The 122,933-nt window shown below is 34.6% G+C and overlaps 7 protein-coding genes across 9 annotated transcripts in view; 3 read left to right on the plus strand and 4 right to left on the minus strand.

Moving 5' to 3' along the window:
- LOC120355459 (ESF1 homolog) overlaps positions 1-4,121 on the minus strand; it is a 6,707-nt gene extending 2,586 nt beyond the window's left edge. The window contains 4 exon segments of the mRNA XM_039443846.1: positions 1,078-1,277; positions 1,841-1,908; positions 1,910-2,604; positions 4,102-4,121. Of these exon segments, the coding sequence (XP_039299780.1) occupies positions 1,078-1,277; positions 1,841-1,908; positions 1,910-2,604; positions 4,102-4,104 (966 nt within the window). The 5' untranslated portion in view covers positions 4,105-4,121.
- A 12,382-nt stretch (positions 4,122-16,503) lies between these two features.
- On the minus strand, positions 16,504-24,505 carry LOC111055292 (N-alpha-acetyltransferase 30A). The gene is given in 5 exon segments (XM_039443844.1): positions 16,504-16,636; positions 16,638-16,654; positions 18,137-18,192; positions 19,386-19,515; positions 23,679-24,505. Coding segments are annotated over 5 exon segments (984 nt in total). The 5' UTR covers positions 24,342-24,505; the 3' UTR covers positions 16,504-16,518.
- Positions 24,506-24,744: 239 nt separating this feature from the next.
- Positions 24,745-62,947, plus strand: LOC111058145 (DNA-directed RNA polymerase III subunit RPC2). The gene is made up of 21 exons (XM_039443843.1): positions 24,745-25,033; positions 26,801-26,955; positions 30,240-30,540; positions 32,523-32,690; positions 33,152-33,309; positions 35,262-35,370; positions 36,579-36,764; positions 39,524-39,637; positions 41,345-41,545; positions 47,211-47,373; positions 48,274-48,427; positions 49,186-49,286; positions 49,761-49,961; positions 50,616-50,825; positions 51,667-51,848; positions 53,477-53,714; positions 54,691-54,855; positions 55,501-55,631; positions 57,385-57,548; positions 58,951-59,040; positions 62,735-62,947. Exons 1-21 carry the CDS (start codon positions 24,944-24,946, stop codon positions 62,862-62,864), a joined length of 3,411 nt encoding a protein of 1,136 aa, XP_039299777.1. The 5' UTR covers positions 24,745-24,943; the 3' UTR covers positions 62,865-62,947.
- A 351-nt stretch (positions 62,948-63,298) lies between these two features.
- LOC111048531 (oocyte zinc finger protein XlCOF7.1) lies at positions 63,299-72,706 on the plus strand. Of its 3 annotated transcripts, none has more exons than XM_022334435.2 (4): positions 63,299-63,321; positions 67,841-67,906; positions 70,370-70,466; positions 71,514-72,706. In XM_022334435.2, the coding sequence occupies exons 2-4, from the start codon at positions 67,877-67,879 to the stop codon at positions 72,623-72,625; spliced, it is 1,239 nt and encodes a 412-aa protein (XP_022190127.1). In that variant the 5' UTR covers positions 63,299-63,321; positions 67,841-67,876; the 3' UTR covers positions 72,626-72,706. The 3 variants fall into 3 exon arrangements, with proteins under 3 accessions (XP_022190127.1, XP_022190126.1, XP_022190128.1); XM_022334434.2 differs by lacking the exon at positions 63,299-63,321 and adding an exon at positions 66,093-66,369; XM_022334436.2 differs by lacking the exon at positions 63,299-63,321 and adding an exon at positions 66,387-66,593.
- On the minus strand, positions 63,417-67,525 carry LOC111048530 (heat shock protein 68). Its single transcript, XM_022334433.2, has 2 exons — positions 67,367-67,525; positions 63,417-65,886 (listed from the first exon to the last, which is right to left on the minus strand). Exon 2 carries the CDS (start codon positions 65,849-65,851, stop codon positions 63,968-63,970), a length of 1,884 nt encoding a protein of 627 aa, XP_022190125.2. The 5' UTR covers positions 65,852-65,886; positions 67,367-67,525; the 3' UTR covers positions 63,417-63,967.
- A 6,509-nt stretch (positions 72,707-79,215) lies between the features above and the next one.
- LOC111048532 (protein FAM98B) lies at positions 79,216-100,465 on the plus strand. The gene is made up of 10 exons (XM_039443845.1): positions 79,216-79,434; positions 81,496-81,551; positions 85,845-85,931; positions 86,639-86,760; positions 87,079-87,306; positions 88,467-88,559; positions 90,698-90,792; positions 91,437-91,493; positions 97,632-98,170; positions 99,231-100,465. Exons 1-9 carry the CDS (start codon positions 79,336-79,338, stop codon positions 98,166-98,168), a joined length of 1,374 nt encoding a protein of 457 aa, XP_039299779.1. The 5' UTR covers positions 79,216-79,335; the 3' UTR covers positions 98,169-98,170; positions 99,231-100,465.
- An 8,502-nt stretch (positions 100,466-108,967) lies between these two features.
- On the minus strand, positions 108,968-121,467 carry LOC111048533 (proteasome subunit beta type-5). Its single transcript, XM_022334441.2, has 5 exons — positions 121,225-121,467; positions 116,711-116,861; positions 114,714-114,955; positions 111,910-112,114; positions 108,968-109,144 (listed from the first exon to the last, which is right to left on the minus strand). Exons 1-5 carry the CDS (start codon positions 121,360-121,362, stop codon positions 109,053-109,055), a joined length of 828 nt encoding a protein of 275 aa, XP_022190133.1. The 5' UTR covers positions 121,363-121,467; the 3' UTR covers positions 108,968-109,052.
- Between the last annotated feature and the right edge of the window lie 1,466 nt (positions 121,468-122,933).

The raw sequence follows: 122,933 nt of genomic DNA on the forward strand, positions 1-122,933 counted from the left end.
ATATTTCCACTCTCACACATAATTCTTTCTCTCTGCATACAGACGAACATCAACCCAATGGGCAATGGAACTGCTCTCAAACAGTATATAGTACAGTTATGCTGTAAAACAACTACCGAGTTCCTTACTCCCACCACAAAAATACTAGAGGTTGGTCTCATGTAGTGGGAGGCCAGGGGTCACAGCTAAATCCTAGAACTAGACTTTTATAAATGTTATTCTCATCCATAATCTATAATATTATAAAGAAAAGAATTGGCTTATACATGTACGGGATAGGAAAGACACTAATGACGCATCAGCACGTCTAAACTACTGAACTGATTAACTTGAAATTTTGAATTTATAGATTCTTAATTTACCGAGGATGGTTATAGACATATTTTTATTTTTATTAATGAATTAATTTTAACTGCAACATATATTTTTGATACAAAGTTTACGTGAGATAAAAGCCCAAACGAATACATTTTCTATTGTAAATTTATCATCACAGATTTAATATCAGCATAGAACTATAAAACTAAATTCAATCTACTAGAGCTTTTGACAAACCCTTGCGGAGCACTGGTAACACCTGCTCGTTATCAAATAAAAACAAAATATGTTGTCTATTCTACACTACTGAGATGGATTATCGATACAAGACCTAGGTATATCCTTGTTTAGGATACAAGACCATAGAACCATTTCAGAGGAATAGACAACATGTTGTATTTCTATTTCATTATGGAACAATATTCTACAATATCGCTGTTCGCTATTCTCAAGGTTTAAAACGATAGAACTCAAATGAATAGAACCATTGGAAAATCGATGTTAGGTTCTGGTAGAAGACGCGTGACTGTTTAAATCAAGTGGTGCTTTGCGCTGCATAGAGTTAATTTCTTATTTGTTTTTAAGCTTCCTACAGACTCTGTAGTAATAATAATGATTAATTCTAATATCCAATGAGACTCTATAATGAATATTGAATATCTTATTGAATACACTCAATGAATATAGAAAGCTACTTGAAACTTTCAACAGAGTATAGGAATTGTCAAAATCTAGTGATATAAGCATTTGATGACTCACGGAGACTGACTCGATGACTCCACCGGAAGGCAAGAACGAAGAGCACAACACCATGAGGTCGACAGCTCGAATTCTGTCCCAGTCCATGTTGCAAATAGCCAGTCTCTTGGTGGCCGAATCCGTTCTATCGGCATCTTTGTCTAGCTCGCCCCAATCGTGTTCTAAATCGTCTTCTTCCTCTGCAGAAAGTTCTGAAACATCGTGTCAAAGTATGGATAGTAAGTACAGTTCTCATATACAAATAACATCACATCAAAACACTGAATAGGGGTTCAAAATATGTAGGCACTAGAATGTTTCGTGTAAGATCGTATACTGAGATTTTCTGTTTTGAGAAAATCATAAACAATATCAATTTCATTTTCTAAAAATTGTGATCATTTTTTAAAATTATAAATGAAAATTAACTAATTCCTTGTTCAAGTTGAATCCCTTGTTTGATTAGATTCTTTGTCAAAGTAAAATCTTCTCTTGGTTTTGTCTTTTTCAATAATTTATCATTTTATTCTTTTAATATTCATTTCCCGTTATTTATAAAATCAAGAACATCACATTACATCTGGGCTGTTTTAATCTAAATTAGTGATTAATACTTTTTTGAGCACATGCTTTCTCATTCCTCCCGAGATATTCTCATTAAAAAAAATCAATCTATCTTTGTTTCTATTAATATATTTTGTAACAGAGGTGGAAACCTTTCAGGGCGAGTATTGTTTTAAACATAAAGTAAATTAGAAATGGAACATAAAGATAAATAGCTCACCTTCACTGGAATCATCCGAAGAACTGCTATCTGATAAGACACCCATTCCTCTCGCATAATCAACTGATATTAATTTCTTGAGGGAGTTTTCTCTTTTGACTAACTTTTTTCAATGCTTCCTCTTTCATTTCTTGTGGGATATCATCTTCGCTTTCATCAGTTTCTTCGTCACTTTCGTCATCCTCTTTTTCCCCCGTATCGTCCTCTTCTTCATCATCATCATCATCATCATCATCATCATCATCATCATCATCATCATCATCATCATTGGTCTCCTCTTGGATTTCATTTCTAACTTTAGAACTCTTCTTTGTTTTCAATTTATTCTTTTGGTGTTTCACATTATCCACCTCAAAACCCTTAACTTTTTCCAAATTCTTTTTACTTTTCACCAAAACTGTCCTATTCTTTCCCAAATCAGACTTCGCTTTTGACGTTTTCTTTGCATCCACTTTACCTTTCCTCCGCTCTCCCAATGAGCTATCAGATGCAAAATCTCTGTCTTCATTTTCACTTTCGTCATCACTGTCACTATCTTCCTCATCAGAGAGCGCATAAAATTTGCCATAATTCTCAACGGAAGACTGATTGACAGGCTTCCCCCTCTTGTCAACAGTGTACTTGACTTGGAAGTTTTTATCGTTGAACATATGCTGAAATCTATTGTCGATCTTCACCTTTCTCTGGAAAGCGGGTTGTTTCTTGAATTTCGGATCGGACATGATATGCCCAAACCTTGGGTCGTTGAATGCTTCATCCATTGTCTGAAAGAAATTTGAAATAGGTTATTGTAGAATCATCCAAGAATTTTAGATCCAAAAACCAGAGTGAAATCAAGATAACTACAATAAAACCTCAACTTCAGCGTAAATTTTGAGGCAAGAGCAAAAAATTCAGATTGTGCAAGGTGAAATGGCATTCAATTATTTATTACGCCTATCCTTATCAGACCAGCGAGCAGTTCCAACAGGAAAATCTATGACAAAATAAAACACATTAACTTTTGTTTAATAATTGATTCATTTGCTTCATTTGTTTCCTACTTAAGGCTGGCTTCACCAACTAACAGCTATGAGCTTCAAAATCACTCCCCATTGGTGCAGAATCACATAAAACCGTAGTTTTTCTATAGGCTAATCATATATTTTTTGATACTAAATTAATTACCATGTGGTTCAAACATCTCTTGGAAGTGGAAGTATTTTTCCATTAAATCAGCATTCTTCTCATTACAACTCATGTATCAGTCCAAAGCTGAACTCATAGTGGAGAACGGATGCGTTCACGTACGATACTCTGTTGCTTGTCATTTTAGTAATCAAAATAGCAATTATTCAAAACTACAAATCGTATCGTACTCACCCATTAAATATAACGCAACTCTTTAAATAATAATAATACGTGTTTTACGTAGCCCCATTTAATTTTATCTTCATATTTATATTAAATGTTTTTTTTGTACATTATTTTTCCAATTTGGAATGGTTTCTATTTTGACTGCTAAAGTGACGTACGGTACACGTCAACGTATCCACTGTGAGAACGGCTCAAGGCTTACATGGTTATAAACCTCAGCAAAAATAAAATAATTTCATTTACGTCTTCTAGAAGCTTGCTGCTGTTGTCAGGCTCTTCTGATTCCACTTCTGCCTCATATAATCTGGATCATAGAGAAATCATCATTGTCGTCCAATTAATCACTATTATTGTCCTGAAGTAATAGAACAGTTTATCTGGTTTTCAATAGACAAAAAAAAATAACATAGTGTTAAAATAAACGTTTATATTCTTATTTACAACTGAATCAGGACGTTTAGTAGCCAGTGAAGCCCAACCGTCGCAACAAAGAAAAATAGAATTATTGCTCTGTTTTCAGACATCAAATGCAAGAAAAGGTTTACAATAATGATAGCTACATTCACACTGGCAAGAAAATACCTTGTAACCGGCTTCAGAATAGATATCACGTAAAATAATTTAGCTAAGGTTTATTTGAGTTAAATACATAAAAAAAACTGAGGCAAGTTGTAGACTTAAGGTAAATAATGAAATCTTCAACTAGGTACCCCATATCATGCTGGCTAACCCTTAGTGATAATACTCAGGTATTATAACAAGAATCTTAAGTAAATTTAAAATTCAAATCAAAACTAACAAATAATAAGGATGATGATATGCTAGCAAAACGCACGTTGACTATGAGGTTAAAAAACGTTTTAACTTTATGTTACTAAATCTTAATCTTAAAAAAATATATATACCATTAACACAATTATGATGATACAATATTATGCTATACTTACATTGGAAATTTGTCAAAAAAGAATTAAAGAATTAATATTTATTGTTACAAGAAATAACAAGAATGAGAAAAAAGAAAATCACACAGTATTTGAGCAGGTTTGAGACTTGAGTTTGAGGTTATGTTTATTAAATCAAGGACAGAAGGCACGAAGTCTATAGAGAGGTAACAACTGGATTTCTGATATTGATATACTAACGCTACCTACAATAATGTTCATAACCAAGCGGAAGAAATTGGAACTACAGAAGGGAAAATAATTTGAAATTTAACCTCATTCAGTGAATTCAGTCATAATTTTTTATAAATAGGAATAAAATGAATAAATAGTATTAACAATTTTGAAAAAATATTGGGGAAGGAGCAGCAGGTACAGGTAAAAATTGTTGCTTCTCCAAACGTTTATGGACAGGTCCAAGACGTGAGTTAGATTTTGAATTAAAATTTATTCAACTTAAGTTTAATAATTTTCAATTAGTCTGTAATATTTGGCTTAATATACTTGAATATATTACATTCCCTGTTCAATTTTCTTTTAAGGCTACTGATTATTAAATACAATAAAATTAACTATCAAGTTACTTTATACTTGAATTCTTCGTCTTTGACCGGGAGAACCGGATAGACTGTGTCAGGGAGTTCAGGGGGTCAGCCCTCAAAAGTACCCTTTATTTTATTGCAACAGAACTTTAAAAAAAAGTTTCAACTCTTCAAGAGACATTTTGTGATTTCTTTTACATTTATTATTTTTTTATTTAATAATTTTCATTGTGTTTTAATAATATTATTATCTATAATTGAATTATAGAATGGGTGAAAGTACAACCAAATAATAACCGACTATACAAGTTAATATTGAAATTTTGTTAATAATTAATATTATTAATGTGTGATGAAGATTAATTTTCTTCTACTGGTTTTTGTAATGTAGGTGAAGTGTGTTTTAGGAAACTGTAAAAAAATCACTACAGATTAACTTCACTTGCGTAGCAAAGGGGGGTTTTCAGTTTATAACCGCTTTCCAAGATCCTAAAAAAGCAGCCCAAAAATTCATGATCCAAGATGCACTATGTAAAATGACCTAAGAAATATTTGTTATCAACAATATTGTTGCATGCTGAAGGTAGAATACTTCAAACTCACGTAAAAACAGTCACAATAAAAAAAAAAATGCATGGTTGCCTGTAAAGTCGGTATACGGGCAAAAGTTTTACGTGACAACGACTTTGAGTGGTAAAATAATTTTAATGTGAATATTCATTCGTATAGTAGGAAGAAGGATGAAATAATAACTCACAATGAGAGTGAGTGAGAGGCACGCATCCCTTCCACTCGGGCATGGTTAGCCCGCGCCCACCTAAGAGCGAGAGAGACAACCATTGACTTGACATTTTGAATTAGTGGCGCAGTCGCAGGAGATTGCTTGCGGCGCCTGCGCAGGTTGACTGCTCAGTTTCACTCTCTCTCCAGGTGAATGCCTTCGGCTGCTGCGGCGCGTTGCTCGCCACTGCTCCTATTCGTGCTCTTTCCAGACGACCGTGAACCGAAACGAACGCTCTCACTCGCTCTCATTGTGAGCGCATAACGTGGGAACGTAACGCAGTTTCTTGAAGTGTCTCCCGGCAAACCAATTTATTAGACGTTGTCACGTCAAAAAACAAGCAAAACAATTGCCTACATGATAGGGCATGCTACAGAGAAGAGACAAGATATATGCCTCAATAGGTACTTATTATAGCTGTCACTATAAAATATGAAGGGCGAAAACAGTTTGGTGTGAAAGAGTGGAAAACTGAGAGAGATGAGAGAGAAAAAAATGGTAAGGAGTCCATTCATAACTTAATACTCATAGGTACCGTATTGAAAGTAGACTAATGTAATGAAAAATAAAATATACAATGACAACAGGGAGTATTGGGCTAAATGAATGTTCAGTGACTGGACTTCCAAAATACAACTTCAGTACACTACACCCCCCCTCCACAAACAATGGTTATGCATGATCAAGTGTTTAGGTAAGAAAAAAATCTGGAAAGAGCAATAGGAACACTCAACACTGAACGCTTGCACTTGATGATTGGTCACAACGCGTTTCAATGGCATTTTTCAAATTTGTTTTTCGGCTCATGCATTATCTTACGTGCACTTGCACATACGCATTCAGTGTGAATGTGATAACACCCTTAATAGGCGAACGCACACAGCAATAGACAGACGAAGAAAGATTCAATAACGTGAGCAGACAAACGGAAGTCTGTGAGCTTTGGAGCCTTCGAGCACCTGGGAAGGGATTTCTTCTCTGAGCATTTGCCTTTACACTGATAATTTGAAACAATTTTTATCAAACTGATGGTGATGGAGGTCTAGCAAGTGCGAGCATCCATCTAAATGAAGGTTAACCAACAATCATCATTATTACACAATAATTATTTGAAGAAATTCTGAAACGCTATGGCACATTATTCTTTTACAATAACGCAGGCACTATATATAATGTTCTTTCAAAATTTGATCGATCACCTATGTATGTAATAACCTAGTTACAATATTTATTACAAATTTAATTAAATTTGAATTAAAATTTTCATCTGTGGCTTCAAACTTACCATGTCTGCTTTTTGACCAGATACAGTTTTTTGCCCTATTCCAATATTTGTAATCCTGAATAGGACCACAAACAGTTTACATAATACTGATTGGAAATAAAATGAATCGGAAAATGAATCTCTCATTCGAGAGAATGAGATAGACGGAATGGATTGACATGAATGAATGCAAATTGCAAAGTTACATCTAAATTCTTTATTCAAAGAAACTATTTCAACAGACAAATAATACACTCTTACCATTATTCAATTTTGGAATTGTTCAACTTGCTATATTATTTCAATAATTCACACTATTATAAAAATCACAGTACTCTTCATGTTCTTGTAAATAATGGTAAAAGCTTTACCATTGTAAATAATGGTCAACATTATCTGAATTCAACAGTCGTGAAAAACTACTATACATGTAATTGAAAAAGACCTTCAAACCCCAGTTTTAATCAATAAAACGTCAGGGTAAAAATCGTAAACTAAAAAATTATGCTATGATAACTACTAACTTAGATAATATATTTAGAATTACTTTTTAAAAATCTATATAAATCAAAACAACAATCAATAAATTAATAACGGTTACGTTTTACAAAGTAAACTCAAAAAGCAATAATAATTATAGTTTTTAATAATTTCAATGTTAACCTGCCACAAATAATGTGACAATTTAACGAAAGAATTGAACTTTAAAATCTCTCAGTTTACATTATTGAATCAGAGCATACTCATAAATTATTGTTATGATAGGGGTTCTCAAACTGACAAATTAAGTCTAGAGCATCCTTACAATACACCAGTATTCCTTCATTCATTTATTTATTCTTCAAAAAACAAATTTACAGTATAGAATACAACACTTTCACAAAACTTGTCTAACCTAATCCTTATATGACAATTTACAAGACACATTGAGAAGAGAAAATCCCTGCAAAGGTTTAACCTGAGCGCAGGAATGAGTCGCTATAAATAACATAATAACAATATCGAGGGAAACAGGATGTTGAAAAACTACTCTATGAAATGAAAGAAATTAATATTAAATATACAGACAGTTAAAGTTAATTGCAATAATTCGTGAAAATAGAAATGTACAAAATATAAATTACAAATATTGAACAGCAGCACAACTCATGATTATAAAATGATGATAATCATAGCATATCATTGAAAATAAGAGGGAAAGGTATTCACTACAAAAGAATACATTATTCAATAGTTACAAAAAAGTTTGATATTTGTTATTTCTAAAGGTTATTATAACTTTGGAAGGAGAAAATCTTTGATCAATACAGAAAGTATAGGATCTATAGTAAATGAATTTTACTTGTATCAAAATAGTTTTTCATTGAGCTTGAATGCTACAATACATTTATCCAATTCATGCCTAGTTGTACTGTTTAATCTGAAATTGACAAAATCAAAAGGTATATGATTCAGTAGTCTTTTAGCTACAAAGACAAACTGCCTACAGCACACGTCCAACACTGTACGATCATTCTGAAAAGTAATGCTAGATGGTCTCAAATCATACATAGTCTCTCGAAGTCTGAAGTTATTTTTGTTTTTTATTATATATAAGAGAAGACTCTTTGTATATAATTGTCTGACAGTTAATACTTCGAACTCATTGAAAAGATCACTGCTGGGGTAACGTCTTGGTTTGGAAGTAATTGATTTGATTAAAAATTTTTGTATGGTGAATAATTTATTGAGATGGATGTTTCTGGCTCCTCCCCAGGCTATTATACCATATTGCAGTACTGATTGGGCATAAGCAAAATAAACTAGACGAGAAATATCTTTATTCTTTAGCATACCAATATTGTGAAATTTAAAAATTAGATACCTCAATCTTGGTTACGTCCAAATACCTCTCTTGGTTATGTCGAGTGAGTAAACGTGTGTCAGTTCTGCTCCGTCTTCTAACAGATATTTCGTAGGGTTATACAGTTCAATTCACTCCAAATTATACATCTAGTTATTCAGTTTCTCGAGCTAAATTCAATAGTGAAATTATAATTTTGATTAACTCACACTGTTTTTATTTATCTTGAAGAAACATTCCTAATTCTTCAGTTCACCTTCTCGCCTAGCCTATAAAAGTGTAAATCCACCTAACGGTACACGATGGTTCGACCGAACAGAGGCACTCCGAGGAATGAGGTCAATGCTCCGAATTATTCGACAGCAAATCGAAGAGTCTGTCCACAGTGCTGTATCAATGGCTGTGAAATCTATTTTCGAGGAACTTCAGGCATTGAAGGAGGAGAACAAACAGCTGCACGATAGAATTCGTGAGCTGGAGGTGTCTTGTCACCTGAAGGTCGACGACCTCGAGCAATATGGGCGCCGACATTCTATACGTATTTTTGGGATCCCGGAGAGCGACAAAGAAGACACGGACCTGCTGGCGCTCGATGTCTTTAACAAGAAGCTGAACGTGCCCGTGACTCTGGCGGATGTCAACCGCTCGCATCGCGTTGGAAGGCGTCAACCACCTCAACAAGGGCAAGCGAAACCTAAGGACCGACCCATCATAGTTCGACTCTGCAGCTACCGGACCAGGAAGATGATCTTCGACGCTAAGAAGAAGCTGAAGGGTTCCGGCGTCACCATTCGCGAGGATCTGACTGCGGAGCGTCTCAAGATCCTCAACGCTGCGGCCGACCGTCATGGGCATAGGAATGTCTGGTCATCGGACGGGAGGATCAAGATCTCTATCGGCGAGGGAGGATCCAAGAGGGTCCACACAGTCGAGAGGATGACCGACCTTCAAAAAATAAAGGTAAATTAAATCATTTCAGGATTCGATTACTAAGGTGCCCTTCACTACAATAATAGGAAATTCGTATTAAAACATTTCACATTAGATATACCTTGGCATTTTTCATGAGCTGGCTTTCTGTTCTATAAATGAATCTTTCCACTGCTATTTATGATTATGTATGAGGCAATTATTTCAAACTAAGGAGATCCACATTTGTTAATACTGATTAATAATTTATCTTGATATTAATTCCCAAAACTACGTTCAATGCATCAACTACTATACTCCAGAGGGTACTTAGAGAATCATTATCTCTATTCTTACTAATAATTATTACATCTCTTACCAAAATTATTTCCATAATTAATAATTTTCGAAATGCTGAAATTGGATGATTAACATACGTTATAGATATGGATGTAATCTATAGGTAAAGATAGTAATCTCTTCTATATAAGGTGTACATAATGATATCTCCTACTGTTGCCACAGCTCGAGCAATAGAAGCAAATGTGTGAAGAATTATTGATAGAACGGAGGGGTGGGTAGTCTGTTCATATGCTTATATAGGGGCTGTGTTTCATTTAACGTTATCTTAGACATTCATCACTAAAATATTACAGTTCTCAATTTACTACTTTTATTGTTATTGCAACTCCCAATAGTTAATTATACTTCTATTAGAAGTATAGTAAAATACTATATAATATTTTTCACACTTCACCGTTCAATCCTATTTAAAACTCATCTAAAATAATCTAGCACTTTCTCCATCGTCTCCTCTACTTCTTATTTTTCTTTCTAATTTCTCTTCTTGATCTTATATTTATAATGATTACTTGAATATTGTTGTTTGCGATGATGATTATTATGCTCTTCTATTCTTCTTCTTCTTCTTCTTCTTCTTCTTCTTCTTCTTCTTCTTCTTCTTCTTCTTCTTCTTCTTCTTCTTCTTCTTCTTCTTCTTCCCTTTCTTTTTCTTTTCTTCTTCTTTTCTTCTTCTTCTTCTCTCCTTGATTAATTCAAGATCACAATACGATGTTCTATTTCTTATTCTATAGTTCAGTTTCATAAGTTCTTCTCAATTTGTGCACATTCCTTCTTTCTCCTCTTTTCTTCCCTATTATTATCATTATTTTCCCTGTGATTTTTTTCACTAGCTATCCAGCATGTTCAAATGTTTATTTCTCTTTCTATATCTATTTATCTTTCTACCTTTTCTCTTTCTATCTGATTACCTTCTACTAGTATCCATATATTATATTATAATATCCATATATTTATCCATATAATATTCGATTCTTTCCCACATTAAATCATACTATTCCTCTTCAATTTTATGCAAATATTATTCATTATCAATTGTATTATGTATTTTTTCTCAATTGATAACTTTCTTCAAAGATTTTTCGTTTTTCTGCTGGCTTTTTCTTCTCTTTTTCAGTTTTTACTGGATCCCATTTCGCTCTATCTCCACCATGAACACGATCTTCCACTACTGGATTCCATCTCTCTCTATCTCCACTTGGACTCGATTTTCCACCACTGGATTCCATCTCTCTCTGTCTCCACTTGGACTCGATCTTCCACTACTGGATTCCTTCTCGCTTACCTCCACTTGGACCCGATTCTTCCACTACTGGATACCTACTCGCTCTATCTCCACTTGGACCAGATCTCCCACTACCAGTTCTTCCTCAATCTTCATCTTATTCACCATTAGGATTATTCATCACCGGAACTCCACACATCTACATCTTATTGTGTTTAGTGAATTTTTTTGAACTAGTGCTTTAAATAGTGAAGGGAGCCGAACTGTCAAGGCATGCTGAATGCACTCGAATCAAGAGACTTTTTCATTTAGGTTAAGTTTTATCAGTTTCATCCCCATTTTCCCCGTCATGTGTCGTTCTGAGGTCGGTTCACGATTGGTCTGCTGCTTCCATGATGCCTCTCACTGACACGTCAGCTCGCTCGCCCTCAAGTAGGTATGATTATTTCAATAATAGTAATAATGACGCAGGTATGTTTCTAGCAAATAAGCTCCACTCTTTCAAAAAACTTTTCAAGGCTGCTCACCTTAACGTACAATCACTCAGTTGCCACATTGATGAACTCAGAGCAATCTTCCGTTTTCAGGACTTCAATATAATCGGAATTTCCGAATCATTTTTGAAGCCTAGTATTTCATCAAATTTTGTTGCATTGCCTGGATATAATCTTTTCCGGAATGATAGATTAAATAAAGCCTGTGGGGGTGTAGCAATTTATGTGAAAGATGGTATCAAAACAAAAGTTTTAATCACATCTAAACAAGAGTATTGTTCCAGACCAGAGTTCATGCTACTTGAATTATTCTTATCTAGTACTGATAAATTACTCGTTGGTATCTGTTATCGCCCACCAAAAATAGGTCATTTCACAGATTTCGAAAGTGCCTTGCTTTCTCTTATGCCTTGTTATAACCGTATACTAGTTATGGGGGATATGAACACCGACTTGAACATGACAAATCGTAACTTTGACTACTTTCAACTGACTACAATTTTCCAATGCCTAAACATGACTATTTTACCTCTCGATTCAACTCATCATACTAATGAATCAGACACACTCATTGACCTTCTCATTGTTAGTGATCCCAATGAGGTTGTTCAAGCAGGCCAAATCTCAGTCCCAGCTATTTCTAGACATGATTTGATCTACTGTGTACTTTCCCATAAGATACCCAAGCCAGAACAGAAAATTATCACTTATAGAGACTTCAAAAACTTTGATGAAGCCGCCTTCCTGACTGATGTGGCTCAGACTCCATGGCATCAAATTGAAGCATTACCCTCAGTTGATGACATGGTCAAGACTTTCGAGAATTGGACTTTGACTTTGTATGACAAACATGCACCTTATGTGACAAGGAGGATTAATAGAAAACGACGAGTACCGTGGATGACTGAAGACATACTTAAGATGATGGGACGTAGAGACAAAGCACATAGAAAATTAAAAAGACATTTGACTTGGACAGTTTGATAGAGTATAGGAGCCTTAGAAATAGGGTTAAACAGGAATTACGGAACTCAAAGATTAGGTACTTGAATTCGTTTATGACAAACAATAGACAAGACTCTAAATCACTTTGGCAGGGAATAAAAGAATTCGGGCTTGGCAAACAGAAATCGAATCCACAAATTGACTTACCATTGAATAATATAAATGACCATTTCGTTTCACACTCTAACCAACGCGACGAAGTTGTCATTGCTAATCACATCGATGATCTTGAAGAGCAGGTTACAAACTTAGATTTACCAATCACTGATCAATTTCATTTCCATCCAATCTCAGAAGAAGACACTTTCAGAGCAATTCAACGTATTCATAGTAATGCTACGGGTGTAGACAAAATTCCTATTAAATTTATCAAGAAGATGTTATTTGCTGTTTTACCAACCATTACATACATTTTCAACAAGTCACTTGAAGAAGGCATTTTCCCTGAAAACTGGAAGTTTGCTCTGGTTCGCCCTCTAAATAAAGTTCCATCACCCAATAAAGTTGAGGATTTTAGACCAATCAGTATTTTACCTGCATTGTCCAAAGTGCTAGAAAGACTCATTCATGCTCAAGTTGTAAAATTTCTAGACAACAATAGTAAGCTTCATAACTTTCAATCAGGCTTTAGAAAATTCCATTCAACTGAGACAGCTCTGCTTCGTGTCACTGATGATATAAGGTTAGCTATGGACCAAAGAAAATGCACCATCCTCACCCTATTTGATTTTTCTAAAGCATTCGATACTGTTGATCATACAGTCCTTCTGAATAAGTTGGCTATTCTTGGTTTCAGTCACAACTCGTTAGTTTGGTTTAAATCCTATCTATTAGGTAGGAAACAATGTGTATCTGTCGGTGACAAAAAGTCAACTTGGAAAAACGTTATGCATGGAGTACCACAAGGTTCAATTTTAGGCCTCTCCTCTTCACTTTGTATGCTAATGACCTTTCTTCCATTATCAAATTCTCCAGTTTCCATACTTATGCAGACGACCTTCAAATCTATTTAAGCTGTCCCATAACAAAAATTAATGAAACAGTTGAAATAATGAATCAGGATATCAATTCGATAGTGGAATGGACAAAGAAAAATGGCCTTAAGCTTAATCCCATCAAAACACAACCCATTATAATTGGATATTCTCGTCTTATAAACAATATTGACCTTGAATCGATTCACAAAATTAGTGTAGACGGTAATGACATTCCTTACTATAGCTCAGTTAAGAATTTAGGCATTATTATGAATAATACTCTTGACTGGTCAGAACAAGTGAACAAAACTTGTAAAAAGGTATTCTCAGCCATGCATGCATTGAAGAAAATGCACGATATCCTCCCTAGAAACATTAAATTATTATTGGTTCAATCTCTCATCTTCCCACATTTAATGTATTGTAATTCTGTTCTTAACGATATGCAAGTCACTCTGAATGATAAACTACAGCGTTGCCAAAATTATTGTCTACGTTTCGTCTACTCTCTCCAACGCCATGATCATATCACCCCAGCCCACATTGCTAGTTCAACATTAAAGCTTCCCGAACAGAGGCTTTTTCGAATAGTCAAGCTTGTTAGAGATATCTTGATATACGGTAATCCGAACTATTTTAAAGATGATTTCAAATTTGTCTCTGAAGGTAGGAGGATAGATGCTTCACATACTAGAACCGGAGAAAGTACTTTAAGGATACCCAATCATCGAACTACTATTTTCACAAAATCCTTCTTAGTCAGTGCCTGTCGTGCATGGAATGCACTTCCTGTTTCTATCAGGTCCATCGAGAGCCGAGCGAGTTTCATCCTAACTTTAAAAAAACATATTTTGGAACAAATGACTGAAACTGTCCGGCCCTAGAACGATCACATGACATCCATCCCCCACCCATCCCACAAATACAAACCTTTAAACCATGTTATAGAACGAATTGTATATATATATATATATATTATATAAACTCATGTTATTTCAATTATCCACTGCATAATGCTGTATATTACTGAAAGTTGATAACCCTGATCTACTTTCAGCCTACTTCATTTTTTATTTGATCTTATCTACCTATATAATTATTTTACTCTATCAATTTTCTGTTTTTTTTTCTCTTTAATATTCATATTGATTAAAACTTTTACAATATTTCCATTAATAAATAAATCCTTAGTTTAAATAACGAAATTAACGTTTTGGTAGAGAGTTAGTGGGGAGGATATTTTTAATATTCTTTCCGAAGAATGGACATTGATATGTCCAAAGCTCCGCCAATTTATGTAGATGCATAACAATATGATTATTATCTAGAGTTATTATATTACAAACTGCTTTTTCATATCATATACAGTTCAATAATTATTTTCTTAGTCTATATTATGTAAATTCATCTATAATTTTGCTGTATTGTAAGCTATTGTATATAAGTGTATAAGCCAGTATATATTGTAATCTACATAAATAAAGTACTCAATCAATCAATCAATCAATCAATCAATCAATCTTCGACATAAGCTATTTATCTGTATATCCCATCTAAGATGGCGGTCAAGAATTCCATCTTCATAAAATAACCAAGTCTTGGTAGGATGCTACCCGATCGAAATTCGATTAAATCTAGTATGTAACTCATAATTATCTAATGCTCAAGATCGACTAGTAATACCATTACGGCATACAATATATTGTAAAATTAAAAAGTAAAACTAAAAACGTAGACAATTGAGAAATTTGATCTCAAGCCTGGTATATTAATTCAGCCATATGATCTCTTAAATTATTGGTTCAAGTGAGAAACTTAAAAAAAGTATTCATAATTTGACAAGAGAAAAAAAACATTTTTTCACCTTTTCTGGTTTTTTAAATTAATTTCTGGCTCTCTTTTTATATAACATTGGTTATACATAGTTGAGTTAGGATGCTTTTTAATCAACTGAAGCTTATATTAATGTAGTTAATGATTCATTCATTAATTTTCAAAACTAAAACGCAACTTCTCTTCATCTGGAACTACTAAAAATTGATGAATTATTTTCAATTAATTGATCTATATTTATAATAAATTATTTTATTTTTTGTTGTTTCATTTTTATTCTTGAAATAATTATGACTTTTCTCCACCAGGGGTTCCCTGGTGGAAATTCAATTTCGATCACACATTACCTCATAACACTTTACGGTGCGGACAGACTTGAGCGCCACGAAAACCGGCATTTCACTTTTCATCAGCTGATGCTACGATTATTATATTTGTACCTTACCGTTTCTGTACAAAATACAGATATAATCAGCTGATGAGCGTCTTCGTGGCGCAAAAGTCCGTACGAACTTAACACGCCATTAGCAAATTTAATTAGCAAATTTTTATCAATTTACTCTAGTTCATTTTATGAAAAACTCTCCTCCACCACACGAACCCCGCAGTTTGAGAACCCCTAATTTGAATCATCAATACGTTATCAGTTCGTGTAAATTAAAAATGCGATGTACTAGCTACAAGTCATTCAGTTACAGTACAATATTTATCATACATGTGATTCAATACAAAACTTGTTATTAATAACACTCATTAAAGCATGGGTCTCTAATCAACAATGATAATTTACAGCAGATTGCATTTGCTCTCGCGATCTATGGACGAAAACGTATGACGTAATTTACAATGATCATATATAATCCAGTCATATATTCAATAATTAATTATGTGTTATGGTTATTTTCCTTCAGTAATCCCAATTAATACGCAATAAACGACAAACACACACAGTGTCGGGTGTAGTTATTGTGAATACGAGAGTACTGTCTTTATGAAAGACCGTAGAATAATTGAAGAATTCTGTGAGAAACCGGTGTATTTGAAACAAACACACTGTTCTGGTCAACATAGCAAGGTACAGTATAGACTTCTCATGAATTTTTCTCTAGTTCCAACCTGCAGGAGTTGATTTAGTAGTGATTTTTTCACCTCAACCACAGTTTCAGTCGTAGTGCATCAACCCCATTCAGGTAATACCTGAACAATCGTTTATCTCTTACAAAGCCTAAATTCTCGTACAGACGAAGTGCTGGTTGATTTGTTATCTGTCTCCAACACCACCTGCAATTCAACCAACAAATTACTTCAAAATTCACCATGAGTAATTCGCATTTATGCCGACAAAAGTACATGTGATAAATAGTATATTTAAAAATATATTATTATTATTCATTTTATATAAATGAAATTTGTAGTGATATACGGCAGTGGGATTAGAAGGTTCAATTTGGTAGTAGATGTTCATAATAACTTTACTCAAGTTTATAAACAAAGCATTTTTCAATTGTCAATCATGTAGTGGTGGTCCAGTCAATAAATACATGAGAAGGGGGTGTGATTGCAATTTATATTTTAGTTCTTATTTAAATGAAGGATGAATTTTCCATTTTTTGACCGAATTCGACTTATGATTTTGAACCGCCTTGACAAGCCGAGAAGAATGAGCTGGAGTACGATGATATCAAATCAGTGTGTCAGGGATGAGTGTTTGAAACTTTGATCCTTGAGGTGTCCTTAAGCGAGCCTCTCCACTGAAATAATTGCATCTAACAGGTGATTCTCATAGAACATGATCTCATGAACTTATATCATTGTGCGAAATCTCAATGTGATGACAATTAAATTGATGATGATAGTTAATTGAAGCTAAATCTTGGGTGTTTTTTCAAAATACAAGGAGCATTGTTGTCAGGTGTACCTGGAAATCTATATGAAATAGAGCGCTCTACCTGGTCTCAGATTGTAGAGCACAAAATTACTCCCAGAGGAATTTTAAATTATACATCTAAATGGTAACAATCGGAAGATATTGTTAATCAAAACTAAAATTCATCAAAATAGATTTTTTCATAAAATTTTACTATTTTTGAAAAATTATAACTCAGTACTCATTGAAGACAGAGAGTTCCGAATGAATGAAAACGAATGGGACAGGTAAATTTTCGATCATCATGAATAGACGAGTAAGAAGAAAAACCGAAGTGAATAAAACTCCAACTCGCAAGTGCTTGGCAGTCGAGGAACCGTAAAAAGCTGCCTGAATCGGTATAGTAGCGATGTAGTATCGGTGTAAAAGCGATAGTAAATACTTAGATGGCAAGAAGTTACACGTAAATTTTCAAGGTAGCCTGACCCCAGACTTCTTGTCGTACTTGTTAAGTACATTAAACGGAATACGATTCACATTTGTTCAATAGATTTCTATTCAAATTTTTAGAAACGACAGCCCAAAAAACTGAGCAGCCAGACTGCCGAACATTTACATCCATTTTTTATTAGTTTGATACTAGCAAAGTAAACCGTTAATCTTGCAAGGAAACAGTTTTGAGTTGACTCGTAACTTTACATCTATTTACTCGTAGTTTTAATACTTGTTTGAGCTGCCTTGCAAGTCAAACACTCGTTTTTATTCACCCGGCCTATTGTGTCTCTAGACAGCCGATAGACCGTGTCTCTAGACCGTCTAAAAAGCCGTGCGATTTGGTCAACTAGTGAGTACTTAGCATAATTAGCATAATAGATGTTCAAGTTTTGATTAGTTACCTCGTCAGCATTATCTGCTACCATTGCACGAATCGCTTTAAGCACCAAATTTGACCCTGAAAAACAAATTAATTATCCATCATAGAATTGAACAAAGATTAGTTTTATACTAATTAATATAACTATTAATTACTATTGCGATATTATTATTATTTCATTGTTTTTGTAGGATTATAATCTGGAGCAAAAAGGGTTATGTTGCAATCTACATTGAAATAATAATTTCATGCTTTTATAGATATTTCACATCATGAGTTGAATACAATTAAGTTTATGCTAATGTAATCAGGTTAATCTAGTTATAACAATGAGCATATTGTTCTCTGACCTTTCGTTTTCAATACAAAACTATAATATTCAACTAGAATAATGTAGCCTACTCTGCAAAGCCCGTAATATAAAAATTCAATGGTCTTCTAGATGAGTAGGCAATTCACTTATTTATCTCTGTACAGAATTTAAAATCTAATTTCAAAATTATCCTATTCGATCAAATTGAAAACAAAGTAGATTCATCCCCAAATATGCGTAGCCTATTCCTATGAGAAACCAAGCATATGTATTTGTCTCCCGCATGGACAATTAATTTGATTTACATAAAACTAGTTATTAAAAATGCCATGTTATTATTTTGAGAGATGCCGGGAAGAGGATAGGCTACTACCACTACTATCGATTAGTACTTATTTAGGTCAGTTGAAAGCATGCCAATTCAATTCAAGTTTCAAGCCTACTTCATCGAGATACAAAACATATTTTCTAGTGTCCAGGGATAATTGGGTGCAATATTGTAGTTTTTTAATCTATATGAATTCAAAATTCCTGGTTTGAATATTTTCGGATTAGAAATTGAATATATTTATTGATTAAACATGACCTACCTTTTATTGAATTGAACCATTGATTTGAAAATTTGTGAAAGGGATGGATTTGTTCTGAACCTATTGACTCTTCTCCAGCAATATGAATTGTTGAGTGGTGGTTCAAGGCTGAGTGGTAGAGAGGACTAAAAAGTCCCTAACTCCAAATATAGACTGTATAAATAAGGAATGTTTTCATTTCATTTGTCTATCATTCAGTGCATAAAAATAAGTTAATAAATGTACATTACTATGATTTTACTTGATACATGCTAAACATGGGTAGTCTCGGCTTAACTGGATTTCCATAACACTCAACAGTGTAAAATTGTAGGTATTTTCATAACACTCATACGATTACAATTTTTTTTAATGTAACAAGCTCTCACCTATTTTCCGTTTTCTGTAGTTCTCGTCGACAGCGAGCATAGCGATGTATCCTCTTTTAACGACTTTTCTGTGTATATCAAGTTTGCATACAATGGCACCGGCACTAACGCACGTATTGCCATCCATGGCCTGTAATCAGAAATATTCGAATGCATGTATTGAAAAATCAAATTTAGAAACTTACAATAATAACTAAATTGAAAATAATGAAGAATTTTTCATTAATTTTTCGTAGTTTTGTTGTTGCGTGTATATAAAAAAAAACAACTTGGGTAGATTCAGTGTGAATAGTGATTTTGAGAAATTTATCCCACAAGAGGCAGGCTGAATTCGAGAATTGACTACAACAAGCAAACAGGCTACACAAGTTCATAGAAAAATTGGTGACACATTTTCCAGAAATGGTTCAATGAACTCGATATAGACGATAGAGAAATGCACATAACACGTTTCAAGTCACACATGAAAGACGCACTTCTGGAAATGTGCGAGTATTCTGTAAAAATTTTCTAAATGAGCAGTTTCTTGGTGGTTCTTTTGAAAAAGGCCTCACAACAGGAGGCAGCTTGTTGAAGAATTCCATGACAGAAATCCTGTACCTGGCCTGTGATCGATGAAGGCGTCTCCTGAGGACATCCAACAGCTCACGGTGCATGCTGTTGTGGTAGTGGATGTCACTACGGGCAGCCAGAGTATGCTGTATCCTCTGGACATACAGCAAGCACAGGATGACGGCTGGAGACCGTCAGCACACCAAGGCGAGCAAAGATGGGCTTGCAGTGGGCAAGATAGTCGCTGCCTGTTATGATTCAAACAATCCTCTTTTGCAGCCTCATATACATCAGCAGCCCTGCCAAGTGACCCCACAGGAGCAATCCATAGGTAATAAGGCAATGGAAGAGAGCGTGATACATCATCACAAGATACTTCTTAGTCACCAGGCCCCTCATTTTGAGCAGCAGGAAGCAAATGCGGAAAAGTCGGCAGTAGCTTCACTGGATTCTGAAGATAACGCAGTTCTAGTGACAAGCTGCAGATGATCATTTTGGTATTGTCCTCATTCGGCTGAAATCGATTGGACAGGAACCACAAAGTGGTTCGAAGTTGCTCCGCAGATGACTTTAAACCCCGGTCAAGCTCAGCACCCGACGACAGTGGAGATGTATCATCTAAAAATATCAGAAAGGAGCCGTGGTCGTCGAGGTCATTTATCATCACTAGAAACAGTGTAGGCAGGCCCAGCACCAATCCCTGAGGAGAACCACTGGAAGAGCCTGGGAGTTTACACCACCGAGGGAGACAAGCTGTGCCCTTCCATAAAGGTACGAGCCCCAGATGGAAAGGGCCGAGTCCCTTAGAACATAGAAACTCAGCTTTTCAAGTCGAATGCCATGGTCCACACAGTCAAAGGCTCGGCTCAGGTCACACAGAGCAAGAGACTCGCCATCCTCGAAGGCAGCATTAATCTGCTGAGCTATATGGTCCACTGCACTCACTGTCGATCTCCCAACTCAGAAGTCAAACTGCATGTTAGAGAGCAGGCCATTCTCTTCAAAGAAAGACTCCAGTTGAGGCTTGATCACTGCCTCGATCACCTTGTCAAAGACAGGAGCTATGGAGATTGACCTGAAGCTACGAAGGCTCTAAGGTTCGTCCTCCTTGAAGACAGGGACAGTTCTTGGAAGTCTTCAAAAAATCGGGAAAATTTCCAGACCTCAAGAACTTGTTCACAGATCCACAGAGAGGAAATTCAATGGCATCCACTACCTCTCGGAGCAAGTTCACAGACATGCCAAACAAATTTGACTTTTAGAGGGCTTGAAGGAGCAGATCATTTTCATCAAGGCAACTGGTGTGGTGATGCTCCTGTCCCGGCTGGGTTCTTTCTTTCAACAAAACTATTGGATCAACGGTAGCATCTGGCAGGGCACCCACTATGTCCTGAACTAAACTCACAAAGAAGCCATTGAAGTCAATCCTTTTGCCTTGCATTGATTAGGTGCATTGCATCCTCAATCGTCACTTGGTTTCCAACCCCTTGTTCGACATTTCTATACCTAGCAGAGCTGTCGGCTTCACCATCCTCTCATCTGTTCTTGAGGGTGAGCATGATTCCCTTTGTCAGATTATCAGTGTACCACTCCTTGTGGCCATCCAGATGTCAAGGTCTCCTCCTCATTGCCTGGGGGCGGTGTGGCTTGACACTTTCAGGAAAGGAAAAAATAGAATTTGTCTCGGAAAAGCTTATGTAATCTATACGATATGCAACATTGCACACTGCATTCACTGCCTATCACATGATGTTTGAGTAGCACCATTGCTACGGAGTTGCAGCCTGGGGCTTAGCATTCCTTACAAGCAGACAAAATTAGAGTTCCAGAAGAGTGGACAAGATAGATCATTGAAGAGGACTGTTTCAGAGAAGTAAGATCCTTACAGTTGTATCGCTCTGCATATTAGAAGCTATAACTTGATTGAGAGAAACAATTCCAATTCGAGACGCATACTAAGGGATCATTTTATCCTGTTGCCTGAGAGATTGAATTTAATTGAAAACAGGAATCATCCTCGAAGTATCACTGAGGGAAAAACTGCATTTATGGCTTACCACTCATTATTTGCTTCTCACCTGAAGTACGGCATAGTGGCATGGGAATATGCAGCTTAGACAAGTATGGACAGAGTTCTGCGAATACAGAAAAAGGCTCTGAGAACAATTCTAAGAAGGGATATGATGGATCACTGCAGGCCGCTCTTCATCCAGCATAAAGTACTCACAGTTGTCTCACTCTACATACATGAAGTAACAACCCTTGCTGTGAGGAGTAGACCATAATTGAGGGGAGATAGACATGCCCACAAAACCTGAAATAGAACCGACATTGATCTCCAGCAGCACCGGCTCACAAAATTCAGCAGGTCGCCGGCCTATTCTGGGACCCGACTCTTCAACTTTCTGCCCAAAAAAACTTAAGACAGTACAGGACTACGGTGTCTTTGCTAGAAGACTGAAAAAGTACCTAGCCGTGAGGCCCTACTGGCAGAGTACATAGATGACCACACATACCAGCATCATAGACCGTGAATCCCCATTGATTGGGAAGAAATTTGACAATTCCCAGGTCAACGACCATGGAGAAGACTACAACACGTAACAAGTAAGTGAGGTAGGAAAAGTTTTTTCAAACAGATTAAAAAATTACCTATCAGACATGTCATACAAACTTACAAGCTAATACCCCACTCTATCGTGGGATCGACATATTGGCATGCTGTGCAATCGACTGGCCAGGGTGACGTTTCTGATGCGGAAGCTGAAGCAACATGTGCCTGCCAACTACTTAATTACAGCCTATCATGGGCTGTTCCAATCCATAGTCATATAAGCTTCGGAATAGTACTATGGGGCCATGCGGGTAGCTGTGAAAGGATTCTTTTTCTACAGAAGAAAGTTTTTCGTGTCATCACGTCATCGCATTACCTGGAGCACTGCCGGCCAATTTTCAAACGTCTGAAAATATTGACAGTGTACTTTCAGAACATCTACAGCTTCCTACGGCTCCTAAGGAGTGAGGTCCATGCCTACCAGGAGAGGGGCCAGCTGCACCACTACAATACCAGGAGACGGGGCAACATTGACCAGCCCTACTCCAGACTATCGAAAGTACATGAATGCTACCCCTTACGGACGCTAAAATTTTAGACCAAGACCATGCACAAGACCAGTGGACTTGTAGACCAGTTTGAGATTGTTTCATGATTGCATGTATTGCAGTCCATCTACAGAGCCACATGAAACGACCTATCTGCACCCATCTCTAGTTATTTGTGTATTAATTGTTTTATATTTTGACGAAGTCTGTCTGGCGACTGCCGGTCATGGACTGTATATACTGAATTACCATTATATAGGCCTAATACAAATATTTGGATAATTTTTTCAAACGGTAGGCCTCTTTTTCAAAACCAAACCACCAAACTTACGGAAAACATGTTTAATGCCAATAAGAAGTTGTTTTATATTAATCATAGACTTTTAATCTTAGTACCGGAATTATAGATAGGTCACAGGATGTTTGTTTCGTATACCGTATATTTTTCTGAGAAATTCAACGCAAAGGATAACTAAGCTACTTTTATTATAATGAACAATACTGCCAATAAAAAAAGGAATAAGTTAATTGTCAGTAGCCTACTGATTATATTAGGCTACGAGCTTGATTAAAAGTAATGTTATTTATAGTTAAGCTATCACTCTATGTTGCATGAATTTGATAAAACATTTCACTCACCAGAAAACAAAGTTTTGGCCAATTGTGGATGAAATATCTATACGTGTATATCGAATATGGTTCTGAAAGGTCTTTTTGTATCAGCCTCATAATATCAGGCATTTGAAGTTCAGACTCATAAGAAACATATTCTAGTTTTGATACACTTGCATCTGAATCTTCAACTTCCCTCAAATTATTTACAGGGGGTTCAATTGATTTGGTTCCGTCACTAGAAGGCCCACTGTTTTCAACATTGTTATGGTTACAATGTTTGTCATTCACTTCAACAGAATGTTCCGAACTTAACTCACTAGATACTTTTGAAATTTGACTAGAGCTATCTGGGTTACAAGCGTTATCATGTCCACCAGAATTAAGTAAATGGTTGAGTAAGTGTGATAATTTTTCGGCTGAATTTATTTCTAACCCACATCCGTTTGGTCCCGCATGTGCACTTGTCGAGTTTCTTGCTTTAGAACATGAAGAGCTGGCTTGGACATCTTTGAAGGCTGAGTTTTTCCCACCTTTGACTACTTCTATATTATAATTTGAGTCTCCCACTAATTTTTCAGGCCGCTTGGAGTTTTCCGAAAGGCAACTACTATGATCCAAGTTATCTTTGAGGTCAAAGGTAGGCTTCAGAGAACACTCATTTTCCACTAATTCGTTGCACTTCTCCATTGGAACCCTGTAGACAATTATAAAAATTGAGATCGTCCTCGAATTAAAAATACATCTAAATAACACATTGAATTTTTAATTGATAACTAACTACGTATGTAATGGTAGCAAATAAAGAACAATTCACACATTTTTTGATCGAAACCATATTGGATTTTGCAAAATGAATATATATTCAGTGCCATTATGATATCAATTCAACAGCTGACTTTGATATGACTTTTTATAATTTAAAAAGAAATTGAAGAATTATGCAAAAGTATATTCATCATAAAATGATATTTTTCACATAGAAAACTAGACTTTTTTGTTATTTGGTCATAATGGATGATTTGAAAAAAAAACAATCTTCAGTGCTTTCTAGATTCTTCCGGTATCGCCGTTGTCTGATCATGCTTTTTGTATTCAATTTAGGTTATGTTTGACTCTCGCATTGTCGCATTGCAATCGCAGCACGCAATCCGACGCAATGTCGCGTTTCATTCTTTAAACTTTTAAACTTATTTTATCTACTGCCTAGGCTAAATACAATAATATTTAGGAATGATAAATTTATAGAAAGTTTGCATGATCAATCACTTATCAGATAGTCTCCACCAAAAATGGGTGAGACTCTAAAAGGTCGAAAGTTTAAAGTGAATGTAAATCCAACCACTGGAAAGAGGGATAGGCACCCAATTAAAGAAATTCAGGTAAGTATTGGTAGTCATTATATTTTTAACCTGCATCTTGCATACTTGAATTAGAATTGCAATTGAAGATGTCGTATTACATTAAAAGCGAATAGTTTATTGACGAATAAAGCATGGTTTTTGTGTTTCTTGGGAGAATTCAGGGAAGAATAAAGACCGCTATGCGGCATTTTCTATAAATAGGTTCATTATTCGATTTACTGATTCTTTGCCTAGTTTAGTGATCCAGATGTACCTTTCAACAATGGGAAAACATATGTTTTGAAATGCTCAATCCACACTTTTACAAAGATGCTGGCCTTGCTGGTGGTTTTGCAATTTGACCATTTGTGGATGCTTGGCTAGCCACTCGCCTTCGCTGGTCTGGCATTTGCTTGACAAAAATCGCAGCGATGGCCAACAAAGGCTTATATGCCGAATCTACATATTAGACCCATCTTATGCCTACGCTAATGTATGGATGGGTTGTTTGCTAATGCTGGCTACCGCTGGCCTTTATTAAGCACAGGTTAAATTGTAGGCTGGACCAGGCTACGCCAAATCACAATCGAGACATTTTGAGCAGGAAGCATAAAATTTTTCACATGCTAGAAACTTTTTTGTTTCAAAAGATAAGTGGTTGCTTAACACAAGCAGCTGATTGCCTTCAGAAAGGCTGCAATGCAACACTGCTTGAATTATTAGAGGCGAAATTGTCATTTTCACTATTTATAATCATGTGGCTTGCAGTTGCTAAATTATTCAAGCGTGCTGTATTTTCTTTGTTTTGGTATCAGTTATTGATAGCATATGATGGCACACTATTCAGTTGCTGTTCTTGACTTTAAAACTTCTGATAGGCCAAGTATGATCTTCTAACTACTTTTGACAGTTGAAAAAATAATTTAAATTATTTCTGAGAAACTTTCTTGCTTTTACCACCACCCACTTATCTTTTGAAACAAGAATGTTTCTATCATAACAAAAATTGTATGTTTTCTGCTCGAAATGTTTCGATATTAACGAACATAATCATTACTTTAATTAGAAAACTATAGGTCGGATAAAAATTATTTAAACATCAATTGAAAAGAGACACTCTCTCCGTTATTTTGATGTAAAATTCTTACGCATCACGACGCCCCATGATTCTGAGAGAAGTGATATTCAAAAGAAAAATATGTTTTCGCGATGTTTCCTATTTTATATTGAAAAAAGAATTCCTTTTAATCCTTGTTTAACACTACTGGGATATCGGGAATGATTATTCTACATGAAATTCTGACGTTTAATTAAACATTTTCGAATGTTGCAACTTTACACGATTTGGCAACCCTGTAATTTCAACTTTACACGATTTGGCAACCCTGTAATTTCAACTTTACACGATTTGGCAACCCTGTAATTTCTTCGAATGGTGAGCCAAGTCTCATCTTATTTCACACAGACTATAGGCATATTAAAGGCGAGCGCTGGCAAACCAGCATTCACATTCTGGCGCTCGTCGTCATTTGTACGCATTGGGCGATAGTGTGGATGTGTCATGTGACGAGTAAAATAAACTTTATTTACTCTAATTTCTAAATTTGAGTATTATGAACCAGAAGTATAAAACTTACGAGAGTATTCAAATACGACCGATACTTGATAAATCTACTCTGTAAGTTATAAGAATAACCCTAACCCTACAGTCTGTTTCCGATCTAGGTGGATTCGGGATACAATTTCTATTGATTTTATCAATTTTAAATTAATGTCAGTAATTTTTAATCAAATATATTTTTACAGGATAAATGGAAGCTGGTGCCCGAGTTTTTGAGAACAAAAGGACTTGTAAAACAACACATTGACTCCTTCAATTATTTCATCAATGTTGAAATAAAAAAAATAGTGAAAGCCAATGAAAAGGTCCTCAGTGATGCTGATCCTTTATTTTATGTCAAGTAAGTATTTTGCAGTAATTATAACCGGATTATAGGTGACTATTTTATTCAATACAGTTTTCTAATTTTCAATTAGCCTAACTTTTTCAATATACAAGAGTCATTCAGTAAGTAAGGAGACAAATTACTAATTTTCAAAAACGGCTAAATTGATCCATATGAAACTTTCAGAACATGAAGTAGACAACGTAATTTGTCTCGTTACTTATTGAATGACCCTCGTATTTTTGACAATAAGCATTTTCCATTGTAATCTCAATAATGGTATAGGTAGCTCAACTGCTCTTTATTTTGTAATTAGCTTACTGATTTCTAATTACTTAATTCTGTAATCGCTGATTACATCACAAGCATGATGAACTTGTGTGTGTGTGTGTGTGTGTGTGTGTGTGTGTGTGTGCATGATGATTGAACATACAAATCGCAAATAAAAACTTCAAGGACGACTTTTCAATCCATTATGCTAGAATGAAAACATTTATTTATAATTCTCTCTTCTGAAAAACCATGATGATGAACATACAAAAATGTTTATCATGCATGTCCTACCGTTATTATTGTTGCTAGTTTACCGGCTGTAAACATCAATCATCCTACTCCAAATCTCAGAGCAACCACTACCAGGTATACTGAAATTGTTTAAAACTATTCCAATTTATAAAAATGGGGACACAAATCAACCCTCAAATTTTAAACCAGTGTCAATTCCTCCAACAATGTCAAAGGTCATCGAAACTATCATGAAGCTGCAGCTTGTGGATTACTTCGACACAAATGATCTGTTCTCCAGCTCACAGCATGGCTTCAGTAGCGGCCGATCAACAACTAGTGCACTGATATCAGTGTCAGAAAGAGTTCAAGAAGTCTTTGAATCAGGTGAATGCCTTGCTCTTACTCTATTTGACCTGAGCAAGGCGTTCGACTGTGTCCCACACAAAATTTTAATTGAGAAATTGGAGCACTATGGAATTGGTGGTGCAGTGCTGAGTACCCTCAGTGACTACCTTAAGGATGGAAGGCAAGTAGTCTATAGGAGGAGCAACATCAGAAGTGAAAGCAAACTGTCACGGCGTGCCACAGGGTTCTGTGCTGGGCCCGCTGCTATTTATCATACTCATGAACGACTTTACACCACAAGATGGCTCAGTACTATTTGCAGACGATACTACAATCATGTCCAGAGGTAAAACTATCAATCAGACAATGGATATAAGCAGATCTCGAACATGTGAGGCAAGACAATGGTTCAACAATCACAGGCTGAAATTGAATGAAGACAAAACCCAGGTATTAGTCTGTACAAAGAAAAATGATATTAGACATACAGACAATGCCCTAGTGAAATTACTCGGTTTATGGATTGACAGCAAATTATGTTGGAGTGATCACATAAGTAATGCCTGCATTAAGCTGTCCAGGGTTACTCACTTTTTGCTTAAATTGAGGAACATTGTCTCTGCAAACTACCTGCTTACAGTATATCACGCACTGTTTCATACACATGTCACATATGGCCTCCTAATGTGGGGACACACTCCATATTGCAAGGATTTGCTACTGATTCAAAAAAGAGCTCTGAGAATAATGACGTTCTCCAATTATTTGGAACATTGCAGGCCGCTGTTCAGAAAGCTTCAAATAATGACTGTTTACAGCCAATATATTTTCGTTGCATTGATGCATGTGAGGAAGAATAATGAACAAATGAAAAGGAGAAATGAGGTCCACAACTACAATACACGGTCAGCAGGGAACCTGGAAATTCCACAAACTCGATTGACAAGCAATCAGAAGAGCTTCCAGATAGCGACATTGAAGATCCTCAACAAACTTTCCACCGATGTTCAGGAAATGGAACTTAAGAGATTCGAGAAAGCCCTGAAAACCCAACTTCTTGAGCGGCCCTTGTACTCGCTCAACGAACTGGACGAAGAGACGCTTTTTCCTGCCGGATGACCCGGCTGGGTACACGACTACGACGCGGTCTATCTGGCACCCCCAGTCAACGACCCAGACATCAAGTATCAAGTAAGTAAGTTAGTGGCCAGCCTTACAAAAGGCTGTTCGCCTGTCAGTGAAACATGACGTTAGTGGTTGGCCTTACATTTAAATGATCAACTTCAACAATAATTGTAAGTATTGAATCACAAGAAACCTCACAATTATGTCAAAACTAAAGCAGGCCATTCACTATCCGACAGTTTGTTCCAACTACCTTTGCACTTGACACTGGGGAAACACAAGCACCTACGTTAGCGCATACGCTCTTTATTCTTTATTGAATAGTAGTTCCATCAATAGCCACTTGGTGCAACTGAAAAACTTTTTCGCCAATTTCAAGATATTTTCCAGTTGCTGATTTGAAATTATTTAAGTATGAAATGTTATATTTGATCACTCGTGAATTGCTAAGACAAAACATATTGTAACTTTTACCGAAAGAAGAAATGAAAATCTGAGTACCCTTTTTTAAAATTGTTTATGACATGTTAAAGAGGACTTTATTCATTTACTTGATTATTTACTATATGACATGTGCGGCTATGATGCCATTATCAAGTAAATGAATAAAGTCCTCTTTAACATGTCATAAATAAACAATTTAAAAAAAGGGTATTTGGAGTTTTATTTTTTCTTTCTATTTAAGAGTAGCCCTAACGAAAAAAGGTAATAATGTGTACCATATTTTTGTATATGCGATATAACAATGTCGCGCCAGGCGGCGCGACTATTCATGGAACTACTATTCATTACTGAGTACGTTGTTATGTATTTCCCCAGTGTCAAGTGTCAAAGGAGTTTGAACAAACTGTCAAATTCTGAATGGCCTGCTTAAATTACACACTTGAAACTAACTGCTTATGCCCAGTTTCAGCAAGCTCGGTCAATACATTTGAACACGGTCGAACCGGGTACGATTAAAAGTTCTTACAGAAATGATTGATAGCCATCGATATCGCCATAGAAATCATATGTTCCACTGCACTCGTTGTAAACCGTCCCTGATTTAACCATGCTCAAATGTTTTGATCGAGCTTGGTGAAATCGGGGATTATAATGCTAAATCTGTGCTGAAATAATCTTCAACAGAAAGAGATACTCTTTCCATTCTGTCATTGAGATGTAACGTTAGTGGTTGGCCTCAATGATTGACTGCATGTCTGTGAAACAATGGTATGTGCTGGAAACTGTTTAATTTTTGAAGATACGTGAACATCGAGGTAGGCATGTCTGTGTAACAATTGTAAGTACTTGAACTACAAGAAACCGATTTATTTTTGTAGGTACGTGAACATCGAGGTGGGCGCGCCGGACGTGGAGGAGGGCTTCAACATAGCGCATGCGACGTCGCCGCACGAGTGCCGTCTGCGCGACCTCACCTACTCGGCGCCCATCACAGTCGACATCGAGTACACTCGCGGCAACACACGTGTCGCACGTGGCAACCTGCTCATCGGCCGCATGCCCATCATGCTGCGCAGCTCCAACTGTGTGCTCACCGGCAAGTCGCAGGCAGAGCTCGCCAAGCTCAACGAGTGTCCCTACGATCCCGGCGGCTATTTCGTCGTCAAAGGATGCGAGAAGGTCAGCAATCCTAACTTTACCTAATCAAGGATCTATTCAGTTCGCTGTTACTGTTGAAAAGAGGCCAGCATTCCTTTCAGCAAAGATAAAAATAATATTTATGTAGCTGGCTGGCTCAGGTCTGGTGTCAGAGTTTTCGGGTCGCAACTGATCTCAGGGCATCCGACATGACATAACGACTGCTTTTTATCTCACACAGCCACAACACAAGGAGGAGAATGAAATCGATTTGCCTCATGCCAGACTGACGATCGCATAATAGCTTCCCTGTCCATACTCAGGATTTTCAATACAATGCCGGTGTATTTCCGTGAGCAGAAGGAAAAACTCTTTGAGAGGCTTGTGAATCAGGCACTCTACTCCCTGGATGAAGAGGCAATTCATTATTTTTGAGCTCTATAACTGACCTCCCATCTTGACCTTAGTTGTGTTATCAAGTTTACATTTTGACACAATCTATCCACCAAGTACTGGCCATGGATGGAGACTACTGAATTACTGAATATTTTCATTTCATTTAATCCATCACACATATGAATGAAGGTTTGAATTTAGTTTGGAATTTTTGACGTGAATTCGAGACCAGAACTTGAGTATCAGTTTTTAATAGTTTGTGAAATGCTCTTGTTGTTGAATAGGATTAATAGATGAAAATAATCCCATAGTACCCTTCTTTTGAAAAACTTTATTATATAAAATACAAAAACATCTAGTTTCGGATGTTCAATCGATTTTCATTTTTTTTTTTAATAAAGTATAATTTCCAATGAACAAAATAATCGGATTATTAGAAATGATAGTTTATTTCAAGAAAACATGAAAATGGATTGAACATTTTTGAATCTAGTTGTTTTTGTATTTTATATAAAAAAGTGTACTATGGGATTATTTTTTATTTAACAGATCATTTTATAGATACTGTAGCCTATATGTTCAAGTGTAGAGTTGGCTATTTCTCTTAACATTGTACTAATTTACTCGTAAATATTGATTTGTATTGGAAATTTCAACGTTTTTTAAATTCGTCATCATTATTAATATTAGTACTAGCTTGCCCAGCGAACTTCGTACCGCCAAATAGTTAATGCATCTCATGACAAACTTTAGCTGAATACACACCTGAGGAGGCGCGATGGGACATTTTGCATCCAGGTGCTTCTTGCTTATTGGTTTGAATGGAAGAACTCACACACTCACTGAATCGGACACACTGAATGACGAGAACGGTGTGATAAGGCAATCTCCATAAGATCAACACTTTGTATCACCAAGCCGCGCCTCCTCATGTGTGCTTAGCCTTAACTTAATCTGATGCACTATATTTTTATGAAAATTGTCCAACAATCAGTATTAACATTTATATCTCAATATGGACTTCTTAGGTGCTTAGTTAATTGTTCAGCAGTTTGTATTTTTAGTTAAAGTTGAGTGCAGCTTGCTGTGAATTGAATGGTATATCTCATTCTGCTGATTTTCCCGTGCATATTATAAATTTACAGCATTTCGAGTTCTATGATCCAAGTTTGGACGTCGTTCGTACCGCGGCATTATTAAGAATTAAAATATTGTGAATCAGTAAAAAAATTTGAAAAACTGATCTATCGATGGCTGTTGGATGATGCAAATGATTATTACAGCTGATTTTTATTTCTGTATGTAGCCAGCTCACAAATCTTCTCCCATAAGGATTACATGTAAACTTTAAAGGACCGTAGGAAAGAGTCCTGGAGTTGGATTATAAATTTGTTAGGCCATAAACCTGGTCCTGAACATAACGAACACAACTAAAAAAATCATCAAATTCGGTGCACACATAAAAAAGTTATTGAATGTCAAAATTTGAGGCTCGATTTTTATTTTTATAGATTCATGATATTTTAGGAAAACACAATTGAATGATTGTTATATGTATTTCCACGTTTATTAATAATGAAAATTTATAGCTACATAGTTTTTTATCGAGTGTGCGATTACTTTTGCAGGTGATCCTAATTCAAGAGCAGTTGTCGAAAAATCGAATGCTGATTGAAGACGACAAAAAGGGTCTAATCCAATGTTCAGTGACAAGTAGCACTCATGATAAGAAGTCACGGACAAACATCATCTCGAAGAAAGGACGTTTCTATCTCAAGCACAACACTCTACAAGATGTAAGTACAATATTGATTTGATTTGAATATCGATATCAATCAAGTCGATCTTATCCTACTCATTCGTTTTCTTACATAAACGCATTAAATTATTTTTCAAGTTAGAATCTGTCAAAATTGAGGGCTCAACTTTAATCTAAAATATTTTAATACTTTAATCTAATATTTAATATTGCACAAACCAGCAATCATATGGTCTGCTCTATCAACCATTCAATTTTAAAATTCAAACATTGTGGACCTGCTAAACCCCACTAAAGGGTTTTAACTTGAGTGAAGAAATTGCCGTTTCATGGTTGTGCTTCGTTTGTAAACTCTTCTACGACTATATTTTTAATTTGCAGTATAGTTTGTGTAACAAGTTTGACCAACAATTAGAAACTATTACTCCTTTGAAATTATTCTTGTAATTTTCGGGTTTATCATTCTGTTTGATGAATATGTTGGATTTAAACTTGCAGGACATCCCAATCATGGTTATATTCAAAGCCATGGGTTTGCAATCGGACCAAAGCGTAGTTCAAATGATCGGTTCTGAACCCAACATCCTGGTTCAACTCATTCCGTCTATTGATGAATGCTACACTTGTAATGTGTTCACTCAACTCCAAGCTTTGAGGTGAGTCATTTTCAATCATTTGTTTTGTATTATTGTTGATAATTATTATTCTTCTTTAAATATATGCAATTTTGTAATGATGTAATGTAATAGTATATTTTGTACCTAGGGCTGAAAATGTGCGTTTACCAGCTCGAATTCGGTTTTCGGTTTTCTCGGCCTACGGCCTCGGACTAGAAAAGACTGAGAACCGGTAACACAATTTTACCTGTGGTGCGAACGCTATTTTTTGCTACACCAAAAAATAAAACAATAGTAAATAGATGAATTACGTTCTTAAATTTGTAAAGTAACTCAGCACCAAGGAATTTGTCCAAGTAGTTCCAAAATTATCTACCAGTTTTAGTGATTAACGCAGTACTAAGACTGGAAACAATAATCCTTCTTTGTGAGAGGTTAGAAGTTCTATTATACTCTGAAAATTGAATTTGAATAGTTTATAATATCTTATTTGTATTTCATTCATCCAAATAAATAATAAAATATCTTATTGCAGAATACATTATTCAATTCTAGAAGCATAAACTAATTCCGTTTCATAAACTCCTTGTATAAACATACACATCAAAATCAGCTGACATTCAAGGTTATTTTACCGGCTTAAGCAGGGAACCCACTATGCCTTCACCGTCAGTCGCCGCCTTCACCGTCATTTTTCCAGCTATAACCCACTTGCCCGTCTGGTTAGCTCCGTCAGAAACCGGAGCTAACCAGAAGAAATGCATCAGTTGCGATGGAGAGTTCATCAGACGTGGAGGAATTGCTAGTAATAGCCGCAGCATGTGCTGAAGAAGAAGAGATACAGAAACGGAGGAAGCATAGGTACTGGGTGCACGAAATCTTCAGAAGAAGAAACGAATATGGTGAATTTCATCATTTGTTTGACGACTTGAAAAAAGACGATGCTAAGTTCTTTTTATATTTCCGCATGACTCCAAAGAAGTTCTACGAATTGCTCGAGTTACTGAAATTCCCAATGAAACACAGTAACTTCCGTGAGGTCATTGGTCCTGAGGAGCGGCTGGGCTTGACACCGAAGTAAGTAAATTTATAAATGTCATGTTACTTTTCCCATCATCGTGTGATTTCTCAAACGGCCAAAACTTTGATTTCATAATTTCGCTTACAGAATAATATTTGTAAATAACTTACTTGACATGGTATCAAACTTTTCTGAGATTTCCTGCTTTTTATGCAGGAGATTCTGAGATTTTCCTGCTTTTATCTTTCTTACTGTTGTCGTGATAACTATTATCACTAGTATATTATACAGGAAGGGATACTCCCTAATAGCCTCTATCAACATTTCGTCCGTACTCATCGCTCACAGAACAAAGGCGCACTACAACAAAACAATGGCGATGTGACTTCACTGATAGTTGAATGTCGACTGGAAGAATGATAAAAAACGGACCGGCTATCCGGCAAGAATGCCCCAAACAGCAATGGTGGCCGACGGTGACTGACGGACACGGTCGTGGCCGGTGACGGACGGGTATAGTGGGTTGCCGTTCGTTTAAAACAATGCAAAGCAATGTTGCCGGTACGCAACGGTGACGGTCGGTGCCGGACGGCGCCTGACGGTGACGGCATAGTGGGTTCCCAGCTTTAGGGCCGAAAATGCTACTTTTCCGGCGAGCTCGTCAGAAATGTATCGTTTTCGGCACTCATATTTAGCATGAAAAACAGTTCATTATGTCCGAGTGTGGTGAAAATTATTATCATACACTAGCAATTACCAGAAAACAAGTGATGTTAATAATATTTGTGCCCTCTAATTCATCATCAATAATAATACTCTATTCATTTCACTGCAAAACATCATTGAATTACAAACAAGCCATATTGATAAGTAATTGGTGTATTTGCAATTTATGTATGTATTTCTTGAATGTGTGCCCTGAAAATGCAATACTAAACTTAATGACAGAGCAATTTAATATTTTTTGCAGTTACATTGGTCGAAAAACAAAGCAGAAGCGGTTCTTTTCTGGCAAAGCAAAGCCCCCTGTTGATGAAGCAAGAGATCTACTGGCAACCACTATTCTTGCCCATGTACCGGTATGTACTAACCTTACATTCTTATGTTATGCAATTTTTGTACATTAGTTCTCTACAATTCATTTGATTTATTGCACATTTTCTGTTATCTAATTTGTTTGAGTATTCATAATTTATTCCCAAATTTTTAGTCTTGTATTAGTTTTCGAAAAGTTACTTACTTTAAAATTTTATTCACAATTTCAAACGCTATTTAGCGCTAACTCAACTGCGCTATTCAATTTTATTTTATTGATTTTCTTCAACGATAAGAAAACTTTGTGATATTTCCAATGCAGTCCATTGGCTCACAAATTTATTGCAAAGAATGTAATCTAATGTGGTAATTCATTTTTAATTAGAGATAATAAGATTTGTAGATAATATGTTTGTTTGTCTTCAGCACACCACACCACGTCCATCAACTTGAAAAAAAAACTAATTCTCTAGCATTGAAAATCAAGAATTTAATTATGTTATTAGCTTTGCATACAAAAGCCAATCATTATCCGCAATATAAGTGTATTTTTTAATCAATTTCGTCTCTTGATACAATCCGACCACACAAAAAACGGATTTGTGAACGTTGCCCTTCCATAGTGCAAATTAGAAGTGGAGCAGCCAAGATTAACATCATCATAATAATTGATGATGAAACTGAAATGAAACTTGAAACACAGGTGAATAAAAAATCATGCATCATCAACCAGGACCTCCTATATACTACCGGACCTGAGCCTAGAAAAAAATGGCCGCCGTATGTGGTGGTCTTATAGAAATTCCTACTGAGAAAAAATCACTAATCAGCTGTTAGAGAGCGTCTCAGTTTGTCGAAATTTCAGTTCGTCTAGTTCCCGTTTAAAATATCAATGCCGTCCACCACATACGGCAGCCATTTTTTTGTAGGCGTAGGTCCGGTATGTAGGAAGTCCTGCATAAACGCAAAACAACGGTTCTACCAATATGAACAAAATACACCATATTTTCATTTATTTCATTAGGGCTACTTAAAGAGTTATAGTTATTTCAATAATAGGGCTTATTTCAATAGTTGAAGAATTGCTATAGGAATACAGAAGAAGAGTACTCGCAATTCTATTTCATATACAAGTTTTTCTGTTAATAATTAACTAACCCTTGTAGTTTTTAGCATGTATCTTATGATTATTTTCCTGTTACTTTCCTGACTTCATAGGAAAGAAGTGAACCTATTTCATTTTTATTTGTAGGTAGTGAATTTCAATTTCAAGTTGAAGGCCATCTACACAGCTCTGCTGCTGAGGAAAGTAATCCAAGCCAAGGATGACCCAAAACTGATCGATGATCGCGATTACTATGGAAATAAAAGACTAGAGCTGGCTGGATCTCTTCTCTCACTCATGTTCGAAGACTGCTTCAAGAGATTCAACAGTGAAGTAAGTTAATTATCTTCTTTCTCTGTCCAATATTTTACGTAAAAAGTCACGAAAAAGTGTGGGATGAATGAAATTATTTCCATTAATTATGTTAATGCTCCTTACTGATCAGTTTAAAGAAACTTGCACGATGTTATCATACAAAATTCATTTGTTTATTTCATAGACAATTTTTTCAATTTTCAATTTCAATTCTTTTTATTTGCCATCAATACAATTTACAATAAATTATTCAAGAAATTCATAGAAATAAAAATAAAACATAGCTTACAATCAAAACAAAAATTATAAATTAAATATATTTAAATCAAAATCTATTCATTAAGGCAACAACCCAGCAAGGAAAATCCTGTCCGCTGGGCGTGAGCATCAATTCAATATTATTATATCAAATATTATTTTATTATTATAAATAAAAATAAATATGGCAAAATTTTAGAATCACGTAAGTAAACTAAAAAATAAGGTTGAAAAAAAATGTATATTATAAAATATTATCGAGAGTAAAGAAAAATGTCTCAATTATCCATTTATTTATCTGTGCCCCATGTCTATCCTCAGTTAAAAATTGCATACCATTTGGGATTAAATTAATTAATTTTGTGCTTAAATAATTTAATTGTCGACGTAATATTGTTAGGTTAGTGTGATTTATGTTGAATAAATTATGAAAATTTAACCTGAAATTATATGTGGCTAGATTATTCCTTATTGTAAATTTATCTTTATTTTTTCTTATGTAGTAGAGAATTTTTTTAATATATAGTTGGCGTATGGTCATTACCTTGAATTCATCAAATGTGTCCCTGCTTGGATGAATTCTTGGTCTATTCAGAATAGTCTTTATTATCATTTTTTGAATGACAAAAATCCTATTTATTATGTGATCATAAGTTCCCCCCCATACTCCTAACGCATATTGCAGAATTGACTGAACATATCCATGATAAATTAGTTTTAACTCCTGTATATTTAATAATTTACGGATTTTGTAAAATATATAAGATATAAATTTTAGCCTTTTACAAATGAATTCTATATGCATGTCCCACTTGAGATGACAGTCTACCATAATCCCCAAATATTTGACCACTTTTTCCTGTTTTAGTTTCGGGCAAGCACATTCTCCCCACGTCTCCGATTCACAATTCGTGTGTATTTTAAGTACTATTTCCTCTGGTGGTTGTCCAATCACAGTGGGAGAAAAAGCAACATATTTAGTCTTAGTAGTATTCATACTCAATGTATTCAGATCAAGCCACTTTTTAATATTTGACATAACTTTTTCTGCTTTTAAAGACGTTTGGGTCCATGACTTATCTTTAATTATTAAGGCTGTGTCATCAGCAAAGGAAATTATTCTTGAATCTTCAATTTTTACTTTGAATATATCGTTCATATAGAGTAGGAATAGAATCGGTGATAAGACGGTACCTTGCGGCAATCCGAAATCATTCAGCTCTACAATATCTGATGTATAATGGTCATTCTCAGAAATCAGTTGTGATCGATCATTTAGGTAACTTTTGATTAATTCAAATGAGAGACCTCTAATCCCGTAGCTTTTTAATTTATTGAGTAAGTTATTATGGGGAATAGTATCAAAGGCCTTAGCAAGGTCAATGAATATGGCAAGGCACTTATTTTTATCAGATACTTCATTTGCAAAATTGGCCAGGGCATCCTCAGTATTTTTGTTGCTTTGGAACCCGTATTGATCATTATCAATTATATCATGCTTATCAATAAAATCCATTAGTCTAATCTTTATAGTTTTCTCCATTATTTTAGCCAGGTTGCTAATCAAACTTATGGGTCTATAGTTTTCAGGAAGTTTGCGGTTACCGGATTTAAATAGACAATTCCTATAATTGAGATAAAAACGACAGACATTACCCAACATTATTGGCATGATTACTCTGTTGCATATCCATTCTTTTTCACTATTAAAATTAAACTTAAATTTAAAAAAACACTCATAAAGTGAGAATGCTGACTGTAGTCTGATGATGACCAACAACAGGTCGAAAAAATGTAAGTGCATTTTCACTCCATAAGTGTTTTTAAAATTCAAGTTCAAAATTATTGTAAAAGGAAATCGCTGGCTATACTTATGAGGTTATGAGTATTTATTAGAAGATTGTTTCTCAAATTCCAATAATTTTAGTCCCATATGTTAGAAACATGAACATTTCCAATTCTCTTCAATAACCCAGAAAATGTTTCCATTTTATTTTATTATTTTCATTTCCACTCTTTCAGCACAGCTCCTACGTGTCGGACTTATTGCCTTTTGATTTGCGATTGTATTGATGAATAATACATGAATAAAATTATCTCCTTTTATCAATATTTATTTTCAGTGAAGTCTTTTCCTTCAGACTCGATGACCGATCTGGCTTCATTGATGTGATCAGTGAGTTGAACTAGGAGGGATGGTTGCATATTGCTATGCTGGAAGTGCAAACTTGCCTCTTCGCTCGCTTCGTCCTCTCCTTTCTGGTGTTTCCTTTCCTCGTCTATTTCTTTAGCACATAAAAATCTATGAATTTCATTAAAATCGTAGTTTTCACTGTATGTCTAAGCTAAAAATTTCTCGTCATTTATATAACCCACTTTGTTAAAATCTTATTAGAATTGTGAATAAGCTTAACTACAATAGGCATATTTATGATCCAAGGAAATTTAATGTGAATAGGCAAGAATATCATTATTTAGCCATTTCAAATGTATTTATTAATGCATTTCTTCATTCGCAGTTGAAGATTATTGCTGATAAGAACATCCCGAAGATCAAAGCAGCTCAATTCGACATTGTCAAACATATGCGACAGGATTTGATAACCAACACATTGGTGCATGCCATTTCAACGGTAAGTTGTTTTATCTATACTTCTAGGAGTGAATTAACTTATATAAATAGACGAGATATTAGATATCATTCATCCTCAATTCAATAACCTATATTTATTATATTTAAATTTCACTGCAGAAAACTCTAAAATGTTAAAAATTTTTGCTGCTATTACCGATAACAGTCATTACTGTAATTGATATTGCAACTGATAGTAATGAGCCAATGTAATAATCCTCATGAAAACTTGAAACTTTGCTACGTCACATTCAAAAATATCAATTCATATTGATGTTATTACTGTTATTGATAATTTTAAATGTATAAAACAAGGTGTTCCTTGATGATAAAATAACGCATCAAAATCATGAAATAAGCATACATGAATAAAACGTTTTTTTTTTTTTGAAATGTAAGGCAAACTGTAGAACATGCACGATACACAATGCACATACATTGTTTTGTGGTTAGGTCTTTGTATCCCCGATTTTTTGTTGTTTATTTTATCTTCGCTGCTTTATTTGCAATTGAATTATTTTTGTATCTTTATAATTAGTAATTTTTCAGTGTTATTGGTTGTTCATTTAGTGTTATAAGGCTCTCGCTGATGATAAAACATGCATGTTGAGCATATGTGTTTGCATGTCATGCATGCTCTATCGTTAGTGGCCAGCCTTGAAGAGTGAGGACAGAATTTCAAGGAAATAGCAAAGCTTCCTTTTGGAACTCTGCGAAACTTGATGAACTAGCACTTGAAAATGTATGTGTTTAAACGGCGAGACACTCGCGCCTCATAGCTTCAAGCAACAGAACTATGTGGTCGACTGACTTGACGTAGCAGTAAAAACGGCATACTTTTAAGTCATGAGAAATCTGGGTCGGCACCTGATTAACATTGGTTTGCTTTTCTTGTATGTCATTAGACAAAGCAGATACAGTAGTTCTATCCTTTTCTAGTTCAGCGTCGTTCCCAAATCATTTGTAGACTGTAGAAATATAATGGATACCAAAATATTTAGAATAACATTTTCAATTATGAAAATGTGTTATTAAAACTTTGATTTTTTTTAGAAATTAAATTAAATATCTCTTCTATGACCGCTACAATACATTAAAAAAATCTTGTGGAAAATTATGCTGCTCAATAGATGATCAAATTATTATTTTTGAGCTCTAATTACTCTTTATTTCTTTTTAACGTTTTCTTCCTCTTTTTATTTATATGTTTTATCATTTTTCATACTATACCCCTTCACTAACTTTCCTGAATCCAGCCCAATACAGTTCTCTTTTAATATTTTCAGTTATACTGAATCGTTGTGGATATTTAATAAAGAGCAATATTATTTTTATTTTGTTTTCATTTTTATTGTACTGTTATGCTATCAGATATGTTATTAAGGCTCGTACTGGAATTTGTGAGCCTCTCTATGTTTGTATAGAATAAATAAATAGATAATCGATCATTATCCTCTTCCAATCAGATTATAATACAGTATATTATGATTTGTGACTGTTAGTAAATTAATAAATCACATAATTTATTGTCAAGAATCAATAATATTTACTATTATATCTGATACACCGGGATGACTTGACACCATGATGAGACATGCTATCTACTGTATAATGTGGTAGAAATATAAAACTTGGCAACTTCACTATCATTTTCACTGAATTTGTAATATAAATCATCTCACTATGGAATTTGTTGGTTTATTGGCAGGGCAACTGGACGATCAAGCGGTTCAAGATGGAGCGGCAGGGCGTGACTCAGGTGCTGTCTCGGCTTTCGTACATCTCGGCACTCGGCATGATGACTCGAGTCAACTCCCAGTTCGAGAAGACGCGCAAGGTGTCCGGGCCAAGGTCGCTGCAGCCCTCCCAGTGGGGCATGCTCTGTCCCTCCGACACGCCCGAAGGAGAGGTAATCACATTCAATGCACGCTTGCGCACGCTCTTAGATACAGTAGAACCTCGATAGTGATATTTTCGAGCTCAAAATTTAAGTGATTTTATTCTATATTTGTGAATATTTGAAGTTTGGTTTTTGTTTTAACGGAAGTTTCATTATCAATCTATCTAAATTTGAAATTCTTTGTTTCATTTTGATTCATAGTTTCAGATTGAAGATTTGGTGTTGAAATTGAAGTGAACACAACCTACATAATATTTGGACGATTTGTGACAAAATCAGGAAATTGAAGGAGTTTTGGGCAATAGCCTGTTTTTTCTTTTCCGACTATTGTATTGTTCGCTCTATCTAATAAAATAAATAATAATTCGTAGTTGACGGTACCAAACACTTACTGTGAATTATACAGAGTATGAATAACGCATCAAAATCTTGAAATTTTGCAACGTTTAAGAGTAAAACCAAACATTCACAAACTGATTAACGAATCTTCACGTAATGTATTATTCTTCTAATTATGGAAAAATACCGGTACCACAATACAATTGAATTATACAAATAGAATGTATATTATTTTTTATATATTCATATATGATAATATAATAATCAATGCATAGAAAGTCAGCGTTATAGGCCTATCTGTTCCGTTATAGGCCAAATTGAAGTAGTTCCTACATCATTTTGCAGATAGCGCGCACAACGCCTACACCAAATCTACTACTTTCCCCTTCTCTCTCCATCGTCACGCTAACAATCTCCCACTACCGGCAATAGCACTGACCACCAACCGCCTCTTGCTCCTTCCCTTCTTAGGCTGGCCACTAACGGTAGAACATGCATGTCATTCATGTTTTTATCTTGCAAATACACATGTTCATCATCGAGAGGCTTTTAACATAGAATCAACAACCAATAACAATGTATGACGACTGTTAGTGACACCAGCCTAACTCGAATCGATGACACACATACAATAATAATGAAGCAATTATAGGCTTATTGTAATTTATTGTTCAGCTACCTTTTTGCTTGCATCTCTGATCTCTCCCAACGTCTCTTCTATCAGTGGAAATGGAAATGAAAAATTGAGCACTGCCTGACCTAACCATTAGGGTTCTCCTAATTTTCCATTTCCATTTATTTGTGCTCTGTTAATATGAAAAGTGTAATAGTATATATGATGATAAGTGTAATAGAAGAAATGAAAGATGATGAGAAGCAGTAGATAAGAAGACGAAGAAGAAGAAGAAAAAGTGAATAAGTGAGAAAAAGAAAGACAAGGTGATAAGAAGAAGAAGAAGAAGAAGCACCTCTCTGTAGTACTGGACGTTTACTGTTTGGCCGGGTGGCACAAACTCTTTCTGAACGGCCAGTACTACAGAAAGGTGCTCCGTCGACTAACCACCCGGGTTCATCGGTCATATAGTCGGCCAGTTGGCCCTATAGTCGAGGGTAACTTTGCCAAATCCTCCTTACAGCCCGGATATGGAACCAACGGATTTCTTTTTGTTCCCCAAGATCAAGAGACAACTTAAGGGGACGCGGTTCGGGATTCTGGAAAACGTTCAAAGTGCTACGACGAGGGCTCTTGACAGCATAGAGGTTGCCGACTTCCAGGGAGCGTTCAGGGATTGGAAAATACGGTATCAGCGTGTTATCGACTCCAATGGAGACCACTTTGAAGATTCCTAAAGAAAAATTGTACATATTTTGCCAATGAAAAATTTCCTTAGGTCAGTTCGGTTACTTATTATACAGACCCTGTAGGACGATTTGATGAAGAGGAGAACGATAAAATAAATGTATCAGAATATTTTTATAGGCCAAATGTTAATTAATGATAATCAAATTAGATACAACGATTACTGTATCATTTTTTGATTGGTCGGTAATTCTGAAATAATTCTAAACAAACTAGCATGAGAATAATTTGAAAACCAAGGTCACTTGGGCATTACTAAAATATTCTATCTCTAAAAATCTGTTGAACGTTGCTGAAAATTTGTAGAATTAAGATTGGTAGATTATTTGGTAGTTTTTCAATTATTGTCTCACTTTGAAACTAGTTAACTAGATATGTCCCTGCCAAACGACTGTTACACACATTTGTGAGGGACACAGGAGTATCTTGCTCACTTGCTTATTTTGCGTTTCAAATAATCGAACACATACAACAAAATGTAGTAGAATATTTCAGTTACAGTTATTATACTCACACCTAGAAATACGTCCAAGTAGAAAACAGTGTTATCAATCATGTCATAGTTGTTGTATGTCTTGGTTCGAATTTTCGGATGGAAATAATTGTCTCTGAATTATTTATCAATAGTACGTCCATTAACGCTACCTTCAACTGATTCAATTGATATCACCTTGTATTCAGTGAAATTGCCAGTCGGCAAACAATCACAAGAGTTCACAGAGTTCTCGTAATGAGTCTTCAAGGCAACATCCACCGCACATGAGCTGTTTTTATCCGAGCATAATTATGTATGTTGATTCATTGTACGGCATCTAAAACAAAACACAACCACACTCTTTCAATGCTTTTTTAGTTGATCACTCTATTAAACAATTTTGAAGCGTGTAATATTGAAAGTAGTCCAATGTTGTCTCTGTTGTGTTGTAGCATTGACGAGCAGATGGAACTTTGTACAGCAAATCATTCTCATTCATAGGACATTCTTCTGTCACTTCAGGGTAGATGTTTATGTGGTAAGACTTTCGAGGGTCAACACGATGCCATCTCATCAATGGACTTGGAAGATCCCAAGGATTGTGGATTTTAAACATAGGCGCACAGTGCCTTCCAATATACAAGTGTTTGCAATCGCATTGCCATACACATGTGTGACTCCTGTGGCTTCTGCACCAGATATGAATATGTTTCTGCCAACACATCAATAAAGTTTGGATCCGCTTCATTCACTTTAAACGAAGGAAACCTGTAAAATTGATCAGTGTTCAATTCATAGGCCATCTTGAACCCTTTGGTCTGTTGCTTTTGTAGCTCTGAATCGGTTCGAAAGTAATTTTGCACCGAATTAGATCTATATTTTTGAAGAAGGTATCATGTTGCAATAAATGCAGAGGCCTCTGAAGGTGAACTTTTGAAAACAGAGTGAATAGGAAAATGTTGGGTACACATCGTCTAACTGTGAGATATTAAGGTTCTGTAGGTTTGAATCGGATAAAATATCTCTCTCTTCATTACTAATGTAATTTCGAGTTGAATAGTTCTTAGATTTGAATAGAGAGTAGTACATATTATGAAACGCTTCCCTAGTCATGTTTAAAATATCAGCTATTTTGCACATAAAATCATCAAAATCGCCTTTGTTATTCATTAAAGATTTAGCTCTTTCTTGTGCCATACCTAAAGAGCTACAGAATGTGCCAGCAGGAACTGGCAGAGTAGATATGTGTTGGCCTGTATAAGCCACTTCAATCGTACTTGGATTTTCTTTCCAAAATTAATCTTCATTTCATAAACTACATGTCACGATATTATGAAACTAATTAGAACTATACTCCAGAAATAACGCTCTATCCAGTGTCAGTTAGGATAACCTATGTATTTGACGCCATGCAGTGTTGTATTCTCTAGAAATCCCTTGAAATGAGGGTTGACTCTCCTTTTTCTTCTTCATCGTCTTCGATGTGAAGTGTTAGGAGTAGAAACGTCCATGACTGACTGAGGAATACAACTATATGAATTCTGGAACGTTCTCCTAGAGCACTGACAATCCAATATAATGTTAAATCTTCACACGTCTTCTGACAAATGTATAGAACAAGGTCATTCACGTTGAATGCAGAGTTATTTATTGTACAAATTACTCTACAAAGATACATTATAAACATGCAAATATTCACATGGACTTATTCTAAGGGGAATTGCATGGAAAATAGCAAGTGTCAATTGAGTTTTCGTTATTGGAAATATTCGTTATCAAGTCCAACTGATCAGCTAATCAAGCTGAGTAGTATTCAACTGATAAGCGGTACTTTCACCATCAACTTTTTTTCTTCAAATAGTTCGTTTGAGAGAGCACGTCTAATCAATATTTTAGTTCACTATTATGTTATGTTCCGCTGCTCCATTCGCCTGCGTGCCCACATTAATTTCATTCTTTCTGATCTCTCATTTCTCAGCTGTTGGATGTTGTGGTGTTTACGTCTCCTTCTTTCCTCCTCCTCCTCCTCCTCCTCCTCCTCCTCCTCCCCGAAGATCACACTCTGCACTTTTCGTCTGAAGATTTCTCTATTTTGAATGTTCTCCGTAGTGATACCAGCCTCCTCACAATCCTTCAGCGTCTGCACATCCCATACCGGCCTAATTCTCAGTTTCAATATATTATCAAAAACTTGTTTTAGAAGTCGGTCATCATCCATATAGTGATATATGTCCAAAAAAAGATAGTCTCCTTTTCGTCATTGTGTGGATTATGTTTTCGATTTTCCAATAGATCTCTTTGTTGGTACGAGGTCTGTTGTATTCTACCACGTCTCTCCTATTTTCCTTCCTTAGCACTCCAGTCTATCAATGCCTGCCCACTGTACAATTCGAAGTGTTTCAACTTTAGAGGAATTTTTTATAAGCTCTTGAATCATGAACTAATTGAGTGGGGCAAGACAATGTCAATGTTCTTCGAATGCATGCCACATGAGTAAAAAGTAATTCCTTTTATCAGTTGATGAATAGAATGGGGGAAGAAGAAGAGGTAGGAGTACGAGTAGAGGAAGATTACAAGAAGAGGAGAATAAAAGAAGGAAAAAAAATCCTTTCATCAATTGATAAATAGAATGGGGGAAGAAGAAGGAAGAGAAAGAGTACGAGTAGAAGAAGATGAGTAAGAAGAGGTAGAAGAAGAGGAAGGAGAAAAGAAGAAGAAGAAGATGATATGAGAGAAATTTATGAAATTGTTCGTCTTTTATAAAAAAATAATTACGGTTAGTTAGCGTTCGATACTACTTGCAATAATTGCTTAAGCTTGGATTCCATTTTCAAAGTAAACAGAGCTATGTTTTGTAAGCCTAATGACAATTAAAGACCCACATAAAACCACTACATTTTAGCGACCAGCTGGTGTATCACTTGGGTCGCCGGTCCAGCCATTCCTGGTGTTTCACTGGTATCCCAGTAAGCTTTACACTCGGACACCTCTGTTGTCTTAATTTAATACTGACCTAATGCAGTTGAACGGCTAAACAGATTGAAACTACAATAAAATTATTATAATTATTCTGACTTTACACAAATAAATAATACTTATTTTTTATTAAGAATGTTCAAAATACTTACATCGTCTGAAAAAAACAATTGAATTGCCGTGAAAAATTGGATTCCTTGCTACTAATTGGTTTAATTAAAACAAAGTGAATATTATTTTTTGTGAGTTGTATGTTCATGTATGTGTCAATATTTATTCGGAGATCTTGTCCACATTTTGCGACTTAGAAGCATCTTTTTTATATTATAGACAACGAGTTTTAGGAGTGTTTCGAGTTTATTTATTTATTTCATTTACACATGCACAAAATCAAAACAATGATTGGGAGAGAAACAACAGAATTAATTCAAAACTATTTCTCTCCTAAATTTAGATAGTTATAATCCTGTCTAAATGAGTTGGACAATATCATTACAATCAACTTTCCATTTTGTTCACTGTAGGCTTGTGGATTAGTGAAGAATCTTGCTTTGATGACTCACATTACAACTGAGATGGAAGAAGAACCCATCGCACAAATCGCTCACAACATTGGAGTTGAAGACATTTATCTGTTGCACGGCGAAGAAATTCATGCTCCAGGAGTCTACGTTGTTTGGCTTAATGGTGAGTTAGAACATCAAATTATAAACTTGGAAACAGTTTAATAACTAGGCTATAGAAATAATTTTTAATCAAGACATATGTGGTTAAACGTGAAACTTATTTTATGAATAACAAGAGCTACACTTAGTAATAAAAATAAAATGAAAATAGTATCCTTTTTTAGAAAACACCTTTTACTTATTTAAAAAAAAAACAATACACTTTTTCAATATTAAATTTCAATGGTCTTATAATTTAAAAAGTTGATTGGTTTTTAATGAAGAAGTAGAATGTGTTTATTTAAATTGTACCTACTATTATCATTTTATTTCTATTATAATACTAGATTATATCATAATACTAGAATACTATTATAAAACTTTTTCAGAATTTATGTGAAAATCAAGAATAACCATTACAGTTTTCCGTCATTGAAGGTGGTGGTTATGTAGGCGAAGTGGAACTTCCTAAGGGACTCCCTACAATCCAAGCCATCCGCCAACAACAACAACAACATTAAACTTGTCTTTTTTCTTTAGGGCTACTTTTAATATAAATAAAAATATAAATCTCAATACCCTTTTAAATTAATTTGTCACAACATGTTTCGGACATTAAAGCCATTTTCAAGACTTGAGATTGAACAAGAACTTGTACTGAGATTTATATTTTTATTTGACATTAAACTTATATTGTATTGTTGTTCCTTTTTTCATTTAAAATCTGCCTAACCATTCAGTTGATTGGTCCATTTTGTAGAAAATATCTTGAATATAAAAAAATTGCGATTCTTATAATTAATTCTATTTTTATGTGAACCGATTAGATATTTCTTATACTAACAATGTTTTTGTTTTTTTTATTTGATACTTTTCACAATCTCTCTTTCTGATAGAACATAATTAGGACATAATTTTTCAGGAAACATCCTTGGTATCACCGGGAACTACAAACGACTTGTCAAGATTTTCAGGATGCTTCGACGCTGCGGTAGAATCAACCAGTTTGTTTCAATCTATACACAACACAAGCACAGATGTGTCTATATCAGCTGTGACGGGGGAAGACTGTGCAGGTAATTCGTTTTTCCATCCACTCTCATTGTTATGGAATCATCTGGAGTAACATTATTTTGATCTGATGCCGATCTAAGCACTGTATTGTTCTTACTAGGTATTAGTCTTGTCAGTCAGTCTGTTACCAGATCTCGTTGATAGTACATCGCTTGCATCATGTAATGTTTATAAGTGTGTGAAAATGAATATTTATAAAAACCCGCTTAGTTATCCCAGTTCCTCAACTTGGTACTTTTTACGAAAATATTACTCTCGAATGCAATTTTATTATGCTCTTCAGATTATGAAGAAAGTGGAAAACAGCTTTTTACAGTGTCAAATAATTGAAGTTGAAGGTTTAATACTATTACAGCATTAAATATTATTTGTGAATGATTCTGAAGAAAGTTTCTAGACTAGCACAAAACGATTCTAGAAGCTACTCTTTCATTAAATGATCTATTCATCATGTTTTCATTCCAATTATGCTGTATTTATTTTCTTTTTTCAATATTCATCAGCTTCGTTCAGTTCTTTCTTGGAATTCACTCTATAAATATTTTATTCCTAGTCATCTGAGCCCAAGGCTGGTATTTATTTAATGGGAAGAATGATTCTAGATTAATGACCAGTATTAAATGTATTTCAAATCACTGTAGAGCCCTTTTGAAGCTCACAACTGCCAGTTAGTGAAGCTAGGATCAATCATTTTTTGTAATTTTTTAAATAAGTTAAGATGATTCCCTGATGTTTCTTTTCAATTTTAATTTGTTTCTAGGCCGTATATAATTGTGGAAAAAGGAATTCCTATGGTTACTGGAAGACACATCGAAGAGCTGAAACAAGGGAAAAGAAAGTTCCAGGATTTCTTGAACGATGGTATGTTCATTTTTGTTCGTGCATTAACAGCTGCTTCGTTCTCAATTACTGTGGTTGTATCACCAGACTTGAAACTTGAAATCATAAGTCTAATAATAAAATTGCTCATTACAATGAACAATATCTTGAGGATTGATTCTGTAACCGTGGTTATAATATACAACTTGAAAATATGTTTTTAATAAATTGAGATGATTAAAGTAGTATAAATTGAACGTTCAGTTACACAAATAGTAGAATAAAATCAATTTATTGAAACATTGTATGCTTATTGAAATTTCAAAATTCATATCACTATATTGTTGGAAGAAAATTCCTAAATCATTGTTATATAGATACAAATATATCGCCAGAACTGGTCACTCTATGATAAATACATCTGTTCTATGGGATGGAATTTATTATCAAGCAATATTCATAGCTTGATGATTGCCAACTACTTTTCGAATGTAATAATTGTTGATTTTGTGGCAGGCTTGATCGAATTCCTTGACGTGAATGAAGAGAACGACAGCCACATCGCGTTGGATGAGAATGGAATCGAAGAAAATACAACTCACATGGAGATTGCCAACTTCACACTGCTGGGTGTTTGTGCTGGCCTCATTCCCTATCCCCATCATAATCAGAGTCCCAGGAACACTTATCAATGTGCTATGGGAAAGCAAGCTATGGGTGAGTCAAAATTACATAGAATTGTACACATTTAGAGCTCTCATACACATTTTTCAGCTCTTGAATTTTGAAATTTCCTAGAAAAGTTGCGCAAACAGATTTAAATGCATTATTGTCCAGTTATCTAGAAGTAGTCATTCTAATTATTGTCTTTATGCTGATTATCAATAATGAATTATAAAAGAGCGGAATTATTTGTATTCATCTACAATATTTTTCAGGTCACACTAACAAGTTATTTATTTAAATGTAAAATAAATTGATGAATGTAAATAAATTTGATGTGTAGTTCAAAAATGTGAAAGTGACACACAACCTGTCTTATAATTAGAATTGGAACCGTTTTGGGCTTAAACATGTGGTATTTTATGAAAGTCTGTGATTTAAAATAATAGATAAATAAAATCAATAGTTCATTTTGCATTAGTATATTTCGCACCTAGGGCCAAAAATTTTCCGGCTCGAAATCGGTTTTCAAGTTCGAGGCTGACTAGGAAAGATTGGGAGCCGGAAAAACATTTTTGCTATTTCGATTCTAATTGATAATTTCAAGCCTTTAATTGTGAATGGTATAATGATTTGTGGTATGTTACTCCACCGCATGTACGGATTATCTTCAATTATGAACTATTTTTCGATTATGAATGTTTCCAGGTACGATTGGGTACAATCAGCGAAACCGAATTGACACGCTGATGTACAATCTGGTGTACCCGCAAGCACCAATGGTGAAGACGAAAACCATTGAAATGACTCACTTTGATAAGCTGCCGGCCGGGCAGAATGCCATTGTGGCTGTCATGAGTTATTCTGGATACGACATTGAAGATGCCATCATTCTCAACAAGGCTTCCATCGACAGAGGTCAGATATTAGCAGTCTATGTTATCAAACACAAAGTGAATTTTATTACAGGGAAAAGTATGAAAGTACTACATTAATATCGCTCATGGAATATGTAGCTAATAATATAAACATTATTCAATTAAAGTGTTGAAACAAAAGCAAAACCACTTGTTTCCTATAATTTAGACTGCTTGTCTATCCTGTAACATCGTTGAAACGTTTGTGAGTCTATGATCCCTTTGAAACAGAGATTTTTACAAGGTGAAATTCGCTGGTGTAGTCCTCACTACTGTTCTATGTTCAATCATTAAGCCCCACTTTCTGGTTGACTATATAATTATATTCATTGAGAACAAAAATAGAGCTCTCACATGCTACTTTCTTACAATCGAAAATATATTGTTAATAGTCGATTGAAAAATTATGTGTTGATCTACAATCCTCTAATTAAGCGATCTAATTGAATTAGAATTCAAATTTTTGATCTTCATAGAATATTATTGTATTTGACATTGTTCCTTGAGCAGTGATTTTGAATCTTTTAACGTATTTGTATTGCTGATTTCACCTGATATACACAGATACAGACATTATTCAAATTTTAGAAAAACATTACTGACTGACTGAAACACTTTCAAGTCATGAACAATTGTTTGGTCATAACAATGAGATACTCATTTTCAAAAATATTGTTGGTATTTGAAAATTAAAATGATAGTGTAAACGTCGCAATTGATATCGAGAAATTCACTTTCAAAAACATTGTTGTTATTTAAAAGTGGAATAGTAATGTGAATGTCGCAGTTTGTAATTAATATCAAGACATTCATGCTTTCAAATTGAATTGTTGAATTGACAGGTTACGGTCGCTGCCTTGTGTATCGTAATGCGAAGTGTACCCTGAAACAGTACGCCAACCAAACATTCGATCGAATCATGGGACCAATGGTGGACTCGGAAACAAAACGACCAATTCACAGGCACATGCCACTCGACGCTGACGGCATTGCATCTCCCGGCGAAATGGTCAAGGAAAGACAGGTGATGTTCACAACTTTACTCCTTGATCGCTTTTCTCATGAAGGTAGTTTAGGTGACATAGAAATACTAGATGGTTTCATGTGAGAATTAGAAGTATAAACCTCCTTAGCCATACATTTTATAAATGTAACATTTGAAGAAAGCAATTTGTTACAATTATAACTGAAGAAAACAAATAGATGACTGAGAAAAATTTTACGATAGAGACTTCCTAAAAACGTGTATTAATTACAAAAATGATGTATTTTGCGAAAAAATGAAATGTCTTGGTTCTCGTTCTTAAATAAATGGTTCTAATAAAAAAAATAAAAAATAATAATGGTTTTAATAAATGGTCGTAAGAGAACTCGTTTCAAAACTTTCCAAAACCTTGTATTAAACAAGGTTAATAGATCAATGTTGAGTCTAAATATTTTATTTAGTACATATGTGGTATTATTCAAAGGGAACATGGTAAACGTTTTCACTTGACACAAGAAGAATATGTGTTAGAAATTAATTATATTGATGGTTGAGAGAAAACGTTTTTTGTTAGAGATGAAACTTTCCTTCCCATTTGTAGAAGAAAGTAAACAAAAAGCAGAAGAATATGTGTTAGAAATTAATTATATTGATGGTTGAGAGAAAACGTTTTTTGTTAGAGATGAAACTTTCCTTCCCATTTGTAGAAGAAAGTAAACAAAACGCAGTGGATGAGTCTATTTTTGTGTTGAACATTAGTATCAAATGTCAGTCTAGAAGATAATCTTCATTGTGCCGAAAAGATTACCTTATTTGAGCCAATTCGGTTCCATGATAGAAGTGGCAACATTTAGCCTCTGCTAACGTGCAGCAGAAAGAAGAAAGCAATATGCTTACTCTGTATAATACTTTTAATAGAAAAAACCAAACCAATCTCTAGTGAAATCTATCAAACATAAGTACAATTTGTATTTGTACAAATTACATTCTTCATTATAAAATATTTTCTAAATTTTTGAGCATGAAATTTCAGTTCACCTGGAAGGAAACCCTGTGCGCGCTAATATAGAATATATTGTTTTACAAATACAAAACCATTTATGCCTATCAATCTCTCGGTTTTCTCATTCTTAGTTACCTTTTCATTCATCACTAATCCCTACTATTATGTTATCACTAAATCATCAAACTGTAATTTGCTTCACTGTATACTATCTGACTTTGTTCATAAAGCTGGATCCCCACTTATAAGTGAACTTGTTTGTAACTTTGTACCGTGAAAATGTTATTTCCATTAGTTCCTAATCGATTCATACTCGCTTAGCCATAGAGTTCCTACTCTATTCATACTCGCTTAGCCATAGAGTTCCTACTCTATTCATACTCGCTTAGCCATAGTGTTCCTACTCTATTCATACTCGCTTAGCCAGAGTTCCCACTCTATTCATACTCTCTTAGCCATAGAGTTCCAACTCTATTCATACTCGCTTAGACATAGAGTTCCCACTCTATTCATACTCGCTTAGCCATAGTGTTCCTACTCTATTCATACTCGCTTAGCCATAGAGTTCCTATTGATACTGATATGTGGGAATTCAACTGTACTGTGATGTTGAATGGCAATAGAATTATATTTATTTATTAATTAATCAATGTATGATGGTCAGGTAATGGTGAACAAGTCGATGCCGACAGTGATGACAGGACCGCTGAACCCGCAAGCGGCGCCCGAATACAAGGAGGTGCCGATCACATACAAGGGCGCCGTGCCCAGCTACGTCGAGAAGGTGATGATGTCCTCCAACAACGAAGATGCCTTCCTCATCAAGCTGCTGCTCAGGCAAACTCGGCGGCCCGAAATCGGAGACAAGTTCAGCAGTCGCCATGGACAGAAAGGAGTTACTGGTACGTTCATGATAATGCCTACTTTCCTACGTGACAACACACTCTACCTGCGGTCAGACCGCATGACAACTCCAGTGTGCATGGAGTGTTTGAAAGAAAAAGCCAACAGGCCAACATGGAAACTGAAGCTAGCTCTCTGTCAGATAGAGTATTTTTTTCTATATTATTTTTTTATCAAACAATATAATTCATTGAAGCTACTACTTATTGACGTTCAAGATACTATATAGTTCAATTATTAACATTTTCATTTGGAAAAAATCTTAATTTGAGGCTAGAAAATCAACTTTTACTCTTTTTTATATCGCAATAACTCTTGAACACTAATAATAGTATGCAACTATGAACAAAAATACTATGCAAATATTTAATAGAAACACAATTGAAGGAAATTATATTATTTAGTTCTGGTTACACAAAAGCTGGTTAAATTTTACTCGTAATTAATTTCATGACAACCATTCAGAGAAGACTTATTTTCGAAAAAGCCTTCTCTGATTGGTTCTTCTGAGATTAATCATAATTAAAGTTTAACCTGATTTTTTGCAACCAAGCCTTAGTGTTGAATTGAATCAAATTCATGTCGAAGAATGTCCTGGTAATAGTAATTGATGAGTGAAACCCAACTGGAAGGCTTGTATTTGACCGCCGTATGTGTGCTTTCGAATCTCCATACATTGAAGTAATATTCATATATGTATCTGTACATTTTTGTCAGTTTTTTTAATTCAAAATAATTGCAATACGTTTAATGGACTATAAACGGACATATCTATTATTAAGGTGCAGTTGTGTACATTCAGTCCACTCAAAAGTAATATCAAATCAAGTTTCATTTATGGAAAACTGTATTTTCTTGAATTTATCTCAAAAGTTTTGAATGCATACAGACTATTAACAGATATTGTGTTTCTTCATTTTCAAATTGATGTTTACACTCTATGATGTATTGAAATGATAATTTCTTTCACTTTAGGTTTGATTGTTGATCAAGAGGATTTTCCATTCAATGATCAAGGCGTGTGCCCAGACATGATCATGAACCCTCACGGCTTCCCATCTCGGATGACAGTCGGCAAATTGATTGAACTGATTGCTGGAAAAGCCGGCGTTCTGGAAGGAAAATTTCATTATGGAACAGGTGGGCCTATCTCATACAATCATTAGTATCCATTATCTTCTCTTCTATGTCATTAAACCCTTCAAATTCTTTCTCCTTAATTTGAGTATTCATAATGTCTATTTCTACTACATTAATTGTTTCCTTCAGTGGAAACGCAGGATAGCAAATTTTGTTGAATCTCAATATTTCATCCAATTATAACTTTGAGGTCGAATTTATTTTATCGTTGTTTAGCATTTTTCAATTTAAGCCTCTGCTCTACAATAAATGTATAATTTTATTTGAATCATGTGAAATTATTTGACTCTAGCGAGAAATAGTAATAAAAACTTGTTCGAAATTACAATTAATTCTAACTTGTATTGTCCATTCATGTATTTTAAATAGTAAACATAATAATGGAATACAAAATACAAATAATGCTAAAATTATTCCAGTTTAACATTACCAAAGTCAAATAATAATCAATATATTATTTTTTGAAAATTTTTACTGTCCATTCATGTATTTTAAATTGTAAACATAATAATTGAATGCAAAATACAAATAATAATGTTTTAATTATTTCAGTTTACATTACCAATAATCGATATTATTCTTTTTTGAATCTCTATTTTGTTTCATTCAGTACCTCAAGAGTTTTTATAATTTCTGAATCTTTAGCATTTGGAGGATCGAAAGTGGATGACGTATGTGAAGAGTTGGCTAAGAATGGCTTCCACTACCAAGGCAAAGATATTTTCTACTCGGGTATAACTGGCGAACCTTTACAGGCCTACATCTATTCTGGTCCGGTAAGTAACTACTATTTCACCTTAGTTGTTCCAAGTAATAAAATGTCTTGTATTTTATTAAGTAACAAAGTGCAAGAGATTTCTACTATTGTTTTAAACTAATAGATATTCAAAGGTTTAGTACTCCATGGATATTTTTATATCAGATCTTTATGCCCCAAATAATGCGCTCATCACTGCTTATCCTATGACGGCAAAGATTTCAATCATTAACTAAAAATCATTATTACCAATCATTGAGGCTAGAAAATTCTCCCGCTCACGTCGACAATATGCGATTCGCAGTGACATGACAAGCCTTCATTCGTAATCTATATCTATTAAGTGAGTGGAAGAGAAGCTTTCAATGTCTTGAATTTCCTCAGCACTTTTAATTTGTGCAAATAAAGTGACTCGTCCCATTCATCTTGTTGAATTTCTTACTGTTTTCTATTGGAATATTTGAAAGCAATATGCTTAAAGTTGTCAAATTTGTATTTATAATTGAACGTCAATTTATGGAAGTGACAAACAAAATCCTAATTTGAAACGTGTGTTATTCATAGAAATTCGGGGAAAAATCAGTTTTGGGCTGAGCCCAAGTTCTCTAGCGATCATGCTTTTATTTGTTCATTCACTCATTTGTCAATTCCATTTATCTATTATTTTACAAAGGCGACTTTCTAGAAGTATTTTAAGCCTAGGTGATGATGATGATGGGATGAATGATGACACAATGATGGTATTAACTTATTCGTCTATTCACAGATGAAATTATGCATTTATTTATTCAATTTTTATGAAAATGTGTTGAATAGGAATTTTCATAAATCTTATGACGAAACAATCATATTCATTCATCCTAGTCAATTAAATTATTTATCCAGTTCATATATTATTATACTGTGATTGAAAAAACACAATTTCATTTTTGTCACATCCACATTTATATGATTAGTACACAGGACTGCAGTTTCGTGTTGAAATCAACACTTTTTTGACAGACAGAAAAAAGATATTTATTTCCAAAAAAAATCTATTTACAAATAGTTATTTGTGCAACTAGTGCGCAAAGTGACATGTTACTGCATCGAAAGAAACGTTTACGCACGAGCCGTAGGCGAGGGCGGATTGGGTTTCTTGAGTGCAGCAGAGAAACTTTGCTCACGTATTTCACATTAAATTTTTCCTACAGTTACCATTGAATATGAGAAGTGGTTGATTATGGGTAAAATGATGGCTGAAATCCATCAAATGTTTGTCTGTATAATTTGTTATTAATAACAACTTTAATTTATTTTAAACTTGATAATCCAATTAAAAATTAATAATCGATAATTTATTCTAATTAAAAATTAAATTAATCCAATTCATTTGAAAATTTGAATAATTTTGAGTAAATCTTAATTTCATAATCTTTAAAAACAACCTTTGGTGACAATCATATTAGTAAAGCAATTACATATTGCAATAATTTGATTGACAAAACGAAATTGATATTTTTTATCATTCATTTATTGTCTTTATATTCTTAATTCAATTTCGTACAATGACACTTCAAGGAAAGCACAACAGGCTGCCGTCCAAATCAGGTACCTTCCCAATTTAGATCACAAGTGTCCGAAATGGTTATGATGATGTTATTATGTGATAATTTTATTTCAGGTATGCTATACTATCAGAAACTGAAGCACATGGTACTTTTCCAATTTGTGTCACAAGTGACTGAAATGTACAGTAGGTTATGATGATATTATGTGGTAAATAATTTCAGGTGTACTATCAGAAACTGAAGCACATGGTGCAAGACAAGATGCACGCTCGCTCGAGGGGGCCGCGAGCCGTCCTCACCAGGCAGCCGACCGAGGGAAGGAGTCGCGATGGCGGACTCAGGCTGGGCGAGATGGAGAGAGACTGTCTCATTAGTTACGGTGCCAGGTCAATATCTATTTCAATTGAGCTACTTGGAAGTTTACTCACAATTACTAGTACCCTTTTCCGTTTTCTTTTAGTGTCTAAAAAAATCTTCTATTAACTCTATAAATATGTAATTAATCTATATACTCATTCATATTATGTAGAAGTACATTTTGTTTGATGTGTCAAATTATCTTTGAAATTATTGCAACAGTACAGTACTCACATGTTGTGTTCCAAGATCACATGTGGTGTGATGTGGACGCGTTCCAAGACACCTTAATGCCTTAATACCATATCCATGGCACTCCCAGTTTGATAAATAGCTCTTCTGTTGCCAATATTTGCTGTGGGCAGAAGTCTTCAGGGGATTTGATGGCATATATTTGGAATTTTATTAAATTATAGTGAGGTCCACGTTATAATGGCAGTACAGTATATGATTAACATTAGTGTTGCTATCCTTATCTATCATTCAACAAAGCAGATAGCGCTATCCTTTTAGCTTCGCAACGTTACCAGATCGTTTTCTAACAATTTAGAAATATAATTAATCAACAAAATATTCAATTTATATTAAGAAAATTTATTATTCAATCATTGGAAAAAATTTATTTACGAATAAATTATAATTCATCATTTTAAACAATAACAGTTTATATTTCATCATATCAGTATCAGCTTTATTCTATAGAAAAATGCAGTAATATGGCAGATAATCGGCAACGCTGCTCTCCTACCTTTCTCCACTGCCATTATAACTTTGACCTTACTATAGTTCAATTATAATAAATCAAATTAAATATTGTTGAGTTGAATTTATTCTACGCATTATAATTATTGTTACTTTCCTTACCTATGGTAATAGGGCTTTCTTTCCTTGCCCAAGACAATTCGGCTAAAAACCTAAAATTTAAAATAAGCTCGGAATTCGAGAAAATGTTATTATTCTTTTAAACTGTTGGCAACTGTTGATTCTATTAAATCATTCACTATGAAGAGATAGCAGAACTCGTGTGTCTCCAGCGTTATTGTCCTGTCACCAGCTGGCTCAGATAGTAGACTTGAGATGCGCGTGAACACTAGCGTCAGGTGATAAATTTACATAACGGCAAGGAAAGTTGTGTGAGTGCGCCACACCAGATTTTTCTCTGTGTTGTTGTGGAGGGGATATTGTGGTAAATATCCATATTAAATGATATCGACTTATTGTCAAAACCACTGGTTCATGAAAATAATTTGAGATAGTATTGGTTGTTACACCAATATCAATCTCTAGTTATCTCACTAATAACCAAAACTAGTATCTTATTTTTGTATAAATCAATGTTTTTGGCAATATCAAATCGCTTTTTAGTCAATATTATATATGCATTTCGATTAATTAATTCTAACAATCATTTATGGTTGTTGTTTGTTACAGCATGATGCTGGTTGAAAGACTGATGATATCCAGTGATGCATTTGATGTAGATGTCTGCAACCAGTGTGGCAGGTTGGCTTATTCTGGCTGGTCAGTACAAGCAGAATATATATTTCAATTGAAACTTTAGTGTTTATTGTAAAATTTCTAGTTAATCAGTAGGATTTTATTTTCTCGTTCAAATTCAAATTTACTTATTCTAATTATTTTAATCTCAGAAGTGTTGACAAGTATTAGACTTGATTTAGACAAGTATAACTTATATTTAAGACACACCTTATATTTTAAGGTGTTTAAATGTGTTAATACACAATTTTACTTGTAGATATGGTTACATTCTTAGACCAGTTATAGAATAGACACGCTGGGAAGCCTAGCCTCTGAAGCCAACATCTACTGCCAAATCCACCCATCTTGACGTCACAACCAAGCTAACAACTATGTAAGTTACACACCACAAACACTTACACAACAAACTCAAAAAAGTTTTCTATAATTTCTTTACGATGCGTGACGTCACTGTTGTGCATACTTACAATATTTTCATAGTTCACAAAATATTACAATATAAGACAAATTAATGGAATGGAATATGGATACCTATATTGGATCTGTGGAAATAAAATATTTATTATAATATTACCGAAACTTATATTTTATTACTTGGCAAATAATGATAATGAATCAACCTAAGCACAATATTCCTTGAAACGATCATTTGGCACTAGGCTTAGCCTGCATGAAACATGACCGATGAAAATATAAAAATACTTATGTTTGAAAAGAAATATTTTTATCTGGTGCATGCAGATTCGTACATCCATAAGCACTGCATGAAACTACCATACTTTGAATATTTTTTATTGCTTCAATAAAGAAATATTATCATTTGAAAAAGGCTCTTTTTCTACACAGCGAATACAATACCCGACTTCTTGCCCGAAATTTCTGGTAGCTACACTAGCGCAGTGGCATCATAGCGGACTTCGCTCTTCTTAATCTTATTCTCTATATCAATGGTATGAATATACAATTGGCCGTGTCTATTCTATAACTGGTCTAAGGTTAAATTAGTGTTTCATACGGGGTTTAAACGAACAGCTGTCATTTCACCGTTTAAACCGAGTATCTGCATACGGGCCTCAGAATAGTATTAATAATTAAAGAAAATTTTTCAACTCATTTTTAAAGAAGTTTGTAAGTAATAATATTCAACTGTATTTTAAAAGTTATCTCATGTAAATCATTTTAGTACATTTCTATTTCTCTTTGAATACATGCCAAATGAAAAGTATGCAAATAGAAAGATATTATAATAATGTTATTGTGAATTATGAGACGCTAGTAGCTTACCCGTGCTTCGCAAGGGTTTTTTTTTTTACTGCAAAATGAAAACTCGATGTAATAAAAAATCGAAATTTGAAAATAGGCCTATAACCATCCTCGGTTAATGAAGAGTCTATATGCAAAATTTCAAATTAATCAGTTGAGTATATTTCAGACTTGATGATGCGTCAAACATGATTCCCTATTCCTTACGTGTATAAGCCAGTTCTTTCCTTTATTATAGTATAGAAGACTGAAGAATACATAATACTTGGAAACCTCACAGAATCATATTGATTTTTCCAATACATCAATAAATTTTAGTTCGATTAGGATCCTCCTCAATTTGAATCAGGTAGCCTTTTGTTTTCCCAATTCCAAACAAAATACCTAAAATACTCGTTTCACTGGGAATTCGTGTCTGATAGTACATTATAACTGAAGAATATAAATTATTTCTTATTTTATTGTGATCTATTCATGTTTTTCTTATGAAATTCAATTATAGGCCTACAGCATGAAGACTATGTCCAATTCATTTGTACTGGTGGCAAAATTTTACATTAAAAATAATTATTTCATAAAATCCAAGTTTAATAGTAATGAAAACAAATTCCTTCAAAAAATAATTGATAATAATACGTTTCGAGGGAAAAAATTAAGAACAAAAAAATGGGAAGCCTCGGGGGGATTAGAACCGAGGAACCGTCGCTCCGTAAGCAGGCCTTTTACCGCTGCGCTACATAGACGTAATGGTAATCTTATAACCTGCTCATAAAAAGACACACTTTGGGCTATGAAACTTCATGTAGCCTACGGTAGCATACATGAATTTGAACATTAATTCTGAAAAATCTAGAAGGAATATTGAAATTTGGGCTTCCAGGTGCACGAGATTGATATTTTTAGAATCTATGTTCAAAATTTGGAGATCTAAATCATTCCCGTTTTTCCGGTATGCAATCCACAAGTTGACATGTTTTGATGCGAACAAACGAACAAACACAACCCTACTCTCTCTTATTATATAGATGAGCATAAAATACCAGCTGGTAATTGTTTCCATAAATCTATTATAAACTTTGAATGTTGTTGCAACGGTCAATTTATTTACTTTTGAAGTAGATTAGTTTGTGAATTATAACTCTTAATTTCCATTTGTCAATTCCTTGAATATAATTCAATATTTTCAAATACCATTGATCTTTTTCTAAATCTATTTGGTGAAAGTATAGTTATTAAACGCAAACTACAACATAATCAATTCATTTTGAAAAAAATGTACTATTACATTTAAACAATTTCTAGTTGTTTTAGTAGTTTTATAAATGTTTTAATTTTTCAATAATATTGATTTCAATAGAATTTTTAGATTCTTTATAGTCATCATCATCATTATCGATCTCCGTCTCCAGTTGCCCGGGTGCGGTTTACGATGCCTCGCCATGTCTGTCTGTCCAAGTAGCTCCTCTCCTCCTCCAGTCCAGTCCTCTCTCTTGGATCATACGCCTAACCTGGTCTCGCCATCTTCTTCGTGGTCTTCCTCTAGGTCGTCTTCCCTCCACCTCTCCGTGTAGCCACACCTTCGCCGTTCTAGTATTTTCCATTCTTTCCACATGTTCGTACCACCTCAGCCTTGCATTTGAAATGTGGGTCAATAGGGTCTCCCTCTGCTCCACCTCCTTCCTTATTTCGTCGTTCCTCACTCTAACTCTCCTCGTTTTCTCCACGCTTGTCCGCAAGAACTTCATCTCCCCCGCCTGCAGCCTGCTCTCCTCTCTCCTGTTTGTGGTACAGGCCTCCAAGCTGTAGCTGGCAATCGGCACATAGTAGCTACTGTAAAGAGTTTGTTTGGTCTTGAGTGGTATTTCCTTATTCCACAGAAGTGTCCTTACTTGTTGGTAAAATTGGGCTCCCTTCCGTACTCTGTTTATTACTTCCTTGTCGTTTCTGCCCTCTCTGTCCAACATGCTACCCAGATAGCTAAAATCTTCCACACTCTCAACTCTCTGTCCTTCTAGTGTGATGGTGCATGGGCGGTTGTCTCTACTCACTTTCAGTACCATTGTCTTGCTCTTACTGATTTTCATACCAAACTCTTTGAACTCTTGATACCATAGGTCCAATTGCTGCTGTGCTTCCTGTTCTGTGTTTCCCCATATGACAACATCATCGGCGAATGCATATGCTTGAAACTTTCTCAGTTTTCATTTGATGTTTTTCATTATCTGGTCCATTACAACAATAAAAAGTAGTGGTGACAATGAACTGCCCTGTTGTACGCCGTTGAATGTTTGAAACCATCTTGATGTTCCCTTTCCTATTTGCACACAGCCCTCACACTCCAGGTATAAAGTTCCAACCTTCTCTATAAGGGTGTCTCTCACTCTTCTGTTTTCTAGGCACTCCCATATCTTCTTTCTTCATTCTTTATTGTAATTTTAATTATTTTTTGCAGGTGCCATGGCTGCCAGAGTAGTGCTTCAGTATCAACCATACGGATACCATACGCTTGTAAACTGCTATTTCAAGAGCTGCAGTCTATGAATATCTCGCCACGCTTAACGTTGAAGAACTATTGTGATTAACTACTGTGAAAGGTTACTTGATATCTTGAATCATAGTTTTAGATTAATTGTTGTAATTGCAGAATAAAAATGATTTTTCATTATTGGTTCTTTTTAGTTGCTACATGAAGTCACAATATTTTTATGATTTAGTGCTTTTGTTATTACCTAGAATACTAGATTAATTAAATGAGTGCTCTACATTATTATTGAGTGGTTTTCTCTCTAGTTTAATGCTTTACTGAGACAACTCTACAGTAATAAAATACAATGAAATAGAAATGAAATGATTATTTTTATGATTTTTTTATGGTTGACGCTCACATAAGCTTTTTACTTGGGCCCTTGTGCGTAGGTAATGGGATGAGATGATCAAGTGTATCCATGCTCACGGGCAAGATTCTAACCTACCATCAGGCCGAGCAAAGAAGGTTGCATTTGCAAAGCCCAGACCCCATCATCATTGATTGTAATCAAGGTGATCATAATTTAATTTATTTCGATTACAAAGTAGTAATTGGAAACTGTTGCCCAATACTATTCAAATTTGGCTTAGGTTCAAAAAATGAAAACAAATTATTTTATAACATTTTATTTTATTCAAACAAGATGAATACATTGGTCTTTCATCGTATTTTAATCGAAATCTTATCCTTTTAAAATCTGAGGTAGAGTTTCATAATGCGAAGGCACTTATTTTTCAATACATTACACATTGTAATCAAATTATCAAGAAAGTCTACTAATATAAAAGAAATGCATCACTATAATAAATTGTATATAGAAAAACAGTCTTTTACATTTAATAATCATTTCAAACTACATTCTGGGTTCACATTCAACTACATCTTTGCCCTGTTGTAATAAAACAATATGATGTTTGAAATCAGTCTTACATTCAGGCTTGACAGTTGTACTTTCTCTTAGGACTTTTTTTATACATTTTCATTTATTAATAACGATTCAACAATATTTTAATCAATTGTGTGACAATACTATGCAGCTCCGAGCTTACTTTATATCTAGAAAATTTAAACTGAAGATTAACTAAAGATATATTATGATGTATATAAAACCTTATTTAACTAACTATGAATATAAAAACCAACTAACTTACCTAGAAATTAACATTTCAAGTGATCAATGTTGATGAATTTGCCTTTAGGATCATCCTGATGAATTTTGACCAAAACGACTGCACATTGTATCTGTAGCTCATTGAATTTTAGCTGCAACTCATCTTTCTCAGCTGTGGGGTTGGCCTCAAGCCACTGTAGATACTCATCACAACACTGCAGTGTCTCAATCTTTTCTATCTCTGTTATCTTATTCCCAGCTTCATTGACAGCTTGTTTTGTGCTAAAAATGTAGCTTTCCATCTGATTCATTATGCTCACTCTCTGTCGCAGTTTTTCGTCTTCCTTCTTGAATTGTTCGGCTTCGGCAAGCATTCGATTAATCTGAGCTGGTGACAGACGTCCCTTGTTGTTTTTGATCGTGATATTCTCAGAAAATCCTGTTCCGATATCCTCAGCTTCTACATTCAAAATACCATCCGCATTGATATCAAAAGTAACTTTGATTTGAGGCACTCCTCTGGGTGCTGGGGGGATTCCAATCAGGTCGAACGTTCCTAGAAGATTGTTGTCTTTTGCCAACACTCGTTCACCTTCGTATATTTGAATTTCAACATCAGGCTGATTGTCTTCGTGTGTTGTGAAGATTCGAGATCGTTTACAAGGTATCTGAGTGTTGCGTTCGATGACTGTTGCCATTATATCGACTCCTGTTTCAATTCCCAATGATAATGGAGTCACATCAACTAGAAGTATATCTTTGATGAAAGCTCCATTGTCTCCTGTCAAAATTGCTGCATAGATTGCTGCTCCGTACGCTACTGCTTCATCAGGATTAATAGCCACATTTAAGGGCTTGCCATTGAAGAAGTTCTGCAGTAATGACTGGATCTTGGGAATACGAGTTGACCCACCGACAAGCACAACATCGTGAATCTCCGATTTATCCATCCTGGCACATTCGAGTGCTCTTTCTACTGGTAGCAGTGTTGAAAGAAAAAGATCAGCACACAACTCCTCAAAACGGGTGCGAGATACTCTCGTGAAGAAGTCAATGCCTTCAATCAGTGAATCAATCTCAATACTTGCCTCTGTACTTGACGAAAGAGAGCGTTTCGCTCTTTCAGCTGCAGTTTTCAATCTAGCCATAGCTCGACGATTAGTTCTCAAGTCCATGCCATGCTTCCGCCTGAATTCCTCACATAGATAATCAACAAGTCGGTAATCAAAATCTTCTCCCCCAAGGTACGTGTTACCTGCTGTAGACTGTACTTCAAACACTGAGCATTCATCGATTGTGAGAATAGAGACGTCGAAAGTGCCTCCTCCCAGGTCAAAAATGAGAACGTTACGCTCTCCTTTTACATGTTTATCCAAACCGTAAGCTAGTGCAGCGGCAGTGGGTTCGTTGATAATTCGCAACACATTAAATCCAGCAATAGTTCCTGCATCTTTAGTTGCTTGTCGCTGAGAATCATTAAAATAAGCTGGCACAGTGATGACTGCATTATTCACAGCCGTACCCAAGTTGTTTTCTGCAATCTCTTTCATTTTTGCAAGAATCATGGCACTTATTTCTTCAGGATAGAATCGTTTTTTTGCGCCTTTAAAATCAACTTCAATTATTGGCTTACCACAATCGTTCAATACTCCAAACTGCCAGTGTCTCATTCCCTGTGTGATCTTCGGGTCATCATACCGGCGTCCTATAAGTCGTTTCGCATCGAATACTGTATTCTGTGGATTCCTTGTAACGTAGTTTTTCGCTGCTTCGCCGATAAAACGTGCATGGTCCGTAAAAGCAACATAGCTCGGCGTTGTTTTGTTGCCTTGATCGTTGACCAATATTCGTACTTCTCCCATTAGAAAGGCTCCAGCACAGGAATAAGTTGTTCCCAAATCGATGCCGATTGTTGGTGATCCTCCAGGCATGATTTTATTTGTAATAGTATGGCAATTCCAATTTCCTGTCAACAAAAAACACTTATTCGCAATTCAGAAAAAAACGTGTTCCAGTTGTAAGAACAATTTCCAATTTATTCTTGTATAACAATAAAACTCTTTCGCGTTTAATACACTATTCAATACTGTCCCTGTTTTTCAAAAGATTGCTAATGTGGCGCGTCTATCTTATATACGTTTCCTATTGGTCAAGAATGTTCTGGAATCTTCTGGATACCATATTCAAAGCTCTGATTGGCCGAAGATGAACTAGACGTCGACAGCAACATGTCGAGGAAAGAAATATCGAGGTCGAAACTTTGAGTTTGTTATTGTATTTTTGTAGGCTAGGTTAACCTAAAATCTATGTAAATGCTATGACTGATAGTTTTATTTTGTAATAATTATACTTTCAATCAACATAAAACTTTTAATTACTTTTAAGTTAGTAAATGTCATTGAATATTTTTGAATGAATTTTCAAGAGGAAATCAAAGTTGAATCAAAAGGTAGTGCAATATGATTTATTCCAAATAACCGTACTGATGAGATGCATTTTTAGGTCATTCCATTCATTTGATAACATTGAGGATTACTTATAATAGATAATAATATTTAAGTGACAACTTTTTAAAAATCTTGACATCACCTATTACTTAACTGACCAATAAACAGGGTTTGCCAATATGATTGTATTCTTTATTTTATAATACAAGTCATCGTAATCTGTTCAGTAAGTAGCCCACTATTTAAATTTTGTTAACTCTTAGATTAATTTCAGAATTCTGGTTGCTATTAATTCAATCTTTTAAAAAACCGCAATCTTGTCAGATCTCAGAACAAACAGATTACTTGATTAATCTGGGATTGGGAAGTTGCCAGTTGTATTTATGAAAAATTATGCTAATTTATAATTCACACCTTTCTCTAGAAATGACACATCTTTAAACGAGACTACTGCATTCTGTACAATCTTCCAACTATACCTTTGACAATTGAAAAATATTTTCGATTATTTCTGTAAAACTCTCTTGCTTTTACTAGGTAGGCTACCCAATAATTGTTATCTCTTGAAACAAAAACGTCTCTTGCATGTTGGAAATTTGTTGTTTTTCGTTCAAAATGTATTGACATTGACGATTATAATCATAATTAGAGAATCACTATGAATAGGATAAACATGATTTGGATATCAAAAGTGGTATTCTCCCCGTTATTTTTATATAAAATTCATTTATTTAAAATTAATCGTCAGCCGGATGCAAGCTTATGGTGTTGAAGTTAACTACCTATACAAGCGGAATAAATCCCATAAGAGACCATGCGTTTTCTGAAGACCCAAAATAAATCCAGTTCAAGACGCCCGTATAGTTGGGGTCTAAACAATAACAATGACCTACTTTTCGAAGTTTGTATTTAGGGTTAGCTATAACATTTACAAAAGATTTAAATTTGAAGGGAAAATAATATTTTAGTATAACAGATATGTATTCTAGACAACCTTACCTTATATCATAGAGTAAAGATGCCGTTTAATAGTGTCTGTAGATCATTTGTCTCTGCTTACATTGGATCGATCTTACGTTTTATTCATCTAAGCTTATACACTAACTTAGGAACAAACAACAAAGTACTTAACTGTAACTATTTCTGACTGATATCATCGATATAGATTAGTCATCAGAGAATATTGCTAGTATCTAGTTTTGATATTAAAGTTACGATAAGAATCAAGCTGTGCCTTTTCTTCCAACTTTGTAATAATGATAAGATTATTGCCGTGTTGTGGTACGGTATTGAAAAGAATAAAGATTTATTTAAATTTTCATCCAAGTTAATCTTATTTGATAATATGATAATATCCATATTTTATTTTAGGCTCAAATCCTTTGTACGTGTCTTAATTATTTTTGTTATTCTCATACAATCTATCAATTATTCAAAGTATTGTATACGGTAACTTATTTCATATCTTTACAGCTAACGGGCATTTAAAAGGTTGATGAATCTTCCAACATGGAACAAGAAGTAGTATTCATTAAACTGGTAAGCTCAATCAATACTGTAGGCTAATAATTACTGAATATTATGTAGGCCTAGGCCTATCTATGTTTCATCATTCAATATTTAAAGGGTTCTTGAATTGAATAGATTACTATACTGTAATAAGAGGAGAAAAATATTCATATAGTGAGGTCCACGTTATAATGACAGTGAATAAAGATAGAAGAATAGCGATGCAGATTCTCTGCATTAATTAATTATATTTTTACACTGTCAAAAACACAATTAGCATCGTTGTGGACCTAGAAAAATATAGTACCACCGGCTTTGTCGAATGATAGACAAGGATAGCAATTCCAAAGTTGAACAAATACTGTCAGTATGATGTGGACCTCACTATAGAAGTCGTTCTTCAATAGCTTCATGGCATGATTCTCGTTTGACCATCAATGGGATGATAATAATCTGTATAAGAGCAGATTACCAGAAATAACTTTATTTAGTACGTTCTGTTACATTCAACTTAATTTACTGGAATATATTCATTCATATTATTTATCAATAGAAATTACAATAAATAGGCCTAATTTCAATATAATTGAATGAAATTTCAAATAATAAACAATTTGGAATTTCATTTAATTAATTATCTTAAAATTAGGTCAATCTTGGGTTTTTACCAAAAGAAAGGTCACTCTTGGTTTTTCTTAATTCCACTAGTCAATTTTTCTTATTCTATCAGCATTGATTTGATACAATTTCTCACATTACTTACATTGTCATAACATGAACATAAATAATCTCCATATCCTGAACAAATTATACAACATAACACAATCTCTTGCAAGATACCACCTCTTGACAGCACCGCAATTTAATAAATAAGTTTTTTTTTAATTCTTGAGATTGACTTATTATATGTGTACTATTTTATGTTACTAGTTTCTGTGCTTGTATCAACTATTCATAAGACCCGTGTTTCTGATGGACACGCTAAACTCTTGGTCCCGGTGCCTAAAAAAGGTCGTTATAATCTGTGTAAAATAAGTTGAGACTTGGCCCTCCATCCGAAGAAATTACAGGGTTGCCAAATCGTGTAAAATTGGAACTTTCTCAAATTTCCAATTCAACGTCAGAACTGGATGTAGAATATCATCCCCGATAGTAGTGTTAAAAAAGTGTCAGGGTTGAAGGATTAAAAGGAAATTTAACTTGGAAAACATCGCGAAGATTTATTTTTCTTTTGAATATCACTTCTCTCAGAATCATGGGGCATCGTAACGCGTAATTTTATATCAAATTAACGGGGAGAATGTCTCTTTTCTATTGGTGTCTGGATCATTTTTATCCGACATATAGTTATTATTCAATAATTGATTATTATGTTCGTCGAAGTCGAGACATTTCGAGCAGAAAACATAAAATTTTCGTCATGCTGGAAACTTGTAGTTGATGGAAAGTAGTTGGTGAAAGCGAGATAGTTTCTCATAAATAATTGAAATTATCTTTCCAATTGTCAAACGTACTCGGAAGAACGTATTTTGGCCTCTCAAAAGTTTCAAAGTAAGGATAGCGTCTGAATGGTGTGCCACCATTATGCTATCAACAGCTGGGATCAACAAAAACAAAATACAGAACGATTGAAAAATTCAGCAATATTGCAAACCACATGATTATAAATAGTGAAAATGACAACCTTGCTTAGAATAATACAAGCAGTGTTTCATTATCATTACATCCTTTCTAGAGGCAATTAGCTGCTTGCGTTTTAAATAATTCAGTCAAATATTTTGTAAAATTCCAGCCTTTAGAATACAATTTGGTACACAATGCATACCATGCAGCCGCTCTCCTAACTTTAAAATTCCTTGGAGACCAAAATACGATCTACCGACTACTTTTGACAATTGAAAAAATAATTACAATTATTTCTGAGAAATTTTCGCTTTCACCACACACTTATCTTTCGAAACAAAAAAGTTTCCAGCATGTCGATAATTTCATGTTTTCTGCTCGACATCACGAACATAATCATCAATTATTAAAAATAACTGTTGGTCGGATAAAAATGATCCAGACACCAATAGAAAGAATACATTCTCCCCATTAATTTGATATCAAATTATTATGTACTACGATGCCTCATGATATTCTGAGAGAAGTGATATTCAATAGAAAAAAAAATCTTTACGATGTTTCCAATTTTATCATGAAAGTTACATTTCCTTTTAAACCTTCAACCCTGAAAATTTTTATAGCACTACTAGGATATCGGGGATGATATTCTACATCTAATTCTGACGTTGAATTGGAAATTTGGGAAAGTTGCAATTTTTCACGAATTGGCAACCTTGTAATTTCTTCGGATGGAGGGTCAAGTCTCAACTTATTTAACACAGACTGTAGGTCATGTCAGAGGCCCTGCAATTGATCAGGTGCGACCTGAAAACTCTGACCCCAGCTCTGAGCCTTATTATTATATGATAACTTGTAAAACTTTTGTAGGAACCTGACAATTTTGATGATTTACAAGATAGTGACAATGATAGTGAAACAGACTTGTATCAAGATCCAGATAGTTTGGACATGACAGCAGCTGAGGGTAAGTATCAATATTAATTTATCATCTGTTCTTTGTTCTTCCTCCATTTATGCTGATAGGCCTTGCTGTTGGACTTGATACTATATACGATTCAGTTAAAAATAAAGGAATAAAGTCAATTAAACGAATAAGATTCAACTATTAATCATATTTCATAACGTGGAATGACTTTAGTGATGACAAAGTAATATTTTCAAATTTGATTGAAAATATTATCTTCAATAAAATTATTCATGAAGCTTCAATTCATTTTTATATATAATTATTATGTCAGTAATAACTTGAAAATTGTGAGTATCCTTGTTCCTAAAAACTATTGGTTTGCATAAGTAACATAGCTGAAAAGTATATCTTATATCAAGAATCTTGTTACCTCATTCAGATCAAATCAAATTTTTCTCTTCAAAAAGAAACAGTTCACAAAATAATGTAAATATATAGTGCATAGCACACAAAATAAACAATATAGTAATACAATATTTAACAAACAAAAACTGTTCAGGATGAAATTCTAATGAACTTCAATATAATCGATCAAATCTCAAATTCTAACCTGTAGGTTGATCTGATTTTTTCCCTATTCGTCGATTGAAATCGCTCCTACATGGGTTGAATAATTGTGCATTTGCATAATGACCATCTTTAAACTTTTTCATATGGAATGGAAACCTTCAATGCAGTATATTTTGAAAACTGAAAGTATTGAGCCGGTCTCCCTATACTAATGGTTTAACATTAGTGAACCAGTGGCTGGTTCACTCATCTAACTTATTAGATGAAACATTCAAAAGAGAAAAAAGGTGAGGCACTCTTTTCCAAAAAAAAATTGGTCGATATTGAATTATATGGCGAGGTGGAAATACTCCAATGAATTAGTTTTTATAAATTGAATCCATACGAAAATAGTGATAGACTCATCAAGATTCAGTATCAGCAACTGTCAGTTTATTTAACCATTCATTTATTTATAAAATGTTCATGATTTATGAAAAGGTAATTGAATAATGGTTCAAATGCACAATATTTATTTATAATTTAACATTGCAGAGCCCGTGGACTCATCGTTTTCTCCGTTGAGTGCTGAGGATTTAGTTTCATGTGTTCTAAATGGTGAAATTAGTGACTCCACATGGACAGTGGAAAATTCAAAAAGTAATGAGGAATTAATAAACGAAAACTATGAAACAGTGGATTTGGTCATCAAAACAGAAGTCATCGATAGTGGATTTAATCAAATTGAAACAGAAGAAATTGATGGCTTTGATGTGACTGATGAAGAGAAGATCGTTAATGAAATAGTTGATGGGAGGAAAATGTGTACACTTTGTAATAAATCGTTTGCGACCAAGTTTTACAAACGTCACATGCGTGCTCATAAGCGGAAAAAGTTATTGACGTGTAGTGTATGTAATAATTATAGTAGTTTGAGTAGTGTCGAAATGGACGTGCATATGCGAAAACACTATGGGCCTGCTTTTCGCTGCAGTGAATGTGAGTACATATGTGACGAATCTTTCAAACTCAAACGGCATATGGTGATTCACACAAAGGAGGCTCCATTCAAGTGTTCTCAGTGTGAGTATTCTTGTTTTCAAAGTAATAAACTCCAATCCCACATGTTGGTTCATAGTGATGAGGGAGTATTCAAGTGTACATTTTGTAGCTTTAGTACTGTTGATCATGCTAGTTTTCAACGTCATACGAAAACGCACTCTCATGAGAAAAAGTTTTGTTGCACTGAATGTGAATACATTTGCTTTAGAAACTCGAAACTAAAGCAGCACATGTTAACTCATACTGGTGAAAAACCTTTTAAATGTTCTGAATGTGGTCATGGTGCCACTCAATTGGTTCATCTTAAGCGACACATGTTGACACATAGCGAGAGAAAAAATTATCAGTGTACACTCTGCGATTATAGTACGTTCGATTTTCAACAATTCAAAGGTCATAACACGAAAACGCACCAGATAGGAGCGTTGCATCAATGTACAGTGTGCGATTTCAGCAGTGCGCAGCTGTACAAACTGAAAAGGCATATGTTTATACATACGGGCGAAAAGCCTTACACATGTGAACTGTGTCCTTACAGCTCTTCACAGAAGGCGCATATTAAGCGTCATATCATGTTAAAACATTCTGATGAACGAAAACCTTGAGCTAATTTTTTTAACTTTCACAAATAGAGAGCTATTTTAATTGTTAATCAAATAAAAAGATTTTATGAGTGTTGAAATTAAGCTTTGGGCTAATGTAACTTAATCCTCCACCTAATACATTGTTAAGGTAGTGTCGGATCAGATCAGTATTAATATTACTAAGTATTAAATTTTACTTATAAATTCTAATAATATTAAAGTAAATCTATAAATATAATAGTATTTAATTAGGGCTACTTGATCTGTTAGTTGAAAAATAATTCCATAGTACCTTTAAAAAACAGTTTTTCTACATAACAAACAATAACAACTAGTTTGACTTTGAAATGGATTAAACATTCATAAACTAGTTGTTATTGTATTTTATATATTAACTTTTCTTTAAAGGGTACTATGGAATAATTATTTTTTTACTTATAAATTTTTAAATTTTAATTCTACTTATACTGTAAAGATAGACAAGTATGGCAACACCAATGTTAATCAAATACTGCTATTATAAGGTGGACCTGACTATAAGTAGGACATGAAGTTTGGCTGGGTATGTATTAAATTTTACTTAGAATGTTATTATTCAAATAAGTGTGGAATGAAATTATTGTAGGCCGTCTAATAGGCTAATACATATTATAAACGAGCAGGTGTAACCCGCGCCCCGCAAGGGTCTGTGAGAAACACAAAATAGATTGAATTAGAATTCTATAGCTCCATGGTGAAAATTAAAAGCATCATCCTATCAAATGTACAATAGAAAATTTAAAATTATACACAAGCAGAATAATAATTTATTATTTTGTCAAAATTACATGAATAATCTTCATTGAAGTTGAAAAAAATGGTTTCTGAGCGGCTTGGAATCGGAGGGGGACCTTCGCATCCAGAACCGAGCACGTCAGCACGTGTCGTCTCGGACACGCGGCTCCACTCGATGTCATCTTTACCTAACTTTGTATCACTAATTGAATAATTATTTTTATTATTTATATTAGAATTAATTGTTCAATAAAAATGATGTTATCCATCCTCAGGAAATTAAGTTCAGAAGTGAACTTAATTAGTTCAGAAGTGATAATGCGTCAAACAGCTATTTCCTATCCGGTCTATGTGTTTTTCAAAGTTAGATTTTTATATAGTGTAGGAGAATTATTTGCTAGAGAACTATATTATATAAGAAGTTTTTTATTTTTATGAAACTAGTAAAATAAAGATTTTTATTTTTATTGAACTAATCAGTATTAATTGTTGAATTTTGTTGATTAGCTCAATCCTGATAGAATTGAATGCCATTTGAAACATCTTATTTCATATAGATACATATTAGATGAATGTATCTCTTTTCTGTACAGGGCTACTTGTAATATAAATATAAAGAAAATAAAAATCTCAGTACCCTTTTTTTTTGAAATATTTTATCACTACATGTTTCGGACATTTATGCCATTTTCAAGTGATATGAAGTAAATTAGATGAATGTACTATTAAATGCCCCAATTTCAAACAATTATTATTCATTTAAAAAAATCTGGTGTGGCGCACTCACACAACTTTCCTTGCCGTTATGAAAATTGATCACCTGACGCTAGTGTTCCCGCGCATCTCAAGTCTACTATTCAAAGATTTGAGCCAGCTGGTGACAGGGCAATAACGCTGGAGACACACATGAGGTCTGCTATCTCTTCATAGTGAATGATTTAATAGAATCAACAATAATTTGCAATTGAATAATCACATTTTCTCGAATTTAAAGCTTATTTTCAATTTTAGGTGAAAATGTTACTGAACATTAATTGTAGAGATTTTCATGCTCAATCTACTCCACTTGATTTTTTTTGTTTCAATTGTATCTGAAGCCTGATAATTGGGAATCTATCTGCATTGATAGGGCGGAGCTCCTGAAATTTTTACAGATATGGGACTTGTGGCAGTTGATAGAGCTTATCGATGACTATTTTAGGTATGAATTTGATCAAAATCGTTGGAGCCGTTTCCGAGAAAATCACGAAAAACCCTGTTTTTGACAACATTTTCGCCATTTTAGCCGCCATCTTGAATTGCATTTGATCGAAATTGTTCGTGTCGGATCCTTATAGTGAAAGGACCTTAAGTTCCAAATTTCAAGTCATTCCGTTAATTGGGAGATGAGATATCGTGTACACAGACGCACATACACTCATACACACACACACATACAGACCAATACTCAAAAAACATTTTTTTGGACTCAGGGGACCTTGAAACGTATAGAAATTGGGGTACCTTAATTTTTTTCGGAAAACAATACTTTCCTTGCCTATGGTAATAGGGCAAGGAAGTAAAAAAACTATGTACACAATCCAACATCAAATGATGTAATTAGTCTGCAATGATACAGCATTCATTATCATCATCATCCTATATAGCCTTCTCCCATGTCATTTGTGGTCGGCTCTCCGAATCAATTTGCGGCATTCTTCTCTGTCTTTTGTCATTTCCAGGTTTACGCCCATCGTTTTCATATATTTACATATTGTGCTCGCCCAAGTCGTCGGGGGCGACCGCGGCCTCTTCTACCCTCAGCAGTGCTGACGATAATCGCCCTTTTAGTCATGTGATCGTCGTCTCTGCGCATCACATGGCAAAACCATCGTAGTCGACTCTCGCTCACCGTTTCCTGTATTGGTGCAACCTTGAATGTGTCACGGATGTATCCATTCCGATTTCCGAACCTTGTCCATCGTGGTCACACCTCCAGCCTACCTAAGCATTCGCATCTCTGTACAATGCAATAATACAGCATTATTTTAATTAAATTATTTTTCAATTTTCACAAATGGAATTATTTCAATTTTTAACAAATAAAAAGGTTTCATAAGTGTTGAAATTTATAATATTCATTTATTCGATTTATATTAAATATATTACTTCGAAACCAATCGAATTTGGGCAAAAGTATATTGTACTTTTCCTGAAGTATCATTGTTCTCAATTGAATGGATAAATTAATAATAATATTATATTTTTTTAGAACTATAACTAGTAGTTCTGTGAACAGTAGACCTCGCGCAGTTAAAAACCACATCCTCCTCTAATACTGTCCATCAGAGTGAATTATGTCCTGTCCTGACGTGTTGGTGTAAGGTTATAATATCATAAAGGAATTACACCTGATTATAATATGGATGAGACGAATAAGAAATACAGTGCGGTCGTTGTTCATTTTTATTTTTACCAATGTAGGTACCCTAGTAGCCCTAGTCCTAGGTGTACATTGATTTTTACTATATATCTCTTGAGAAAGCAGAGATTTTCTATTTATTTATTTTGATGTTGCTTTCGGCTGAGGCTGTTGATTGAGGTTGATGAAGCTCCTCTTCAAGAGTGAAATGCATTCCTCAATACTCCAAGAAAAGTAAGTGTATTTTATCAAATATTTACAAGTAACACATCGGTGTCTGAACTATAACAAAGAACTTATTTATTTTTCCTATAGTTACCTTGAAAAGTGGCCATTGCTGCACTGATTACAGAATGCAAAGAATCACTTTTCCGCTCTAGTGCGGGAATAGTATATTTCGCACCTAGAGCAGAAAATGAAATTTTTCCGGCTCGAAATCGGTTTTCAAGATTGAGAGCCGGAAAAACATTTTTGCCCGTGGTGCGAACGATATTTTTCGCCACCTTACAGGTATTGCTGACAAAATAAAGAATACTTGTTATCATATACCTATCTCCTGATTTTAGTGGTAGAAGATTTGCAGTCATGATTTCAAATTCTTTTAAAATTTCACTTGGAATATCACGGGCGTCGTCATCTTCAAGCATTTTTGAAAATTTGGAATGCACTAATCAACAATAAATAATTCAATAAAAATGGTTGCGAAGCAAATGCTGAATTAGTTTGATTCGAAATCATGGCGACTTTGATGAAGAAAGTGGACACTCGACCAATCTAGCGGATTACTTATTATAACTACGGACTTCCAAGCGGCTGGAAAGAGAATACTTTCTGGCCTAGACCGTTTTCTGGCAAAAACTGTTTCTTACTGGAAAACTGCTGCTTTCTGTGCAGTGTGACGAAATAGTTATTTGTGCAACTAGTGCGCAAAGTGACAGTTTGCTGCACCGAAAGAAACGTTTATGCCCGAGCCGTAGGCGAGGGCGGAATGGCTTCTTGAGTGCAGCAGAGGAACTTTGCGCACATATTTCACATTTAATTTTTCCTATAGTTACCATTGAATATGAGAAGTGGTTGATTGAATGATTATGGGTAAAATGATGTCTGAAATCCATCAAATGTTTGTGTGTGTGTGTGATGCTGTTATTAATAGCAACTTTAATTCATTAAAAAATTAATAATCCAATTGAAGTTGAAAATTCTCAGCCAAAGTTCTCATTTTTATTCATTCAAGAATCAGAAAAAATACAGATGGAACAAAAACTTCACCTTCAAAATACATGCCAACAGCTTGTTGGCTGAACCGAGATGCAAGATGGCTGAACACAACAAGATGGCTGAACCGACAAGCGCGCGACCTAGCAGGAAGAATCGTACCTAAGTTTGTTTCATCCAGCTAAAAATTACTGAAACACGATTCAGAAATTTAGACTTTTGCTCAAATTAACGAGAAAAATGCTCAAAGTAAACTGAAAAATTCTGTTAGTTAAAAATGCTGAAAAATGTTATTTATAAAAATAACATAGACAACAGAGAATATTTATTGTAGTATTGTTATGTTTTTTATTATTTTTATTTATTTGAATTTTGAACGGTAATCATTTAACCTCAAAATTAGAATTTTATAATGTATATTTGCTACTTTTCTCATTTCTTGGAGTTGAAATAATAATTATCAATAGAAAAGAACTATTATTTATTATTTAATGATGAGAATTCATAAATGATGATTATTTAATTATGATTTAGATGAACATTATTCTTGTTTTGGATTTCTAGATTGGGATTTTATCATAAATGTAGGGTAGCCATTGAAATGATTCTTATCTAAATCTAACCACAGTCATTTTTACCAACTTAATTTTTGTTTTCGTGCACTAATCCTCCATATCAACTATCTTGTGTTGCCATGTTGCAAATCTGGAGTGAAGAAAAATTTTTTCCTGCACTAGAGCGGAAAAGTGAATCTTTGCGTTCTGTAATCAGTGCAGGAATCGTCACTTTTCAAGGTAACTGTAGGAATTTTTTTTCTGTACTCTACATTTGCAACATGGCAACGCAAAATAGTAAGTTATATGGAGCACCAGTGCAGGAAAATAAAAATTAAGTTGGTAACAGTGACTGTGGTGCATATTATAAAAAAACTCTGGTTGCCTGTAAAGTCGGTATATGAGCAAAAGTTTTATGTGACAACGACTTTGAGTGGTAAAATAATTTTAATGTTAATATTCATTCGTATAGTATGAAGAAGGATGAAATAATAGTAACAATTTAAAACATTTATTTATACAAAGAATTATATTTAAAAAATCAATTTATACAAACCTGCTTGCGGCGCCTGCACAGGTTGACTGCTCCGTTTCACTCTCTCTCTCCAGGTGAATGCCTTCGGGTTGCTGCTGCGTTGCTCGCCACTGCTCCTATTCGTGCTCTTTCCAGACGACCGTGAACCGAAATGAACGCGCTCTCATTGTGAGTGCATAACGCGGAGCGTAACGCAGTTTCTTGAAGTGTCACCTGGCAAACCAATTTATAAGACGTTGTCACGTCAATAATATTAAGGGCATCATGTACAGCAGTAGATGACAGTGACAGCACAGTGCCACATTCAGCACACAGCCGCCCCGCCATTCAAACACTACTACATTATTCTATTTTATTTATTAATCATAAAATTACACAGAAAAACATTTTATGGATTTCAGGCAATTTTACCCATAATTACCCACTTTTCATATTCAATGGTAACTGTAGGAAAAATTAAATGTGAAATACGTGCGCAAAGTTCCTCTGCTGCACTCAAGAAACCACGCCTGCGGCTCGGGCGTAAACGTTTCTTTCGGTGTGCAGCAAACTGTCACTTTGCGCACTAGTCGCACAAATAACTATTATTTATCACATTGGAATATGATTGATTATAAGCTAAAAACCATTAAAAAATAATATTTCATAATAATTATCTTGTAATATTTTTGTTTTCTTCTGAGCGTCAAAGAATCCACAACAGTACCGTATTCTTTATGAAATTGGTTTCTGTTTTTTTAATCTCTACAAACTCTTCAGTAAATAGCATTCATGAAGTCCATACCTCATAAATATTTCAAATTTCTTGAGACAGTATTTGAGGATAAATAAATCTAAAGTGAGTTTCATCACCTTTTTTCTTTTGTCAAGCAAACTTTAAAATTGGCGCCAATCAGTACTGTACATAAACAGTACTGGCATAAATAGATTATTCTGATTATTCAGGAATTAACTGTAAAAATAAATATGTTTATAATATATCTTTATAAATTATATCATTTTTTATATCCAATTCAATTTTATTATTTTCAAATTTCCAATTGTTGAGGTTGGTAGCTTTTAACTAATCCTTGACAGATTTAGCGCATTACGAAAAGAGCCCTGGCCACTGACTGTCGTTTGGATCTAATCTTGATTGAAGGAAAAATGATGTGCCTTCTCGTGAGACGCAAGCTATATTGAGCCGAAGAATTGTTTTGTTCTCATAACCTATCTTAAAATTTGAATATTTTGGACCCATGTGAGATTTGCAATGGCATCTGTCGATCCGGGATTGCTATCGTCTGTTCATAATTTTCTTTTGAAAATTGATGTGCATCTTGCGGGCATCTTTCAAAAAAAGACTAAAGCGGTAAGTATTTACTCCAACCTCTCAAAATAATTACTTTATTACGTACATTACGAACTATTACACGTGTGTCAATTGTTATGATTTTGAATTGATAAGAATTTAAAGAATTGAAAAACTATATGTAATTGCAGAGTACTCACCTTGCTTTGTTATGCTCTACCTTATTTGATAGTTCAATCTTTTTTTACGAAATAAAAAACAGTACCCAGTAGGTCTAATATATTTATTTTAAAAAAGTAATTAGGCTAAATAAAATGTATCATAGAGAACACGAGAACAACCATACTACACAATTTTACCTTACATATAATAAGCATAAAGAGATGTCTATTCTATTTTGTGCTTATTTAGTGGTAATGGAAACGGTTGGTTTTTAGAGGAGGCCACTTGAGCAAAGCAGAGATATCAATATTCAAATATAGATAGGATTCATACTATCAAAAGTAAAACAGGAACAATTACATTAGAATAAAACTTCAATACTAAACTAAACCCATTTAAACTAGTTAACCAACAAACTAATCTACACAAACAACAATTATTGAAATAGAACATACTATCTCGATTTTATCGATATAAGTGAAAGTGATCACTGTGACACTCAAAGTAAAGTGCACCCTTTTCGGCTGTCTCAGGAATGATTGACTGCATTGTTGAAGCCTTTGAGAGGAGGGATTTTGTGTATCTGGTCCTAGCAGATCCAATCAAGGCCTTTGATTGTGTACCTCATGGGATCCTTCTAAAGAAAAAAAGTGAGAGTTTAGGACTGTGTGGTGGTGTCTTGGTGACACTCATCTCCTACTTAGCTGAAAGGAAACAAGTTGTGTCCATTGGTGGTGATTTCTCCCAGCACATAAAGGGTTCATCATGGCGTGCCGCAGGGATCAGTGATGGGCCCTCTAATATTCCTGGTCGCGATCAATGATCTTGGGCTCATTGGACCTGTCTTAATGTTTGCGGATGACGCCACAATCTACTCAAGGGGGCAGACGGTAGAACAGGAGGAATTACATGCACAGAGAGTTTTTAGCAGTGCCAAACAGTGGTTTGCAGAAAATAGACTGCCTAAATGAGGGAAAGACCCAACAACTGGTCTGTGGACGCCGTAGCCTCGCTGACTCTACCCACCAGGCTGATGTGAAGCTCCTGGGATTTATCATCGACTCAAAGTTATCATGGGCAGGTCACATTAAGGGAGTTTGTTCCACCAGGCTGGCGCGGGTGGTCCATCTTTTGTGGAGACTGAGGCCCCTTCTCAGCCGGAAGGACTTGATCATGGTCTATCATGCTGTCTTCCATTCCCATCTTCTGTATGAACTCTTGCTGCGGGGACATGCGGCGGGCTACAAGAGTGTGCTGATGCTCCAGAAGAAAGCACTTGGAGTGATCACCTCAGTGGTTACTTACTTGTTGAGTCTTGGCCGCAGTCGGTGACCGGGGAATTGTGAACGTGGGGTATCATATGGTGAGCTCTGTCTTTGCATCTTTATGCAACTGGGCGGGCATCCTCACGATCTGCAATCAGTAGGCCTACATATCAAGGACACCGAGAGCAGTCAAGTCTAAGCACTGATATAATACAAGGCCGGAGGAGGCTCACAATGGATATTCCACGCTGAACAACAAGTAATAAGAAGGACTCTTTCCACATTTTTTCCTTTCGCTTGTTCAACGACATCTGTCAATGTGATGAATCTGCAAGGAAGTGACTTTGAAATTAAAATAGTGACATGGCTTAAGAATAACCCATTCTACGCCATGAGTGAATATTTTGATGCACACAAGGACAACATAGTTTGACCTGCCATCTTAGAAGTAATTTCATGATGCCATCTATCCAGTTCACTGTTCATTGATGAAAAAAGAATAGGAATAGCTTTATAACAGAGAAAACACAATTACTAATATATTTTTTTTGTATCAGTTTTATTCTTTTTCTATTCGTATTCTATGGTTTAGTTAGCGAATTGAGAAGGGTGGAAAATTTCATCTGATTCATTCTATTTGATAATTTCTATCTTTGTGTATAACTATCTAATTAATAAAATTCAATTTTTGCAGGTTCAACTTCCAAAGGGTTCAACATCCTTGGAAGAAATTTATTCAAACTTCCAATGGTAAGACTAGTTCTCAATATTATTTAATTCGACTATGAAAATTAAACTATAGTTCAATTTATTGAGCACGAACGTATAGAAACGATATAGAATTTATAATAGACAATAATTTTAACATTACAAATGTGTTATTGTTGTAAAAAATGTAAAGAAAAAAAGAGTTTAAAGATAGATTTTGTAATCATCTACTGATTGCTGATACGAAAAAAGAGTAAATAAATAGAATGGCCATTTATGTACGGTATCCTGTATGGTAATTTGCAAAATATAGACCAATAAAATCTACAGTAAGATTCCCTTTGAACTTTCAGCATTTGCTAAATGGGAAAAATTGATGTTAGGCCTATTTATAAGGAATGCAGACAGGTATAAAGTGAATCCTACTATAGTTAGATATTCCTTGGTGTTGAATTCTCATCTGTATACAAGAGAGTAGCATTGTAAAAATTGGCTTAGTACAGAACATCTACAACAAGAAGTGTCTCTCGATAAAATCCAAAGTACGACATTACAATACAGTAATTAAACCCATGTTTCTGTATGCAAGTGAAACTTTAGCCTTGAACACTAAACTGGATATTGAGGATTTATGTCGTGTGGAGAGTAAAATCATCAGGAGAATAATTGGTCCAAGAAATACGGAAGAAGGTTATAGGCTGCAAAATAACTGCGTTGTGGAAAATACTCGAAAGTATCTGCCTATATCAAAAGGAGGAGATTAAAATTCTTTGGACATTTGATGAGACAGCCGGGGGATCGAATGACGAAGAGAATCCTACTTTTTGTGAAGAGCAAAAACCCCGTCTTCTTTGGAAATAGGATTAAAAATGTACAGAAGGCCATCCTGGCCACCCTCGGCTCAGCCTCTTGACCCACATTTGTGCCTGGAGTTTCACCCATCTCTGGCCTCTTGGTTTTTTCTTTTTGCCCCTTCGAAACTTTGCAGGGTCAAAAGCTTCACTTCTCTCAAGAAGTTTTGTCTGAATGGCCGCCCTTCTTTGAGCAGTGGTGAGGTTTGGTCTCTCCACCCGCAAACTGCTCAATTAAATTCAAGACTAGGAAACTCGTTTTTTTAAACCAGTCATAGAAGATGAAGTAAAAAATGTAATATATAGTCTAAAAAGCAATACTAGTCCAGGCATAGATGGCATTAATAGTAAGATTTTGAAAAAATAGCTCTTTTTATAGCTTGGCCGTTAACTTTTATAATAAATAAATGCTTTGAAAGAGGATTTTTCCAACTTCATTCAAGATTGCTAAGATTAAGCCACTTTTCAAATCAGGGGATAGGAAACTTGCAGAAAATTATAGACCAATTAGTTTATTAAGTTCATTGACTAAAATAATGAAGAAATTGATAAAAAAAACAGATTATTAAGTTTTTAAACAAACACAAAATAATAGAAGAGAATTGGTTTGGTTTTCAGAGTAAAAAGAGTGCAAATGATGCCCTGATCAAATTCTCAAACGTGGTTTCGGATCGTTTGAACAAAGGAAAGAAAACCCTAGCTATCTTCCTGGACCTAGCAAAAGCTTATGACACTGTGTCTCACGATAAGTTATTGGACAAATTAGAGTGGGTTGGCATAAGAGAAATTGTTCTTAGAAATTGTTCAAGAACTACTTGTCAAATAGAGAACAGATTTTATCACTCAATGGCTCAGTAAGTGAAATGCCTCTTTCATGCTATGGTCTCCCTCAAGGCACTGTCTTGTCACCTATCCTCTTCCTGTTATATGTGAATAAAGTACTAAGATTAGAGTTGAATGGAGGGGAAGTATATTCATTCGCAGATGACACAGTGTTGTTGTATGGGGGTGAAACATGGAATGAGACGGCCTCTAAAGGCGTCGCTACACTAAAAAGATGGCTGGATTTCAACTCCCTTAGTTTAAATATTAAAAAAACAAAGTATATTGCTTTTTCAAGGAGTATTGCTGGAAGTGAAGAAACGAGCTGTGTACGTGAACTGCACATTAATTGTGGGAATTTTAACAATAATTTAGCTGCATGTAACTGCCCTGAAATAGAAAAAAACCAGCCACATCAAATACCTAGGTATAATTATTGATGAAGGATTTAAATGGAAAAGACACATTGATTATTTGTGTGAGCGATTAAAGTTTGTATCCTCTAACTTCTATAAATTGCTGTCCATACTCCAGATACCAATGTTAAAAATGGTTTACTTTGCAATTGTACAGTCCTTACTGCAATATGGATTAGTTGTTTGGGGGGGAGCATTCAACCCTCATCCATTAGCTCTATTTGTAATACAAAAAATGATTATAAAAACAATACTAAATAGACCCATGAGCCAGCTGTATGTATTGAACGTTTTTAAATACTTTCAGAGTAACAAAAATATATTTAAAAAAATAAATAATGAACATCAACGAACCAGATACAATATAAATAAATATAAATGTTATAACTCAGATCTGACAATCATCCGTAAGCAGCTTATTTATATAGCACCAAAAATAATTAATGAATTACCTTCAGATCTCATTGAATTTCCATGTATCAAAAATGTCCCTAATAACATAAGAGATTGGATTTGCCAAAATTTTTATTTTGATTTGAATATTTTGTGATTTTTTTCGTATAGGAATTGCAATTTGCCAAGATTTTTATTTCAATTTGAATATTTTGTGATTTTTTTCGTATAAGTATTACGATTTGCCAGAATTTTTATTACAATTTGAATATTTTGTGATTTTTTTCATATGGGAATTACGATTTGCCATAATTTTTTATTTTTTCAATTTAAATATTTTGTGATTTTTTTTGTTTATAAGAGAATATTATGATTTTTCCCTCTTCCCATTTCCCATGTAATGCGTTCTATATACCCTGTTTACACTGTATTTATGAATCACTATATCTATGAATAAGAGAGTAATAGAAAAACTATATCATAGTTATAGTTAAGATACTCTAGAAAATTTTTTGATTTTTTTTTGTTGTGAATTTTGTTTCGATTCTTCGTTTCATAATTTACTGTTCTGTATAAATATTTGCTTCTGTGCTAAATCAATTTAAATCAGGTTAAGCGTATTATAATTTTATCCCCTACTCCCACTGGCGAACAAGAGTCATCTTATGCCAGTGGTTTTTTCACTTACCTTTTATTTTTATTACATTTTGGTTGGATTGTGTTGTTATGTTGAGCTTTGTTTGATTTATGTATATGTATTTATGAATGTGGAATAAATAAATTTGAAATTTGAATTGCTCTATTGCATCCTCATGCATTCCTGTGGATTATTGCTTTTCTGGACTTTTGAACACTCTCCAGCTGGGATGATGTGATTGTTAGTCGCCTCCTATGACAACCAGGGATACACTGTGGGTGTATTCTGGTTTTCAACAAATTCTTGAGTCGGATGTTCGACCCAAAGCTCTCCCAACCCACAGGGGTCAAGTACAGTTACTGTATACACTATAACATAATATACTCCATACAGCAATCGAACAACGAAGGAGCTACATTGCAAAGGTCTCATTAGTACTTCTTGGAGTTTGCAACTGTAAATGTATGGAAATATTTATCATTGGGTAAAACTATAATGTCCATCCCACGAAGTACAGTACAGTATATACTATTTATACTTCATACATCAATTGAACATCTACATGGCGGGGCTGAAGTCCAATTATTCTTGTAAACAGGCTTTGCTGACTTAAATATACTTACGCTACCATCGATTTATATATTAAAACTGTTAATTTTCACTCTCAATCATTTATCTGATCTGAATACAATTGCTGATATCCACACTTATAATACCAGAGGGAGGAATAAACTGTCTTTGAGACAACACCGATTGCAGCTGTACGAGAAAATGCCCTCTCATATTGGAGCGAAGTTGTTCAATGATTTACCTACCGAGCTGCAGTCCTTGTCAGATATCAGAATTTTCAATAGTAAAGTGTATAAATTCCTTGTTTCAAAAGCCTACTACAGTGTAAAGGATTTTGGTGGTAGAGGGTAGCGTAGTTTGTAAGTACTCTAGTCTTTATAACTGTCTTTCATGTGTGCTTTTTTATTGTTAACTTATTAAGACTTATTAATGTTACTTATTAAGACCTGACATTTTTCAACTGAAGGCTATATTGTATTGTACTGTGTTGAATAAAAATATTATCTTATCTTAACAACGGAGGCTCCATTGCAAAGAATACATTAGTACTTCTTAAAGTAGGCAAAAATCAAATCTTTTTATTTTTTTGTTCAACTGAATAATTTTGAAAGTTGATCATTTTCTCTCATTATTCTTTTTCTTGCAGTACTAAACGTAATCAGAATTCACTGGTGAATGGAACCAGTCTTGGGTCTGAAGAAAATGGCTCTGCTAAGAATCAGGCAGACACAAGGTAAAAAGCTTTAAATATTTTATTGTTACTGTTTGATAATGTCCTCATACCAAAAAGGTACTATAGTTTTATATAGTTTATAATGTCAATTACTTTGATCTTAATAGGCTTTTCATTTTGAATAACTCAATGAGCATCAATTAAGGTCATTAGTTTAACATTAATGAGTTGAATAAAACAATAAATTAATCATTCTAGAAAATTCCATAAAGTTCAAAGTTGAATGATTTGTTATACATTTACTGGATTTTGGGTTTCCTGGAAAATAAATCACATTCTTCTGGGTAGGCCTACATCTGCACCAGTGCTATTTCCATCTTACCATATCAATTTGCATCTTGAAGGAACTCTATTAATTTGAATAATTCAAATTATAAAATGTCGTTGCGAAACATCTTTTGATTGAGTATAATGAAATATGATATTTTAATCAGATGCTAGAAGAATATCAATATTGTGTTTCATTCTATTTTTTACAGTGTTTCATACTTTTCCAGTATTCGAATAATCATTATATGATTAAAAGAATCAAATTGTTGAAGATTTTCCTCTCCTAGAAAACCAAAAATTGTATCTTGAAAATTTCCTCATTCTATAAAATGATTTTTAAAAAAATCCGGAATTCATTTGTTGTAACAAGGCATAGGAATGATTAGACTACTATTTTCATTACTTTTAGAATGCATTAATTACGTGTTTTTTGACAGTGGTGATGATTCAAGTAGTGAAGAGGATGACTCACCCAAAGCTGCACCTGCTGCTCCAAAATCACCTACTAAGCCAATCAATCAGAAGGAAATCGCTAGTAATAATCGAAAACATACTAAAGGTGAGAAACTCATTGTATGTTTATTACGTTGCTATTCTGGAATTAATGAAATTCTTGTATAGGAACGCCTGGATTCAGGCATTGTTATCGAAATATTGAGATTGAAACAGTTGATACTTTTCTTCTCGTGCATGCTCCTTTGTCAGTTCTCTAAAAATATCTCAATATTTTTCAAAAATGTGACTGTCGCTGAATGGAAGAAGAATATAGATTAAGATATTAATTTGATCAATGATGGATATTAAAATGATCAAGACTGCAGCCTTTAATACCTTTGAGCAGCAAGTTGGATAAAGAACAACACATTGATAATTGTAGGGCAAACGAAGGCGGCGGCGGCGGCGGCTGCGGTCACTCCTGTGAAGGCCACACCCAGTGAGCAGCCCAAAGTGGCCATCAAAGCTGAGAGCAAATCACGTGATCAAGCATCAGCTGCTGCCAAGCCTCCACTCAACAGACCTCAACCAATCTTCAATAAAGTTGCTGCCAAAACCCAATCTTCCGATGACAGCGATAGTGACGATCAGGATACAAATACTTCAAAACGTGAGTAAAATCAAATAAATGATTATTTCTTGAGGGCAGATTGTTTTTTGCCAATATCGAATACTAAATTGCAAAACAATTATTAAGAATGGACGTTCGGTAAAATTTTCATTGCTGATCTCTCATTGATAAATCTTGGAAATTAAAGAACACATTTATAAACGATTCTTAAGGAAGTTATTTTACATGCACACTCTGATTTCCTAGTAACTAATCGGAGTGATTATATATTATAATACTATCAGCAATATAACATCAATATTTGATCTTAGTTTGAATAAACTGCTGTAGAACTCAAGCTATTTTAGTTTTTTTTTAGTTTTCAAGATTCTTTATTGCCAGAACAACTTTACATTGTATAAGCACGTCAAAATATTAACAAAAAATATAACACTTGTGAAATAAAAGAGAAATTATGATATGAAATTAAGCATATGATAATAGAAATACTATAATTATATGAAAATATTCAAACCATGTGAAACATGCTACTACAATAACATTTTGTCTTAGTCTTAGTTAGAAACAAGCTACAATTCACATTAATAATAATTAATAAGTTACCAAAAATTAAAAGTTACATGTTGCATCATGAGAACTCATTATTTTGAACATTGAACTTCACTTATATTAATACGTTTTGCCTACTTATATAAGTTACTAGAATATTAATATCGGTGATTACACAGTCGGTCATAGTTTGATCTTCAATCACTCATAACTGATTAGATTATTATCTGTAGCCTAATCTGAGATCAAATTTTAATTGTCATTCGTGTAACCTTCTAAAGAATTAAGGACCATATAAACGATTCTTAAGACAGTTCTTTGCTATGAAACACCATGATTTCTTAGTAACTCATCAGAGTGATTATATTATCTTGTTCAACAACTGTGATTGGTTCCCAAAACCTGCTTGGCTAAGAACGTTTCTTATGAATCGTTCATTTGCTAGTACTCAGTATGTATTATGCTTTTATTATCAAGATTTTTTGCATGCTTATAATTCCAAATTAAAATTAAGAATGATTTTTATAATTAATTTTGTATCACTCCTAATTTTGTTCTTCAGTTTGATTCATTTTTTCTAGCTAAGTATGATATTTCTTATGAATTCTGTATCACTCCTAATTTTGTTCAACGTTTTGATATTTTTCTAGCTAACGTTGCTGTAACGCAAAAATCATCTAGTTCTGAAGAGAGCGATGATGATGATGATGATGAAGCACCTACAGAAGTCGCTATTAAAAAGGGTAATTTCTTCCAAGCCATATTTTTTGCTCTTTTTAAAAGTTTGTATTATTTTAAATAAGGAGACTACTCTTTTATTAGATTCTTATTGTAGCGAATAAGGATTAGACTCATTAAATTTCAAATATCATTCGAATATTTTTTTCAAATGTTATAACAACTTCTATGCATCTACTGTTTTGCCGATCTCCTTAAATCTCGATAAATTACTTTATGCAAATACATTTTATTGACAAAGTCATCAGGTGAACTCATTCAAAGGAGATTATATCTAATAAATATGTTTAAATAAATTAGTAGCCTAACCCCAAAAACGAACGAGAAATCATTGGCGCGATGCCTATAAATCAAAAAAACATTCTGATTTATAGGCATGGTGCCTAAGATTTCTCGTTCATTTTTGGGGTTAGGCTACTAATTTCTTCAAACATATTTATTAGATATATCTACTTTATGCAAATTTTCAAATTTATATGAATTAAAAAAATTATGCAAATTTTTGCCGGTGATTTTGCCTCACCTACTGTACTCATGCATGTGAGCATAAATTAAATCTTCTTAATAATTATTATTTATAATATCATGAATAAGGATATCATTTCGTTATTATTTCTAATTAAATAAATTAACATTTCTTGAATTTCTACTTTCCTTGCCCTATTACCATAGGTAACGAAAGTATTGCTTTTCGAAAAAAATTACTTCAATTTATAAATTACTATACGTTTCATGGTCCCCTGAGACCAAAAAAGTGGTTATTGGGTTTGTTTTCGTTTGTGTGTGTGTGTGTGTGTCAGTGTACACATTATCTCATCTCCCAATAAATGGAATGACTTGAAATTTGGAGCTTAAGGTCCTTTCAATATAAGGATCCGACATGAACAATTTCGATCAAATGCAATTCAAGATGGCGGCTAAAATGGCGAAAATGTCAAAAACAGGGTTTTTCGCGATTTTTTTGAAAACGGCTCCAACGATTTTGATCAAATTTATACCTAAAATAGCCATTGATAAGCTCGATCAACTGCCACAAGTCCTATATCTCTAAAAATTTCAGGAGCTCCGCCCCATCTATGCAAAGTTTGATTCTAGATTCCCAATTATCAGGCTTCAGAAACAATTTGAACAAAAAATTTCAAGTGGAAAGAATTGAGCATGAAAGTCTCTACAATTGAGGTTTTGTAACATTTTCACCTAAAATTGAAAATAAACTCGAAATTCGAGAAAATGTGATTATTCAATTGCAAACTGTTGATTCTATTAAATTATTCACTATGAAGAGATAGCAGACCTCATGTGTCTCCAGTTTTATTGTCCTGTCACTAGCTGGCTCAGATCTTCGAATAGTAGACTTGAGATGCGCGTGAACATTAGCGTCAGGTGATCAGTTTTCATAACGGCAAGGAAAGTTGTGTGAGTGCGCCACACCTGATTTTTATTATTTTAGTTAAGTGCAGTAGCATATACTTATTTATTTTTTGTAAAGCTTTTTTGTATTTTGTTTTTTGGCAAATAAATTATCATTCATTCAAAAAAAATTATAATAATGAAATTGAATGTTCTGTTCTATATCAACCACCTCGTAAAGTTGTTTTCTTCCTTAGTTAACAACATAATCCACCCTTATAGAAATAAAACAATAAATTATAAACATATTACTAATAAAATTATAACTTGAATTTATACATTGTATACATATGCATATTTATTACAATGAGAGACAATTAGCTTTTTAAAGGTCTCTTTAAAAGCTAAATTAATTAATATTAGAAGTTTGAGTTATATATTTTTCCTACAATTTGTTCACTAAAGAAAATTAATTAGATATTGAAAATGAATCAGAATTTCCGAGTTACCAATATTGTTTGAATTTTAGGTTGCAGGATTGTTCTACATTTTAGTTCCACTATTCATAATATTATATAATAATAATATAGAGTGACCTGGCTGGCTCAGGTCTGGTGTTAGAGTTTTCAGGTCGCAACTGATCAATTTCAGGGCCTCTGACATGACCTAACGACTGCTTTTCAGGCAGCCGGGAACGACAGATAACGTGTTCATCCGGAACATTTCTAATTACTATTCTTATATGATTGTCTCATCGTTCAAATAAATTGACTCTTGTTCCCCTCTTTTTCAGAAAAAGAAGTAAAAGTATTCACTCCAAGAAACAGTGGTGAACAAGGATCAAATAAAAGGAAGTTGGATGAAGATTCAAGAGACTCCAATAAAAAAGTAAGTTTTTATTTAATTAAATCTCAATAAAATTGCTGAAAATTCTTCAATGATGATATAGAACTTAGTATCTTGCTCTGTATATTTGTGTGTTTTACTCTAAACCAACAACAATTCCTATTGATTATTATTCAGCGTTGCTGATTCTTTTTATATTACAAGTAGTTTTATGTTGTTGAAGACATGATAAACATAAAAGTAAGTTGAAACAGATTATAAAAATTGCATTCAACAGTAATTCAAATGAAATGAAATTTATTCATCAAAAACAATTACATTACACATTAGAATACAATTAAAACAATGAAGTTTTATGCATTGAGTAATTTCTTAATAGGCAAAGATAATTCAATGAATAAATATTCACCCCACTATAAATGATATGTGTTGGGGTATAAGTTATTAGTTGCGTGTTATAATTACTATTTACAAACTTCATTCACTGATATGGGATTGAAGTTTTTTATATAGAAATTAGTAAAAATTTATAATACAATCAAAATTATCAAATTAGTAGATAAATATTAATGTTCTATTAAGGATAATAATAAGAAAGTTAATTTTTAGAAAAATGAAAAACTAGTAATCATTTCAATAATATGGAATATCAACTCAAGTGACAAATGTTGGATTTTCTGTTACAGAAGAATAAGTTTGATCCAGGATTTGAAAATGGAGCCAGGAAAGGAATTTCAAATGAAGTGAGTATACATTTGATTTAAACATCTATGACTCCAGATATTTTTTGCCTGCTTTTGCATTTCTTCAATATGTATTTGTCATTGTCATATTAGGAAATTAACTTTTTATTATCGTTTCTGTAACACAATTAGTGTATTTTTTGTATTTGTATTTATTTATTGTTTTTACAAGAAAGCACTGACCGAGAGAGAAAAACTAAGGATACTCCTTCTCCTTGTAATATTTCTCACCCAAATTTAGATAACATTTTGAATTGTAGTTTTTATGTTCCAACATTAAGGATTGTATTAGTTTTTATTTATTTTTCAAAAAAAAAATATTTATTTTTATAAAACAATATCCTATAACAAAAGCATCAACTGATTCATAAAAAGGTGTATAACAAACTTTGATATTATTGAACCTCTCTGTGATTGAATTGAATTGAGGATGTTGTCTGTACTGCTTTATGTGAATCTTAAATTCAAAGGATCATGGTTTTTTGTTGTAACCAATTGGCAGGCCTGGTGTCTGCTAGGTCAGTTCTATTGGAGTGAGCTACGTGAAAATTTTCAGTTTTATTATTATTTCGCGTTTAATTAATCGTTTGTTCAAGTTTGAGATGTGTAATAATGAGGAGTGATTCAATCAGACATACGGCATAGTTCTTTTGTGTTTTAAATTATCTGAATTTGTGACTTGTGTTTGTTTCTCAAGATGTAACCTACAAATATTGACTCGTAAACAGTGACAGGATCTAATCATTTTATCAGTATTGTTGACTCAGACGAAGTGTTTTCGTGTTTTCTACTTCACTTGACTGTCGTCTGCAAGTTGCCGGTAACTGGTCAACTTAACCTAAAAGCTAGCTTTCGAGCGGGAATCCGAGTCAGCTGTGGTTGCGGTCAGCTGTTTTTTTTTTGTTTTGTTTTCATACTGTATGAAACGTAGAGACATCAACACGGCTTTTCGTGTTACACTGCTCTGTGCACTGCTCTATTGATCTCTGATTGGACGTGTTTTCGCGCTAGATTTTGAATTTTAAATAATGACAATGAACCGAATGACAACACGCCGAAGGCGGGAGTGTTTGATTCGAGAAGCGGAGTTGGAGTTAGGTAATATGAACTGTGATCTTGTTAATGATACGGTGATAGAATTAGCTGTCAATATTAGAGGAACTCTATCAGTAATCTCGGATAAGTTCACGAACGATGCCATTATTGATATAATTCCGGATATTGTTGGAATTCTAAATAAATTGGACACCACAATCTCCTACAATAATGAACTACTGAATGAACGCACTGACCTTCTGAATAATAATACTGAATTGACTAAGCAAGTAGAGTACGAGAAAAAAAACGTAAAGAAAACTTTGAGGACTCTTTATTCAATGAGGAGAAGGCTGAGGAGGAAATTCTAGTTTTGGAAACGCGTATTAAAAAACTGGAGGCATCTAACACCTATTTAAACGAGGAATTGAATACTAAGAATGAAATAATAAAAATTATTCAAGCTGAAAAGGATAGTTTATTTTTTAACAGAGACACTATTTTGGACAAAGTAACTTCTGGGAGCAATGACCAATTTATTACGCCAAGGAATACTGCTAAAGTTAGAACCGATTTTACTGAGACTGGAGCTATAACGGTAAATAACAGATTTGAACTTCTCTCTGAAAACGCTAAATCTGCAAGTAATAATAGGCCTACCACTTCTCATAAACTTTTGGTCAAGGCTCAAGTTCACAGACCTAGAGCGTTGCCCAAAACGTCTCATGATAAAAACCCCATTACTGAAACAACTCAAACTGATAAAAAAAGGAGAATGACAATTCTAGCGGATAGCCAAGGAAAACATTTGAGTAAATACCTGCAGCATCTGTATGACAGCTTTGAAACCTTTGTTTATACTAAACCTGGCGCCAAATTAAAACATATTATCCAAGATGGCATGGATTTTGTTAAGGATTTCACCAAGGATGATGTTATTGTTATATTGGCTGGCACAAACGACTTCCATGTAGACGAACCTCATCAGTTAACTGTACTCCAAGGAATAAACGCTCTTTTAAAACTTCAGCTGAGATCTAAAATCGTTGTATGCAGTGTACCGTACAGATATGACAACCTCAGCCTAAATGAAAACATACTCCACTCCAACTCTTATCTATCGAGAGTGGTGAGTGAATATGAGGGCGGTCTGCTGCTTTCCTTTTTGGACGTCAACGACTTCCTCCAGCGATCCCACTTCACAAGGCACGGTCTGCATCTCAATCGTCGCGGAAAGCTGATACTAGCCAAGAACTTTCAAGTATTTGCCATGCAGAATGCTGCGAGGATTGGTGTGGGTGACATTGATCTATCGGCGACTACTGGTGGCGGGGCTACAACGGATGAGCTGCGGATCCCTCATTTGCCTGAACCTCCCGCTATTCACTATCTGGGTTCCTACCCTATCACACCCAATCCACCCAGTTCTCCTGCAGATCTCTTGAATCAGATCCCTAATGGCACTGTCCTTTCAGAGAAATCTTACTTGTCTTCCCATCAATCCTTAGATTTTTTAGACAGTTCTCTATCCCTTTTTCAAACAAAACACTGTGAATGATAATAGAAATTTAGATATACACCCTTTGCTCGGATTTTTGTTCCTCAATATTCAGGGATTGAACAGAAAATCATTTCATTTAGACGGCTACATTTCAAGTTTTAATAGTGGCGCAGAGGCTCCTATCTTATTTTTGTGCCTAACAGAACATTGGCTATGTCACGATGAATTGATCTATTCTCACCCCGATAATTTTTATTGTGCTGCCAACTTCTGCAGAACAAATCACATTAGGGGAGGGACTGCTATTTTTGTAGCTAATGACATTGAAACTAGAGCCCTGGATATAAGTGATTTCACCTCAGAATTTATATTTGAGGCTTCGGCTGTAATAGTAGACAAATTTAAAATTATTGTAGTCTGCATGTATCACTCTCCGGGATATAACCCATATGAATTCTTGAGTGCTCTTGAGAATCTCCTTAGCCACTTATCTAAATGGGAAAATTACACTGTAATAGCGGGGGGTGATCTTAATGCTGATTTCGATGTTTTAACCTCAAAGAGAACTGTCTTAGAGTTCCTCAATTTACTTAGAGAATTCAACTGTTATTGTCTGAACTCACAGCCTACCAGAGGTGATAGCTGTCTCGATAATGTTTTTGTTAATTGTCATACTGATCGTGCAGAGAGTAGGGTAGTAAAGGACTTTCCGTTCACAGACCATGATGGTTTAGTTGTAAGATTGGTAAAACCTAAGATATCTAATATAACTCTGATAAGTGAGCCGAATAATCTGACTAGAAGTAGTTTTAAACATGTTTTCCCAGAGAGAAGCTTTCCACGACTTATTGAAAAGTTGAGATTTACTGATTGGAGTATGTTATCACATCATCACTTTCGTGATGCAATGGCAATGTTAAGTTTCTTTTTTATGATCTTGACCAATATAATACATGCTTTCTTGGTTCTTAAGCCTTGCAGAATCATAAACAAAGTAAAAAAGAAAAATTGGTATACTCAGGATTTAGCCAAGGAAAAGGATAGGATAATTTCACTTCATTTATTACATAAAAGCACAGGCTGTGTCGAAATTAAGAACCAGTTGACTGCATTGAAAAAAGTCTATATCAGAGAGGTGACTAATGCCAAAGTTACTTATAATAGTAAACTTATAGAATCTAGCAATAATAAATGTAAGACTGCATGGGCTCTCATAAAAAAAAGTTGTAATATATCAAAAGGCGTTGAACCACTGATATCCCCAAATTCATTCAACAGTTACTGTGTTGAGTCCGTTGATAGGATTAAAAGAGAGATTGTCAAACCTGATATATCAGTAAAAGATTGTATAAATAAAGTTAATGTTAGGCTAAATAGGTGTTTCGAGTGGAGACCTGTCACAATAATTGATGTTTTAAAGGCAGCAAAACAGTTGAATAACTCTTACAGCTATGATTATTATAACATGTCGAACAATTTTTTGAAAAAAATAATACCTCACATTGTGCAACCACTGACCGCATGCATAAACAGAATATTGCAAGAGGGGAAATTCCCTGAGGAACTTGAAATATCAAAGGTGTGCCCTATTTTCAAAAAGGGGTCTAAAGATAAACCAGAGAGCTATCGTCCTGTGTCATTGGTGCCTGTTCTTTCTAAACTTATTGAAATAATAATATGTGAGCAAGTTGTTGTATTTTTGGAGGAAAATAACTTATTATCAGGAGTTCAATTCGGCTTTAGAAAAGGCAAAGCAACTGTTGATGCGGTTGAGGGTTTGGTCCATGATATTTTGCAGGCATTTGAAAATAGGTCTTATGCACAGGTTACATTCTGTGACTTAAGCAAAGCATTTGACTGCGTCGACCATGGTGACTTGATAGAGAAACTTCATTATTACGGTTTTCGGGGAGTTTCTCTAACACTATTTGAGTCTTACCTGAAGAATAGAAAGCAGACCGTCTGCGTCAATGGAGAGTGGTCTGATGTAATTTTCCTGAAGTATGGCATACCTCAAGGATCCGTCCTGGGTCCTCTATTATTCCTTATAAGTATCAATGATTTGCCTCACAATGTTTTGAGCAGAGCAGTATTATATGCGGATGATACTACCTTTTTGAATGTCTCTAATGATATGGCTAAGCTCTCAAATGTTGTTAATAACTCACTTGATGAAGCAGGAGCCTGGTTCAGAGCAAATGGATATCTTTTAAATGCTAATAAGACTGAAAATGTCATATTTAGTCTGAGACCATATGATAATGAATATACTCAGCAGGATATTGTAAATAATGTTAAATTTTTAGGGGTACACATTGATCATCAACTGACCTGGGGAAAACACATTGATTATTTAAAAGCTAGGCTTTCAAGAGTCATCTATCTCATTGGACGTCTGAAGCAATGTGTGACTCCACATAGTGTGAGAATGGCTTACTTTGCGTTTTTTCAGTCCCTTATTAAATACTGTCTTCTTGTATGGGGCAATTCTCCGAGGGTTGCAGAGATATTGAGGTTGCAAAAGAAAGTTAGAATTATCAATGCTTCAGGTCCCTTGGATCACTGTAAGCCTATATTTATAAAATTAAATATTAAGACTGTCATCAATCTTTATATCTTTGAACTTGCTGCTTACTCTTTAAAGAAATTACCAGAAACAACTCTTAATGAACATGTCCACTCACACAGCACACGTAATAGGGGTAAAATGAATTTCCAATATTGCAGATTAAGTAAATCTCTTAATAGTCACTGTATAATGTACAAAAAGGTTTACAATAGTTTGTTGGGGTCCATTAACAAATATGATAATATGACTTTTCTCAATAAATTGGATATTTGGCTGAGTGAAAATCCTTTCTATGACATTGAGGAATTCTTTGAGCATCCACATATAATTATTTAGTGTTAAGTATTAGAAGTGCTGAAGTGTTGTTTCAATCAATTCTGTTATTCAATTCCAAATTTTATTGTCTGTCCTGGTGTTATTTTTATAGTTTATTTATTTTTAATGTTTAAATTCTATATATATTATGTTTTTATTCACCTCGGCTTTAGACTAAGGACTATGCTCCGTTTTCATGACTTTGTCAATACATGTATAATTGTGAACGACAATAAAAACATTTGATTTGATTTGATATACATACCTTCAGCTGTACAATACTACTTCGGCTGCCCTCACAACAGTGCATTAGATTATGTGAAGCCATAGAGTAAAGATAGCACAAGAAGATATTCCATGGTATAGGGCGTTTATGTTCTAATTTTCAATGATAAATCCAGCCGATATTCCTGGTGTTCTTTTTTGAGACGCTGGTAGTCTCTCATACTGTGCCATTCTTACACTCTCACCCGGCCAAAACAGTAATAATAGACAGTACAGTAATGCTTGAGTTAACAAAAATCGGTTTGAAATTTGGAACATGAACCATGGGATATCTTCTTATGTTATCTTTTCTCTATGGTAAAAACATAGTCCAGTAATTCAAGTTTTCAAGAATTATAGTGGAAATTGCAACTAATTCATTTGGAAAAAATGAAGAGTCAGATTATTCAAAATCTCATGAATTCTTGAATATTGTATTTTGTTTTTCTTTCAGGTGTACAACAGCAACGATAGCAATGATGGTGGTAGGCAATCTTGGGGCGGAAGAGGGAGAGGTTGGGGTGGCGGAAGAGGAGGAGGAGGAGGAGATAGAAGAGGAGGTGGCGGATTCCGAGGAGGATTTAGAGGGGGGAGAGGAGGTGGTGGAGATAGAGGTGGATTTAGAAAAAGTTGGGATAACAACAGAGAAGGAGGAGGCGGAGAAAGAGTGGACAAAGAAGGTGGATTCAAGAAGAAGTTTGAAAAAGAAGACGGAGGTTTTAGGAAGAGTTGGGATGGTGGAAGAGGTAGAGGCGGTGGCGACAGAGGTAGAGGAGGAGGATTTAGGAAGAGTTGGGGGAACAGTGATGGGGGCGAAGGAGGGGAAAGGGGAGGATTTAGAGGGGGTAGAGGAGGTGGAGGTGGTTTCCGGGGTAGAGGTGGAGAAAGAGGAGGATACAGGGGGAGAGGTGGAGGCGGTGACAGGGGAGGAAAAAGAGGCAGTTTTGGAATGAACACATCGCCACAAAATAAGAAGATTACATTCGACTGAAGGTCAGTTCATATTGAAATTATCCGTTATACAGTACAATCATGAAGAAGTTCTCAATAGTACCATAGCCTTGACTTATCATAACATGTAAGTACTATCATAGAGAAACAATAGCATAAGTAGATATCCCATGGTATATGGCGTTTATGTCGCAACTTTTACTGTTATCTCAAGCCGATAATCCACGTAGTTCTTTCCCGTGGAGCTGTGGGACGCTGGTAGTCTCTCATATTGTGCCGTTCATACACTCTCACCCCAACAAAATAGTAAAATTCGACAATAATCAACAGTAATCGGCTTGAGATAACAGTAAAAGTTGCGACATAAATGCCATATACCATGGGATATCTACTTATGCTATTGTTTCTCTATGATAGTACGTACATGTTATGTTAAGACAAGGCTCCATCTACAGAGTAAAATGATTCTTACAAACGCGCCCACAATTGACAAAACATGTGAATATGTATGTGCATATTGTACATGTGAAAATTTGTTACGTTTGGTGCTAAATTAATAATTATTACAAACAGATGAAATCATTTTTGGGAAAAAATAATTTTGTCCCGGATCACTTAAGAGACAGACATAATTGGTTTGAAATATGGTTAATACTATCAGAGGTTCCAAATGTATATGTTACGAAAACATAATCCAGGGCACATCTTGCGCACTAGTGCTTGATAGAACACAGATATTATACAGATGAATAGAATGCAGATATTCTCTATTCATAAACCAGAATTGCTTTTAATAAAATCTTTACACCCAGGAATCGTCTGCACCTTTTTAGTAGTGAATTTCCAATTAGTAAGTCTATTTTTCTGACAAGATTGAAATCTTTCATTTTCAATTGTTTCACAAGTAACTGAAAATTCTATACATATACTAGAAAACGTGCAAAACCAATGACAGTCGCATATAAGTTACAGTGAATTTCACTAGTTTTTCAGTATTTTTATACATGAGGATATTCTAGATTCGCTTCAGTTTATGCTTGCTTTTATAAAATTGAATAATTTCTCATATTCTGATTTTCTTGTTTCCTATCTTTTGTTTCAGCTACAATGATAATGGAAGAGTTTACACTATTTTATCCATCAACTGTGCCTTTGAAGTTTACGTCTATTCGGTAATTTATTGCAGTATTTACTTCATCGAGGTGATGAGGGAGATAGATTACATGATTTACCTAGGATAATTAATGAAAGCTAGAGACCATTGATATTGTTTTTTCAATTGTACAGTTTCGACATAATAGATATCTGAGACTTTGTTGATAAGACAGTATAAACATTCTATGACATATCCTATTAAAACGGACATCAACTTGCATGATCAAACTATACTTTGATAATCGATTTTTTAATATTACTAGTAAAATTTGAGACTGTTTATGTTACATTAATTCATAAATATAAGACAGTAATTAGTGATGCTGTGAATACTGTATATTGATCAGTACTTTCTTATTATCAAACCTATATTATGTAAAATTATTTATACTATAAATTAGTAATTAATAGTATATTAATACAGTGGTTCTTTTTTAATATAGTTCAATAATGTTGTAGCAATTTTTGCTATTTGCCCCAATTATTCCGTTACAATGAGGTGTGTTGTATTTGGTGAATAAATTGTCATAGAATGGTTGAAAAACTGTACTGTAGTTTGTATATTTCGTTGAAGTAGTCGATATTTTTACTACAGTGCCAATTTAATGCTGTCTTTGATTCTCCAGTTATTTTTGTGCTCTGTTATCATTATACAATATTTTTCAAATTAATAATTTGAAATTCGGTTTACTTTTTTAAACTCTATTAAGGTATATTCTTCAATATTGTAGAAATATGGACCATTCAGGTTAATCTGTTTTTGCGATTTTGTTGATGTTAGTGGAGCCTTTCTTTGTTTATCAATAATTAATTAGGTACTATTGCTACAGTCTTCATTATCCTACTATAGTAGCCTACTTGAAAAAACTGTTAGATGAAAGCTTATCAACCCAAGTAAGTTACTAAACTGTGAGGTCTGTTTGATACAATAGTGAAAAGCCAATAAAATATTACTGTAGAACAGTACTAATAAATTAGATAAATTATCATGATTATGAACGTTATTATTCATAACTTACTATTATGGGCTCCAGAATATAGACAATGAAAAGAGACAATGTATTAATAGAAAAGAGAAGTACGTCCGTACTCCAAGATATAACTCTTCAATCTTGAAGTGTACAGTCAATGAATATCATCCAATTATTGATCATTTCACCAGAAACTCATTTTTTATTTCTGAAAAAAGTAATTCCTTATTTTATGAGTTTATGGACCCATAATTATAATTCTATTTATGAAAACGAATTATTTAAATTTACTCTATGAAAATGATTTCATAGTAGGCCTATAGTAGTACAAAAAATATCGAATGAAAAAGACTAAGAAATTGTCAAAAAACCTCAGATTTATTGATACTTCTTAGAAAGACCGGTTTCGGTTATTACACCATTGTCAATCTCTGATAGAGTTTATCAGAGATTGACAATGGTATAATAACCGAAACCGGTCTTTCTAAGTATCAATAAATCTGTGGTTTTTTGACAATTTCTTAGTCTTTTCCATTCAATGTGAATAATTACCACAATATCAACTTCTCAACTACACAAAAAACAAAAAATATCCATTTTATGTTGTATGATTTGAGGCCTGCTATTTGAAAATTTAGAAGTCTTGGTTATGATAGTACAGGAAACAAGGCTTTCACACTAAACATGAATAGTACCAACTTGAATGTCATTGAATGCATTTATTTACTGAGTGTGTAAGAGCTGGAGCTGTTTTTCTCTAACACAGGACTTATAAATTATGGAAAAACAGATCTAGGATTATAATATACGAAAAAACTAGTCTATGATTATGAATGCTCCGTGTGAAATTCAATTTTCAGTTTTGGATCCAGAAGTGCATTTAGCTGTCATTTATTGCAATGGTTTCCTGAACGTTTATTAGGAAAATTGTAGCACCAAATGGATACATTATCATTAGAGCATTATATATTTCAGGTTCTTATTGATTTACTGACTATGTGTCTGATATTAAATTTGTTGATTTTTTATGAAAATAATGACTTATTATTTACAACATTCCGTAGACCTATATAATAATTAAATGCCTTATAATATTTGATAAAAACATCCCTTACAATGTTATCGTGACTGTGACGAATGAAGGTGTGTATTTTTTTTGCTCTCTGAGACTGTAATAGCAATCAAGTCATGTTTCTTTGCTGATACTCAATGACAATGACCAATACTGCGTATCAACAGATAGCCTTGGGCTGGTTACGCCGATTAGTCAAGACAAGACATGATCAGACACGTTTAGTCACAATACTTCACATTGTTGCTTATGACGCAACTCACACTGAATAGTCTTTGTTCTCTATATAAATGACTTACCTTCTTACCTTGAACCAGCAAAAAGTGCTTTATATGCAGACGATGTTATTATTTTACTAAAAAGCGATAGTCAGCCCAATGCCGAACTGGAGAGCAAAGCAGCACTTATTGAATTGAATTGAATTTATTGCCAAAAATTACAAATACATATTTTTACAATACAATATAAATAACATTGATTGTAACCTAAGTGCATCAATAACATGACTGTAATACTTGGCACTGCCAACATAAAATTCCTTTGTGTTGGCAGTGAGTTGCAGTTTATTTATTCTGTATCAATTCAGGTCAGTATATGAATTAATATACAATTGATAATGCTAACGAAGAAATTACAAAAAAAATTAATAATGCTAATGAAGCTATACCTATTATACAAAAAAAAAACGCACAGGCTCACAGCAAAAAAAACATACTTGAGAATACTATACTATGATGAAAATTTTAATCTAATTAATCACTGTGACATCTTGAGGCCATCATGACAGTGAAACTTTCTCAAAGAAAAACAAATGAACTGATACAATAAAAAGAAGTTCCTGTAATGTGACTTGGGACAATTACAAGCCTGGTTCAAGAGTATGCATGCCCATCGCTCACTGTTTTTAGTAACAATTATTTGTATACAACATTATACTTTATACCACAAGTTTAAAGAATACATTTTGGTCAATCCAATATTCTATACTTTTAATTGAATCGCGTGTGATTTTTTCATCTATAAAGTCATTTGGAATTTTGTTTATAATGTAGTTACAATCACGGTATATAGAAGAAGACGGTAGGTGTCACGCGCATGTTTGTGCTAAATTTCCGGTGGAGCTGACGTCATTTTTTATCCAATCATCTGTTTTTAACAAATAAGTTTCATAAATTGCCAATATGTGTTGAGAATCTCGGTTGGTGGCGATGACGCAATCTTGCTGGCTGGCCACTGCGCATACATTTTATGACCCCTACCGTTTTCATCTAAATACCGTGGTTACAATAATATTGAAATTGATGCCTGCATATGGTTAGCTTGATGAGTTCTGTGTTAAATCTGTTGTTAGGACGTGTATTATGGGGTGAAATGTGTGTAGCAAAATTATTTTTATTTTATTGTCGGAACCTTGAATTCAAGAAATATTTCCCTACTAGGATAGAGTCGTGGCCTTCCTAATGCTGCTCTCATAATATGTTTTTGTAGGATAAATAACTTTTTTAAATGCGTGTCATATGCACCTCCCCATACTTCAATAATGTATTGAAATAGTGATTGAGCATATGCAAAGTAAATTTTTCGTATTATGTCTATGTTATTTATTTTGTAAAAAATGTAAATTAGGTATTTCAGCTTTGAGCATAAATAATCAATGTGCTTGTTCCATTTAATATTTTGATCTAATAGAATACCCAGATATTTAATTGTTTGCACCCTTTCTAATGTTTTATTATGAACTTCTGTATTATCTGTAGTGTTTTCATTGCGATTATTTGCTGTTTCTATTGTAAGACTTAAATCAGTTGCTGGTTGTCCAGTTATATTGGGTGAAAAAGTGATGTACTTAGTTTTATTAGCATTTAAAGTCAATATATGGTCTTGCAGCCATTTTTTAACTGTAATTAGGTTTCTATTTGCTATATTGGAGGTTTCTTCCCAGCTTTTGCAACTGGAGATCAAAACAGTATCATCTGCAAAAGACAGAGTAGTGCAATCTTGTAGGCTTATTTTGAGTAGGTCATTCACATACAACAGAAACAGAATTGGTGATAACACCGAACCTTGAGGCAAGCCGAAACCTGATGAATATTTAATATCAGTTTGACCATGTAGATGTAGGTATTGTTTACGTTCAGTTAAGTATGAGGCAAATAAATCATTTGCTACGCCTCTAATTCCAGTCCTATCTAATTTGTTTAATAGTATATTGTGAGGTATGGTATCAAAAGCCTTTGATAGATCCATGAATACTGCAAGAGTTTTTCTATTGCTATTGAAGTTGTCAAAAATTATTTTATTCAAGTGGATGACTGCATCTTTGGTAGACTTATTTTTTTGGAAGCCAAATTGCTTTTATCTATTATATTTTCTTTTTCCAAAAAACTCATAATTCTGTTTTTTAGTATTTTTTCCAATATTTTAGAAAGGTTACTTATTAAGCTTATAGGTCTATAATTTTCTGGCTTTTTTAAATCTCCGGTTTTAGGTATTGGTATGATTCTGGCTTCTCTGAATTTTTTGGGGAAATATCCTTTATTTAAACATTTGTTGAATATATGTTTTAAGGGTTCGGTTATGTATTGAGCAATTTTTTATGAAAGGTCCTGTAAGGTTATCGGGTCCAGGTGTAGATTTGTTTTTTAACTGATTCATAATTGTCAATATTTCATTTGAGTTTGTGGGGTTGAGAAAGATACTGTGCCGACATGATTTAGATAGCGAGTGTGGAACTAGGATATCAACATTTACTGCTATTTTTTTGGCAAATTACAAAAATATTGAATTACAAAAATGGTTAGCTGCTAATATGTTTATTCTGAACAAAGAAAAAAACAAAGAAATACCTTTTCGAACTACTAAAGTGGGTAGCTTGGAAATTGAAGGCAATAATATAGATTCTGTAAGTAGTATAAGAGTTCTAGGAGTGGTGATTGACTCTGATCTTTCATGGAAACCACATCTGGAATGCCTGAAAACCAAACTTAATTCAGCAATTTTCATTCTCAGAAACCTAAAACCTGGATTCGATGGCTCTTAAAAGTGTGTATTTCGCCCTGTTTCACTCCCTTCTGAACTATGGAATTATTTTTTGGGATAATTCTAGCAGTATAGTGGAGGTGTTTAGACTACAGAAGTGGGCATTGAGGGTGATGATAGGGGAGTCAATCCGAACTAGTTGTAGGCCCTATTTCGACAAACTTGGAATTCTCCCACTTCCTAGCCTATATATTCTGGAAACAATCTGCTTTTAAAAAACACATAAATGAATTTAATACAGGAGAAAAATTTCACCAATATTCGACCAGATACAGGAATAATTTGAGAGATGGTGCACACCGAAGTACTATGTGTATGAGCGAGGGGTATCGGATGTACAACTTATTGCCATCTCACATAAAAGAAAAGTCAGGTAAAGCTTTCAGATTTTTATTGAAAAAATCTGGTGTGGCGCACTCACACAACTTTCCTTGCCGTTATGAAAATTGATCACCTGACGCTAGTGTAAACGCGCATCTCAAGTCAAAGATCTGAGCCAGCTGGTGACAGTTCAATAACGCTGGATACACACGAGATCTGCTATCTCTTCATAGTGAATGATTTAATAGAATCAACAGTTGCCAAAAGTTTGCAATTGAATAATTACATTTTCTCAAATTTCAAGCTTTTTTTCAATTTTAGGTGAAAATGTTACTGGACATTAATTGAAGAGATTTCCATGCTCAATTTTTTCCTCTCGAAATTTTTCGTTTCAATTATATCTGAGACCTGATAATTGGAAATCTGAAATCGAACTTTGGATAGATGGGGCGGAGTTCCTGAAATTTTTACAGATATGGGACTTGTGGCAGTTGATATAGCTTATCAATGACTATTTTAGGTATAAATTTGATCAAAATCGTTGGAGCCATTTTAGAGAAAATCGCGAAAAACCCTTTTTTGACAACATTTTTGCCATTTTAGCCGCCATCTTGAATCGCATTTGATCGAAATTGTTCGTGTCGGATACTTATATCATATGGACTAAGTTCCAAATTTCAAGTCATTCCGTTAATTGGGAGATGAGATATCGTGTACACAGACGCACATCTCTCTCACACACACACACACACACACACACACACATACAGACCAATACCCAAAAACCACTTTTTTGTGCTCAGGGGACCTTGAAACGTATAGAAATTTAAAAATTGGGGTACCTTAATTTTTTCCAGAAAGCAATACTTTCCTTACCTATGGTAATAGGGCAAGGAAAGTAAAAAGAGCTACTATCCATATGTGCCTACTCAGTGGAGGAATACAAAGATTTTTACAAACCTCAAGATATCAAAATGGAAAAGTTTTCTCAGAAAAACATTTTTTCCTATCTTTACTTTTTACTTTCCTTGCCCTATTACCATAGGTAAGGAAAGTATTGCTTTCCGAAAAAAAATTAAGGTACCCCAATTTCTAAATTTCTATACGTTTCAAGGTCCCCTGAGCACAAAAAAGTGGTTTTTGGGTATTGGTCTGTATGTGTGTGTGTGTGTGTGTGTGTGTGTGTGTGTGTGTGTGTGTGAGAGAGATGTGCGTCTGTGTACACGATATCTCATCTCCCAATTAACGGAATGACTTGAAATTTGGAACTTAAAGTCCATATGATATAAGTATCCGACACGAACAATTTCGATCTGATGCAATTCAAAATGGCTGCTAAAATAGCGAAAATGTTGTGAAAATCAGGGTTTTTTTGCGATTTTCTCGAAAACGGCTCCAACGATTTTGATCAAATTCATACCTAAAAATAGTAATTGATAAGCTCTATCAACTGCCACAAGTCCCATATCTGTAAAAATTCCACGAGCTCCGCCCCATCTATGCAAAGTTTGATTTTAGATTCCCAATTATCAGGCTTCAGATACAATTTAAACAGAAAATTCCAAATGGAAAAGATTGAGCATGAAAATCTCTACAATTAATATTCAGTAACATTTTCACCTAAAATTCAAAATAAGCTCGAAATTCGAGAAAATGTTATTATTTCAATTGCAAACTGTTGGCAACTGTTGATTCTATAAAAACATTCACTATGAAGAGATAGCAGACCTCGTGTGTCTCCAGTGTTATAGTCCTGTCACCAGCTGGCTTATATCTTTGAATAGTAGACTTGAGATGCGTGGGAACACTAGCGTCAGGTGATAAATTTTCATAATGGCAAGGAAAGTTGTGTGAGTGCGCCACACAAGATTTTTGAGATATGAGCGCCTTAAGTTTAAATTTTTGGAACAGAACATTTCAAATACGGTAAGAGATAAATCCATGTGATTTGGAAGATAAATTATTAATGGTATTGTTGATTGAATAAAACAAAAATTTTCTGAAAATATCAATTTTTGAGAAAGCTATTCAATTTACTAAAAATGACCAGAAATAACTCATTATTTACCTAAATAACCTAAAAGATTATGTTCAATTATGTTTTAATGGGGGAGATTGAGTTTATACTTTTAAATTTCAATATGTTCATGTTATTAGTAATGTTTTGATTCTTTAATAATAAACACAAATAAGTATTTATACTATTAATTTTTATAATGATATGTAAATTCGAATATATTTTTAATAAATTAACAAAAATAACAAATTGCTTATTTTTAATAAATTCAATGTCCCAACCTGGGCTAGGGATGTCTTAAACTGAACTTACTAACTGAACCGAAAATTTTAATAGAATAAATCTTATTGAACTGAAATTGTAATAGAATGTGCACTATGTGAACTGCTCTGCTCGAAACCGCTCGGTTGACGGTTCGCTCTCATGCCTGCTCTAGTATATCGAGCCGCCCGGCAACCGAGCGGCTGGACTGGATACTACAACCACCGCGATTCGCCGGCGACTGCTCAAACCGAGCGTTGCATGTGTACGGCACCATGTCTTTCCCTATACCTGGCAATCGCTTGGGTGGTCAACCGCGCATAAATCGCTGTCATGTGAACAGGCTCTTAGACCAAGCCACATGAAGCGTTTTTTTGGCGTTTCTAGACGAGTCGGCAGGGTAGGAAGCTCTCCGATTGGTTGATTGGGTTGGCGTTCGGGAATCAGCTGATTATATTTTTTCTCAAAACAATGATATCATTATCTTCAACCACTTGAAAAGAATAAAACGTGAGGTCCACGTTATAATGGCAGTATTTGATCAACATTGGTGTTACTACGGTATGTTACTATCCTTGTCCATCATTCGACACAGCAGAAATCGCTATCCTCTTCTAGCTCCAGATCGTTTTTCAACAATCAAAGAATATACATTAACAAAATATTTAATCTCAATAATAGTAAGTTATCATTGTGTTGTAAAATACAAAATGTAAATCTTCTCATGTCCAGGAAGCATAACAAAATATATTTTTTATTTTGTCAGAATTAAGTGGATAATCTTCATCAGAGTTGAAAATCCTCAGCAAAAACAAAAAATGAGTTATTCACTTGGAAAAAGTTCTGTTGGGTTGGGCTTTTATTGTTGCCTAAACTTCGAATCTCAAATAGGATAAATTATTTTTAATTTTTAAATTGAAATTAATTATTGATTAATAACAATTGAGAATGAGCTAATATCCATCCTCGGTAAATTTAGAATTGTATGCAAAATTTGAAGTTAATCGGTTCAGAAGTTCATAAGAGTGATGATGCGTCAATCATGTATTTCCTATCCCGGTCATGTAAGGCTGTCTTATAGATGAACACTCAAGCAAATTATAACAAACTGGAAGCATGACGAATTGAAAACTTGATGAACTGATATCTTGAACTGGAAACCTGACGATTTGTAAATTCGACAAACTGAAAACTTGACGTACGGTACTGAAATCTTGAAGAACTGAAAATAGGCCTATAACTATCCTCGGTAAATCAAGAATGTACATGCAAAATTACCGAACAAGTTGATTAGTTCAGTAGTTGATGCGTTATTCGTGTATTCCTGTACTGTACATCTAAAATCCAATTATTTTCTTTATAATATAATATTATAGATATATCGTTATCAGCTATCCTCAATAGAATGCAGTGGCAAGGCAGAGAGTCGGCAACGCTGTTCTATCTTTCTCCACTGCCCTTATAACGTGGATCTCTGTAGATTCTTGTATTAGGATTGCCAATGAACTAATCTAGAATTGTTGAGGCAATTCTTTAGGCCTACATTCTCCCCAACACGGGTTATCATTTGAAAAGCTACTTTTATTGTGTGAGAATTATTCTTAAACTGTATACTGAGATTTGTCCTACGATTTAGGACTAAATTTTAGTGATTCTTTGAAGTACCTAATTTCTACAAATCTATATGAAACCGGTAATAATTGTAGATTTTATCAGAAATAGAGATAACAATCTAATTAAGTGTTTGAAGGGAGTATTTATAACGTTCTTTGAAGATAGTATTTACAAACTATTATTAATAACGTTCTTAAGCACACGTTCGAATCACAAATAAACCAAAAACTTGATTATGCATTTCTTCTAAACAAAGAAAATCTTTTCACTGTCTCTCTAATACTTTAATATTTTTTATTATTTTCAAATACAAACACATTTTAACTAGATGTAGAAAGTAGGGCAGATATCTAGTCCTAGACGAAAAGGCTACAATAAAACTATAGGAAATAACTAGAAAAAATTTATTAGCATTCACATCAATTGATTATAGCAAAATACAATTTAATAAATTGAGAAAATGTACGTAGCAAATTAGGCTTTTTCTTTTTCCTTGTACATATAATGAAGATCCATACAGTCCTGCTCGGAAATTTTGATCCAGCCTGTTTCTTTGATGTGGTACACTGGAAAATAAAAATATTTGATTAAAACATAATAACTTCAAAACTTCAATGTAATTTGAATATGAGTATAAATAAATATAAATTCTTTGAAATATAGACATCATGAAGCTTGGGGCGCAAGCATAATAGAAGTTCGCTTCATGCTCGAGTATAGCATTTAATGCTTGTAATTAGATGGAGGCGAATAGTGGAGCGGTGCGTATCGTCCATTTAAATACATGTATTGAACTTACCGCCAAACTAATAAAATTAGATGGATGCTGGTTTCCTAAAGGAGCCATAGAAACTGTTATGCCGCATCCACACATTGTCCCAATGCGTACAAATGACGACCAGCACCAGAGTGTGGTAGGTGGTTTGCCAGCGCCCACCTTCATTCACCATCGCTCCGATTTTTGTCGAGCAAAGGCCAGCCAGCCCAGCGGAGAAATATAGTCGTTGGACTGGCCTTTGCTCGACAAAAATCGGAACGAGGGCCAATGGAGGTGAGCGTTGGTAAACCACCCATCTACACTTGTCAACCAATACGTGCTGTTTCATGTTATGTTTGTCGTCTGCTCTGCTGTCTTTTCTGTTTGAGTTGTTAAAGGCCGAATTGTTATTACGTTACTTTTTTATAGTATTTATTGAGTTCCTTTTAAATAATATTTTTGTTTCTGTGTTGGATATGTCGCTGGCTACCGCTGGCCTTGATGAGGCACTGGTCACACATTGCAGTGTGGATGGCAAGACCAACGCGGCCAAGCTCACCAGCCAGGCCAGCGACTGGGCCAACGTGTGGACTGGCTATTAAAACTGGTTATAATGTTTAACCCGTACCAAAACAGCCTTATCAAACAATGGCAGTTGAGAAAGACTCTGAGAGATTTCGAAAAGACTACTTTTATCTGTTATGGCGTCAATTGTGTACCTCGACCCAAAACAGCCTTATTAAACAATGGCACTTGAAATAGTTATTTATGTATTAAGAGCGTAAAACGCGACTTTATCGCTCGATTCAAAACAGTTACCACGCGATGTGTAGCGGAGCGTGGTTATTTTGACGAGAGCGATAAAGAAGCTTTCCGCTCGAATTACATACAAATTTTTTTTCTACAACTGCAGTATTGGATTCCAATACAATAAACAGTTTTTTAAATAATTTATCCAATTATTTTGAAAAATCAATGTAATAATAATAATAATAAAATGGTACAATTTAATTATTCTATCTAATCATAATAATTTATTTTATAATGATTTATTATTAGAATAAGAATGATAATAATAATAACAATTAGTATCTTCTTCTTCTTCTTCTTTGGCTGTGCCTTATCCCATTTAAATGGGGTCGGCATTCCTTCCTCTTAGTCTGCCTCTCCACAAAGCCCTATCCAATGCTTCCTCTCTCCTCCAACCACTCTCCCGCAAGTCAGCCGCTATTCTATCTCCCCACCTCATCCTAGGTCTACCTCGTCCTCTCACACCATCCAAAACCAAATCCTGCACTCTTCGTCCAACATAATCCTCCTCCCGTCGCTGTATTTTATCTCTTCTTGTAACCCCGTACATCCATCTCAACATTCTCATCTCAGTCACTTCCATCTTTAGAATTTGGTAGAGAGTTAGTGGGGAGGATATTTTTAATATTCTTCCCAAAGAATGGACATTCATATGTCCAAAGCTCCGCCAATTTATGTAGATGCATAACAATATGATTATTATCTATAGTTATTATATTACAAATTGCTTTTTCATATAATATACAGTTCAATAGTTATTTTCTTAGTCTATATTATGTAAATTCATCTATAACTTTGCTGTATTGTAAGCTATTGTATACAAGTGTATAAGCCAGTATATATTGTAATCTACATAAATAAAGTACTCAATCAATCAATCAATCAATCAATCTTTCGTTCCTGTTTCTTTGAAATGGACCATGTTTCTGTTCCATACAGCAAAGCTGGCCTCACAACTGATCTATACACTTTTCCCTTCATTTGACAATTCACTCTCTTATCACAAAGAACACCACTCATTTTTCTCCAGTTCATCCATCCAAAATTTATTCTATGCTGTATTTCCACATCAAGCCCTCCATTACACTTGAACCCAGGTACTTAAAACTTGCAACTGGTTGGAGTTGGTTTTCTTCAAGCTGTAAGGGTAGCCCATCATTGTTTCTCAATACCATGTACTCTGTTTTTGATCGGCTAATTTCCAGTCCCCTTTCCTCCAAAGTCTTCCTCCAGCTTTCCAGCCTTTCTTCCAACTGATCTTTGGTAGGTTCACAAAGCACGATGTCATCTGCAAATAGCATGCACCATGGTGCTGGCCTCTTGACTGCAGCACCCACGACATCCATGAGCAGATCAAACAGATATGGGCTAAGTGCTGAACCCTGGTGAAGGCCAACTTGCACAGGAAACTCTTGGGTCCTTCCCACTAATAATAACAATTAGTATGATTTGCAAAAAAAATTGATAGGACCGTGATTTGAACCTGGGACCTTCAGCGAAATAATCAACGCTCTACGAGACTTTGCACCATGACCGTTGGAAATGGGGCGAAAAAGTAGGGAGATGAACTTATTGGAATTGCATTTTTCTAAAATGTAGCCTACTGCACAAGCGCTGCGGTAGCGAGCGGTAAAGTAAACAGCTGGCAAACGTAAAGTTGATTATCGCTCGCTTCTCACAATACAACTGTTTTAGGATGAGTTTTCAGTTCTTAAAGAAAAACTTTACGAGCGGTTGTAGAAAAAAGCATTATCTGTTATGTACCTCGAATAATGCCACCACTGGCGGAATCCCTGAAAGTAGCGTGGTAGATTGCACGACGCCCCAGCTCGTATGCCTCCTCATCGGTGAGATCCCACTTGTAACCCGAGTCCAGCACTCCGTAGGCGTAGATCGAGCCAGAGCCCACCGAGAACGCCTGGCCCTTCGTCCGCGTCCCACTGTCGTTCACGTAGTACAGCTGGGGTCCCTGTCCAATCAACAACAAATTAATAAGAAATTTTTCAAATTTTTGTGAGTACTAGCATAGAGAAAATATGGCATAGGTAGAACATGTAACACACATGTTCATCATGCATCTTTTGTTATTAGCGAGAGGCTTCTAACATAAAATAAAAATCCATTAGCAATAAATAAACCACTGGAAAATCGCAAATTAAAATTATAGTAGAATAATTAAACCTCAAATAGAGCAGCGAAGAAAAAACATACGACAAAAAAGATACAAAAACATAACCTCACTAAATTTTTCTCGAAGCGTTTCACTGTGATCACAGCTGTAATATCACAACTTCATTCACTTTGGCTCCCGTCTCAGGAAGTACTGGATCCACCAGCCACTGACTTCTCATGGTGAAGGGAAAAATGCCAACCAGGGGGAACCATAGCACACGGATGACTGTGTGACTCCGTCCCTGGAAGTAGCCTAGCCATCAGCAGTACGGCTTGGTGAAGGCTCCAGACTATGGGATGTTCTGGCTTGACCGAGTCGCCAGAACTCTCCATCTCTGGGAATAGCTGGGAAAAATGAAGCAATCTGGTGGAGTTTCGGGGACACCAGTGAGAGACAGACTATGGGAACATGGGTACCCCCGTCTCTGGAAGTAGCAGGCATGTGAAACCCCCGGGAAGCCAAACCTCAGGTCCCAGACTGTGGGAATCGGGTACGCCTCCGTCTCTGGAAGTAGCATCATAGCATGTCAAAAAATCCTCTCACTGGTCCTTCTTTCCGAAACGCTAGCGCCCCCTTTTGGGCGCCTGTGTGGTGGACGTGCATACGCCCCTCATGCAGACTTATACAATTGGGAGCCACGAGTATTTTTCCTGGTCTGTAGACGAGATACAGGATACATGCGGGCTTGCCCAGCCCACGTACCGCCGGAACTGTATAATGGTGGTTCCACTCAAACTCCTCCGTGATTCTCGCCTACCGACTTGGCAGTGCCGCCGGGTAGTAGATCGCTAATGGCACAGTATGAGAGACTTCCAGCGAAACATAGCTTCACCAAAAAGCAAGACAAACTTCATACTGGCAAGAATTCCAGGTATATCATTATTTTTCATGCTCAGCTCAAGCTTTTGGTCCGTAAAAGCCTTAATATATTACGAAACAAGTGAGACGCCAGCAGTGTCTGAGTGTAAATCAAGCTGAGACACCAACGTGTCATCAGGCAGACACCAATGGTGTCCAGTGTAAGACACCAAAATGTCCTGTCGCTAGAGTAATGAGCGTAATATGGTCTAACGCCAGGCAATTCGTTTGGAAACTTGGTGTCTCACTGGTGTCCTAATGTAATACGGAATGTGCCCTATTGTACAAAACTTTCCACTCATCTAAATAGACGACAGTTTTGATGCAGTTTTTTTAACTCTGTCTAAATGGAAATTGGCGTAGTGTCATTTAATGAAAAGCACTCATCGCCAGTAACTTTACGTTCTACTTTCACTGTATATTTATTTAATCATACAATTCAGAATTACTCAACTTCTATAAAAGTACCACAGGCTAAATCCCACAACGATTCCAATTCTAATTTATTCAACAGTCCAAATCCAACTAGATTATATAACACTTTCACATTTTTGAGTTACACTCCAATTTACAATCCGAAACAAACAAAAATACAGATTTAAAATTTAAGAATACTCTTTGAATGAATTTAATTATATGAGCAGCTATACAGTGAAACCCTAGAAATTGATCCCCAATCAATTATAAAAATATCCATATTTTCTAATAAGGTATTTTAATAGAGCCACTTGAATTGTTAATTCAAATCAAAATAATGACCCTTCTTTAATTTTTTATTTCTATAAAAAAACAACTACCTCGTTCTGGTTTTCGAGCCATTTTCTTTTTTTCTAAAATACATTATAAGTGTTTGTATAAAAAATTGTAAAAGGGTACTGTGTACTTATTTCTATATGAATTAACTTAATGATGAATTTGTTATTTAAGAATAGTAATGTAATAATTATTAATAATTTCAAATTCAAATTTATTTACACAAATTACAAATATTTCAACTATACAACACAAATGCAAAAATTACAATCAACTCAAATTGTCCAATCATTCCTTACAAAAAAGTAATAAATTGAATAATAATAGTATAAATACTTCTATTCGTAAATGGTAAGAATTATATTGTACAAACTGAATGGATTCAGGATTATCATTACATTATTATTCAACACTCCAAATAGCATGAGCTTGGTGGAAATCTACTGGCATAAGTGAGAGCTTGTCCGCCAGTAGAAGTACCACCCTAATACTAAAAGAGGAAATAAATAATAAAAAATGAATTTAATAATTTGTTACTAATAGAATAGATTAAAAAAGCTGATTATTTCGATATGAATTGACAATCATATTACAATATTATTCAATAATATATTCTATAGATGATTTAATAATTCTTCTATTGAATTGACTAGTTGACTCAATTAATAATGATATTAATAATAAGTGTTAATATTATTAATATGTTGTATTGTTTGTTATGTATGACCACTGTTGTCAATGTAGTAATGTGAGCCAACTATAACAAATAAATGAATTGACTGACCCTCTTATCCCAGCCAGCAATCATCATGCCCATGGAGAGGCCCATGCCCTTGTAGTAGTAGACGTTGTTGGACATGAGCTTGGAGGCGGCGGCCACCGATATGCGTTCGCGGTTGCGCAGTTCGTAGATGCGACACTGCTTGGCCAGCACTCTGTCCCAGTACACGCAGTCGGCCGCGCCGCCGGCCAGTGTGCCCAGCAGGTAGTTGTTTATCTCCACTATCTTCTTCATTGTTTGCGAGCCTATCACAAAAACAAACAACAATAAACAACACCGATTTAGATGAAAAAAATCGCTTAGCAATGTGATGAAAGAAGGGAATAATGATAATAATAAAAATAATTGAATTTTATTTCCATTAAAATAAAAACAAGTAATTAAATTAATAAAATGTACATGATATTTTTTTTACAAAATAAACTAAAAATGTAGAGAAAATTTACCTACTGAACTATGGTAAACCCATGTGCTAGAGCAGGTGTTTACAAATATATTTTATTGTAAAATAATTATTTGTAGAAGAGGTGTGTACCGTTGTAATTTGAGTAAATAAATACATAAAAAGACTTCCTGTCATAAGAAAAAACACCAGTCAAAGAAAAATATTTGGGCATTTAGATAGACTCCATCCTCATCTTGAAAGCCGCATCCACATTGAAAAAGTTTGACAAACATGCTTTCTGAGCAAACCTAGAGACAAAGTTTTCGAAAGTTCGTAAAAACAATTATTGTTTTTTAGGCATCAACTGGTGAACTGGTAAAACATAATTGAATCTGGCTGGACTGTTTCAACATTTTTGTAGTGTTGTCACGAAGAAGTGTTGTTACCTAGTGTTAATAGCTACAATAAGATGTTTAATTTATTGATAAAAATAGAGATACCTATGCATTGAAATTAAAAATTAAATTTGCAGATTGGTTTTGTAATTATTAGATTAGAAGGCTTTAAATTTGAGCGTTTCTGTGAACCTGCATTTTTTCTTATAAGGATAAACCTTGTATAAATAACAAAGCTCTAGGCTTGTGCATGGATGATGATAATAAAATGTTTTAATCACTCAAGAGCTTGATTAAAAAAATAGATTTGTTGAACATGTTAGTTTTGTTTGTAAACATAGAAATTACAAAAATACAATAATTCCACTGCTAATTCAGTATCTGAGTAAACTGTCTATACTTCCTTTTTAATACTCTACTATACGTTTTTGAAGTATACGCCGAGTGTCGGGTGTAGGCCTATATCCGAAATTAACAATCTTTATACTAATTGAAAGAAGAAATAATACCAACGAGGGTTTACAATAATCACTGCTTCAAGACTAGGTAGTCAATTATCATTAGAAAAATTTGTATTTTTTTCTTTCCATTGATCATTTAAGGGCACACTAGGGAACTTGGATCGGCAAACTTGGGTTGTGTAACCAAGTTCGTGTAGGATTTGTCCCACACACTTTAGTGGGGAGAGCGAACAACCGTTCGTTACTTCAGTGTCTTTCGAGGTCTAGAGATGAGTGTTTCAAAGTTTGCAGCTGCTGTGAGAAAAAAATATATTGAATATATATGTATATATAGATAAAATATATCGCCCTGGCGGACGAACCGAACATTTCGAATTGGTTCTTGGTTTGCAAGAACCAAGTTCGCCGATCTAAGTTCCATGGGGCCCTTTAGATGAGTAATATCACTTAAAATAACCCGGTTGCGCAGAAGCCGGTTAAATTTTAATCGTAGTTAATTTCACGAGAACCAATCAGAGAAGGCTTTTCTGAAAATACTGCTTCTCTGATTGGCTCTCGTGGAATTAATCACGATTAAAACTTAAACGGCTTTTGTGCAACCGGCACTATGAATATTATGAAGTTTACCTTTTAGAGTAATGCTGAGAAATGAATTTATCTATTTTTAGGTCAGTTCCAAACAATCGAGAAGTGATTTTTGCAATTTATATATGTTTAAACTAAAATATATTACACACGTTACTGTCATGCAATACTAGCCTATGTAGGATCCTCCCGTTGCTCTTGAATCAACAGCCAACAGAACTCCACCCTGATATTGGAAACCAAGAGTTGTAGTACCGTGATCAAACCTGATTTTGACGGGTTTTCCAACAGTGTTGTCATCTCTGAATAGCTCATTAAAACGTGGCTAAAACAATACATTCATCAAATAAGTTGACTTAAATTTGAAAAGATAACAATGTAACAATATTAGGAGAGTAGGAGACATACATTACAAAACTAGTCCTAGTTGTAATCCAATAATCCAATATCGTGATCGATGACCAGGCTTCCCCGGATAGATCGTGTCAAAAATTAAAACTGTGTTTTTCACAAAGATGGCGGCGTCACAGACCATCATTGAAAAAAATCCTCTAAAGAATAAAATCTCCTTCCAATGAGCCACCATGATAGGGTGTTCTTAAACACGGTAGGTGAGCGCCCCTTCACTGAATGCGGCAGGCAGTTGAACATCCTGATTGCCAGCACCGGAAAACAATCCTTAACCCTAGACAGTCGACGGCGCGGAACATCCAAGTTGGTCCTCCCCCGAGTATTGTAAGTGTGCACTTCCTCTCTTCTTTAGAACATAGACAGTAGACTGGTGTTTTTTGACGTGCAAGAGTGATGCTAATATGTAAAGTCCATACTCAGTATGGATGCCCAGACATTGAAAAATGGGCTGGCAGTGAGCATCAAACTTGCTATGAGTCATCACATGAAGTGCCTTTTTTTGAAGCAGGAGAATGTCCTTAACATGTGCTGAATGACCCCACACAAGTATTCCATACTGGATATGACAGCTGAACACAGCATGAAACAGCATCAGCAGTCTATGGGAACTCAGAAGTCCTCTCATTTTCCGGAGGAAATAGACCACTCTAGAAAGTTTTCTACAGACTCTGATGATGTGAGGTTCCCATGACAACTTTGAGTCCACGCTGAAGCCAAGCAAGGTGACAAGAGCAGCACTGGCAACCGCTGTTCTGGTCAGTGTACACAGCATATCTTGGGTTTTGCTCTCATTCAACTTGAGCTTATTTGTGCAAAACCAACTCTTTGCCTCTTCAAAAAGCTCGTGAGCCTTCAGCTTAGCTTCCTCTGGCCCCTTGCTCTGACCCAAGATGGTGGTATCATCCACAAAAAGCAGGCTGGAGTTCCGCAGATGCAGGTCATTTATCATGATGAGGAATAACAGTGGTCCAAGCACTGAGCCCTGAGCCTTTTCAACTTGCTGAGCAGGACTTAATGGGAGACACAGTCGAATGCCTTTGACAAGTAACATAAAACAAGGTCAATTGAACCCCGTTCTTCAAAAGCATCGTTGATCCTCTCCAAAAGACTAATCACAGCAGATGAGGCCGACCTCCCCCCTCTGAAACCGTGCTGCATGTCTCCAAGTGGATTATTGCATTCGAGGAGCTTGGTCAACATAGCAGTCTCAATGATCTTCCCAAGTGTCGGCACAATGGAGATTGGACGAAAATTTCCAATATCATCAGGACAGCCCTTCTTGAAAACTGGCACCGTTTTAGACACTTTGAGAGTCCGGAAAAACACCCTCAGACAGACATGCATTCACTAGCGGTAGAGTGGGCCACAGGACCCACAGTAAGAGGAGCTTGAGCCAAGACTAAATCTCCCCTAGCTTCAGCTTTCCCTAACCTGAGCTTTTCCTTACCAAAGATTTTTCTAACCCAAGTTTTTCCTAACCTTAGCTTCTCCTAACCTAAACATCTCCTAACCTAAGCTTTTCCCATCCTAAGCTGTCCCTAACCAAAGTTTTCCCCAACCTAAGCTTCTCCTAACCAAAGCTTCTTCTAACCTAAGATTTTCCTAACCTTAGTTTCTCGTAACCTAAGCTTTTCCTAATCTTAGTTTTTCTAAACCTAAACCTCTCCTAACCTTAGCTTCTCCTAAACTGAGCTATTCTCAACCCAGTAAGAGAAAAGCTCAGGTTGGGTAAAGCTTGGGTTGAGAAAAGCTTAGCTTAGGAGAAGCTCAGGTTAGTATAAGTCAAGGTTAGGAGAGGTTTAGGTTTAGAAAAGGTAAGATTAGGGAAAGCTTAGGTTAGGAGAAAGTAAGGTTAGAAAAGGCATAGGTTAGGAGAAGCTTTGGTGAGGAGAAGCTTAGGTTAGGAAATGCTTAAATTAGGGACAGCTTAGGATGGGAAAAGCTTAGGTTAGGAGAAGCTTAGGTTAGGAGAAGCTTAGGTTAGGAGAAGCTTGGTTAGGAGAAGCTAAGATTAGGAAAAAACTTAGGTTTGGAGAAGCTTTGGTTAGGAAAAGCTCAGGTTAGGGACAGCTTAGGATGGGGAAAGCTTAGGTTATGAGATGTTCAGGTTGGGAGAAGCTAAGGTTAGGAGAAGCTTGGGTTAGGAGAAGCTAAGATTAGAAAATACAACTTGGGTTAGGAGAAGCTTTGGTTGGGAAAAGTCAAGGTTAGGAAAAGCTTAGGTTAGGAAAGCTCAGGTTAGGAGAAGCTTAGGTTAGAAAGAGCTTGGGTTAGGGGAAGCTAAGATTGAGAAAAGCTCAGGTTAGGAAAATCTCAGATTAGAAAAAGCTTAGGTTAGAAAAAGCTTAGGTTAGGGAAAGCTCAGGTTAGGAGAGATTTGGTCTTGGCTCAGGCTCAGTAAGCTTTGCTCAGACTTGGTTAGGTTAGCAATTATTTGACTTGGTTCAAGAGTTCATTCAATTGAAATTTATTGCTGTCATAAGAAAATGTTCTCAAAAGTAAAGGCTTGTTCAACTCTTTCCAACACCTAGTTCTGAACTTCAAAGTTCATTCCATACTCCAAGACTTCTTACCTCTACCTTTTGAAAAATCTCTTTAATCTTTAACTCTAACTTTTGAAAAACCTCTTCAATCTCAACTCTTGAATCCTATCTCAATGTTCAATTCTATTCAATCACCTTAATTTCTATAAATGTAAATGACTTGAGACTAGGATAATATCTGATATCCATTTTATCAAGTAGTAATCATTTATATGGTATTTCAATGTCCATGTTTGCCTGCAGTCACTCTTCAATCACTTATGAAGAAGTTGAATAATTGATGCCTACATTCATTCAAGCAATTAATGAACCTCATTCTTCATTGTTGAGTCCCACTCCAGAAATAAAACTTGTTTTTTCAATGTTTAAATTAATCTTTTAGGATAAAATTTATAGTAGGCTATGGACACCTATTTTTTCTTCCTCTTCAATTTTAAAAAAATTGAGTATACAATATATTAGCAATGTCGGCCTACAATAGGTCTATATAAAAAATACAATTCATTAGCCTATTGTTAATAAGTCCATATTAGGCCTACTCAAGCTTACCTTTTTAACTAATTATTGCAAACTGTTGGCAACTGTTGATTCTATTAAATGATTCACTATAAAGAGATAGCAGACCTCGTGTGTCTCCAGCGTTATTGCCCTGTCACCAGCTGGCTCAAATCTTTGAATAGTAGACTTGAGATGTGCGGGAACACTAGCGTCAGGTGATCAATTTTCATAACGGCAAGGAAAGTTGTGTGAGTGCGCCACACCAGATTTTTCTTTTGAGCAATCACAAGTGATAAGATGACTGTTATCAAGATAAAACAGTAGCTGAAACAGTCAGTTTAGCCATAGCCAACTGAATTTCTTGAGTATAATCTAGAATAAAAATATTATTGTCGATTGACTTTTAACATATCGATAACAGATTGAAGTATCGAAACATGATAGTCAATATGTCGTTTGTCGAGTCGAGTCATCAAGCCGTAACCCGTCCGGCTTTTTGAAACATTAAAATTTATGAAGAAAATAAATTTTCATTTGGTATCCTTTAATATTGCATAAAGCATAATCATAGTATATGCTATGTTATTTGCGAGTGCATAAATATTAATTAATTCATGACTACCGGCTACTGAAAATAAGGTTAGTTCATCTGAGATTTTTGAAGTGGCTTTAATATTATTTAGAATCGGTTTTTTGAGTTGAAATTGAGCTAGCGACACCTATTTTTTCTTTCTCTTCCATTAAAAAAAAATTGAGTCGATATCTTCAAAAATAGCTGAGATAGGTACAATTGCGCCGTAATTAATCACATAGGCTATATCAAAAATAATAAGATAGGAGTAATCTATGAAGAGAGTTTTGTTCAAGTTCATACTAGAAAATAATTGAACAGTGTTTAGTAGGCCTAATAAATGGATCAACTGATATGCTATTTACTTTATGAAGAAAAATAAGCATATTCATATATAAGACATGAACATTCAATAATAAATAATAATATAAATTACACGAAATAGCCAAGTCTTATATCAAAGCAGCACCTCATTTAAAGTTTTGATAGCCTACAAGGGATAAGGATACGATATAGGTAGTCGTTCAACGTTTTGATGTAAATAAATTGTATAGATGAGGAGAAACTGCAGTACAAGACTCAATCTTTTTATTAGAATAGTTTTTCAAATTGAAAAATCATTTAGATGAGACAGCGAAATCGGTAGTTTATAGGTTATGTCTTACCGTTTCAATCGGTGGTAGAGCTAACGAGATATTATTGGCAAAATTTCCAGTTGAATTGTAAACTTCACTTTCACAATCAACAAGTTTATCTCGAGACTGGAAAAAATCCGTCATTCCACATACATCTGCTAAAGCCATTTTTAATATCTATTCAAAAACCCAAAAATAATTAACCTGTGTGTTTTTTTAGGACAGAACAGACAGGAGACACAAGACACAACACGAACACAGTCACAGACGGTGGGTACCCACTCGGACGACAAACCACTCGGACGACATTGTAAGCAAAGGTATTATACGTCATCACTAGGCACTCGGTCGACTTAGAACGTCATCATTTTATATATAGCATAACACTAGATCCGTGACGTTTTGAAGATTGATACTAGCGCTGCCTATAACATTCTTACCAGCTTAGTCTCTCTACATTTTTCTACTTGTTTCTATATAAACTAAATATTTTTTTCATAAAGCAATGGATTCTTTTCGTCCAAAGCTTTAATGCGATATTTTATTAAAATTTCAAGTTGAAAATTAGCTTTCATAGTTTAGTAACGTGTATAGTAAAACAAGATTTATATTACAATTATTTTTGCTATTTATGTGGTTAACATAACAACACAGTGAGGTTAACAACAACAACACAGGTAACTCAGTGTTAGGCTAAAATTTTTTTCTAATCTGTAAGATTTTAATAATTAATTTATTTATAATATAATTGTACAAAAGCTGAGACATGAATTATGAAATCTTCTAAGTAGAAAGAAAGAATAGAAAGCACTAAATTGATCAAGATGGCCTCACTTTTATATATTTTTTGTTAACTATTGTTGGACTAGCCCACTTTTAGGGATCCTACTGTTCATATTATAGCCAATGGCTTTTAAAAATTTTACTAATAAAAATTCCTTTGCTCGTGAAGCGAGCCTGACGGTTAGTAAATAATATATCAGTTGAAGAATTTTACAGTCTATGATCACTTAGAATGAGATGAAAAATTGCTTTGGTTAATGAGTTATTTTGTAGGTATTGAATTACTTATATAATTTTTTTAAACTATATTATATCATGGTCAATCTTATTGTAAACACAAGATGTATCTGTCATAGGCTACATAAAATTAAATAGGGTTTGAAGATTTTGTGTGTTTGTGTCATTATTGAAATGTAAGGCCTATTGAAACAGTAAGAATTGTCTAGAAGCTGTAAATCAAAATGTTTTTTTTTCAGGTCTATCTTGATGTGACTATCTTATTCATGTTTTCTGGTTTTGAGGAAAGCATTTTCCCATCATTTCAAACGTAAGTAATATTTGAGGAGACATTATGCTTCTTTTACAGTTATTATTATCAACACTACTATTAACTATTGAGTTATTTATAGTTATCATAGTAACAGTTACTATTAACCATTTATGGCCTATCAAGCAGCATACTAAAACTAATACAATAGAACGGAATGTTCATTAACTTGCTGTATAACTATAAAAATGAGTGCCTAGAGGCAGTGGCGGCTCCAGGGGGGGTCCATAGAGGCCATGGCCCCCCGAGAGCTCAGAAAATTTTATATTTTCAACAGACTCTATCAAATGAAATTAATGTTACAAAAAAATTATTGATTCATACAATTAGTACATAAAAATTTAAAAGTATTCATAATTTGAATATATTTTTTTTAATAATATAAAATTCAATCCATTAAATAAAATTT

This window comes from Nilaparvata lugens, unplaced genomic scaffold (assembly GCF_014356525.2).
Source record: "Nilaparvata lugens isolate BPH unplaced genomic scaffold, ASM1435652v1 scaffold1848, whole genome shotgun sequence".
In the NCBI taxonomy this organism is placed as follows: Eukaryota; Metazoa; Arthropoda; class Insecta; order Hemiptera; family Delphacidae; genus Nilaparvata; species Nilaparvata lugens.

Bases quoted from the DNA above. Each gene is read 5' to 3' on its own strand.
- LOC111058145 (XM_039443843.1), top strand. From the start codon at position 24,944: ATGGGTGAGACTCTAAAAGGTCGAAAGTTTAAAGTGAATGTAAATCCA. The intron at 57,549-58,950 runs GTCAATATCTAT...TGTTTGTTACAG, and splicing joins CTCATTAGTTACGGTGCCAG to CATGATGCTGGTTGAAAGAC. The intron at 59,041-62,734 runs GTCAGTACAAGC...TATTTTTTGCAG, and splicing joins AGGTTGGCTTATTCTGGCTG to GTGCCATGGCTGCCAGAGTA.
- LOC111048530 (XM_022334433.2), bottom strand. From the start codon at position 65,851: ATGCCTGGAGGATCACCAACAATCGGCATCGATTTGGGAACAACTTAT.
- LOC111048531 (XM_022334435.2), top strand. From the start codon at position 67,877: ATGGAACAAGAAGTAGTATTCATTAAACTG. The intron at 67,907-70,369 runs GTAAGCTCAATC...AAACTTTTGTAG, and splicing joins AAGTAGTATTCATTAAACTG to GAACCTGACAATTTTGATGA. The intron at 70,467-71,513 runs GTAAGTATCAAT...TTAACATTGCAG, and splicing joins GGACATGACAGCAGCTGAGG to AGCCCGTGGACTCATCGTTT.
- LOC111048532 (XM_039443845.1), top strand. From the start codon at position 79,336: ATGGCATCTGTCGATCCGGGATTGCTATCGTCTGTTCATAATTTTCTT. The intron at 81,552-85,844 runs GTAAGACTAGTT...TTTTTCTTGCAG, and splicing joins ATTTATTCAAACTTCCAATG to TACTAAACGTAATCAGAATT. The intron at 91,494-97,631 runs GTGAGTATACAT...TTTTTCTTTCAG, and splicing joins GGAAAGGAATTTCAAATGAA to GTGTACAACAGCAACGATAG.
- LOC111048533 (XM_022334441.2), bottom strand. From the start codon at position 121,362: ATGGCTTTAGCAGATGTATGTGGAATGACGGATTTTTTCCAGTCTCGA. The intron at 116,862-121,224 runs GTAAGACATAAC...GTATTGTTTTAG, and splicing joins CTCTACCACCGATTGAAACG to CCACGTTTTAATGAGCTATT. The intron at 109,145-111,909 runs GTACATAACAGA...TTTATTTTCCAG, and splicing joins CAGTGGTGGCATTATTCGAG to TGTACCACATCAAAGAAACA.